Genomic DNA, 144,179 nt, shown 5'->3' with positions numbered 1-144,179 from the left:
GAAGTTGCAGCTGTTAACATGTTATTGTGCCATTCATAAAATTATCCTGCAGATCAGATTCATGAAAAGTTTGTGGTGTATTTTGTGTTATAGTTTGAAATTATTCTATTACTGTTTAGAAATTGTGGCAGTTTTGCCTTCCCAAATATTTTCATGACACTACTTCCTTCATTTTTGCCATCTCATTTACTCATATTGGAATTCACAATCAAAATAGTATATGATATGATAATATGGTTAGCAATCAGCGTTACCAATGCTCTTCGCAGATGAGGCAGTATTTATTCGATTATTCAAAATGATTTATTACATCCATTGATTGAGTCCTTCAATCATGATTCCTTTGAGCCTTTTCGATCTTGATTCCTTTGAGTCTTTTCGATCATAATGATTGAATGAATTGATTGAATCATTTATGTGACTCGAGTCAAAATGATTGAATCACTAAAATGATCGACTTTGCTCATCACTAATTGACAGACAGGGAACGTAGTTTTGGGCTTTATGCATATGTGATGCATGATTGGTTTTTTAAGTTTTAAGGATTGTCTTCCTTAAAGCTATTATGTTATATTAAACTCAACTTATATGTATCAGGGCTTAGAAAAATAGAGTTTTATGAAATAATTTTGGCAATTGAGATGATTTTGATGCTGCTTTTCTTTCTGCATAAATATGATACACCATAAGACTCCACTGATGAGAATAGAATAGTGATTTTGACATTTTATAAGCAACTTCTCTAAAAATTATGCATAAATTCAAATATTTATTAATTGTATGATTAACAGAGTTAATTTTATCATATTCTTAGCTGCAAATATTGGAATCCTGAATCTCTATTCTGAGAAGCCTTAATTTTTAAAAAGGGAATAATGTTATTGATGAACAATCCCCAATCTCTCTTAGAATGCTTTCATATATTTCGCATTGAAGAGCAAACTTACATGACCCCGGCGAAATTTTTGAATTGACACCATGTAAACTCAGTAAATCAATGATCTTCCTGGCAAATTACATTTCAGTCGTCTGTGTAGCTTTTCATTGATTGATTAACAGACATGCGGACACCACTCCATTTTTTCAAAGAATCAAAGACAACATATTGAACATCCTGTTTTAGTAATGGTTAGGAGCTTATTTTATTTGCTGATTTTTAATGAGATGAGTTGTTTATCACTGTTACTTTTTTTCTAAGAGTATTGAAGGAGAAGGGGCAGCTGGTGACAAGCCAAGGGCTTCTGTGGAGACTAAGGAGTCCATCCAAGATATAATTGATAGGAGTGCACGTGTAACTTACTCACCCAAAGTGACTGAAATATACATTCCTGTGCCAGATTGCCTACTGCCCAGGATCGATGAGTTGGTAAGTTTTAATCTCATGCATAGTAAAACCTTAGTTGAATCACCTTCAGCAGTACATATTTCTAAGTTGCATGTGGAAATAGAGTAGCCTGTTGTAAAAATAAGTATGTATTCAGACGGGAAGTCGCTCAAATTTTATCCATCCTTCTATCGTTGGACTTTTCCTTTGGTAACATAGTAGGCAGAAAGGCTAGCCACACAAATCTATTTTCTGGCAAATCAATATCACATGCACAATAAGGTGGATTGGAAACATATGATTTTTTTTCAAATGCAATATAAATATTTAAAATACATAAACAATATATTTCAATGCATGATAAATTTGCTGCCAGTAATGTTTGCAGGACGAGGGACAGGCATGGGGAATAGGGTTGTACACCAATTTTTTTTACTGTCTTAAATGAAAGTACACACCGAGGGGATACCGGCGGCAGTTTCAGCGCTTCTCTATTCAAAAAATTAACCCTAAAAAGGCTAAGCGAAAAGTGTGGAATCCGAGGGCCGGCTCAAACGCTCCGAAAGCGCACGATGGTTGCCGAAGGCATGCTGACGTCACACACAGCGAACTTCTTGCGGAACCCGTCAACCCCGTCGAAAAACCTATGATCCTGCGTCAGAGAAGAAACAACGAGGGTGAAATTGGAGGAAATTAGGAAGAAGGCGTATATATTTTGCTTTCTACAGCTTTGTAAATCTACTACAATAAGAAATCCGGGAAAACGTTTTATTGCTGTGCCTCTTAATTCTCGGGTGCGAAGGAAATGGTTAACTGCAGCAATGCGAGATGACCAAAAACATCAACGGCAAGACATCTTATTATTGCTGTGAAGATTATTTTAATGTTTGTGTTAAATTTATACTGATTGCCAGCATCACAACGTCAGTTAACGTGATTTATTGTTTTACTTGCGGTCTTCCAAAATAAGTCGAAAGGACGAAAACAATTTTAAATTAAGTTATTTGAAGGGAAATAATTTACAAAAGATTAAGAACAATGTTTATGCTACTATTCAATGATCACCGAAGTTAATTGATGCTAACTTATTCTTAGATTTAATGCACCAGAGATTGCCATACGGTAACCAAACATTGATTATTGATGAAATATTCTCGAGCACATTCTCAGCCGAGAGTTTTGGAGTTGGTGAAAACAATAATATAACTGACTTAATAATGAAGCTACCCTAATGGGTACTTAGGAATACCTAATGATCCAATGTACGTCATTGATTTGCCCTCTGGAATATTTAAGATTGCCACCAGAGACATTTTCATGACCATCATCAAAATTAAATTAAATGACAACTTGGAGAGATTAGGAGACCAATTACAAATCAGTAAGACAAGAGTTTCTTCTACTATCCACACAACTTTACCTCTTATTTCACACTGCTTAAAAAATTGAATATTTTTTCCGAAGCAAAACAAACTTTTGATCTACCTTTGTCTTTTCAAGCCAATTCAACAATGTACAGCATATAATTGAATGTTCTGAAATTCAAATTCGAAAGTCCTCTGATCCAATAAATCAAACTTTGACATATAGTGAGTATAAAAAATGTAATGCCATCAAGTATTTAGTACCTTGTGAACCAAATAAATTTGTAAATTTTGTTTCCTCTGGGTATGGCGGAAGAATAAGTGACAATTTTTTTTCCCTGTGGTTTCTTCTGATTTTGTGCTCAGGACAAACTCTTCCTTTCATAGTGTACATATTATTCTCTTTTAAGTTGGATATAGCACACTGCTGAATCGCCGTATTCTTTTCTGGCAGCGCTGAAATAGTTTTCAACCCTTAGACCCATAGTACACACCGATTTTGGACGGCCGTCCACATTCCGATAGTGAACAATGGAAGGGCATGGGAGCTTGCACACTGACCGACCGCGCACCGGCACTGGTAAAAAGTCGGTTAGCTACCGGCCAATGCCACTGCGGATCCCCTGAGCCAGTTCAACAACCAAGCAACTTATCTTTTGACCTGTAAAAATCCGGCGTGTGTGCAAGCAGCGCTTCACCGGTAAAAAATCGGCCGATATTTTACCGGCCGTCCAAAATCGGTGCGTGTGCACGGGGCCTTACAGTAAAATTCACAACAATAAATATTGACAATAATTCGCCATTCTATATTATGATTCAGACAAATCTGAGACGAACATAAGTGATTATTTTACGATATTAGTTCCTTATGTCACCTAAGTTTTTGTAGTCTATAAATTATGAAAAGCCTTTAAAAGTAAAAAAACGATAGCATTGCGTGACAGGGATTTGTGATATAATATGAAATGTACCCCTCGAGAATCATTTCAGCGTTTACTAGGGGATAATTCGAATAAAAATGGAAGCCAAGGCTGAGTAAATCGTAACAAAATTGAGTATTTGATGTAAAATATACTCATAAGTACGATTAACATATTTAACAGTGCTATCATAATTAATATGCATTGACTCCTAACTTGCCTGCTTGAAACTTTGCATTTCCGGAGCGCTAAAAATGTCAACATTAGATGTATTTTTGCGTATTTTTTTGCCTTGTCCTCTATTTATTAATAATGAAAAATGAGCATCAGAGCACTCATATTAGGCACAGTATTAGAACTAGCCATCACAAAACCACAATCCGAAGGCATGTCTCACCACGGCATTCACAAATTCAAGCACGGCTCGGATAACGGCGTTCACTGAAAGCGTACAGTCAACGAAGTAGCTGTGTGTGACGTCAGAGCCATTCGAGCCTGACTTCCCGCCGAAACTGGCCGTTTCGAAAGCGCACAAATTTCATCGGAGCACAAAAGAAAATGTAATGCACCTATTGCAGAAATTTTTTCACCAATTTTAATTATTAGCCAAAACTCACCGTTAGCATCTACTTAAATGGGTAATTTCGTTTGAGGTTAACACCCCTATTGTGGTCTTTACAGTCAAACTGGGACTTTTCTTAAATACTTATTTAACATATTTTTAAGATTTTCATGGGAAAAACTCGGAACCCTTAACTTGAGCATTACGAATGTAGGTCTAATACTTAAATGAAAAGCGGAATAAATGGGTACTGCTATTTACATGATGATCTTTAAAACCAATGGGATTTCGGCGAAGTTATCAATTATCCTATGTGGTATTAGACCTCCTTAGGACTTTTCATGAAGAGAGATGTAGCGGAAGAATGTGGACACAGAGTCGGGCAAAAGGATGTCTAGGGAAATAAATAATCAACGACGGCGTGAAGCTAAGAGGGCAAGGGAGTCTTGTCGGGAAAGACAGTGGATATGTGTACTACGGCACTCACTTGGTCATCCTTCGAAACCTTTGGTTGGGGACATTAGTTTTCCTATTATTTCAAAACATACATCTATGACCTTTGACCCCCATCATGACCCTCGCTGGTAAAAAATCGACAATTTGGATCTATGAACTGCAAAACTTACTTGGGCACCCTTCAAAACCTATTGTTTGACATTTTGGTTGCCATTATGGCGTGACGTTTGACTCTATGACCTTTGACCCCCATTGTGACCCTCATAGGTTAATTAGTGAATAATACGGGAATTTTGGACATCGCCAATGACTTGGGCACCCTATAAAACCCATGGATTGACAACTTTGTTGGTATGCAATTCTTTTTGTCACCCTTATGACCTTGACCGTCATCTTACTGGGTCAACCGTTGAATTTTCGTCAATAAAAATGTTATTTTTGGGTTTCTCGGGTCCAAAACCCAAGAATTGACATCTTGGTAAATGAAATTCAGACATTTTTCTATCTCGATTTTTTTAACATTGAAACCCCATAAGGCAAATTCAAAATTTTGGTTTGGACCCAAATTGTGAGGTCAAAAGGTCAAAATTGTTAAATTTTGCTCACGCTCAAAAAAACTAAGGACCTTTCCCCATAAGTGTGCCAATTTTCATGAAGATTGCTCGATGAAAAGTTACTAAAAGTACAGATCAAAAAAGACAGGACCGTTGACACAGTCTGTATATAGGAAGAAACATGGGATTTACAATCATTTAAAAAATAAATTCATCATGTTTTAGAGATTTTATTCCCATTCTTATGTTCTTTGATTTTTTTATTCGCATTCTTATATTTTTTATAGTTGAAATCAATATATATGGTATGCGGTGGAAGTTTTTTATAATATTGGGAATATGTCAAGACGGAGATATCAGTTTTGTACAGTTTTCGAATGTTAACCAGTAAATCCGTCAGTCGGGAATATTGGCCAAAATGTTCCCCAACATACTGCGTGATGCGGTGGTCAAAGATATCTCCCAAAAAGGTACCTATTTCTAGCAGTTTCCTATGCTCAAATTCAAAAATCTCCTGCGAAGTAGTGCTGTTGAGTATTCATTTGTAATTGTAAATACCTTGGTTGATTGGGGGTGCCTTGACAGCTCTGCGTTGCATGCCATGAGAGCTTCCACCCCACCTATAAATTTTGTGGTTTCACAGCCCTGCGTTGCGAGAACAAGTGAAAGGGGAATAGCATCGGCTCCTAAAAAATCAGCCCGGGAGCATATTATCTTATGATTTCAAGCCAAATGCACAAAACAGTTTTTTTGTGCATTTTCATGCTATTTCATTATTTTAAATATTCCTCTTAACTATATTTACCTTTGAAAGTTAATATGGCAACAAAAAAAGTTTCTAATCATGTATGCAGTGATGGCCTGTGCCTATGCATTATTATGACCTTTAAGATTTATTTCCCATCTCTGAGTATACAAAAAATGTCAAATGAAATACACTCATTGAATATGAGTTATCCGAAAAGTTATCAGTATCATTTATGTGATGGAAAAATATCAGCGACAACCAAGAACACGTGTGGTGACCAACCTGGGATTTTTTTAATTACCAGATTTTGAAGCCTGCTGATGATAAATTTGGGAGAGACCATGGTACTTCTGGTCATATCTGACATAATCAGTGTGGAAATACCAAAATTGTTTGGCATAGGTTCAACTTTGAAATGCAATATTCCTTGCATTGCACATGAGATCGAAAGAATAGTGAAAGAGGTTACCCAAACTTTGTTGACAGCAGCAAAAGATGAGGAACAACACAAATATAAAAAATGCTGTAAACACTGTAAAGCAGAGCAAAGAGGCCAACCTTAGAAACTTTTTTGTTCATGCTAACGTTTCATTATAAAATCTCAACTTTCTTTTGAAATTTACATGCGGATAGAAATAAAGTTAAGTTTATCAAGAGATGGATGAGCCAAGTTATGCACATTAAAATTGTGTCAATGTTGAAGCATAGTGTTGTGATTGAAGGAGAATATTATTTAATAGAGCTTATTCTCTGTGAGGAATATCATCAAAATTGTAAGAAATTTTGGTACCATATGCTATCAGAGACAATAACCTCATTTTCGGATCTAATTGCAGCTTAGTTTATGTGGTAATTTCCATGTTTTATGTGCTTGGAAAATACAGGAAAACATCTCTTTATATAATGTTCTTTACGAATTACTAAGTATGCAGAAATTACAAAAATATACTGTATTACAGAAATTAACTGTGCATATTTTCTTGGTCACGTAATTATTTTAAGAGGAAGAAGGAAAAGCATGGGCATAATTTTCTGTAAGAAATAATAAATGATGGAGAGGACAATTACATACTACTGGAGTTGAACTGCAAGAAAGGAGTCAAAAAAATGTATGAGTACATGCTTTTGGCTACCTGATGTTGTCTCAGCTAGGAGAGGAGGTTTTATTTTTATTGGTAGACTTATATTTAGTGACACTCAGCATTCTCTTTTAGTGTCATGTGAAAGAGGAGAACAGAGACCATCTTATGGAAGAGAGTTATCCCATGCTGCATAAACCAGACTTTGCTGGAAAACCGACTGCTGTCAGGGATCCATTGGCAACTGATGACGTGGTGAGTGTACTTTTGCATTGTTAAGCTGTTGTGCGATGACACTTATCCATTCCCTGGGGGAACATTCTCAGCACCACTTAGCAGAAAGGCAAGACATTTTTCCTCCCTTGATCCGTCAAAAGCAGAAAAGCTATGTTTTTTGTGAATGAATCTTTTAAAATGAAAGAATCATTGTGACAAATAATTAGGTTTATTTTACTCTACTTGCAGCTTATTTTACTGTTGTTCATAGGTTTGAAACTATTTTATTGATTACCATCAATTTTTTATTAGAAAATCGCAATCGATTTTCAGAATTCAGTGGTCTTATAGAGTTTTTCTTGTCAAATTATGTGTTAAGTAGTAATAAAGGTAGGGTTTACTCCACAATTTTATGAGCCTTAAGTCACAAGGAGTGCCCAATAATGTTATTCCTCCTCATTAAGGCTTTCATTAGATTAAATGATAATAAGGAAGATATTTATTGGACTAATATTGTTGGTCAATTAAGTTATTTTGTTTTCTTCAAAGAGGCCAGAATCGTTCTACTGCGATTATTTACTTTCTACAGACACCAAAGGGCATACCAAGTATCATAACTAAGGGGGTTGGTCAAGCCAGGTTGTGACATTTTAGCATGGAAAAGGTTTATGAAACCAACATTTAAAAAAATTATAGCAGTGCTTTATTAGTTTATGCGATTATTTCCATAAAAAATGGTGTTAATTTAGTTGCATATCTTATACTGATACAAATTATCTTTCTTGGGCTTAAAGAAAATTTGTTGAATACTTTTGTTTCAATTCATAACAGATTTTGCTAAAAATACTTTTGCGATTTTTGCTCCTAGGGGGGCAGCTGCCCCCCTGGGTGTCTGCATTAGCATACCCTGCCCTTCGCTGGGTATGGTAATGCAGACACCATGTAATTCAGGCTTGTTCATTAACACTTTTTCTTGGTGTACCAATTGATTATAATGTGTACTAATTGGTGTTCCTCTTTCCAATAGAGTGATACAGTAACATTCAAGTGCTCTCCTGTTAAAGAAGATCAGATTAGTGACGACGGAGAAAGATATGTGCACAATGATTGCACTGATGGTGTTTCAAGCAAATTGATGCATGAAGCCTCTTCTGATAAGGTAATACATATGACCTATCAATTGCACCTTGAAATGCATGTTAACTCTGTCACCATGATAAGTCAGTAATCTTAAAATCGGTTTCATATAGCCTTCCATTCTTCTCTCCTATCTCCTTATATTTTCATATTAACCCTTTCGCGCCGGACCTTCGTTGAGGGAAATTCTTCTTCAATACGTGTCTCTTGAAAGTTTTCTTTACTCCACTGTACGAAGCCTTTTCGCGTCGACTGAAGGCAGTGGTTCCCTCCCTAACCATTTTACGACCCAACTCAGTGGGGCACCGATCCCTTTCCTCGGCCTCCGTCCCAGACCCTAGAAGGATTAAAAGCCCCTTCCTAGCACGAGTCCACGGTCAACTGGCTAAAATTTAAATGCAAAATATATGCAAATATTTGTTGTTCGCATCGATTTTTTTACATTCAAAATGAATTTCGTGTTTTTTTCTGATCGTGCAGAAATTTTAAACGAAGTTCTCACGTTTATATAGACCGATTTAGTATTTTTCTTGTTGCTCTATAACTCCGTTGATATTAACGCTACAATTTTGTTTGAAATTTCCATGTGTTCAGCAATAAAAGATGAATTCATTTCTAGCATTGGATTTCAAAAGATAGCAAAAAATATTTGTTTGGAAAACACACTGCAAATAACAGTAGTTGACCGCGTGGAGAGGACAGGAAAGGGTCGACCTGAGCGGCCGAAGAAGGGACTGGGCTCGCGCTAAGGCAGATCATGAGGGGCCACCACGTCCGTGGGTCTATTGTGTCCGCCACGGTCACTTTTTTCGACCTGTGCTGCACAGGCGCGGCATTCGTTGCCTAAGTTAGGAAAATTAACGCCGCACAGGTGTGGCATTCGTTGATGATGGAAGAAAATCCTCGCCGCACAGGTGTGGCATTCGGCGCGAAAGGGTTAAAGGTATTCTTCTCTTTTACCCCTTTAATAACCTGACCTATGAAAAACATTCAGAATCTCTTCCTGACCACCTGTCCTTTTCTTTTTCTGAAAATTGTCCTTATTGTTATTCGTTTAAATCATTCTGTTTTTTTTACCAAGAGGCCAGATTTGTTTATCAGGGATTATTTATTTTCTACAGACACCCTGTGATTCAAGCTTTGTTCATGATCACTTTTGCTTCTTTTACCAAATGATAATAATGTGTATCCATGGGTGTTCCTCTTTCCAATAGGGTGATCCAGTGACATACAAGTGCTCTTCTGTTAAAGAAGATGAGATTAGCGATGGTGAAGAAGGATATGCAGTCAATGATTGCACTGATGCTGCCTCAAGCGAACTCATGCATCAAGACTCTCCTGATCAGGTAATATTATTTATTAACTGTTTCCTGTGCATTGTACTTGAATATGAACTATGTTATACTCATAAATCCACGTCTCTAAAATTGGTTTCATACAGCCCTCAATTCCTGGCTGTCAACTGCTTATCTTTTCATGTTTATGGTCTTCTTTTTTATATACTTAATAACCTTTGAAGAGCATTCAGAACAATCGTTTTCCCTTCTTCCTGTCCACCTCTCCTTTTATTTTTCTGACTACATTATTTGTAAGGCCATCGCATCTGATGATGTGGTTGGTTAAGTCAAGGTTATTTGAAGATTACTCTTTTGTCACACTCCTCTCTGTACTTCCTTGGTACGTCCTTGTTTGATTTCATACATCTTCAACATTCTTCAGGAGCAACACATTTCTATAGCTTCCACATTTCGCTGTTCTGCAGCTGTCGATTTTGATGCCATTTTAAATAAATACATTTTTAAATGTAACGTCAGATGTATTGCGTTCATTTGTAGTGTCTGATGTATTGTGTCCTTTTTTGTATAAATATTCAGCTTTGATTAGATTCTAATATTTTGTAGAATGCTCTCTGTGCCTTTGCTGTTCTAGGGATTTTTTGTTGCTTCATCCATCGCTGGCATCTAGGCTTCCAGTGGCTTAACATATCAGTCTGACTATGAGGACATTAAGCCTTGAAAGTGACGTGGTGTGTTGTAACCTTGGTCAGTTTTATCATTATGGACGAGATTATATGTTGAGTTTTACATATCCAGGAGCTATTTCTTTGAGGATCATCACATGGATTTAGCATGTATTTTGCTACATAAATAAGAGATAGTTGGTATATAGTTAAGTGGTTAACCCTTTGAGTGAGGATGGCATAGCATTGATGCCCAGCGTAGGTCCTGCCAACGGGCGGATGGCATCACATTGATGCCACACCGGCTCATGTCCTTCAATCGCTCCCTACGCTCTGTTCTTTCTACTCTCATGATGGTTTCCCGCACACGCTGTGGATTAGGCTACCTAGATATGCCTTCCGTTTTTGAAAAAAAGTTTATATTTTTTAATACTTTTTTTTACATTTATGGAGTACTTTTTAATTTGTAAGATTTTTCGCCATTACAAAAAAATTTAAATGTGATATTTTCTTTACTCTTCTGAATATTTGTACTTAATGTTGCCACATTTGAAGGTTATTATTCTCGTTTTAGTCCTATTAAAGTTTTTGTAAACGATATTTAGTCATAATCTTCCTTCCACCTCATCGACGAAAAATATTTTCGTATTTCAAAATACGGTCACTATACACATGCTAAACACAGTTGAATAGTCTATTGCTGTTTTTATTAATGTTTAAACTTAATATTTACATAATGCCGTTATAACTCATAACATTCTTCCATAATATATTTGCAACTCATTTCCTGAACGATCCTTTCAATAGAGGTGTGGTTATATTGGTTACGGGAAAAGAAATAGATTTTTTCGACTTTTTCTCATTTATTTCTTTTGAGTTTGTTAAAGTTACTAGGTGGGAATAATTACAACCACCAATTCGTTATTCGCGGGAAATAATGAAGGTTCTAGGAAAACTTTTATATTTTTTTCATTATGAATGAGAAATTAGAATTGGGGAAATCCTTGGGTAAATAATCGAATTTCGGGGCTCAAATAAAAGAGTCGTTTTACGTCACCGCGGAACAGACTACAATTCGCTCTGTGTCGCCTGTTTTCTCTATTTTTAGAAGTATTTTTGCCATTCTTATTATAAATGCATCAAAGTATTCTGTTGTGTGCATGTCTCGGAGAAGGTCAGCTCTTCCTTCTCAGTTTTTGCGACTCTCGCCATTAGTAGTCTCTTCTTCGGACATCTTTCGATTGCGTGCATTTTCACTCCTCTATAGAGATTTTATTTTTGTAATATTACCGTGCGGCCTTTTTCTATTAGGTATTTCAGTATTTTACATACATTTAGCCACTTACGTGGAATATGGGAGAAACCTTTATTTTTAATTTTATTCCTTTTTTCAAACCCCAAGGACTGTTTATGTATCAGCTTTAGGTGAACTAGGCTTAGAATATCTCCTTGCAATAAAACTACTTCTGGCACAATTTACTCAAGTGTATACATGAAATACTGCATTGGGTCTTCTACGCCAAGGTTTTTTTTAACTTTGAGGCAATTTACATATTTTACTTCGACCAAATAGAGCTATTATAATAGGAAAAGAAAGTCAGCAAAATTTCTATGTGCAAAGAAACAATTATTTTTGGATTATTATACATTGCCATTTTATCTGGAACATACACGTTTAGATATTTCTTGTACGTCGGTTCTAAATGTTAACGCTTACATCTCTTTCTGAAACCCATAAACCCCCCTCCCGTGACTACCCTACTGAGTTTATACATGGAAATTATAATAATCTGTTCAAATATCTACTGAGTTACTCAAAAGACACACACCACTGAAACTCAAAGGACAAACATAAGAAATAACTCTCCTCACGTCCTAAGAACGACTAAGAAGTGGCGAATAAGTATACCTCTGATGGTGTATGATGTTCAGAAGTTGAAGGACTGTGTTTGAACCCATTTTTCAAAAAATTTCACAATTATTAGTTAATTTTTGCAGATTTAACGCAAAAGAAAATGTCAAAAAGCTAAAAATAATTTTCATATGTTTGCATGCAATCTAAGTTACTTGTAAATTTAAAAATTTAGAAATGTAAAAATTAAAATTCGAAAACTTTAATTTACCCAAAACTTGATGCATGGATAGTGGATGACATCTGAAAAAATATTTATCTTATTTTGTAATTCAATTCCGCCATCATTTCAGAAATTACTTCGAGCTTCTTAGTTGTTACGTAAAAATATGTTGCCTGTCGTTCCGAATGTTTGTGTAACGGGTTGCATAAAAATCTGGAGCATTTATCATATGGGTGCGGATGGCATCACTGTGATGCCATAAACAAATTGTTTAATAAATAGGCAAATGAATGTAAAAATCCTTTTTTTATTGTAATTGTTTTCATATTTTCGAAAAATAAAGTGAATGCAGTGAAAAAAAATTCTTCACCAATGTGAAACAACTCTGAGAAAATGTTACGCAATGAAAGGGTTAATTTATAAACCTATTTTTAAACCAATTAATTTCCAGACATTAATTTCCTTGAGTGAGCTTGCAAGAGAATATGAAGAACATTCCCATAATAAATCAATCAATGAAATACGTTTTGGTAAATCCTTTGAAAATGAATGCTCAATCTCCTGTTCACACATTGTTCTTATTTTGATTATTATTTCCAGCCTTCCACAGGTGAGAACATGGTGCCAATTGAGAGTTTTACTATGGCTGAAAAGTCTTCTTCAGAGGAAATTGGTGAGTACTCTCAAGAGCTGCAAATAACTCTAAACATGGAGGAATTGAAGTTTATAATTGTAAAGGATGTACATGTTTATCCTTTTATTTAGCCAAGTTTTACTGTGACCATAGAACTAATAGAGAATTTGACCGTTGCCCATTTTCCACAATGGAAGCAGTGGGTGAGTGCTTCCATGGGGTACAAATAGCTGTTTACAGATAAGGATTATTTTAACTGGTCGTGAAGGATGAAGAACCTGAATTAGTCATCCATCCATATTTTCTGTTTTCTTTAGTATAAGTGCCAATTGGATAAGGGAGGAGAGTTATATTTACTTACTTTTTTGTAGGCATCAGTATTTTTTCAATGGTCATCCCTAAAATTTTTTTACCGAAATGTTTGAGTGTTCAACTACTTGGACCAAATGCTGGGAAAATTTTCTTTATTTTCTATGGCTTTTTTGACTGTTTAAAATTCATAGAAGAATGCTGTCATGGTTCAGCCAAGCTATGAGACCAGTTTATTCAAAAAATATTAACAAATCATTAGAATGAAGCACTTGGTTTCAGAATCAAGTTTCATAAAGTAAATTTCAGTATTCACAGGAAATGTGAACGTGGAACTTGCTCAAACGAATGAAAAAATGGACAATCCTTATGGTCCTTTTAAGATAGCTAAAATCTTTTAAATTGGTATATTTCCATTCACATTTCTGGCTTTTTCCATCCATTTTATCGATTTAAATGAAGGGTGTTGGAGTCTTTGATTTCATGTTTTACTGTGATAGTGGTTAAATCAAATTCTTTTCCAGGTGTCCCAGCTGCCGAAGATATGCCCATTGAAGCAACATCAAATTCATGTCTGCCAGCAGAAGGAAGTGCAAGAAATCATTCAATTGATGAATGCATTAGTCCCAAAGCTTTGGTGACACAAAATGATTCCAAGACTGGAGCAACCCATATAGGGGTAGGAAGGAATCTGATGGATAAAGACTCGGAAAAATGTGGTGCTCTTGATACTGATGAGATAACTTGCTATTCAATTCCTGATGATAGACAGTGTAATACAAAAGACATTGAATCACTGAAAAGAAGTGCAGGTGGAGCGGCAATGACTGTTTCTGGGGATAGAGGTGATTGTGATGCACAAAATACCATGGATTCCCTTAGGCTTATCCGACTCAGACGAAACGACAAAAGTGGTAGGGAGACTGTCAAGGGAAACAATGAAGAGATACTAAATTGCTTGATCGCAAATACTTGTAACAGTAACACATCAAACGAAAATTCATATGATTGCTTCAACTGCAGAGATAGCTTCAGCGACAAAAATGAGCTAATCAAACACATGAAAATTCACGTCGTTTCTCGTAATTTTGATGCCGTAGCAGAATCTTCTGTCGCAGACATCTCTTTGAAACCCCTTTCGTCAAGCGACAATGGCAATTCTTGCGTTGCTACCACATCCAGGGCTTTAGGTGGGCGGAAGACAAAAAGGCAAGGGCCGAGGCAAAAAGGAAATGTTTCCATCAGGGAAATCGTTGGAGAAAAAGGGGATGCGAAAAGTGTGAGACGAGTGACGAGAAGTCTCACTGCAGATGAGAAATCAAGTTTATCCCCAAAGTCACCTTGCACGAGAAACCTGCGCGATCACGTGGCTGTGATGAAGAAAGGGAGATCATATTCATGCAGCTTGTGCGCTAAGTGCTTCCCTCAGAAAAATCAAGTCATCGTACACATCCGATCGCACACAGGCGAAAGGCCCTACTCGTGCAAACATTGTGAATTGTCTTTCTCGACGAGGAGCATCTTGGTTAATCATGTACGGACGCACACCGGGGAAAAGCCCTATGCGTGCACATTCTGCAGCAAGGCCTTCGCTCAGAAAAGGGACCTGACCGTACACATCGGAACTCACACAGGCGAAAGGCCTTATTCGTGCAATCAGTGCGATAAGTCCTACTTGAAAAAGAGCTGCCTGGTGACTCATCAACGGACGCACGGCGGGGAGAAACCTTACTCGTGCACAATCTGCGGTAAGTGCTTCGTTTTCCGGGGAATCCGTGATTCCCACGAGCGGACACACTCCGGTGAGAGACCTTATTCGTGCGACGAATGCGGAAAGTCTTTCTTGTTGAAGGGCGACTTGGTTAGACATGTGGGAGCTCACGCGGGAGTGAAACCTTTTCAGTGTACACTCTGCAGCAAGTCCTTTGGTCGGAGGAATAACCTGGATATCCACATCCGCAGACACACCGGAGAAAGGCCTTTTTCTTGCGACGAATGTGGTAAGTCTTTTGTGTCGAAGGGGCATTTAGTGAGGCACATACGTGCGCACATGGGGCAGAAACATTATTCGTGCACGTTCTGCCGCAAGACGTGCGCTCGGAGCGAAGACCTTGATTTCCACATGCGCAGGCACACGGAGAAGAAGCCTTTCTCGTGCGAAATTTGCGGAAAGTCGTTCACTCAAAGAAGCGGTTTGGTCGTGCATACGCGAGCGCACTCGGGCGAGAGGCCTTTCTCGTGCGACTACTGCTCCAAGTCTTTCAGCCAGAGTTCTACTCTCCAAGGTCACATGCTGACGCACTCGGGAAAGAAGCCTCATGCCTGCGACGTGTGCGGCAAGGCCTTTGCTCGGAAGAACACCCTCGCTTCCCACATGCGTATCCACTCCAGGGAGAGACCTTTTTCGTGCGGAATCTGCAAAAAATCTTTCAAAATGAAGCAGGCTCTCAAATATCACATGCAAACACATACGGGAGAGCGACCTTTCTCGTGTGAAATTTGCTTCAAGGCTTTCCCTTTTAGTTTTAATCTCAAAACTCACATGCGAATTCACACAGGAGAGAAGCCTTTTATTTGCAACGTGTGCGGCAAGTGTTTCGCTCGGAGGGGGGGCCTTGCCTTACACATGAGAACACACTCGGAAGACAGGCCTTATTCATGCAATGAATGCGAAAAGTCTTTCTCGAGGAAGCGGAACTTAGTTTCGCATATACGTACCCACACGGGGGAAAAGCCTTATTCGTGCACTGTCTGCAGCAAGTCCTTTGCTCGGAGGAACGGCCTTGTTGCCCACATGGTAACACACACGGGCGAGCGACCTTTTTCATGTAAAATTTGCTTCAAGACTTTCCAGCTGAGTTTTCATCTCAAAAGTCACATGCGAATTCACACAGGAGAGAAGCCTTATACTTGCAACGTGTGCGGCAAATCTTTTGCTCGGAGGGACGGCCTTGTCTTACACGCCAGAACGCATACGAAAGAGTGAACCTATTCATGCAGAATCTGCGATAAATCTTACATTGATAAATGTGGTCTCAACAGGCACATGCTCGAACACTCGCAAGAGAAACCATATTCATGCAACGAATGTCTGAAGTCTTTCTCGAAGAAGAGCAACTTAGTGACACATTTGCGAACACACTCGGAAGAGAAACCTAATTCGTGTGAAGAATCCGAAAGTCTTTCTCGACAAAGATCGTCTTAGTGTAGACATGATTACTAAAACCCGAGAGGAATATTTTGTCAGCAACGTCAGCGGCAGCTTTTACACATTATTAAGATCTAGTAATAAATTTGTACACTCACCGCAGGTAATTCTTATCACTGTAATAGTTTTTGTAAATTTTTTGCTACGCGTGGTTACCCTGACAGCCACATGCGTGCTCTCACTTGAAGATAAAGTTATATATGTATAGTCCTCATCAAGTCCTTCTCTCCATGGAAGGGCCCTGACTACCACTCTTGTACACGTACATTTGTAAAAATTATCATGATAAGCCCTCCCCTAAGTTTTCCTGGATATACACAAATATACCATCATCTTCACGTCTCGTTATTGTTACCTAGTTACTTGATGAATATCTCTACCCATCCTTTCCCCCTATTCTAGCGTCGGTTTTAAAATTCATCAAGTAACTAGGTAACAATAATAAGATAAACAAATCATTATTATTATTTTTTTTCTCCTTTTTCTTGACCTTATTTTAATATATAAAATGATGTTTCCTGGAGTTTAGGTCAATAAATTAAAAGTTAGCAGCCAACGTTTCGTTTTATTTTAGAAACATCTTCAGGGCTTCGATACGTTCCAAATTTCCTCTTGAATCTCTTCTTACATTTTCCATTTTCGGAGTCCAGAAAAAATGGGTTGAAAATTGATAGACAGCTACTTCTCCAGCCCTTCTCCTTGTACTTTATATTGAAGTGTGAGATGACGATGACGTGAAATGAAATATTATTCATCATTTCACATCATCGTCATCTCACACTTCAATATAAAGTACAAGAAGAAGGGCTGGAGAAGTAGCAGTCTATCAATTTTCAACCCATTTTTTCTGGACTCCGAAAATGGAAAATGTAAGAAGAGATTCAAGAGGAAATTTGGAACGTATCGAAGCCCTGAACATGTTTCTAAAATAAAACGAAACGTTGGCTGCTAACTTTTAATTTATTGACCTAAACTCCAGGAAACATCATTTTATAGATTAACAAATCATAATTTGCACCTGAAGATGATGATAATTCATTGAAACCCGGGTGAGCTCTTATATGAAAAAGAAGATGTATAAGTAATTGTGTATTTGCAGGAAAACTTATAATGGGATTCCTCAAAGTAAAGCAGGAGTTAGTGAATTGAGTCTTCCCTGTTAAGTCTAACCTTAACTGCCACATTCGCACACAATTGAGACACACTGATCTTGTAGCGTTTGCTGCAATGATTTCACTCACTGGGAGACATCGTGAGAGTGATACTTGGGATCTGACTGCCAATGTTATTTTCTGAAACGATATGATAAAGCAGAAAAAAAGTGTAACGGCTCTCATCTTCATAGGCCTGAGCCTGATAGATATTCGCATGTAAACATTTTGGGCACCATGACTTCCCTTGAGTAATCACTCCCTCTCAACATCTGTGTAGTCGAGTGGTCACGGGCTCTCCCCCATTGTCATTTGCCATGTGGGTCCGGGTTTCGAGTCCCGTGCCAGCTAATTTCTTTTCTCCCTTTTTATGTTATAAATATCTGTTACAACTCATCGCCATTGGCTTAGTATAGTTGCTTGGCGAATTTTGTATTTTCATATTAGCATATGAATTTTAAATGGGACTCAAATTGTGCCTTTCCACGTAAATTTTAGGACACAGGTATATGTTTAATGACATAATTATATGTGAACTACCGGGTAATGTGCGCATCTTCAACCCAGCTATTTCTTCCACAGCCTTTTCAAATATTTAAAAATCTTAATTCTTCCTATCACCAAGTAAACAGCCTGCGTGCAACAAAGTCCTCATCGTCTCCAAATAACACCTCTGCTTCGCTTCGATGAACCGATCCTACACCCATGCATCAATTATTCATCAGAGTATTCTTCAAAGAGATTTCTTAAAGGAAGTCTTGGGGCGTGAAATCTTTAGAATTCGGGTGTACGTGGAAGAAAGCCGTTACACTTTTTCTACGTTACAATATAGTCTCACAAAATAACAACAACATTCAGATCCCGACTATCACTCTCACGATGTCAACTTATCAGATGACTCATCTTTGCGCATGTAACATGTTTGTTTGCTGACAAGATAATTTAAATAAATGTTATGTATATTCAAAGTCGACCTCATGCAAATCTGTAGTGAGGAGCTTAATAGTTCATTCTTGCCTTCAGAATGTGGAATTGGAAAGTGGAATGATATAATGTCAAAAGGGACGATGGACCATGTACATATTTCCATGAAAGAATACCAAGCGGTGTCATTTTGAATTTTTGTAATTAATATTGAAGAAGAGCGGTAGCATGAAAGGAAACACACCTGGTCTAGCAGACGGAGGTCAAAAAGACTTGCATGCCAATTTTTGATTGAGAAATGTATATAATTTTTAGTCAATGGTATCTTGCTCAAAGTCCATTCTCAATTGTCACGTCCTAAGTGGTTCTGAATTTTTCTGAAATTAATCATGAATGCTGGCAGCCTACTTTGTTCAAATAAAAAAATTGTGGCTTAGCTGGAAATAACATTAACTGTGCGTAATAATAAATGTAAGACTGAGTTTGCCAATGAAATGAATGTGGTCTATTATTTTTATATACTCAGAATTTACAATGTTATTCCTACTTTTCTATTATAAATTTATTAGAGGATCAATAAATGTTACACAAGAATTAAGTCGTAAAATCTTTTTATTTCCCCTTTTTTTGAAAAGATCAAATCCTTAAAAGGTTCCATGGAGACCATCCTGCCATCAGAAAGTTGAACCATAATGGCCCGCCCTGGTGTACTCTGCTCTACAGGGGTGGAGGAGGACTGAAGAGAGATCAGATGACAAGAGGGGGCATGGCAGATAGTTGAGGGGCAGGAGTACTCGAGGCAGGAGCAACAGGTGTGGGATATGGTTGACGATTAGTTTGTGTTGAGAGGCTGAGGGATTATTGAAGGGGTATGTGTAAACGGCGCGTGTGTCCTGTGGTGACTTGCTTGACGAATGGTATTTTGGGGAAAGCTCTTTTAGACACGGGCAGTGAAGTGTCAGGCATTTCTGTGCAGCTTTTAAATGGATTGAAAGGCAGAGGGATGCTTCCCACGTTCCCCATAAACCGCTCACGCATAATTTTTGCCAATAATTGTAAGTCTTCACCCATTACACCACAGGTATTGATCTCCATGGAGATTGAAGGTAATGAATTTGGAGTAGAATAGAAAACAAATTTATTGTTCAAGGCAAAGCCTATGGAACCAATCCAATGCATAAAGAAAAAGATCAAGCTCTGTGGTATTACAAGAGATGTATGCACTGACCTTGCTATAACAACAGGATCATTAAAACACAAACATAATATAAAATCAAATACAATGACAGTATTTACCAAGAAAATATCAAGCCAATCCAATAGAATAAAAAAAACGTACAAAAAACCTTTAATGAAATTAATGTAGATTCATCGAAAGGAAGAAAAAATCAATAAATGATTGAACGGTAGAGGTACACGCTCAATCTCCATAACATTCATTAATCAGGTACGCAAACATTTTTATTTTGAATTGATTTATAGTTTTAATTTTCGATATGTAGTCAGGAATATCATAGCTATAGCTTATAAATAAATATATTTATGTTCCCGAAGAATTCCATTTGGTATGCGATGTAGTACTGAAATATTAAAGAAGAAAATCCTTGAATGACAAAATAATGACTGTTAGTTTCTGATACAATTTCAAAGAGTTACTATATATTATGTGCACACAACACTTTGCTGTAGGTGTAGATAAATATTCAAAATATTAAAGATTGTGGCGGAGCCCTTCGTTTCGAGCGCCGTCACCAACGCCAGCCACCTGGCTGAGGTCGTTGCCCTGGGACCCTGAGGTCGCTGCCGCCAGGGTATGCGGGACATAGCGCCAGCATGGCGCCGCGAAAGATAGACGCTCACGGAACGGCAAGGGAGAAGGACTTGAGACATAGACGAACTGTATCGCTAACCATCCAAATAAACGTGGTCGGAATTACTTCCGTTTAATTTATTGAAGTGAGGTTAATCACCTACATATCCCTAACCCCTTCAAATGGTGACTCCCGACGCGTGTTATTTTCGCGAAAAAAACAACAATTTTTTTCGAACCATGAGCGCGACCACGCCGAGTTCCCGTTAGCCATGCCGCCGACATCGCTGAATCCTTCGCCATCGTGTCTCGAAGTTTATCTTTTATTGTGACCCTGTGTTATACGTGCGTGTGGAAATAGTATTCTTTATTTTTTGTGCGTCATATTGTGTTTGTAAAGATGTCTAACCCACCAGCATCGCAACACTGCGCGGACCGCATCGCTGTTCGTGCCCCACCATTTTGGCCGGAGGAACCTTCTCTTTGGTTTTCTCAGCTAGAAGGACAATTTTATCTTGCTGGCGTCGAGGAGGACGACACGACATTCTGGTTCGTGGTGTCACAGCTGGATCACCGCTACGCACAGGAGGTGAAAGCAGTGGCACCGACTCCATGGGGCCTGAGGGGGCCCGAGCCCCCCCAAAAATTCGTTACAGATGTGAGGAAAAAATGTGTAAGGCTTGTCGATTTTCCCCGGAGTGTCCAGATATCGATATTTGAGTGAACAGTGTTCTAATGTTTATCATATGACTCATCTGAAATGCTTAAAAACTTAAAATTCACTACTTATAAAATTTACCGGGGCAAGGTCCCCGGTTTGGGCCCATCCAATGTTTTTTTGTAAGTCGGCACCCCTGGGTGAAAGACATAATATCGTGCCCTCCTGCCTCAGATAAGTACAACAATTTGAAGTGCGAATTATTTAAAAGGCTCTCTGCCTCACAGGAGCATAAACTAAAACTCCTTTTAGAACACGAAGAGATGGGGGGCAGGAAACCATCCCAGTTTTTAAGACATTTAACCCTTTCCTGCCGGAGACTACGAAAGCAAAACTTTACCACGCTACGAGTAGCATAAGAACATTTTAAAACTCTTCTTACGGAGCTCTTTTTTTGGGGGTGAGTTGCCCGGGTACACTCGTCCCTCGGATTTGGGACCCAACTCAATGGGGCGCCCGGCCATTATCCCTGCCTCTCACCCGACCCCCGGACCCTTTCTTAGCGGGAATCCGTGGTCAACTTATTATTTTACCGGTGTTTTTTATAAATAATTATTGATGACAATTTCTGAGAAATTACACTTGCATAATAATAACTGACATAATTTTAAGCATTGTGAAATTTTAAACGGGTTTCTAGCGTTGATAATAACCTAGTTAGGACCTTTTCATATTTCAGAAGGTTAGATTTTTGAAGTATTTTAGAAGGTAAGGTGAGAAATTAGAGAGTGAATGCGTTCTCGTATGGGCAGGCATAAGTACCAAGAAATAAGTTTTAGTGATAACGTTTTCATAGAAGTTGAGGATGCATTCTGCAATAAAGGAAAAAGGGTAGGGAAAAAGGAATGCAAGCCTGAAAAGCCATGAAAGAACTAGCACAATAGCATATTGAGGATCGCTTTTCTTAGAATCGGAGAGGGCCATCGAAAAATTCGGCGAAAATGTCATTAGCGCTCTACACCTGGACTGTATGAATGCACGTGCGATATCATTGTGAGAGTGGAACGTTTGGTTTTTCCGCGTAGTTTACCCGAGACATCGTCAGTCAGCTGAGCACACGTTCCACCCAAAATGAGTAGCTAACAACAGGGCATACAACGTGGTTATGAAGTTGGATGTACAAGTTACATTACTTTGGAATACCGTCATATTAGTAATTACTCGGGGGAAAATGAATGGATCAGAAAATAAAGGGTATGTAATGTAAAAAGTTATTTGGATTGTAACATTCATGAGCGATAAAACAATAAAACAACAGCATCTCCCCATTACATATTTTTCATCCCGTAAGGTGAAAGAACAAGGTATTAAAGTATTCACATGAAAAGTTCGTTAAAACTAACACTAAAATTTCATTTAAAATTTGCCTACGCACAGAACAAAACGAAGAATTCGATACAATAAATAAAAAATTTGAGTTTGCAACAAATTATTCTTTGCAAAAACCATTGTCGTTTCAACCACTTCACCGCAAGTTCCTGCTGTGGGAAGGATCATAAATGAGAGGGAGGGTCGGGCTTAATTGCCTAAGGGGATGCACAAGGGTCTCCCTAAGCTGGGTCTCGGGCCGGGCCTGAATACAACGGACCATAGCTACCGCTGCGGTCGGTTCCCATCCCCCGCGACAGCTATACCCGACATCAGGTTGTCTGTGTAGAAAAAATTGCGACAGCTATACCCGACGTCAGGTGTTCTACGCATATAATGCCCGTCGGCTCCACCCGACGTCCGGCGCGAAAGGGTTAAAGGATTTGGCGGGTAATTCCGTCACGGACGATTTTTTAAGATCGCTGTGGCTTTCATGGCTTCCAAGACATTTGCACGCCATATTCGCGGCACACGATGCCCCAGACCTCAACGCCCTTGGGTCCTTAGCGGACCGCATAAACGAAGTGGTCCCTCGTGCAACGGCTCCCCCTTCCCCCAGTGTAAGTGAAGTTGCCCCCACCTCCCAAACCTGTGCAGCAGGCTGTTCGCAGATGATGGCCTCCCTCATCGCCAGAATGGACGAGCTCACATGGCAGGTAGGCGCGCTCTCAGTCTCAGGGCACCCTCATTATCGCCGCCATAGATCCCGTCCCCGAAAAGGTGCTTTACGGCCTACGCCACCAGCCCCTCGCGACCCTAATGTCTGCTGGTACCACTGGCGCTTCGGCAAGGACGCTCACAAGTGCGTTCTCCCCTGCTCCTACGTTCCGGAAAACACCCTGGGCAGGTTGTAAGTGCGGCTGCCGACCTTTGCCCATCCTCCAGCCGCCTTTTTATGACCGACGTGTGCACCAAGGTGCAATTCCTAGTGGACACGGATCTGTTTATCCGCGCTCATATAAAAGAGGACCACGGACGCGGACGGATTACCAACTGTTCGCCGCGAATGACTATCATTTGCACTTACGGCTGGGAAACTCAAATTTTAATTTCAATCTTCGTCGTGACTTCACTTGACGTTTTTTGGTTGCCGACGTGTCAAAGCCAACCATCGGCGTAGACTTTTTGACCCATTTTGGACTTTAAGTGGACGTGAGAAACGATGGCACCACCCTACTGCATGCCATCGGTAGCATCGGCGTTCACTCAGGGGACCAAATAAAAGCGGTTGTGGGTGAGTCCCGTTACCACACCCTTTTGTCCCGTTTCCCTGAGATTACTCGCCCGGCAGGAACCCCAGGGAAGACAAAGCACTCCACCGTGCACTTCATACGCACCACCCCAGGCCAACCCGTATGCTGCAAACCTCAACGCTTGGCCATGGATAGGCTCGACGCAGCGAAGAGGGAGTTCGAGTTAATGGTGCGGATGGGTACCGCCCGCCGTTTGGACAGCAGCTGGTCGTCGGCCCTCCACCTCGACCCGAAAAAAGGTAACGAGTGGCGCCCCTGCGGTGACTACCGCGCTTTGAACGCGCGCACAATACCAGATTGTTACCCAGTCCCCCCCACATAGAGGACATTTCCTCTTCCCTGTGTGGTGCCCGAGTTTTTTCAACTATAGACTTAGTGCGAGCATATAACCAAATTCCTGTGAACCCGGAAGACATCCCCAAAACCGCCATTACCACACCTTTTGTACTTTTTGAATTTCATGTCGTATGAACTCCGCAATGCGGCGCAGACATTTCAGAGATTCATTGACGAGGTGCTAAGAGGCCTCGATTTTACCTATGCCTACCTTGACGATATTTTGATCGCGTCTATAGATGAGCACGAGCGCCATCTAAGCGAACTTTTCCTTAGGCTTAGTGATTACGGTGTTGTTATTAATCCTTCAAAGTGTGTTTTCGGTGTTTCTCAAGTGACATTTTTAGGGTATAGTGTAAGTGTTGACGGCACAAAGCCATTAAGAGACAAGGGTAGTGCCATCCAAGAATTTCCCGAGCCGGTGACAATCAAACAGTTACGCCAAATTTTGGGAATGATTAACTTTAACAGTCGTTTTCTACCCAACGCGGCGTCATTACAGGTGCCACTTAACCTTTTCCCTACTATCCACGTATATATGCGTGTAGACGTTTCCTAACCAGGGAGACGACGGCCGTATGTTTACGTGTGAGATTTTCCTAGCCAGGAAAACGAAATCCGTATGTATACGTTTTATAGCTCTCCCCCTTTTATGATGGTCGCGGGTTTACGTCGTCTTTGTCTCGGGACCCAACCCTGCGGGGTTTAGGATTTACCCTCGGAATCCGGGAGCAGGTACCCGGACCCCACGTCTTTATAACCTCTCTTAGCGGTAAGGGACAGCGGTCATGCAATTGTTTATCCAGTCAGGTTTCGAAATAAACATTTGTTAATATTGGCCGTAGAACTTCGCTTAAAATTTGACAATTCTCATAAAAAATGAGGAATTCAATTCAGTCTGCAATTTATGTGCAAGCAACAATTATCCGTAGGATAAATACACATAAGCAACACATAAGTTGACCACAAACCAATGCCAAAGGTATGGTCGTAAACCCGGAAAGGAGGGAGCACAACTACTCTTGGAGTTCGAGAAAATGCGAAGTCCCTGCGTGGAGGGGTCGAAAAAGGTTCAGCGAGACCCTTCTTAACGAATGTCCTCCAAAAATGCTCCGTACCACGAGAAAGAAGTATCTTGCAAAGACGCCCTTTCCAACTTTGCCCTCCTCGCCCACCCTGTTCCCTCCCTCCCCCTGGGCCTTTTCACCGACGCCTCGGATTCTACCCTGGGGGCAGTTCTCCAACAACAAACCGACACCGGCTGGGAACCATTAGGTTTCTTTCCAAAAAAACTCAATGCCGCAGAGAAGAACTATAGCCCATACGATAGAGAGCTATTGGTCATTTACCGCGGAGTTCGCTACTTCAAGCACATGCTAGAAGAGTGAACTTTTACGATATTTACGGACTACAAACGGATAAAATATGCATTCAGGCAAAAGTCTGACAAGTTCTCACCCCGGCAATTCCGCTACCTTGACTTGATAGTCCAATTTTCAACGGATATCCGTCACGTAGCAGGGGCCGACAATGTTGTTGCGGACGCCTTGTTCCGAATTGAGGAAGTGACTCGTGCCATTGATTTTAGGCACTAGGCCGTTCCCAGGAGACTGACGAGGAACTGGCCTCCCTTCTCAACTCCCAGACATCCCTAAAACTGAAGAAAGTGCACATCCCAGGTTGCAGTGTACAGTTAATGTGTGATGCGTCAACATACAACGTGCACCCATATTTCACACCCGCTTTCCGTCGCCAAGTATTCAATTGTATCCACAATCTTGCACACCATGGAGTGAGAGCCACCGTAAAATTAATGACAAGTCGTTTTGTGTGGCCATCAATCAAAACAAAGATTGCCGTCAGTGGCTCGTTCCTGCATCCCCTGTTGGAGCTGGACGGGATAGTGGAGCGCTTCCACTGCCAACTAAAATCTGCCATCCGCTGCCACGACACGCAGCAGTGGGTGGATGTACTGCCAGCAATCTTCTTGGGTTCCCGATCTGTTCTGAAGGAGGATATTGAAGCCACCCCAGCGGAGGTCGTATATGGCGAGCCACTACGTCTTCCAGGAGGATTCCTCTCCCTCACAATGCAACAAGGCTCGTTCCTGCATCCCCTGCCAGCGATCCAAAATCACACGGCACGTCTCCTCACCTCTCTCTAATTTCTCTCTGCCAGGAAGGAGAATTGAACATATACATATAGATCTTGTTGGTCCCCTCCCCATGTGCCGTGGTTACCGCTACTGCCTCACCTGTGTAGACCGTTTTACACGGTGGCCTTAGGCCATTCCTGTGGAGGACATCTCCGCCAAAACTGTGGCACGTGCCTTCCCTCGGGATTGATTGTCACGCTTTGCCATGCCTCAGCGAATCACCACGGACCAAGGCAGACAATTTGAGAGTGCCCTTTTCTGCCAACTCTCCGATATAGCCTGTGCAGTCCACTTGAGGACATCCGCTTATCATCCAGCAGCAAACGGGATGGTGGAGCGCTTCCACCGCCAACTAAAATCTGCCATCCGCTGCCACGACACGCAGCAGTGGGTGGATGTACTGCCAGCAATCCTCTTGGGTTTCCGATCTGCGCTGAAGGAGGATATTCAAGCCACCCCAGCGGAGCTCGTATATGGCGAGCCACTACGTCTTCCAGGAGAATTCCTCTCCCGCACAAGTGGCCCCAACCCCAACGCCACCTATTTCACCTCCCAGCTCCGGGAACACTTTCGAGGCCCGAGTCCTCGACCAGCAGCACACCATGGCACACGGCATGCCATCATTGTTAAGAACCTGCCATCGGCATCCCACGTTTTTGTGCGCCATGATGCAAGTCATTGTGACCTCCAGTCCCCTTACAATGGCCCATACAAGGTCCAGCAGCGGGATAGTAAAACCATTAAAGTTCGGTTGCCAAACCGCGATGTACACATTGCAATTGAAAGACTGAAACCGGCATACAACATCTCCGAGGAGCCAATCATCCCTGAGGAGAGGAGTGAAATCCTCATTCCGACCACCAGGAGGCAGCCATCAACCCAGGTGTTGCCATCTACCAGCATCCCCACAGCTGATGGGCCAACTCCTACACCCGCAGCTCCAGGGGCAGAATATACGCTGCCCAGTGGCCGCCCTAAGAGGCGTGTCCGTTTCCCGCAGCATCTGCTGGACTATCATCTCTAACCTACTCCATTTCTTTTCCCCCTCCAAACATTTGCCAATTTTCCCTTGAAGGAGGAAGGCACATTTCTGGATTCATGAGAGAAGCTGCTTTACTTGACTGTAAAAATACACATCACACGGTTGGCATACGGATGTGCACTTCGGCACTGAAATCACTCAGAAATAGTGTTTTTTTTGTAAATTCTGGGACATCACTGACTTATTCCTGTTCCCGGCTTCCACAAAGCAATGGTATACACATTCGTTCTCGCTGATTTTACATCTTTCTCCCATATGGAACTTGGGAAACTCTTCAAAGACAGTATTTAAAAAACATTTTGCTTTGGAAATAAGTTCCCTTCACTTCGATGCCAGCACCAGCTTTATAACTCCTGCTTGGATGAATCTTGGCGACGGAAAGAATGATTCGAAGAAAGGGTTCGCTAGTGACATAAATGGGGCTTATTCTCAAATAAGCAGTCAAACAAAAAATTAAAACGTCTGTATTTAACAAATCTGAAGAACATGGATCAGATTACAAAAAATGGAGACGGTGGCGCACTGGAAAAAAATTTACTCTCTCTGAGTCTTGTACCCTGGTTTTTCATAACAAAAGTGCAATACGCTACCACTAGACAAAACAGTCATTGAGACACTGTGAAATTATTTTATTAAATTCATTGTGACAGTATTTTTAAAGTTTTAAATACTTTTTCTCTCAAACCCGGGCGTATAAGGACTAAACCTTTCAAAAGTATACCTACCCAAGGGTCTACTTTCAAATAAAATACGTTTCATCGTCTTTCTTTAAGGCACTTTTACACGGTACACGGAATTGCGCAGTCTGACGTACGTGTGAAGGCGAAATCAAAATTGAGTCGTGTAAAGCGGTGAATTGCTAAAACACATGCGAGAATGCGTGGATGCGAGGCGGCAATATAGCCCCTGTTCTAATTTCGTTCATGCATTCGCGCAATTCCACGCCATTTTAGAAATTAATGCAGCTCTAACCTACGCAATTCCGCGTACCGTGTAAAACGGCCTTTACATCACTTACTGTAACGTTTTTTTTTATTTTTCCACTTCTAACTTAACAAATAATTTAATTACACTTTATAAACAAGTTTTATAATTTAAAACTCGGGAGCAAAAAGCACATCCGCACACCATGACTATTACAATCCAACCCTTTCCGTCCACAACAATCTCCGTCCACCATCACTTGCCTCATTGTTCGCCTCCCATCAATAGGGTAGTTTCCCTCATCAAAGAAACCGAAAGGCATTGATTGCGATTTGTTACCCACCATTACTGTATTCATAATATACAAATTATTTCGTTTTAGAAATACCGGTTTAGACGAATGGCAATGGTCCATTTTTATCCTCATTTGATAGGGGCCAGATTGGCGCCCATGCGATGCCACTCCACGTGACGTCACAGGGACCTAGTTTCTATAGAAGAAGATAGGAGTTATACATCGTCTGAGATTACCAATGCATGCATGAGGCGCAGAGCTCAGGGAAACATGTCTTAATAATCACCTATTAAAACTGGCTAAGGTCGGAAAGTTTTCTTCGTTTGATAAGGTATTAATAAACCTTTTTTAAGCCAAGCACTACCAGCCAGCAATGTACTCAGCTACCCGCTAGTATCCTGCGTCCTATCAGTGCTCAGAGCCTCGATCAAGGTCACCTCACAAGGCGGGAGGGGGAACTAGAAATACGTCACACGGAGAGATTTCCTTACCCGTCGCGTTTTCGCGCGCTTGAAGATTTTCACTTTTCATTTAATCGCGAAAAATAGATGTTGTCATTTAAAAATCTAAAAGCGTGAAATACGTACTCCAGGAGTAATAATCTTCCGATATAGGCAATAAAAAATAATAGGAAACCACCCTATTGTCACGTGAACATTCTCCGACGCAACTCAAATTAAACTCGAATTTAATTGTTATAGAAGAACAGGAGAGTCGAGATAGACAATGGAAAGAAGAACGGGAGAGTCATGTATGGAGAGAAGGAAGAGATAGCCCTGTCATAGAAAGAACGATAGGGAGAAAAGCTTAGGTAGAGGTGTATTGAGAGACCGGAGGAAGAGATACGGCAGGACTCAAGATCGGCAAAAAGAAGAAAAGGACGCAGGCAAAAAAGGAGGCGCCTGAGAAAGAAAAAGAAAGAGACCGGAGGAAGGGGATATGGCAGAACTCAAGATCCTCACTTGTGCAGTTAATGGCAGTGGCTCAGTGAGTGGTAGTTGAATGGGAATTTAATAGTCATGACGGCTAGTATATGTTGTTTTTGCTCACAAGTTTTAAAGTATATTTTCTTTAGAAGTTTAATAACTATATTCATGAATAGATTCAAGAGAAGATAACAAAAACGTTACACTTATGAAAAGTCTCTTTGTCGGTAAAAAAAGCTTCCAACAATAGGGCAGTTTCCTCCATCGAAGGAAACGAAAGGCATTGATTGTGATTCGTTACCCACCATTAGTGTATTCATAATACACAAATTATTTGGTTTTAGAAATACCGGTTTAGACGAATGTTAACCCTTTCGAGACCGCGGAGTTTTCGTCTTAGCTTGACTGCTGTACCGAGCCCCAAGAGAATCTTCTTTCTCGTGGTACGGAGCATTTTTGGAGGGCATTCGTTAAGAAGGGTCTCGCTGAACCTTTTTCGACCCCTCCACGGTGGGACTCCGCATTATCTCGGACTCCGAGAGTAGTTGTGCTCCCTCCTTTCCGGGTTTACGACCATACCTGCGGCATTGGTTCGCGGTCAACTTATGTATTGCTTATATGTATTTAGCAAATGAATAATTGTTGATTGCACGTAAATTACAGACATAGAATATAATTCCTCATTTTTATCTGAGCATTGTCAAATTTTAAACGAAGTTCTAAGGCCATTATCAAAGCATTTAACGCAACAACAATTTCCATGTTGATGTTTATACATAACTCGAGATATAAGTTAATATTTGTCGTAGAATTTCGTTTAAAAATTCTAAACCTGGCTCAAAAGACAAACAATTCAATTCTTAGTTTATATTTCTTGAGAAATGAACAAATATTTATTTCGAAAATTGACTCTATAAACAATTGTATGACCGCTGTCCCTTACCGCTGAGAGGGGTTATAAAAGACGAAGGGTCCGGGTACCTGCTCCCGGATTCGGAGGGTTAATCCTAAACCCCGAAGCGTTGGGTCCCGAGACAAAGGCGACCCAAACCCACGACCGTCCTGAAAGGGGGAGAGCTAGAAAACGTATATATACGGGTTTCGTTTTCTTGACCGGGAAGCTCTCACACGTATATATACGTCCGTGGTCTCCCGGGTCAGGAAACGTCCACACGTATATATACGTGTACGGTAGGGAAAAGGTTAATGGTCAATTTTATCCTCATTTGAAAAAAGGCCGCCCATGCGATGCCACTCCGCGTGACGTCACAGGGACCGAGTTTCTACACGAGAGGGTAGGAGTTTCACATCGTCTGAGGTTACCAATGCATGCATGAGGCGCAGAGCTCAGGGAAACATGTCTTATTAATCACCTATTAAAACTGGCTAAGGTCGGAAAGTTTTCTTCATTTAATAAAGTATTAAAAATCCTTATTTAAGCCAAGTACTACCAGCTAGGATGGTACTCAGCTACCTGCTAGCATCCTGGGTCGTATCAGCGCTCAGAGCCTCGCCCCGAGGTCACCTCACTTGCGGCAGCGGGAAGCAGAACGATGTCACGCGGAGTTTTTCCCGGCATTCATACTTACCCGTCGCATTTTCGCGCTTAAAAAAGTTCACTTTTCATTTAATCGCGAAAAATAAATATTAAAATTAAAGAATCTAAAAGAAATACGTACTTCAGGAGTAATAATAGGAGGAGTTTTGATTCAGGCAATAAAAAAATATAAGGAAGCCACCCTATTCCTTAAGATTTTTCTGTTTGTAATTTTATATGACTAGCCCCAGTAAGTCGCTTGTCCAACAGAATGCCAAGGCATTTGACAGTTTGGCATTTTGGAATTCGAGTATTGCCGTAGAAAAGCTGGAGACCTTCTCCGGCTTTCGGACGTCTTGAATAGAGCACGTGCGTGCATTACTAACAGCACTATGTTCTGGATTACTTAAATATAAAAAAGCTTACGTAATTTTTTTTATATTTAGCTGTGCCTTCTAAATAAATTTCAACGAGTAATTATTTAACAGGAAAATAATATTCTAATTCGATAATCAAGAATATAAAATATTATCCAATATCCATATGCTTTGGGTCACCGGTTGTCCTTCACAGATATATCCAATACGTTCTAATACACTTGTGAATCACCTTGTATCATAATTGACAAAATAATGCACTAAAGTATTAGAAATTTACGAAATGGAAGAATTTGTTCAATACCGTTTACTCATCATCATCCACAATTTTAACACATTAACTGCCTTGGTCCTCAAATGGGGACCCGGTACTTTAAACTACATAGCACCGCCACCTGTGAACAATATATAGAAATAGGACCTTTGCGACTTATAACAGGATGTCGTTTGTGAAAGGAGACATGAGATGATCACGTGGATGCATTGACATGTGCACACGAGCTCTTTTCCGCTCAGAGGTCTCCGTTGTTTTGGTCGTATAGGGAAAAGGTGACTTCTGACAGCATAAAAGACGTTGTTCGCCGTGGCTATTCTCCAACAGGGTCGATTTTTCATCATACCTGGTTAGTATACGATAGTGTAATCGACGTTTTTTAATTGCAAATGTGCGTCACTTGGGAACAACGAACACAAACACCTCGACCCCGTCTGGGGCTCACGGTTGACATCGTGGTCGTGAGATTCAAAATGCGTGTTTTCCTATCTACTCAACTCACACTCAACCCCTGGGCGGCGAAGCCGCCCTCCAGCGAGGAACGGCGAAGCCGTTTCGAGGAATGAGTGGGGCGCCTCCCTACCCCCTGGCCGGCGAAGCTGGCCCCTAGCTGAGGTGAGATTATTCGAACTTTAAAAGTCTTCGAGCGACCACAAATGTAGACGGCGAAGCCGGAACCGGGGTTTTTAAGGGGCGGAGCCCCTTAACGAGCGCTCGGAGCGTGCGAGTTTTCCTATCCATTGCATGGTTCCCACTCAAACTAAAATATAAAATTCACGGATTTTTCCAGGTTTACACGGTCTCGATGTCGTCAAATTCATGGTTTTAGGACAAACTATTTTAGGTAGAGATATTGAACGCGTGACAATCATCGGCCGCACGTTAACTAATAATTTAACAAACGCGACAGATGCCGCGAATGCATACGCAACAATGAAAGTGCTATCTCTCCTGACGTCACCTATAGTTAACAAAATTCAGCTCCCGCTAAAGGTTGTGAACGAGAACATGGAGGGATCAGGGTGCCAGGGAAATTAAGAATTGTCTGAGTTTTGGCCAGGGTTAATGAACGATTTGGTTACCAGTCTTCCGGTTTTGGTACGGGCTTAAAGTCGATGTGTTATCATGGCACATGGACCCCGTAATAGGGTGGTTTCCTATTATTTTTTTATTGCTTTAATCGAAAGATTATTTCTCCTTGAGTACGTATTTCACGCTTTTAGATTTTTAAATGACGATATCTATTTTTCGCGATTAAATGAAAAGTGAAAATTTTCAAGCGCGCGAAAACGCGACGCTCAAGTATGAATGCCGGGAAATATCTCCGTATCTCGTATATCTGGTTCCCCCTCCCGCCCGGTGAGGTGACCTTGAGGCGAGGCTTAGCGCTGATACGTCGCAGGATGCTAGCGGATAGCTGAGTACCTTGCTGAATGCTAGCGCTTGGCTTAAAAAGGTTTATTAATACCTTATCAAACGAAGAAAACTTTCCGAACTTAGCCAGTTTTAATAGGTGATTATTAAGACATGTTTCCCTGAGCTCTGTGCCTCATGCATGCATTGGTAACCTCAGACGATGTATAACTCCTATCCTCTCGTGTAGAAACTAGGTCCCTGTGACGTCATGCGGAGTGGGATCGCATGGGCGCCAATCTGGCCTTTTTCAAATGAGGATAAAATTTGACCCTTGCCATTCGTCTAAACCGGTATTTCAAAAACCAAATAATTTGTGTACTATGAATACATTAATGGTGGGTAACGAATCGCAATCAATGCCTTTCGTTTTCTTTGTTGAAGGAAACTACCCTATTGTGCTTAGAATATTCGTGAGCAGATAAATGCGTGGACAGTGTCAGCGCATGAATGGCCTTGAAACATGACCGAAATTTAACTTTTGCTCTCCCAACCGTAGGTCTAAAATCAAGTTTGAGATATTTTTAAGGTTTCACGACGAAATTCACGGCTTTTTCACGGTACACAAAATTCACGGCTCATTCACCGGTTTAGGGTTTTCACGGTTGAGTGGGAACCCTGCTATTGGGATGTGGACGGACACAAATAAAGTAAAAAAATATAAAAAAAACAAATTTGGTAGTTAAATGGGTTAAATTATTTTTCAGTACAAAAATCATGGGAAACCACCCCCCCATTGTTTCACGGATTAAATCTTTCCGGTGTGAGTATGGTTGTGCCTGTCGAGGCTGGACTTGAGAGAGAAAGATTTTTTGCAGAGACTGCAAGAGTATGGTTTTTCCCCGGTGTGACTCCGCATGTGTTTGGTGAGGTCACCATTTGCATAGAAACACTTATTGCAAATTCCGCATGCGTAAGGTTTCTCTCCGGTGTGTGAGCGACAATGCATTTTGAGGGCTTTCTTTGTAGTGAAAGCCTTACCGCAAACATCACAAGGAAAAGGTCTTTCGCCCGTGTGAGTTCGCATGTGTACGGCAAGGTTGTTTTTACGATCGCAAGAGTAGCCGCAGACGTTGCACGAATGACGCCTCCGAGAGTCGTGCCTTTTCATGTGTTTGGAGAGGTCACTACTCTGAGAGAAACGATCTGAACATATGCTGCACGCATAAGGCTTTCTTTCCGCGTGCATTTCACTGCCTTTTCCACTGGTTTCAGATTCTTGAATGTGTTTCGCGTAGTACGGTCCGTCATCAGGAAATACGCACGGTGTTAACACAACAGGGAGAAGTACACCACATATTTTCAAGTCTTTATCAGTCACATTCCTTCCTTCCTCCGCGTGAGATGCTCCAGATTCGGATTCATTGAGTGTTCCTGAGGTTGAGGGTGCAAGAAAGCCATAACTTTGACCAATTCTTGCATCTCTTTCTCCCTGCAGGCGTGAAGCTGATGATGTCTTCATGTGCGATCTTTCAGGAGATGGGAGCCCTGAAGAAGAATTTCACATTAACATTATTACAATCGGATTTGAAATGTATAATTTATTGACATGTTGCCTAAATAATACTTGGAGGGATAAGAAATAACTTTTATTGATAAAGAGGTGGCTACTTAAATGGATCACAAACTTAGATGGTATGTAGGCAAAATATAAGGAAAAGTTAAAAAGGTGTTTATAATTTCTGTTAATTAAAATGTTTTCATAATTTTACCAAAACATAAAAGCATGCTTCCATTCTTATCTGATATCTGGCTCATGATTGCTTACGTAAAATGGAATCAGAGCCATTTTAAGATTTGCTCATTTACAAGGCAAAATTGTGGAGAAATGATTGTCTTATTTTTTATATTCCAAAGGTTATATTAAAAATGGCAAATGATTTATGTTTAATTGAATATTTTGGATTAGACCAACACTTGCTGCATGAATCACTTACAATTACAATGATTCAATTTTGAGGCATTTCAGATGAGCATCAATAAAAATATTAAGTAAGTACTCAATTTTTCTCCATTGAAGGAGCATTGTAAACCCATGGGACACTTCTTTGAACAATTCTCTCAAAAATTTGGTAGCTCTGGAATTACAAAATCAGTTTGATTTTTAACATGCTCTGCAATAAAAAAGAATACATTCCCCATAATCACCATCAAGTTTAGTCAACATTCACAGTCTAGTCTGATTCATAAGTAAAGGTATTTCAAAATCTATTTCATGTCCTGATGTTGTCCATTTGAAGACCTTATTTGAATCAAACTATGAATGAGAAAGATTATCGCTTTACATTTAGTCCACTGATAGTCATCCCATATAATTTACCCATTTCCTGAAGCTGCCCTCACTACACAATCTATTATTGGAATTTTGAATTTCTCCAGGTTAAATTTTCATAAAACTCAGAATACATTGAAAGTTTAAAGCAACCAACAATTGTAAAAAGTGGAAAATTGCAAACTGATTTGGAGAATGAACAAAATGACTGCTCGAAAACCTATAAATTCAATGAATTTTTTATCATGAAACAATCCATTACAGTAGAACATGGTGCAGTCTTCATACCTTCAACGGTAAATCACAAATCTTACTGTTCAAGTCTATTCTAACCTTATCACATCATAGCACAGACTGCACAATAGGCCAGCCCTTATTTTTCAGATTGGCAAAAAGTTACATTTTCCTAGTCTCAAAATGATTCAAATGAGGTTTACATTCACATGTTAAAATTTGGTTACTTTAAAATAATGCCAATCCATCCCCCAAGGCCCCAAGTACTGAGGACCCCAAATTGAGTTTGAGACTGATTTTCTGTTTGTTTTGACCTATCTTTACGCACTTAGGAGACATCGTTCGTCGTAGTGCAATCCACCCCCCAGGGTGCCACACCGCACCGCCGCATTGCAGAGGTACGGCCCGCACCACTTACTAGAGACTTCCCCTACATCCCCTCCCTGTAAATCTTTGACAGATCCTTTTCTAGGTGTGATGTGGAAAACGCAATATGCCGTTTGAGGACTGGCGAGGGAAAATATGATCCACCTAAAAGGCATTCTATAAACATAAAGACACGACTAAGGTATCTATATAAAATTTTGAATTTATACTTCGAGAAAGCTATTTAATACATTATAAATATGCACTGCATTCTTTGATGTGCCCATGCAAGAATGGGATGAATATCCAACAATGCTTTGCAAATTATTCGTGGACCCCAAGTGGTAAATGAGTGAAATTATTCCAAGATTTTAAGTCAGTCACGTAGAAGGAAGTGAGCTTTCAAAAGCTTTTACTAACTGTGAATTTTCATTGTGGCACAACCCCTAATGTGCACAAAGACGCTTAACTGCCAAATATGGGGTGATAGTGAAAGATTAGAAATACACTGAAAATGTACTGTAAACATGGAATACTTGAACCAAAATTTTGAACCTTTTATCACTATTTTCAAAAATGGGCAAACATTGTTTTCTTTGGCATACTCATTCTATATGTTTTAAGTACAGACTGTCTCAAGGGCCATGTGTCATTTTTGACCAGTAATTTTAGTATCTTTGCATCGAGAAATATTCATGAAAATTGGCACACTTGTCGGGAAAGGTCCTAAGTTTTGTTGAGTGTAAGCAAAATTTTACAATTTTGACCTTTTGACCTCAGAATGTGGGTCCAAACCAAAAATTCGAATTTGCCTTACGGGGTTTCAATGCTTAACAAATCGATATAGAAAAAGATAGAAGAATTTCATTGACCAACATGTCAATTCTTGTGTTTTCGGACACGAGAAACCCAAAAAAAAAACACTTTTATTTACAGGTATGGTATGTTATTTGGAAGAGGCGACGGACAGCTGAGGTCATTTGCGCCATGAGGGTAGGGTATGGAAGGAAGGGTGGAGAGAAACTCGGCATCGGTATTAGCCTGCTCTTAACAAAAGGCGCCAAGGGGACTACGGCTTAACGTCCCATCCGACGGACAGAGTGTTGCGCTTGAAATGTCCTCCACACAACACTCAAGCAGGGATCGGGCAGTCTCTGAAAATTCTCTGCCACTGCCGGGATATGAACCCGAGCCCGCTGGGTGGGAAGCCAACACTCTAGCCACCACACCAACCCGATCCCCCTTTTATTTACTTTATAAGGTCATAAGGGTGGCAAAAAGTATAGCATACAAACAAAGGTGTCGATCTATGGGTTTCATAGTGTACCCAAGTCATTGGTTTTGTCCAAAATACCCGTATTATTCACTAATTGACCTCCAAGGTTAATACGGAGGTCAAAGGTCATAGAGTTAATTGTCTAGCCATCGTGACAACCAACATGTCGAACCATAGGTTTTGAAGGGTGCCTAAGTCGATTTTTCAGTTCATAGATCCATATAACAGATTTTTTTGACCACTGAAAGTCAACAGCATCAGGAACTGATTCTTTGAAAGCACCGATTCTTTTACCAGCAACTTATTCTTTCTGTCGGTCAACAACGCCCTTTCACTTCATTTTGAGTGGCCAAAAATACAACATATCCAGTAGTTGTGTGAGAAGGGATGCCTTATGGGGGGACAAACAAAGTATGCATCACGGAAATGAATAAAGCTGATACTGAGGTGTGAAGTAAAATTGTGTCCAATAGGGTAGTTTCCTTCATCAAAGAAAACGAAAGGCATTGATTGCGATTCGTTACCCACCATTAGTGTATTCATAATACACAAATTATTTGGTTTTTGAAATACCGGTTTAGACGAATGGCATGGGTCAAATTTTATCCTCATTTGAAAAAGGCCAGATTGGCGCCCATGCGATTCCACTCCGCATGACGTCACAGGGACCTAGTTTCTACACGAGAGGATATGAGTTATACATCGTCTGAGGTTACCAATGCATGCATGAGGCACAGAGCTCAGGGAAACATGTCTTAATAATCACCTATTAAAACTGGCTAAGTTCGGAAAGTTTTCTTCATTTGATAAGGTATTAATAAACCTTTTTTAAGCCAAGCGCTACCAGACAGCAAGGTACTCAGCTATCCGCTAGCATCCTGCGACGTATCAGCGCTAAGCCTCGCCTCAAGGTCACCTCACCGGGCGGGAGGGGGAACCAGAAATACGACGTACGGATATATTTCCCGGCATTCATACTTGAGCGTCGCGTTTTCGCGCGCTTGAAAATTTTCACTTTTCATTTAATCGCGAAAAATAGATATTGTCATTTAAAAATCTAAAAGCGTGAAATACGTACTCCAGGAGTAATAATCTTTCGATTAAAGTAATAAAAAAGTAATAGGAAACCACCCTATTACCATCTTCTTCCCTGCTTGTTTCTTAACACGTTGCATTCCGGGGTATTTAAATTCCTAGGAATGCCGATTCTGGGTGTTGAGATTGGAAATATGTGCCTATTAGGGCGTAATGCCTTTGGTTTAAACATGGCTAAAAGCTAATGTTTAGAATATAACTTCACCCAATCCAATTTTATGATGCATCAATTCATTATGAATAACGAACAACAACTGGAAACGTACTAACGAATACGTATTGTGCGCTTTGAAATTGTTTAGTTTGACGCGCCTAAATGACGAGAATCTCCGTCATCCATCCGGAACGTTCGGGCAAAAAATGACGAGAATTCTCGCCATCCGTATACGCAACGTGTTAAAAATAAGAAGCAGTTAATAGGTGGCCCAGTCCTTAACCATTTAAACAGTGACAAAATTGTTGTGGTGAACTTGAGCCCAAACTCTATATGCACCGAAGAGCAAGAAAGTTAGCAGCGAGTTTTTAGATGTGTACTAGTTGTACTTAAGAACATACCATACAGTTAATGAGCTATTTAGCACGCAGAGAACCAAACTTCCTTTTTCAGTTTTGGGCTCAAGTAGCCTGTGTTTACAGTATTTTGTTGGTTGATATGAACTGAAATTCATGGACAGAGTGAAAATTAATTGATCACTTGGATTGGAAATATTTTCATGGCAATTACATTCTCTCTAACGTAAGCACGTTTCTTCAGAGGCTAGATCTCGCCAGTGGGATCAAAGACTTTGTCGAGGGAGGGGAGGGGGTAAGGGGAAGTCTCTTGCAGGGCCGGCCTTAGGGTGGGGCGACCACCCAAGGCCCCGCGCTTTAGGGGGCCCCGCGTTTGTGAAAAAAAATTAAAATATACGATAGTTTTGAAAACGCAATTTCAACTATTACTGTATTGTGAGGTTCGTGCTATACAAAAAATAATATTATGAAAAAGGAATAATAATGCAGTAATTTTTATTGTTGTGCAATTGCGTTTGTCAGTAAGCGTTTTTATAAACTAAACTAAGTAATTGCTTTAGGCTTACAACTAATTAACTTTCATAATCTAACTTACGTACCTATTGAAAAAGTGCGCTTTTTGTGTTTATTATACGTTATAATTTTGTGAATAAATATAATTATAAATTTTATTTGTATTATCCTATTTTGAACTCAACTGCGTGATGGTATCATAACGGCGTAATTACGAAGTATGAATTTGGGAGGGGAACACATACTTATAGCCAGAGAGTGGTAGGGATTCAAAATGCTCGAGTTTGTAGATGGGGTAGAGAGTTTAATATTTTAAGTGAAGGGCCCCGCACTTAAGGTTCGCCCCTAGCCCCGCACCAGCTAGGGCCGGCCCCGGTCTCTTGTAAGTGGTGCAGGCCATACCTCTGTGGTTCTGCGGAACAGTGTGGTGCCCTGGGGGGTGGATAGCATTGCAAACCATATCTCCTAAATGCTTAAAGATAGGTCAAAATAAACAGAAAATCAGCCTAGAAAGGCTTTACTTTTACGTTTTACATAGGGGTAGCACTTTCCTGGCCCCAAAAAACTCAACAGAAGGTCTTAAGATCCTTATTTTTGGGTTTACCCGTGTCACAAATTAAAATTCCATCAGTTTCGTCCCCGCTTCTGGAGACTTCATCAGGGCGATGACACTTTTTCTTCGTGCGCATGAATTTATATTCTCAGGAAGGTTGGGGTGGGGGTAGGTGTGGGGCTTTCGAGAAAGATTTGGCAATTATTGGAAGCCAGGATGTGCTGATGCGTTGCCCTTGGTCTCTGTTGAAATTATCCCGGTGTTTTCTTATCTCAAGGGCCTCCCTTATTTTTCTGGTTTTGAAGTGTCTTTCTTTCGCCAAGACTTCTACGTTGGTAGCCTTGATGTCATGTCCTGTTGCGGCGTGTTCTGCGACGGCTGATTTTTTTTCCAACAGAAGGTCCTCAGTGCTTAGGTCCCTTGGGGGTTGGGTTGCCATTATTTTAAAGTAACCAAATTTTAACACGTGAATATAAAACTCATTTGAATTATTTTGAGACTAGGAAAACATAATTTTTTGCAATTATGAAAAATAAGGGCCGGCCTACTGCAGAAGTATCTTACGTATGGTTTTGAAATGCACAAAAACAAAATCCGCAATTGATACCCAAGCAATTGACATTTGCAATCACTAATACCTTGCATTCATTACAAAATTACAGCACTGTCAATGATTCTGTCCTTTATATCCATGACAAGCCAGGATGTTCTACTTTATCTGACAATATCTTAATATGCCTGTACATGCGGGCATAGCCCACATCGAACCCAATGACACAACAACAATGTTTGGGTTTCATTATAACTTTTACTGTTGCTGCATACATAAATAATCTAGGATTTTTACTCACAAACACAAATGTACACAACCATACATATTTAAAAAAAGCCACTAATATGGTAAATGGTAATCGAGCATGTAAGGATTGTTCTGCAGCCAATGTTGGCGATATGATACCACAAAAGTCCCCCCCCCCCAAATGCTTGAAATTGCGTAAAAACGGTTATTGAACAAGGAGGATAAGCTTATGCCCAAAAAATCAGATTTTTCCTAGAATAAGGTGAAATCTATGCCAGCTTGGAAAGCTACAAGAATATCCAAATGAAAGAAATACACATAACAGCCATAAGATGACCAAATTATTCACACAATTTCTACCCTCAAATGAGGTTAGGTTTCAAAACAATAATATTTTAAGTCGTACAATTATAGCTGTACGTAGGGAGTGGCTAGGTGTATAAAACTACCTTGAAGCCTTAGCTAACAAGAAAACATTTGTTTGGACTGGACAATCAATATAATAGGGTAGTTTCCTTCATCAAAGAAAACAAAAGGCAATGATTGTGATTCGTTACTCACCATTAGTAAATTCATAATATACAAATTATTTGGTTTTAGAAATCCCAGTTTAGACGAATCCTAATGGTCAATTTTAACCTAATTTGAAAAAGCCCAGATTGGCACCCATGCGATGCCACTCCACGTGACATCACAGGGACCTAGTTTCTATACGAGTAGATAGGAGTTTTACATCGTCTGAGATTACCAAAGCATGCATGAGGCACAGAGCTCAGGGAAACATGCCTTCATAAACACCTATTAAAACTGGCAAAGGTCGGAAAGTTTTCTTCATTTGATAAGGTATTAATAATCCATAATTAAGCCAAGCAGTACCTGCTAGCAGGGTACTCGGCTACCTGCTAGCATCCTGCGCCAAAGCCTCGCCCCAAGGTTACCTCGCTTACGGCAGCGGGAACCAGAATGATGTCACACGGAGTTTTCCCAGCATTCATACTTAGCCGTCGCCTTTTCACACAATTGAAAATTTTCACTTCTCATTTAATCGCAAAAAATAGATATCATCATTTAAAAATCTAAAAGTGTGAAATACATACTCCAGGAGTAATAATCTTTCGATTTAGGCAATAAAAAAATAATAGGAAACCACCCTATTCTGCAGAACTACTACAGCAAACTGGTGCAACAAAGATATAGAAATTGAGTTGAGCTCTTCCTTAGTTGCACAGATTTCCAGTTTGTACTCCTCAATTCCATTTTATATCCTCCTTTACATTCATTCTAAGGTGTCCACTTCCACACTTCACTGTCAGACCTGATAAAGCACAGTTGCCAAGTGCTCAAAAAACTGTATAACACACTGCGCACTTCAGAGTTTCACACAAACTCTCCCACAAATTAAAGTTGACCAAATCCTAAGATACAGTTTTGGACCTCAGAAACGGAACCCTGAATCCCAGAAATCCAGAATGCCTCACGGCTTACTTTGCTACATGAGCATCTATGTATAGGTGTCATAGGTGACCACATGTACACCCGTCACTATGGAAATATACGAGTGATGAAACAAGTCATCAGCTTCACTCTCCTATATTATATGACTTAGAGAAATGGAGAATTCACCTGTCCTACTTCAAAGGGGAGTTAATAAAAATGGGAAACATCTTTGGGAAGGACCTCAAGACCAGAAATCCAGAAAAACCAGTAATCCAGAAACCATTTGGTTCCGAGCTTTCCGGATTTGAGGTCCTCAACTGTAATATTTGCAGCCATTTGAACTAGTTCCCAATTTTTTACATATTATCATTCACACATGGGTACTAGACTCGTTCTAACCGTTCTACAGGGATGATTTCCAGACAATTTTTTGCCTAAAACCAATCGGAAAGGTAAAGCATTCGCACTATTAAGGTGAAAATAAGAATTTTCAACAGCAAAAACCGTTGCAATTCACCAAACTACAAAAAAGTGTCCAGTTCTTTGGAAAGAGTGGTTGGAATCTCAAAGACTGTTGGTGATTTCTTAGATATCACTAGAAAAGCAATGGACCACTAAGCAAAAACAAGAAAAAGCATGAATGGATGACTGATTCAGGAGCTTCATCCTTCACTATCAACTACAATTAATCCTCTATCTTCAGAATAGGGTAGTTTCCCTCATCAAAGAAAACGAAATGCATTGATTGCGATTCCTTACCTGCCATTAGTGTATTCATAATACACAAATTATTTGGTTTTAGAAATACCGGTTTAGACGAATGGCAAGGGTCAATTTTATCCTCATTTGAAAAAGGCCAGATTGGCGCCCATGAGATGCCACTCCATGTGACGTCACAGGGACCTAGTTTCTACACGAGAGGATAGGAGTTTTACATCGTCTGAGGTTACTTATGCATGCATGAGGCACAGAGCTCAGGGAAATATCTCTTCATAATCACACATTAAAAATACCTAAGTTCGGAAAGTTTCCTTCGTTCGATAGGGGAATAATAATCCTCATTTAAGCCAAGCGCTACCTGCTAGCAGGGTACTCAGCTACCTGCTAGCAGCCTGCATCGTATCAGCGCTCAAGCCTTGCCCCAAGGTCACCCCACACGCCGACAGCTGGAACCAGATATTTACCATCTTTTACACAGACTTTTACCATCATTCCTACTTAGCTGTCGTGTTTTCGCGCGCTTGAAAATTTTCACTTTTCAATTGATTCCAAAAAATAGATATCGTCATTTGAAAATGTAAGAGTGTGAAATGCTCACTCCAGGAGTAATAATCTTTCGATTTAGGCACTAAAAAATAATAGGAAACCAACCTATTACTAGCCAGCCCTAGAGAGAACTCACCTGCTGCTTCCGCAGTAGACTCGTGGGACATTGTCCAATTCTCAATTAACTCTCCATTCTCAGTTAAGGCAGCCTGAAAGAAAGAAATGGAATTCCCTGAATTCAGCAATGCAAAGAGAAACCGATGACGATTAACATATAACCATCCCCTAAAAATAACTAAATGCCTTCTTATGGCATATTTGGAGTTTCATATATTCTCCTTACCATTAGCTAACAAAAAAGAAACAATTATTTTACCATACAAATTCCAGTTCAAACACCCATTTCCTTTTTTGGGAGAAGTAAATGAAAAACATGGCAAGAAGACGATTTTCTGGAGCCTCTAGCTACCAATGGCTTGCATAAAATTGAGTGACCCCTTGCTGAAAAGACGGATGACCGCCCAAAACTCACAAAATCCATTATACTATTTTTCCGAACTGATGGCCGCTGGGTGGAAAATGGCAAGTAGCTAATAAGAAGCGCTGCTCCTTCCCCCTCTCCCTTCCCTTCCATCCCCTTCCCTTTTCCCCTCCATCCGGTCGACCGGCATTGCCAGCCTTGAGATTAACCGTACTTTCGGGGGGCGGCGGAAGGTACTCGGACGAACGCTGAGCTATTCGATTTGGCAACACTGCTAGCTGGAGAGCGATCTGCACTGCACGGAGTTTGGAGAGAGACTGCGGGCTCCTACACACTTTCTCTCCTGTCGCTCTTCTGTGATTGGCTGGAAGAGAGGGTGGGTTTCGAGCATGCTCAAGGTCAGCCACCATCAGTTTAGAAAAAGGGTATAATCACAGCAGAAGTCTTTGATTTCATAGAAGACAGATGAAAGTGCAAGATTGGAAAAACAGAAGGAGGACAACTAGACTGTACAAAACAAGGAAGACATTACATTTCAAAGAAAAAAGAAACTACACAAATGTAGATGAGACAGACTAGCAGAATAACCTCTCATGTGAAAAAGCATAGGCTGTGTGTAGTGGTGGTGCAGCGAGGGGGCTTTTGGGGGTTATAACCCCCCCAGAGCTCAGAGAAATTTTTGAGTTCAATTTTCATTTTACTTATTTGGATCAAACTACTTATATAATAGTGATAGGATTAATCAAATACTCCTCAGAAGGCCGTAAAACTCGCCATTTTGAACCTTTATTCTTAAAAATTTTCTGAAGGAGGGCACCAGCAACTACTGCTTACCCTGGCGTGTATGCAATACCCCCACAAGTATAATTTGTGCCTAAATCCCCCCCGTATCCTTTATTCTTCACTGCGTCCCTAGTGTGTAGAATAGTAAGGAACCACGTCAAGCAGCAGATCCCCAAATGCAAAGCTATCAAGAGCTAGATCGACATCCCTTGATTAAAAGTGAAGATAAAATAGAGACGTCAAAAGAGTTTATGGAAGAGATCTATAACAGAAATAACCTAGCACAAAAGATAATTGAAAAGTGATCATAGGCTTCCCCGGTGCATAGAAATGTGGAAGGTTACACGGGATTTTCACCGGGTTTGGTTCTCCAACTCCATCTCGGCCGACGTTTCGATGGGCGAGTTGTCCATCGTCTTCAGGGCATGTGGAGTCTTGAAAATTTGTCCTCCTTATAGATGGATGATGGCAGTCTCAACCGGGGCAGGTATTTGGTGATTCGTCTAGAGCTTCCTGCCTTTTTCCTCGCTCAGAGTGTAGCCAGTGTCATGGTTCATGGAGTGAGCGCCTCATGGAAACCAGTGCTGAGGAGCATTCATAAGGAACGAGGAAAAAGGCAGGAAGCTCTCGACCAATCACAGAACACCTGCCCCCGTTGATACCGCCGTCATCCATACATAAGGAGGACAAATTTTCAAGACTCAAAATGCCCTGAAGATATTGGACAACTCGCCCATTGAAACGTCGGCCAAGATAAAGTTGGAGAACCTGACCCGGTGGAAATCCTGTGTAACCTTACACAATAATTGATAAGGAGAGTCAAGTTAAACAGAATGATTGAAATCTTCAATCATGGATTCCAAATTTGATGACACAATAAAGAAAGAATCTGGAATTTGAAATGCTGACACAGAGCTTACATCAGCTCCACTCTTATCTTTGAGCTTGGAGCTCTTGTCGAGTCGACACAATGCAGAGCTGTGAAGGCGCCCTTTCTTTCGTCATTTCTTCAGTTTGTCAACAGGAATTGTTACACAGTCAAAGTTTCTTTCATTTACTGAACTTAAAATTTGGAACTTCCACCAAGCATCACTTCACATATTAATTAATGGCTTTTTAGTAAATTGAGTAAATATCCTTCTTCATCATCGCTACTCTGATCTTTCACAGAAGAGCACTTGTATGTTACCTGATCACTCTATTGGAAAGAGGACCACACATTGATACACTTTTTAATCAAATGGTACTACAAGCAAAAGGGAGCAAAGCTTGAATTACAGGGTGTCCATACGAAATATGTAATCCCTGACGAAAGATTGGGGCCTCTTGATCAATGTGCATAAAAGACAATTGAGAAGGAAAGTCAAGTCAAATAGCGTGATCAGAATCTTCATTCATATTATCCAACTACATATGATGATACGATTCATGAAGTCCAGAATATGCAATGTTCACACAGCTTACAAAATTGCAATAGAAGAGACACCAGCTTCACTTATCTTTGAGCTTGGAGCTTTTGCCGAGTGCTGGGAAGGCACCCTTTCTTTCATCATTTCTTCAGGTCGTCAACAGGAATTGTTACACAATCTAAGTTATTTCATTTACTGAATTTAAAATTGGGAATTTCCACCAAGCATCATTTCACATATTAACCCTTTAGCTACGGGAACGTCAAAAACTTTCTGCCGCTGCATGCGGGACATGAATGGAGAAGATATTTTTCCGTCGAACCCCGGGTGTGCGTCCAGCAGGTAGTGGACCCTCATAATCCGGGACTGCCCACGCTACCCCTGACAACAGACCGTGAATATAATATGTCCTTGGTAATTACGCAGGGACGGAAGACCCATCACAGATAGTATAAAAAAGAGTGACCACTCTATTCAAATAAGTTTCCCCGGCTACTGGACAATGGCAAGATACATAAATTCCTTGGAAATACAAGGATTCGTTGAAATTGTTTTCATCGTGAATGCGCCGCGGAGAGCAGGGAGCTCTTTCTCTCTTGGAGAAGGTATAATCCGGGTAGCGCTCCCCGTGGTGAGGGTATCCAGTCCTCGAAAGACGCCTTTGTGCTCTCTGCCACTAAGTTGGGCCAAGTTCAAGCAACCGCAAGAAAAGGACGGCAATAAAATCTTAAGGAAAGGTTGCCAGTGGCAAGAGAGCCTGGTCAAACGTAGAAAAACGTTTTTACCGTGCTCACCATACAGACCGTTTATAAACGTTCCTACAGCCTAAGGGTTAATTTTATGGGTTTTTATTAATTTCAGTCATACCTTGGCATCATCACTCTCCTCTGGAGAAGGTTCCTTCTTGACCTCAATGAGCTCCCAGTCGAGGACAGCTCCTCTGCCCTCAGCATCAACCTCATCACCTCGAGAATCAGTTGAGGTCCGGGACTGAAAGAGAATCCACAACCAGAATTATATTTGAAAGAGATACTGAAATATGTACCAGTGATAGATGAAGCAATAAAGAAATAGTCAGTAGAGGAGCACATACACAGGGATCTTTCCACGAAAAATAAGAACCTACTCACAGCACAGAAGTAAGGACACAATGCTTCAGATACGAGATTTGGGGCATATTTAAAACCGGTGGCAAGGTTTCAAAATCGACAGCTGTGAAAAAGTCAAGAATGGATGCTTTGGAAATATGTTGCTCCCGTAGAATGTTGAAGATAAAAGCTGATCAAACTAGGAAGTACTCAGGAAGTTAAGAGAGGAGTGGGAAAAAAGTCTTATGTAAATCTTAACTTAACTGGCCAAATCATGACACATGATGGCCTGATATAGATAATGGTCAGAAAAAGAAAATGACAGTCTGTTGGGAAGTGGGGAAAGTAATGCCTCTCACTGTGTCTCTTTGGTAAGATTATTAAGGATGTAAACAAGAAGAAGACCATCTTCTATATTATTTCTACTGCATAGATACTTTTTCTTAACTTATACACAACCAAACCCTACAAATGAAGTACCAAAATGCACAGAATTTATCAGAGAACATGCGACAGCATATCTTACTTCCTAAATATTGCTATTGTTTCCTAAAATTGGTTTTTAAATAATTAAAAAAAACTAAATATGCCTGACGTTAACGACACAAAAACTGATACATTTGTTCATTTGCAACAATATCTCGCATTCTTTAAATAACTTTTATCAAAATGCGGCTGATTCCACATTCAAGTCTCCTGTTGATAGGTAAGTATGAGTCACCATGTGCATTTAACAGAGGATAGTGTAATTACTTCTAATGTTGTGTTTAAAGAGGTCCTCTGACCTCGATTTGTACAGGAACATTCCAATAGGGTTGTTCAAGCCTATCACAACGGTCTAAAAAACGAATGTATATCACTTCTGATGTAATTTCATTTTGATTGGGATGAATGACAGATGCGTTGAAAAAGTAATGATGGAATTATTAGCAATCAAAATTCGAAAAATTTCAACGCCGCCAAAAACGGTCGGCCATCTTGAAACAGAGGTGATGACGAAACAAGCCTGTACGGCTGGCCTGTACCCTCGATCGCTTGATGCCAAGCTGAGCACTCTGCATGCCGACTGGACATTTGCCAAGGTTATTCCTTATTTTGAAATGGCCTATGTTGTGCATGAAACTTCTGGATGGATCAAGGCGACATGAAATCCATTCTTCAAGTTAGGCAGGCAACGTATGTAGCATTGACAGGAATTGAAAGTTTTGTATAGCTGCATTTGCTAGGAAACTACGTGCAGTGAACTTTTATTGTGCCTCTAGTGCAAGTGAACACAATTTGTGCCCTTAATGTACCCCTAAGTGAATGATTGCATATAGACGATGAAGTAAAGAGTGAAGTGAGTTGTGAATGTAACACCTTCGACGAAATTATTTATTTCTTCCATGCTAGTTCAATCAACCCTATACATTTCGATCTAAGGTATCTAACTATTGCCAAGGGGATATGTTTCATATTTGAGCTAGTTGTACTTAAGGGATACATCGAACGCATATTAATTTTCAATCGTTTGTTCACTTCTAAGTTCCGTTTGATTTTATTACCTATTCATTTTGAGCATTCACCAGTTTATATTTCACGAATTTCGTTGCGCTGTTGTTTGTTTTTGTTTTGGTCATATTGTTACGGTAAGAGCACGGGTAAGAGTAATAGTGAAATTCGAAGGTTTTTGATGTTACAATAACCGGTTTAGCAATTTGTTTCAGCCTATTCATTTCATTGTCCTCGCTATGTCAATGTGAAACAATATAAACTGATTCTAAGTCGTTAGTGATGAGTGGGAAGTGAGGTGTGGAGAATCCTTTCGAACTTCAAGGAGTGCAAATTCTTTTAGTGTGTGCATTTTCATTATCATGTTTTATTAGTGTTTTATATTTATTGTGAGTCAAGTTTTTCATTGAATTAGTTGATTCGGAATTTACTGATTATAAGTATAAAAAAAAACAGCTCATGAAATGTGTACGTTGTAGTGCTATTTATGATATGATGAGCAATAAATATGTACAAGTAAGGGTAATTTTGCTTATTATTACTCTTATTAAAGGATAAATTTGGATTTTCTTTAAACACCGATCTGGCGGCAGACGCTGGAGATCTTTTAAAAAAAGTGGAATAACCCTGCTAAGCCACTTAAACAACACTGCAGTAGGGCATCTACAGGCTTGTGATGTCACATATCAATTCAAGATGGAAGTAGGGCTTTTTGGCGTAACGTAAAATTTGTCACTGTTTAAAGCCTTCTCTAAACATGTACAATGAAGAAAATAGCATAATTTTATTGTCACTGCTCCTTCTGAAGCACGATCTTTCGATTTCTTAAATAAAAAAATATGGTGAACAACCCTATTAAATTAGTACATGAGACCCAGCCTTTTTTCTACATTTTAAAATTAGAAATGCACCTAACCCTCTGTGGACCTGCATCAAAAAGAGCAGGGGAAGCCCGCTGGGAGCGGGCGCTTGTAAACATGGAAAGATAAGCAGATGGTAGACAGGAATGGAGGGATGCATGAAACCAATGGTAGTATTGCTGACTCATGATGACGATATAGTTCATATGCAATTCATGTTCAACCTACAACAAATAGCTAATAAATAGTATTACCTCAGCAGAAGCATCTTGATGTGAGCAATTCCACGTAAATGTCATACCGACTCACCACAGTGTTTAGCCACATACTAAATTTAATGAGTCATTTACACGCAAAAAACATCTGTTTTGCTAATTGATTTTTATGGCCACTGAATTAATAATTATTTTCTATTTTGAGGTTCGTTCATTATTTTGAATGATTTTAAGGGTTTTTGCACAAATTTGTTTTGTTTATTTTGAATTGAAGAAGTTATTTTGTAAAAAGTTTTGGCAGTGAATAAATTTATACCAGAAGGGAATCACAAGTCAGTCTGTGACATTTCTGGTCAGTCCGTGACGATGCTTTTCAAGAGGAATTACTCCTCTGTAAAATCAGTTATTGTAATGGGCTTTGCAGCATTATGAAATTTGCATTTGGTGTTCTGAGATGTATTTTACTGTAACTCTAATCACTCTTTGTTTCAGAGCAAACCTTAGAGGTTTTACTCTGTGCTGAATGTTCATTTCATTTTTGTCAGTCCGTGACAGTGAATTTTAAGTCACGTAAGTCCTGTATTTTTCAAGACAAAGTAGTGTATCAACCAAAGTTAAACTTCACACCATTGTGCAGCAATTTGGAAGTTGAAAATTTTTTTTATGTCAGTCCGTTCGCATTACGTGTGTTCTTAAAAGTTCAAAAACGCATTGTGACGGTCAGTCCATGACGCATGGAATCGCCCATGTATCAGTTTACTTGAGGCACCATCAGTGCATTCATTAAGCACATAACTTTATTCATTATCGCTAACCTGGTTTTCTATCACAGAAGGGCACTTATATGTTATGTATGTTATTGGAAAGAGGAATACAAATTGATATACATTTTAATCAATTGGTAAAAAAAAGCAAAAGTGATCATGAACAAAGCTTGAATTACAGAGTGTCTGTAGAAAATAAATACCCCTGATTAACGATTCTGGCCTCTTTGTAAAAACCAGAATAACTTCATCGACCAAAAAGATTTAGCCAATAAAGTTACTCTTCCTCCTCATATAATCTAATGAAAGCCTTGGTAAGATGGAGGAACAACTTCATTGGGCATATCTTAACACGTTGCATACCGGGGTATTTAAATTCCTAGGAATGCCGATTCTGGGTGTTGAGATTGGAAATATGTGCCTATTAGGGCGTAATGCCTTTGGTTTAAACATGGTTAAAAAGCTAATGTTTAGAGTATAACTTTACCCAATCAAACATTATGATGCATCAATTCATTGTGAATAATGAAGAACAACAGAAAATGTACTAACAAATAGGTACTGTAAGCTTTAAAATTGTTTTGGTTGACGCGCCTAAATGACGAGAATTTTCGTCATCCGTCCAGAACGTTTGGGAAAAAAAATGACGAGAATTCTCGCCATCCGTATGCGACGTGTTAAGACACAGCAACTCATATAGTTGTGGAGTTCCCCTACCATTATAATTAATTTCCAAATAATTTTACTTTAAACTCTATAAGAGCACTGATTTAAAAAAAAAAAACATATGATTTGAAACAAATTGATAAATACCAAGAGTAAGAGTACACTCACCAATTCATCATTTGCCAATGGGTCTGAGATATCACTTGTATTTCCAGCTGGATTTGGTGCGTACGGAGCAGGATAATTCTCCTCACTGCTGTGATCTTCGTTTTCCTCTTTCACATTGAGCTAAAAGAGAAGAATGTGTGTCACTCAATAAAGGCAAAACAATAATAACCTCTTGAATTATACAAACTCCTCTTCTACTTGAGACCACTCCAGCTAGCCAACACACTCATGAGATTCTTGCGACTCACAGATCAAACTCCAGAATTTTAACGTTCAACTAGAGAGGGGGAGCAAGGTCACCAAGAGCACGTGGTTTGAATGAGACTTTTGGCCATTTACAGCAGGGGCACAATAGCAGGAACGATAGATCGAGGTTCCACTGTACATTGAATTGTATTCACATTTTCTTAACCCAGGCTTATGAAGAGGTGCCACAACAGTATCTTAGTTGAAATAGAGGAGGAAGATCGCGTGAACAAATGGAGGGCAATCATGAGACACACTCTCATTGCAGCCAAGACATCGTCATTAGCAATATCATGACTTTCTTAAACAGACGTAAATTCCTATATGCCTGACAGCATGGATTCCAAAAAGGTAGATCATGCAATACACAGCTCATGCTCTTTCTTCACTATGTTTTAAAATCTGGGAAATCAAAAAGACAAGTTAACGCACTACTTCTAGATTTTAATAAAGCTTTCGACACAGTACCTCACAACAAACTTTTATACAAATTACAGTCATGTAGATTAAATGAAAAAGTGGCAAACTGGACATGTGGCTTCCACGGTGATCATAAACAAAAAGTAGTTCTTGACTGAATTAGGTCTGGTGTTGTAAAAGTTACATCAGGTGTTCCACAAGGAAGCATAATTGGCCCCCTTTTGTTCGCTATATAAATTAATGATCTCTGCTGCCGCATTAGCAGTAAAATACGTTTATTTGTCATCTATCATGAAATTAGTAATCACTCTGACTGCAAAATTCTATCATTGTAATTAAACAACACTCATTTGTGGAGCAAAGAGTGGGGACTTGAACTTAATCTGAGCAAATGCATCACGGTACATTACTTGCGGAATTTGTCCAAATATAACCCTGTTTATGCAGTGAATGGTATTAACATAAAGGTAACAGACAAAGTGAAGTACCTGGGAGTTTTGATAGCCTCAAACCTATTGTGGGGAACACACAAGAAATATTTGCGGCATAGGACATTAGGATTCATTAAGCGTATCGTGGGAAAAATTTTGGAGCTTCGATTGCTTGAACAATTGAGGATGGATATCTTTAAGAGCAACACAGAGAACATAATATTAGAGCAACACAATATTTCCAGGTCCGATAGAAGCGATAAATTAAGAGAGATGTTTTGCCAAACTGATAGGTATAGGAATTCGTTTTTCTCCTGAACCGTAAAGGACTTAAAGAAATGTTGGTCCCAACTTTGTTAGAGCACTTAAATTTTGTCTGTAAATGGCTGATGTCCTAACATCCCCTGCCACATGCCTTTTAGGCGGCTTGTGGGGTATTATGTAGATGTAGATTAAGACTGATGGCATGAACGGAGATTTGACACAGTTATCCAAAAGTCTACTCCATGGGATACAAGACATTTCTATCAATAGATTAGCAGTGCTGTACAACTGATATTGACTTCCATGAAAAAAAAGACTGTGTGGTTCGGCTTTCTGCCTCATGTGTTGCTACTGGGAAAGTCCAACTACTGAAGGTTGCATTATTGTGAGTGACTTCCGAATAGAATACTTATAATTTAGACAGACATGGTCTTATTCCTCATACAGCTGAGAAATTTGTGCAACTGAAGGTGTTTCAACTCGGGTTTCACCGTGCACGGTAGTAAAACTTACCAACTTATCATCCTCGGACAATAGGCAGTCTGGCACAGGAATGTATACTTCAGTCATTTGGGGTGAGCATTCAAACTGTGAAGTGCTTTCAACAACATCTCCAATGCCGTCTTTTGTCCCCACAGAAGGCCCTGACTTGTCATCAGCTGCCCTATCTCCTTTGGCACTCTGCAGAGAAGGTAGCAACTATAAACAAACTTATCTCCTTAAAAAATACAAGAGATGCTGCTAACCATTACAAAACAGGATTATAAATATCTTCTCTTCGCTTTTTCCATAAAAAATGTAGTGGTAAGTGCATGTCTGTTAAATAATCACTGAAAAGCTACAGAGCCACCTTAAATGAAATTTTACACGAAGATCCTTGATATGCAGAGGTCACATAGCGTCCCTTTAAAATTTCCTTTGGGTCATGGAAGTTTGTCCTTCAGTGCCAAAAATATGATAGCGTTGGAAGAGAATATGGGGGTGATGCTGAGGTATAATTATTCCCTTTTTTAAAAAATACTACTTCTCAAAATAGAGATCAAGGATATGTTATAAAAGGCAAAAATCACAATTTATTCTTATATCAACACAGGAGCCTTAGAAAAGGAACCACTGATTTGGAACATATTTTCAACATATTTATTATGCCCTTGACCTCTTGCTCATAGAGTCATTCCATGCCAAATCATCACAGAAAAGTGGGCTTTTCAACCCAACTGTCTCAGATTCGCTTGAAATTTGGTAGGAAGTTAAAGCACATAAAATTTGACTCGTACACAAAATTTTAACCCTCAGCTATACACGGTATTCATACAGCAGGGTTGAAAACGTGACAAAAAATGCAAAATTTTCCCTCGCATGCTCTACAAAAATAAATCATAACTTTGCTAATAATTATGGTAGAAACTGCCAGTTGGTCTCATTTTAAAGCTAAAGGAACATAATTTATGTAAAAAATGTTACATCTTAAGATACCGATTTTTTTTGTTCCGAGGTCACACCATGTGACCTTTGACCTTGAGTATCTAAAAAAATGTATCTTAAATTTTATCGCGAAAAAATATGTTAAACAGTTAAATGCATTCTATGTTTGGTATAAATTTCATTTTGGGATGGCTTTGGGAACAGGAGTAAAAAATTATTGAACCATGAGTGAAAATAATATCCCCTATGAAAAATACGAGTCCATTTTCATGTGCTTTAACTTCCTACCAAATTTCAAGCAAATCTGAGACGGTCGGGTTGGGAGCTGTGATGATTTGGCATGGAATGACCCTATATTCAAATATGAACTCTGGAAGAGAATATGGGTTGTAATATTTATGCAGAGAAAAAAGAAAACTCATAATCATCTTCAATGCCAAAATTATTTCATGTAACCATTTTTTTGATAACCCTGATTTTATTATCCTGGAAATCAACAAAACCAAGCATGCAGCAATTATGTATCAGGTATGAAACCAAGTTTCCACTGTCCATCAATAGATGTCTGTAGCAATGAATGCCGGTCGAGTATGAGATACCAGAAACATGATGACTCAAGTTAGACATTAGGTAAACAAACTGCTTGACAGCCACGGTAAGTTTGTCTCGGAGGAGGAGGGGGGGGGACTAAATGAGGAGAAGCATTGAGCATTGTTGGTTGGATTGGAGGTTGAATACACAAAGTATAAAAGCTTGGGAGGGGGGCAGGCAGATGGAAAGTCAGGTGGTAACGAGGACTGCTAATTTCCGGGTTGTCCAGCCGCGTCTGTCGTTTATGGTTGACTACAGTTTCGGAAGCCATCCTGCTTCCGTCTTCACGTCGAAGGTGAGAAGTTTTCATTTTTTGCCATCTTATTTAGCACTGGCCGATCTCCTCCTGTGCGCTGATTGGTCAGAACTCTCTTCCAAACGTTGAAACCTAGGCACGAATTTCAGGTGGTAACGAGGTTAATGAGAAGGGGAGGAGGAAGGATTGTCTAGGAAGAAGTCAGATTTTAAAACAGTAGATAAAAAATAAGAATATTTGAATAGCCATATCATTAAAAATTTCGATGTTACGTGCCCAACCCAACAACAATGCTCAATGCTCCTCCTCATTTAGTCCCCCCCTCCTCCTCCTTCCCTCACACTATTGTTGGATAAATAAGGCTGGATGTTGTATGCTATTGCTCAGTTAGTCTTGATAATGACGGTGTAAACGTCGAAACTAGTAGACAGCTTGAATAAATTTTGTGGAATGGTACTGTGTTTTTGTTTCACCATGAATATTTCATCGTTCCACCAAGTAACGCCCAAATCAGTTGATTTTAAACAATGAAAAATTGGAGAAGGCAGTGCCAATTTCAGATTATTCAATTTTATACATTTGTGTCTTATATTATGAAGGTATTTCCTCCAATTCATGGTCCTTAATGCGACAAAGATTTCTCACGGGCATAAGGTCTAATGAAAGCAAGAGAAAACCGAATAATATCGTGCTTCAGGAAAAAGCAAAGATGGTGGAGGAACATGGGAGTCTGGGGAGGCCATGGAAATAGAAAAGGGAAGGGACAAGCCGAGAAGCCAAACTAAAAACAGTACGATCGTATGGGCATCGACCTCAACAGGTGAGGGCCATGAACCAATTTTAAGCTGGCCAAGTAGTATATTCCAGGTAATTAAAAATTCACATGTATTGACCATTCGTTCCCCAGCTCATACAGCTTGTTTGAAAGCTCTTGGCACCTAAACACGCGGAAATAAGGACTCTGACAATGAAAGGAGAGTAAGTTTGTGGGAGGTAAGCATACCTCGCCCATCGGTCGGTTACAGCATGAGGAATAGGGAATAATGGTCGGCAGGTTGCCCAAAAATGGCTTTATGGAGACTTAAAATTCCAACAAAAAATATTGACGGTACTTCAACCTCCTATCCAGGTTACGACATGTTAAAAGAACTTCGTTCTAATCGTCTAGTCCTTCGTTAGGAAAGAATAATTTAAAGCAAGGGTTAGCTAGTGACATAAATGTCAGTTTAGGGCGTATTCTCAAAAATCAAAAGTCAAGTAAAAAAATGTAAAATGTCTGAAATGAACAAATCTGAAGTAGATGGAACAGATTACAAAAAATGGAGGAGGTGGCAGACTGGAAAAATTTTACCAACTCTCTCTGAGTCTCGATCCCCAGCCTTTCAACACAGAAATACGACTCGCTACCACTCCTCCAAATCGGCCTTGAAACAATTATAGAACTTTTTAACACTAAGTTCAAGGTAACCATATTCTTAAAATCTTAAATGCTTTTTTCTCTCAAACCCGGGCGTATTTGGACAAAACCCTTCAACAGTATTCCTATCCAAGTTACTACTTTCAAATATAATAGCTTTCATCTCCTTTCTTGACATCGGTTAGGCAAAGTCTCCTTGTTAGTTAACTATTGATCAACAGTCGAAGTGCCTTTTAAGTTAACATTGGGATAATGGCCTCATGCAGTTTTACAGTATATTTCTCCACTTATGTCACCAAGAGAATAATATATTACCACATTCAGTTGATCCTAATAAATTCACGCTATAACTATTTCAGTCCGCAAATAATCATCTTTCTCGATTTGTTACTGTAGTCGACACAAACTAACGAGAGTCGCTTTGACCTCACCGAAACTTAAAACGAAATAGTCTTCCAATAGGAAAATACGAAAAGTACTCACCCTGCGGTAATTTTTTGGCAAACTTTTTCTCAGAGCTGCGTCTGATTCCAAACAAATCTTTTTGAAAACACTGAATTCCGTGAGTTTCCTGAAACACAGTGGACACATGGTAGTGGGCAGGCCATCTCCCACAGCAATCTGGAGATAGCAATAAACGAGATATGCGTCAATGGAATTCGGAATTGTTTAGGAAAACAACGAATGCAGTAACACCATCGTAAAGCAAAACTCATACAATATAACGTGCTACTAACTTGTAAACCGACTAAATCACGTAGGGCATCCTTCACAGTTATTTTGAATGCTACATTCGAAGTGAATATGTTGTAACAATAATCTTGTTTCTTCATACAAAGTCTGCAATGGTCAATCTCTGAATTCCTTCCTGAAGACTCCATGAAAATCTCGCTGGTACTACTTATGCTTTCACTTCAAAATCTCATTCACTCTTTAAAACAGGTCTATCGTCAAATAAATCATTAACTCAGCACTGACATAGATCACAAAATCACACTACAAGGAAACTAACTAAATTCACTTGAAAATGAAAATACTTTAGAAAGCTCAACGACCAAACAAATCCAACAATTAATGAATCATCTGAAAGATATATCACGAAGAAATAGCATGGACTGTGAATATTTTCAACAATTTATGACACGATTGTAAATTCCGAGAACAACAACAAAGATTGATCCACAACGTTACTTGTTAATATAAGACAATATAATCAAACCTTTAGTATAGAATTGATGTTTCTAGTTGCCATTTTATCCGCCAGTAGCACACCTATAGAACGGGCATAACATCCGTGTTTTAAGACAATTTTCTTTCCATTTGATAAAATAAATGGACAATACATTCACATTAATCAATTTTTTTTTCAAATAATTGCAATAGAACAGTTTCTGGTCCATAAAAATTCAATCGTTTGGCCAGAAACGGAATTTAAGCCCAACGGCTTCCACACGGTCATATTTCATTTACGGTATTTAAATCTGAAAAAGGATATCGAAATTTCTTTAATATAGGGTTAAAAAAAGTGAAAAAAAATATTTATACTTAAATTAAGGCAATAATGCTCCATAATATATGACTCATCGTTGAAAATACCTCAATTTTCGAATGTAGGCCTGTTGCATACGTAATTTTCTAGCGGTGCAATACGCAACTAAAGTCCAGTATCTGAACTAAACCTTTTTTGCCAGGTCTGTTATGTTATCTAATGTTGTATGATGTGCCGTAGCCCCGTAGCCTACGACGCGACGTAGGCTACGGATGTGCGTATGAAATATTTGCTGTTGTTGTGATGTGATTTATTTTTGAGGTCATATTAAAATGTGAGCTTTTTTTGCCCTTTTCCTTGATCATGCTCAAGCTTTTGCATTGGCATATGTCATTGAAATGATCGTAATGTGTTAGGAATTTGGAAAACACTGAGTGCTGTGTAGCTAATGTTTGATGAGTGAACTGGTTTAGATTGAATGAGTAATTGCAGGGAAAAAATGAGTGCTACCCCTGGGAATTTCTCGGAGTCTTTAGAAAGGATTTCCGACGGTACCCCGTGCAGACTTTGCATGAAGAAAAATGATTATTATTACAACATATTCACTTCACTTGTGGCTAGCCAGATAACGGTAGAGGATGCCTTATATTATTTAGTCGACTTAAAAGTAAGTGGCGGGTTACATTGTATTGATTTCCTTACCTCTTTTTTTATTCAGTTCTGTGAACATATTATCGACGGCAAATCTAAAATATCTTGCATATGTTTCTTTGCTTTCTTAGGTTGCTGTGGGGGATGGCCTGCCCACCAATTTATGTCCACTTTGCTTGAAAAAGCTCATCGAACTGAACGATTTCAGAAATATTTGTCATAAATCGGACGCAGAACTGAGAAAAGTTTCGTCGAGAAACTTCTTCAGGGTGAGTGCTTCTTATTTTTTTCATTGGAAGCCTCCTGTGTCTTTCAGATAATGTGAAATCATTCATACAAGCAGATATGAACTTGTTGTTGTTAATGAACCTTGTTGCGATACCTTAATAGTTTCAAGTTCATATCGACGAGAATGAAACATTTAGCAGGACGTTTGTATTTCTGGGTTCAACAGGTTACAACAGTAACTTCAAAAAGTGGTAACAGTTTACTTTATCGAATCTGCAAAGACGTTTTGTCTTTTCGTACAACGATGTGTTTACAATTCAATGCTAGCCAAAAAAGTGGGTCATGGGAATTCAACCTACTAAATAAGGGTACAAATGAATGCGAAAAATGTTGTGGAATATGTTTTCGATGCATTTCTTTTTTTTTTACCTCCTGTTGGGATTTAAATTCGAACTCTTCAAGTTAAGTTAATTCGCAGAATCGTATTTGCGGACGTTTTGAAGTTTATTTACCATTTTGAAGTTTTATGAAACGTGAAGAGATGAGAGAAATGCTGAAGTATACAAGTACGAAAGAATAATTTAGCTATGCAAAAAATATCCAATAAAATATTTCAACAAAAAGAATAATATTTCTAAAAACATGTTTAGAAAATTGATTTGACATACCATGGATATTTAGTGTACATCTGTTCGTTGCTTAGTTAAAATATATATAATTGCAAAAATTATTTATGTCAGTTGTTCATAAAATTCTTCATGTGCTTACTTATAAAAACAGTTTATTCAATTACAAAATATAAACTGTTTATTCCGGTTCACCAAAATCATTCATGCAAATGTAGATTAACTTGGACATGCTAATGTACCGTGTAACCAGGTCTGAAGAGATGTTTTTCATTGTGAAATCCTATTTTTTGTGTATTGAGATGTTTGTCCCATGATAAGAGTCCTCATAATTGTGGCTGGGGATATTAAACTCTGTATTGCGTTTTAACTCAGTAGGAGTCATTGCTTTACAGTTCTTGTTTTAAGGTCTGTTTACACCATGTAGTTTCCTGTAAGTACCAGTTATTTTCTGTATAAATGAACCCATGAATGTACACAAGAATTCGCCTTGTAACCACACAACTTGTGTGAATGCATGAATAGAAAATAGAATCCATTCTTAATTGGTCCATGCATTCGTACACCTATCATTCTGGTCCACTAAAATCGTTCATGCATTCACACATGGGCTGCTATTCTGGATAAGCAGTGTAATATGTAGCTGATGCTATTGCGTGGGTCATTATTACACCCTAGTATTCTGAATGAAGGGGTGTAATAATTTTGTTTGGAATAGCATCTGGCTATTTCTTGCGTGAGCTGTTTTAAAGCTCCGCCTCTTCCCATATGAAAAACTTTCTGAACAGTTTTTGCTACCAATGAAGGAGAAGATATTTTATATATTTTTCTGTATTTTACGGAATATTTACTTACAATTGTAAATAATTTCTTCATTTACATTTAAAAATTATATTAAAACCTTGAATTCATATAATACGCTTTTAAAATCTCATTTAGGAAATCAGCCGTTTGTGTGTGTATCAGATGTGGTAGATTTCACAATGGCTTCAGACAGGTGGGTTAGGTCATAATTTCATAGTTATAATGTTGATTTATCAGGCGTAAATATTAAATCAAATACCTACATTCGATCGGTCCTTTTACATGAGAAATATGCTATGCGAAATAATCTTTGAAAACTAAATATGTTTGATTTTCTTCGTAATTGTGCTAGGCTTCGAAGTCTGTTAGTTTGTTGCATGTCAAAATAAATATGTATAAACTTTCATTGTATTGCTCGTGACGATATAGCTTTATTGTATGAACCAGAAGCTTTCGTTTCGTAATGTTAGCTTTATATTATATGACACCCTAATTTCAGTATCCATACTCTGTTAAGGAAATGAAGCAGGTGGCAATGTCACATACAGCTGTGCTTTCATGTATTATGATGGAATACTATCGATCTTTCAGCTGCAGATGTGGAAAAAGCAGAGGGAAGTGATGATGAATTTGAGAATGGATGGAACAGCTGTGAAAAAGGGAATCTCACGATAGTGAATCATGAGGAAAGTGCTGTTGTGTCACTTATTATTGTTTTCGTATCAGCTGATTTTAATATGGTCACTGAAATTTTTGATAGACCCTGAACTGCTGATAAACTGAATCTTAATCGTGTGAAAAACTTTCTTGCCAGTTTTGATAGACCCTGAACTGCTGATAAACTGAATCTTAATCGTGTGAAAAACTTTCTTGCCAGTAGAGGCAACAATTTGTATTGAATTCCACTTTGGCCTTAGCTGTGAAGCTGGTGATGTGATGATTCCAAATGAGTTTTTATCAAAGATGACTCCGAGGAATTTGGCGGTTTCTTTTCGTTTGATTTCTTTATTACCGTAGTAAATAGTCCAAACCCTGTAGGAGGCTGCTTCCAGGTCCAAGAAGACTGCTTGTGTAATTAGACGGGCGTTGAAACCAGTGGTGATTAATTTGGTGAGCCATAGTATTAGGTGGGTTGCTGCAGTTTTAGCACAGAAACGCGTTTGTTCCGGCCTAATACTGTTTTCCAGGGACAAGTCCTAAGAAGAGTGGGAGAGAAGAGAACTTCATGAAAACCTTAAGAAGAAGACGGAACAACCTTATAGGCCACATCTTGAGACATGATGGCCTGATGAGGACAATCGTCGAAGGACAAGTGGAAGGCAAGAACAGAAAAGGAAGACCTCGAACAAAACATATGGAACAAGTAAAGAGAGATGTGAAAGAGAAGAAATACGTAGGTGTGAAAAGATAAGCTGATAGGAGAACTGAGTGGAGAGCTGCGACAAACCAATCCTAGGATTGTTGACCTGTGATGATGATGATGAGGTGGTATTATAGGCGGTTATGAATTAGGGTTTCAAATAATTTTGACAGTGTGCAGAGGAGAGAAATGGGTTTGTAGGATGAAGGCTTTGATGCAGGTTTTTGTGGTTTCAGGAGCATGATGACCTTTGCTCGTTTCCAGGCTGTGGGAAGGAATGTGGAAAAGGAAATTAAAGAAAATGAGTAGGAATGAAATGGTGGAGTTGGGGAGGTTTTTCAGGAGTTTGTTGGAAATAGCATTGGGGCCGGGTGCAGATTTGCTTTTTAGTCCTCCAATGGTGTCGTTCAATTCTTTGATTCAGGTCAATGCTGGCTGCTCAATTGGGCAGTGACTCAAGCTGAGCCGGTGTTTTTCTGCATTGTCTTCAAGATCGGAGACAAGGCCGTTTGTAAAACGGGCTTCCGGCATTTCCTAAAAAATTGTGGCTTTTTCCTGATCCGTAGATGCCTTCTGATCCGTAGATCCATTTTCCCCGGTTCTGAGTGGTGGAGTCTGATTGTGTGGGTTTTTGAGAGCTCATACCATTTTCCAAATAGAGTTGTCCTCTGTTGACAGGGAAGCTACTTTCTTGTCCCAGCGGATTTGTCAGTGGAGCTTCAAAAGATGAATCAAGCGGTTGTGGTGTTGTTTGAAGTAGTTGTGATTTTCTTTGGTATGCAGCTGCTGCCAGTGTTTTCTGGCTCTGTTGCTTTCCTGCATAGAATTTAAGATTTCAGAAGGCAGAGTTTCTGGATCCCTGGTTTGTGGAATTACGTATTTTGATGCTTCAGTGCAGTCTTGGATGGTGGCAGTAAGTTCTTCCACACAAAGGTCGGCATCTGAACGGTTTTACAGAGGAAGTTTCTTAACTTTATAAATGTTGTTGGCTACAAGGCAGCTGTAAACAAAATGAGTCAAAGAATGAGATTTTATTCATTCACTTAACTGTGAAAATTATAGCCATTGATCGCATTGTAAGTTAAGTTAAAAAGGAAATTTATTAACCTCTGGATGGCCCCAATATTCTCTCTATCATTGCCATCATGTTATTTGCAGTGAAAGTCCCACTAGAAGGCCTTTCAGGGCTCCAGGGATATCGTCATTTACCCTAACTGTGAACCCCAGATACAGAGTATATTCCTGCCAAATTTTGTTTCATTCAGTTCTTTACTTTTTGAGCGATCAATTGACATACGTACACTACTCAATGTTTATATATGTAGTCGTGTAGATGAGATGGTAAAAATCCTGTATCATCAATGTTAGGAGCTTTCACTTAAATGTGTTGATTTTGATGGCAGGGAAGTGGTTTACTTGTTACTTTCTCTTTAAAATTGAGGGAGAGAAGGTAGCTGATGACAGGTTTGGGTCTGCTACTGACACGAAGGACTGCATGTAGGCTCTGAAGTGCTTTCAATTGCATCTGCATTGGAGTTGCAATTAAAGGCACTTCGCAGCTTGCAGGCTGTGTACTACTCACTAAAATATGTATTCCTGTTCCTTACTGCAAACCACCCAAAGCCTATATCTTTGTAGTTTATTTCCTCTTCTATGGTAAAAATGGAGGCGAATGACCTTCAGTAGTGAAAGTGTAAATATATTTGTTCCTATGGGTAGTCACTCAAAGATGTATAACTATCAGTTGGGCGACTGAACTAATTGTACGATAAAAGGCAAAAATCCTAACCATGCTTATCTATTTTCATGCTAGCAAATCTAAGCTTTACAAAACCGCTTATCTTCTGACAGAAATATCACACGCTACATGGAGTAAGCCTACAGTGATCAGTGTCTATTAGTGCTATAAAAATATAGGTCAGTACAATTTAAGGCAGTTTCTTTTATGTGCATAGTGAACAATTATAGGTTTAAAGCATATTAAATAAAAGAAATAAATGCATATTATATTTTAATATATAAATGATTCTTCGTTAAAACTTTCGCGGGTGCTCGTCATGTTGAATTAAAACTTTTGGGCTATGTCGCCGCGTCAGAAAGCGACCAGCATCGGTCGGGAAACGTTGGGGCCACCCAAAATCTGACGCGGCGACATAGCCCAAAAGTTTTAATTCAAAATATATAAATGATGTTACTTTCTATTCATACACATCGTATTTTTAATATATGTTTAATAATAAACAGTTTGCTGAAAAATAATTTCAATTTTTGTTGAAAAGTGAGTATTACTGGAAAAATTAGTTCTTTAATAATATTAAATCTACATATATAAAAAATAAATGAATAATAATTATTTCAGTTCTCACTTCTGTCGGCCAGTCCCACAACTGCCCCGTTTTTTTGTGTATTTAGTAGTGAAGATTGTTACCCTCAATTTCCATATTAAGTGCAAGCTTCTAACTAGAGAAGAATGGGAATAAGATACTTCACATGACCTTGATATTCCAGGTGTAACATGTGTATGGTGTGAATTTTTTATTTGAATTGCTGTGATTTGAAGGCCTTCTCGTGGCCCCAAGGATGTTTTGATAAAGCCATAATAGTATGAATTGAGTCTGCCAAGAATCTTCTCGCCCAATTTTGTTGCTAACGGCCATGTAGTTTTTGAGTGATTGATTTACAGACACATTTCAATATTCTATATTATATCTACTTTATAGATACCTTTTTCTCAACTTATACGCAACCAAACTCTACAAATGAGGTTCCAAAATGCACAGAAATTATTAGAGGACATGCGACGGCATATCTTACTTCCTAAATGTTGCTATTGTTTCCTAAAATTGGTTTTTAAATAATAAAAAAAACAAAAACCGGTAAATATTCCTGACACTAACGGTGCACAAACTGATACATTTGTTGATTTGCAACAATATCTCGCATTCTTTAAATAACTTTTATCGAAATGCGGCTGATTCCACATTCAAGTCTCCTGTTGATACGTAAGTGTGAGTCAACATGTGCATTTAACAGAGGATAGTGTAATTACTTCCAAAGTTGTGTTTAAAGAGGTCCTATGACCTCAATTTGTGCATGAATATTCGAATTAAATTTGTACATAAGACCCTGCCTTTTTTTTCTACATTTTAAAATTAGAAACGCGCCTATCCCTCTGTGGACCTGCATTGAAAAGAGCGGGGGAAGCCCGCTGGGAGTGGGCGCAGCACGCTCGTTTAACAACATAGATAAGATGTCAAAAATCCTGTTTCTTAATATTAACTGCATTCCTTATTTGTTGATTTTGATGGAGTTGAGTTGTTTATCAGTGTTACTCTCTCTGCAGAGTGTTGAAGGGGAGGAGGCAGCTGATGATAATTTGAGGTCTTCTCCTGAAAAAAAGGACTGCATTCGAGATGTGATTGTAGGCACTTCAGAGGTAGCATGCTCAGTCCAACCAACTGAAATATTCATTCCTGTGCCAGACCTCCAACTGCCCACAACCGATATGTTGGTAAGATTTATTCTCATACACTTTAAAATCTGAGTGGAAAGATTAATTCCTTTAATTTTAGTTGTATTACCCAGTATATTATTTGTGAGATGAAAATGGATTTGCCTGGCATAAGTATATGCATTTCTCTGGGGTGTATTCTTTAATATTACCACCTTTAGTTGTATCATAGAAGGCAAAAAGTCTAATCATACTTATCAATTTACTAATAATTCAATCTAAGTTGTACAACACTGCCAATGCCATGAATTGAATGTTGCACAACCTGTGTAGTAAGCCTATGGTGAACTCTACCAATTCTACTTACAAGCTAATAGTCTTAGCTGTAACATGGCTTGGTCTCAAGATTGTTATCTATTTGTTTAAGCAATCTTCCTCCTTAACCTCATTAAGGAAACTTGCCTAATTATAAGCATGGAAAATCGAAAAAGAATACAGTTACCGATATATATACATCTCATATAAGTAATCATCTCCAAGTTTATATTAAATTGGATTTTTGACCATTGTGCAATATCAACTTAATTGGTATGCATGGCTGTGAAATAGCCCGTCATCATATGGTGCACAGAATTTAAATTATACTGCCAGAAATGCATCTCCCACTTACCATGGCACTTTTTAGGACCTTATCTGTAGTGTGTAGTGGGGGTGCCTATTATAGTTACAAATATTAGGTGGAAAGAATTTTTTGTGGGCAACCCCTGATTCCCTTTTAAGAAGAAAAGTATTTCATGAGCCTCTCAGCCAGTTGTGGCTTTATTGAAGTCCTTTCTCCCTTATGTTGCCATCCGTGATAAACCGTGGGGGCCTAACACGTAGTACCATAAGAGTTGTGACAATTGCCGGTTGAATATGCATTGTGATCTGCACTGTCACCTGACCAGCAAAGGTTTAATTTGCAGCAGTCCAAGGGAATTTTTTCACATGGCAATTCATGTGTATTTTATCAGTGATAGGAACTAAAATACAATGAGAGAACTGTTTTTGTGAGCATCTTATCCTTATTTGCTCATGGAAAGGAAGATAATTTAACAATGGTGTACTTAAAGTGTTAATGCTGCATTAAGCTTCATGGTAGAGTACAATTTCATGTTATATTTGCAGAAATTCTATCCACCAACAACTCAAAATCTGTGCACATAATCGAGAGTTTATTCTGTTACAAATATCAGGAGTGAATGGATATCTCTGCTCTCATTTCCATGCTGTAGACATTTCTGTGAACCATTTATAACACATCTTATATGACAACATAAATCCAGCTTCTACACAACGGAATGGGGCCCCTTTTACGCTCTCTCTTTACCAATAATGCTGTAAATACTCTTTTCATTGCTGGCATGCAAGCCTAATTCTAATTCTTGGAGTAAGGATATGAGAAAAAGAGGGGAAGCTGGCATCCACTCTTGTAAACACATGTGCCAGTCATATCCATCAAGTGAGTTTGGGGAATGTCCTCACCAATGAGCCTCAAAGGAAAATTTAAGCACTTATCCTTACATCCTTACTCTATGTAGTTCTGATGGTTAAAAATTTTGATGTTAGCAGTTTGTTTAGGACATATATGCTTCTACTACTTTTAACCCTTAACCAGTGATGTGCAATTCTTGTTACAATACCGGTGACATGCGGTCTGAGAGACCGCAACAAATAAAAAATTCATAAAATATTGCTACACCATTTTTATTGTTTTTTTAAATTTTTCTTTGGATGCTTAACTATTTTAAAACTTATATTAAAATTTTTACACTCCCAATACGAACCAATTTGTCATAAAAATTGTGAGATGAAGCAGGATCAAAAAACTGATGCCAAAAACACTTGAGTTTAATTATTATATTTATCTATCAATATTTCGCCAGATTCAAAAAAGGCCTTAAATGTTAAAGTTGGAAGGCTAAGTAGTAAGTAGCCATGAAATTTATCCCACTTATTCCTTTTCTTGATGCATTCTTAGTAAGTGACGTGTGGTCTCACAAACCGCTAATCCAGTTCAATTGCAAATTTACAGAAATTAATAAAAGGAACGTTAAATTTTAAGAGTGGGATGTCCTTGTTATGCAAAAATATGAAGCTAACGAGAATTATAGATATTTTGAAATCTTAATTTTAAAAATATTCATAATTTTAGAAACGCAGCGGTCTGTCAGACCGCACATCACCGGTAAAGGGTTAATATTATTATTGAAAATAGGTTATAATTATAAGGACTATTTTGAGTGACATTCTACATTCTCTTAAAGTGTCATGTAAAAGTGGAGAACGAGGACCTGCTAAGGGAAGGGAATTTTGTAGTGCAACATACACCAGCACAAAATGGGATTGAAAGTAATGCCATAGACCCCTTGGCAAGCGATGACTTGGTGAGTGTGCTCTTGCAGTGTTTAGCGCAGTTTTGCTATTGCACAAATTCATTTCTCAGTGGAATATTCGTAGGATGACTGAGCAGAAAAACACAAACTTTTCCCTCGCTTGATCAAACGTGAAAAGTACTAAGGGCTTTGTATTTCATTTAAAAAAATTGCTCAAAGTGAGCGATTCATTATTATTGAAACTTTGCATGCCATGGGCGTAATATTGCATCCTGCTAATCCTTCTAAGGATTGCTGCGGACGTAATATTACATCTTTCCGTTTAATTGGCTTTGTATGAGTGAATCTGTAATATTTTGCCCGTGGTACTTTTCCAGTTTACTGCTTAGGGGTTCTGCTTTTTCAAAAATCAACTGCTCGATGGAAAAAGAGTTAGCTTTATGTCTTGAGGACGAAAAGTCCTCTGTAGCTACCGGCATCCTCATCGTAGGCCACTTTGTGTGAAAATTCTTTTGCTCGTTGAGGGTGCATTGACCCTTTTTGTCATCCAGGATTTATAATGCTTTGCTTGGAACAATGCTTTTTCATGATTTCCATGCTTTAAATAGTTCAAATAGAGGGTATTAAAAATCATTATGCATGTTATGGTGGTACATCATATGTTGCAACTTTTTTATTTTTCAAAAACAGTAGGTTTTCATTGTTAGACTACATATTTTAAAATTTGTAATGAATGTTATTCAACTCATTCATAAAGAAGAGCCAAGTACATATTTATTGAAATGAATATCGATATAAATATATTTTTGATGCTAATGTTTTAAAAAATGTGCGAATATCGTAAAAATGGCTGGATTTTTCTGTGGGGCTTTAAATTTAGCAGCCGGCACTCAAAGTTTTAACAGAATAGGTGCATTAAAGCACCATAGGAGCCCTCGTTGGCTCAGTTGGACAAAAAAGAGCTATCATGTTAGAAATTTCATTGAAGTTGGTCACAAAAATCTCGGGCATAGTTGCATTTGACCAGGATGAGTATTCTGTGATAAAAGAGGAGGTTTTACCTTTATCATTATTATTTGTATATTGTGGAGTGACACGCAGCATTCTCTTCTAGTTTCTTGTAAAAGAGGAGAACGTAGACCCCCTAAGAGAAGAGAATGGTGAAGTGCTGCATGGGACAACTCCAGATGGATTTGAAAGTGATGCCATAGACCCATTGACAACTGATGCCGTGGTGAGTCAACACTCTATCCTTGTTTAGCACAGTTTTGCTGTGATGCAATCCATTCAACCGTGGAACATTCCCAACCGCACTTAACAAACAACCTTTTCCCTGACTTGATTAAAAGTGAACTAGTACTGATGAGCTGTGTTGTAAATGAGCAAATCATTCAAAATGAACCACTCATTGTAATCAGCAACAAGGTGCATTCAACTGCTCTAGGTGCCCACATTTGAGAGTGGTGCGACTTCACAGCACAGTTGGCATTTTAGTGATAGTAGAAACATGTTGCTCACTTCGGATCAGCGCAGAGCAGAAGGGAGGAAAACGATTGAGAGTCAAGATGCCCACTGCTGCATCCAGTACGCTCTCACAGAGTGATCATGATGTCAGCATCGCCGAGAAACGTGCAGCTGAATACACCTGATGATTTGAATCATGATTCCCTCATTTAATAGTTCAGAAAGAACTAAATCAATCAGTTTGAGTGATTTATCCTAATCGAGTTAAGTTTGCTGTGCTTGTTGGATTGCTAGAGAATAGGATTTTGCAGCCAATAGCTTAGTACATCTAACAGGGTTCCCACTCAACCAAGAAAACCTGAAAACCGTGAACAAGCCGTGAATTTCGTCTACCGTGAAAAAACTTGGAAATAGCCGTGAATTTCGTCATAAAACATTTGAAAAATCTCTCAAACGTGATTGTAGAACAATGATAGAGGGGTTAAAAGAAAAAAAAAACGATATTTCAATCATGTTTCAAGGTCATTCGCGTGCGGGCAATGTCCATGCATTTATCTGCACACGTGTATTTGAAAGTGCAATTATTAATCGGGTAGTTTCCTTCATCAAAGAAAACGAAAGGCATTGATTGCGATTCGTTACCCACCATTAGTGTATTCATAATACACAAATTATTTGGTTTTTGAAATACCGGTCTAGACGAATGGCAAGGGTCAAATTTTATCCAAATTTGAAAAAGGCCAGATTGGCGCCCATGCGATTCCACTCCACGTGACGTCACAGGGACCTAGTTTCTACACGAGAGGATAGGAGTTATACATCGTCTGAGGTTACCAATGCATGCAAGAGGCACAGAGCTGAGGGAAACATGTCTTAATAATCACCTATTAAAACTGGCTAAGTTCGGAAAGTTTTCTTCGTTTGATAAGGTATTAATAAACCTTTTTTAAGCCAAGCGCTACCATCCAGCAAGGTACTCAGCTATCCGCTAGCATCCTGCGATGTATCAGCGCTAAGCCTCGCCTCAAGGTCACCTCACCGGGCGGGAGGGGGAACCAGAAATACGACGTACGAAGATATTTCCCGGCATTCATACTTACGCGTCGCGTTTTCGCGCGCTTGAAAATTTTCACTTTTCATTAAATCGCGAAAAATAGATGTTGTCATTGAAAATCTAAAAGCGTGAAATACGTACTCCAGGAGTAATAATCTTTCGATTAAAGCAATAAAAAAATAATAGGAAACCACCCTATTGGTCGGTGCGCCATGACAGCACATTGACCTTAAGCCTGCGATTGGAAGACGTTAACCCTGGCAAAAAATCAGGCACTACTTCTTCACTTCCCTGCTCCCTCCATTTTCCCACTCGCACCCTTTTAGCCGGATATGAATTTTGCTATTGTCATGAGAGAAAGCACTGTCATTGATGCATTTGCATTCAAAGTATCTGTCGCATTTGTTACATTTTTTAGTTAACGTGTGGCCGATGATTGTTACGTAATCAATATTTCTGCCTAAAAAGCCCTGTCTGCAAACCGTGAACTTGATGACATTTAGACCGTGAAAACCTGGAAAAAACCGTGAATTTTATAATGTAGTCAGAGTGGGAATCCTGACCAAATATAACTCTTTCCTAATGAGGGATATATATTCACTAAAAGCAGATTGGAGCAGATATGGATTTTTTGATAGCTGTGAACAGGAAATTATTAGTAAGTCTTGGGGGTTTGTCCTTGCTTACCATCCTTGAATGGGGTGTGGGATGTTGACGAAAGTACAGGTTGGTTGCCAAAAGGAATCAATTAATATTTCTGTGAAAGTATTTAAACTTAATTGGGCTAACATTTGACCTTCATTGAAATAGAACTTACGCACTGATTTACTTGAATGGATGAAGCCAACATTTTAATGAGTGATTCTTAAGGCATGTTTCCCTGAGCTCTGTGCCATATGCATGCATTGGTAATCTCAGACGATGTAAAACTCCTGACTACTCGTATAGCATCTAGGTCCATGCAGCATCACATGGAATGGCACTGCATGACCGCCAATGTGGCCTTTTTCAAATGAGGATAAAAATAACCGTTAGCATTTGTCTGAACTGGGATTTCTAAAAACAAATATTTTGTATATTATGAATGCAGTAATGGTTGGTAACCAATCGCAATCAAGGCCTTTCGTTTTCTTTGATGAAGGGAACTACCATACGCTGAACATGAAATTATTAGGAGGACCATGGGATTGTCCTTCTTAACCATCCTTGAATGGGATGTTGGATATTGACAATACAGGCTGGTTGCCGGCCTCGGTGGCGGCGGGGTAACGTTCTCGCCTGCCAAACAAGAGGTCGTGGGTTCGAGTCCCGCCTGGGTAGGTTTCCCCGCTCCAGGGCATGGTCGTTTGTGCACGTTTACTTGTTACATTTGTTGAACACCCCGGTGTAAAATGGCCAATAAGAGCTGTATCCGGTGGTTTGAGAATAAAATAAAATAAATAAAATAAAGTGTTTTAACTTAGTAGGGCAAACATTTGACCTTCATTGAAATAGAACTTACACACTGATTTACTTGAATGGATGAAGCCAACATTTTTGTGCCCTGCACACCAATGCTCACAACAGTTCTTGTCCTTCAACTATTGCCATCATCAGTCCACTATGTCTAAGAATATAGATGAGGTGATTATTCCAATCTCCTAAAGTTTTCATCAGGTTAAATGAGAAGGCAGAATAACCATTGGGCTATGTATTGTTGGCGGATGAAGGTGTTTGGCCTTCCCTTAAGGGCAGGCGCACAGTAGCGCGACAGTGGCCCACGACCAGTTTTAGCATTGCAACAAATGGAGTGACGCGCACTAGGCCAAGTCCATTTTGCTGGTCGGACCCGAGTCGTCCGACCAAAATGTTTGAATTTGGTCGTCCCCAACTCAGCGGTCATTGCGGCCAGAAATTACACTCATTCTTATGGCGCGCCGCACACTGACTCCGACTTCACTCTGACCCGACCATACAAACTGATTGCTATTGTGGTCGTGCTCTGGTCGGAAGGTGTGCGACAGAGGTCTGTCGTGGTCGTGTTAGTGCACACCTGGTCTAAGAGGTAAGAATAGCTAATCAGGTATTTTTTTATTCCTACAGACACGCAGTAATTCATGTTTCGGTTGTGATTGGTTTTGTTTCTTGTGCAAATTGGTGAAAATGTGTATTGAGTGAGTGCTAATTCTCTTTCTATTAGAGTAGCATGGGAACATACATGTCCTCTTCAGTTAAAGTGGATAAGAATAGTGTTGATGAAGAAGAATACGATTGCACTGATGGGGCACAAAATGACCTGATGCCACATGCTTCTGCTGATCTGATAATGCACTGTAATCCTAAGATTTGTTTCACTCAGTACCCTGATGCACTCTCATATCTGTTAACCTCTTTAGATTAATGTTTTTCTTCTGTATGAGTAAAAACGAACTAAACTTTGTTTAAATCCACGAATTTATTTAAGCGGTACTACTAGTTTCAGCGCAGCAGCATCATCCTCATGGTACAAAGGTGGTACAAGCAATCAAGCATCCTTATATATCATGTGGTATCTATGGGGGAGGAAGAAGGTGGTTGGGAAATCTGAAGTAGGTGATTGGGTGGGTGGTGAGAGTTGGAGAGGGGCTTGATTAATACAAAGTAATGGAAGGTTGTCCGTGAAAGAATTATTAAAGTTGAGTCTGTAACTATAGTTTTTTTCTTCTCTTTTACATCCTTGAAAGCCTACCCAATGAAACAAATTCAGGACTGCATTGCCCATTCCCCTGTCCACCTGTGCAGGCAATATTTTCTTTGTCAGGCCATCAACTCCCAGGAAGTGGCCAACTTATTTGTCCCTTCTTCCTTTTATGGGTTTCAGAAGGCCCGTTTTTTTTCTTCCATTCTCCATATCACTCTCTCATTACTTTCTCAGTTCATGTGATTTATCGTCGTAATTCTTGTGAAGACGTTTGAGATAGTAAAGAGTAATATTGTTAAATTATTATCTTATTAGTATAAAGTATATTAAAGGCATGTTTTTTTCTTCCATTCTCCATATCACTTTCTCATTACTTTCTCAGTTCATGTGATTTATCATCATACTTCTTGTGAAGACGTTTGAGATTTGTAAAGAGTAATATTATTAAATTATTATCTAATTAGTATAAAGTATATTAAAGGCATGTTTTTTCTTCCATTCTCCATATCACTTTCTCATTACTTTCTCAGTTCATGTGATTTATCATCATACTTCTTGTGAAGACGTTTGAGATTTGTAAAGAGTAATATTATTAAATTATTATCTAATTAGTATAAAGTATATTAAAGGCATGTTTTTTCTTCCATTCTCCATATCACTTTCTCATTACTTTCTCAGTTCATGTGATTTATCATCATACTTCTTGTGAAGACGTTTGAGATTTGTAAAGAGTAATATTATTAAATTATTATCTTATTAGTATAAAGTATATTAGAGAGTATATTACATGATAAGGAATATCATCAAAAATTAAAGTATTTATTAGTATATGCCATCAGAAACATTTAAGACATTTTTTCGGATCTAATGACAGCTTGGTTTATTTAATAATTACCATTATGCTTGTGCTTAGAAAATACAAAAACGACTCCTTCCATCATGTTCTTTAGGAATTACTAAGTATATCCATATTACAAAAATATCATTTAATACAGAAATGCAATGTTCTTTCATGGTCTTGTAAGTTTAAATGATGGAAGAAAAGACATGGATTTAATTGTCTGTGTGAAATAATTAATAATGGGAAGGGTGGATAAATACTGTAGGAGTTGAACTTCTAGCAAGGAGTCACAAAAAACTTATTGGTGCCCTCTTTTCACCATTTCTGAGTGGTCTCAGTTACCAGAGGAGGATTTACTATTATGTTTAAACGGGTAATTTTTGTTGTTTTGCCTTTACTGAGTGACACCCAACATTCGCTTCTAGTTTCATGTGAAAAAGGAGGACGAAGACCGCTTTGGCGAAGAGAGTTATCCCGTGATGCACACGACGGATCCAGCTGGAACTTTGAGTGATATCTCATACCCATTGGCAACTGGTGACTATGTGAGTGTACTCTTGTCTTGTTAACCCCTTAGCTGCAGGAGCTTGCCTTGTTAACCACTTATCTGGGAGGGCAAAATTTTGCTGTCACTGTGTGTGGGACATGAGTGGGGAAGATATTTTTCCGTCGACCCCAGGCGTGTGTCTAGCAGGTGGTGGACCCTAGTATTCCGGGACTGCCCACCCTACCCCCCGACGACAGACCATGAATATAATATGCCCTTGGTAATTACGCAGGGGCAGAAGACCCCCTTCCCTCCCATGCAGAGGAGGCAAGAAATCAGGTCACTTGCCGAGGTACCCATAATGGTCACATAAACGCGTCAAACATTGTTTCCTCATCAGCGTAGAAAAATATCATACTAAATTTGCTGCATAGCTGTAAGTGATTCTTACAGAAAAATGTTACGCAGGCCCGAGGGCCACATATGTGGGCCATTGAAGTATAAGAAAGAGAAACCAATGCGTTCAAATAAGTTTCCCCGACTAATGTACAACAGCAAGATAAATAAATTCCTAGGAAATGTAAGGATTCGTTGGAATGGTTTTCATCGTGAATGCGCCGCGGGAAGCAGGGAGCTCTCTCTCTCTCAGAGAAGGGATAATCCGGGCAGCGCTCCCCGTGGTGAGGATATCCAGTCCTCGAAAGAGGCGTTTGTACTCTCTGCCACTAGGTTTGGCCGAGTTCAAGCAACCGCGGAAAGGACGGCAATAAAATCTTAAGATAAAGGCTGCCAGTGGCAAGAAATTCTATACCCTTTTTCCGAACTGATGGTGGCTGGGTGGAAAATAGCAAGTAGCCAATCAGAAGCGCTGGCCCTTCCACCTCTCCCTTCTCCTTCATTCCCTTCCCTTTTCCCCTCCATCCGGCCGACCGGCATTGCCAGCCTGGGGAATAACGGTACTTTTGGGGCCGGCTGAAAGTTCTCGGACGAACGCTGTGCGGTCTCCACGGATTCGATTTGGCAACACTGCGAGCTGGAGAGAGCGATCAGCACAGCACGGAATTCGGAGAGAGACTGCGGGCTCCTACACACTTTCTACTGTTGCTCTTCTGTAATTGGCTAGAAGAGTGGGTGGGTTTCGAGCACGCTCACGGTCAGGCGCCGTCCGTTCAGAAAAAAGGTATAGGTTTGGCCGAGTTCAAGCAACGGCGGAAAGGACGGCAACAAAATCTTAAGGAAAGGCTGCCAGTGGTAAGAAAATCTGGTCAAACGTTGAAAATGCTTTTCCCGCACTCACCATGCAGACTTTTCATAAACGTTCCCGCAGCCTAAGGGTTAATCGCAGTTTTGCCATGATGCAGATTCACTGCTTTGTAGAATATATATACCCGACACTACTCTCATGGAGACATGGCGAGAGTTGTGTGTGGAATCTGAATGCCTATGTTATATTCTGAAACTATATAGGTAATGTAGAAAAAGGATCATGGATGTCTACCACCTACAGTCCGGCCGCCGAGAGTTGTCCGTTGACAGCTACAAGTGGTAGGGGGCAAGGTTGCCTGGTAAGTAAGGGAATCGCCCACATCGCATGTAAATAAAAGGGTTCCGCGAAGAAAGCAGTTGGAAGGGACGATGAGTGTGAAGGGTCCAAAGGAAGAATCCTTTGTTTTGGAGATTCGCAGAAAGGGTTGTTTTGCTGGTTCAGGCTTATTTCAGTGCTCCATAAGAATGTGACAAAGTTGTATGACTAGGCAAGGGTGTGAGGTGCATTTAAGGGACAGCGATTGGTTGCAAACCATGTTCTCCGTAAAGTACCATCGGACAACTCTCGCCGGCTGGACTGTAGGTCCGGGTTCGAGACACATTTGCATGTAAAGATTTCGCGCACCCTGACTTACCTTGAGTAATAGCTTTCTCTCAACTACTTCGATGGCTGCTGAGTGGTCACCGCCTCCAGTTTCTTATGCAGCTTGTGTCCTGGGTTCAAGTCCCAAAGTAGACTAATTTTTTTTCTCTTTTACAATTTTAGAAGTCACTGTTACATCTCATCCCCATTGGTTTGATATAGTTTCTGGGCGATTTTTTTTATTTTCATAATAGTTGATGGATTTTAAATGGAAGTCTGAATCGTGAATTCCACACTACTTTCCCATGTTTTGTAAGCATAGTGCTTTTTATCAGCCCCAGAAAAATGTATTTGAAGGTCCTCAGTACTTAGGACTCCTGGGGTATGGGTTCCCTTAATTTAAAGAACTAAATTTTAGCATGTGAATGTAAACCTCATTTTGAGACTAGGAAAACATAACTTTTCTCAATTCCGAAAAATAACGGCCGGCCTATGCTTAAGTGTGCTGTGGTTTTGACAGTGGTAACGATTACATGTTGTTTTGTTTGCTCAGAGATTTATTTTGCTGACTCTGATGTGTCACTTTCCTAAAAGGTTGTCTTGTTTCAAAATTATGCCATTACTTTTTCCAGTAAGGGATTTACAAGTTGGGTAGTAGATAGATAGTACTTAGCAGGTTGGTAAAATTATGAATTCCTTAAGATTCTGTGTATTGCTGAACTTCCTACTAAAAATGGAATTTATATATGCTGTATTCATATTTGGAAATTCCTCATGCATTTTTAGAATATTGAGTTGATGATATCAAGCGATCTCTGCCTTTCTCTAGGGTTTTCTCAATGTGATAGGAAACACTAGAAGAAGGCCGAGTTGGAGCCATTACCTATGAACACTAATTCTTATATGGTATAGTAAGGAAGAAAATACATCAATGGCAGAATTTTTTCATGAGTATGACGTTACAATGTAGACATAATAATTTAAGGACTGCTTCCAAGTTAAAATAAATGGAAAAATAATAGTAATGAAAAATTTTTTATTTTGTAAATACTGTAGATTCCGTTTAATGGGTCCACCGGTTACTTGGGGCAGCCGCTTAATTGGGACAGATCTTGAAGAACAGAACCCAATAGAGGAATATCCCAGAGTATTCTCCGCTTAATTGGGACAGCATGCTGCTTTATTGGGCCATGAGCCGGCGACGTAGACTCTATACTCGCGACGAAATTAAATATTTTTGTTTTCAGAATATTATTTTTTTTTATTTTCCTCCTTTTATTTAGTCTTATTTTTCACAAATGTTCCTATTCTTGCCCTATTTTGAAATCTCTTGTTGTTATAATATCCGCAAAAGGATGGGACTTTTCTTTAATAGGACTTAGTAAAAGACATTCATTCAGCATCGCCCGACGCTGCGAAAAATATATTTTTAACTAAATTGTTATAATTCCTAAATATGATAATAAATTAACTAAACTCGCTGATTTATTAATCAAATTCATAGTTTAAAAAACTTATGTTGCATTATAAACATTCTTTAGTCTTCTTTCTACCATTTCAGAGTTTTTTATGCCCGTATACAAGAGAACTCGCCTAATTGGGGCAAAGTGCACAAGTCCCGATATGTCCCAATTAACCGGAATCTACGGTATAACATTTCTGAGGAATTCCAAATTTTGATATAACGTGGTTTATATATTAGTTTTGGTCAGTATTTTCAAAAAAGGTTCTGAATCCGCTGCTCATGCATTATTTGTATCTTCATGATTACTTCCAGTCTACATCAGACGAGGATGGGGAGCCAATTGAGAGTTTGACAATTGCCCATAAGTCTACTGCAGTGGCGTCTGGTGAGTACTCTTAACCCTTTCGAGACGGCGGAGTTTTTGTCTTAGCATGACTACTGTACTGAGCCCCAAGAGATTCTTCTTTCTCGTGGCCATTCTGATGCCGTAATCACAACCTTTAACGGAAAAATGATGCGTAAGGATGCTGGCAAAACAATCATTTGAATGCATTTTCTGTCAATCGCACAATTAACTAACATAAAGACTCATCACTTAAGCTCATATTAGATACTAAACAATAATGCCCAATGTCTAATATTTGACGAAAAGTCATTTCATTCTAATTGTAAAACGTGAATAACTGAGATATTTTACTCAGGAGAAAAGACTCAGAAAGCTTCTCTACAAGTATAACCTGCATGGGTAACAATGATTTACAAGGTTGATTATCACAACATTTAACTCTACAATGCACTCATTACACTGAACTAAATGCAATGGATTAGGTGGCCGATGTCCGATCATCCAATCATGTCCAAGCACCTCTAAGCCAATAATTAGTCACCTGTCCTAGGTTAACCCTTAATCGCTAAGAAGGGTCTCGCGGAACCTTTTTCGACCCCTCCCCACTGGGACTCTGCATTATCTGGGGTCCGAGAGTATTTGTGCTCCCTCCATTCCGGGTTTACAACCATACCTGCTGCATTGGTTCGCAGTCAACTTATGTATTGCTTATATGTATTTAGCACATGGATAATTGTTGCTTGCACGTAAATTGCAGACTTTGAATCGAATTCCTCATCTTTTTATGGGCATTGTCAAATTTTAAGTGAAGTTCTAAGTACAGTATTAACGCATTTAATGAAGCAACAATTTCCATGTTGATGTTTATACATAGCTCGAGATATAAGTTAATATTTATCGTATAATTTCGTTTATAAATTGTAAACAGCTCAAAAGACAAAGAATTCAATTCTTTATTTATATTGTTGAGAAACGAACGAATATTTATTTTAAAAACGGGATAAACTGGATAAGCAATGCATGACCCTTTTATAACCCCTCTTAGCGGTCCCTTACTGCTATGAGGGGTTATAAAAGACAAGGGGTCAGGGTACCTGCTCCCGAATTCCAAGGGTAAAGCCTAAACCCCACAGTGTTGGGTCCCGAAACAAAGACGTCGTACACCCGTGATGGTCATAAAGGGGTAGAGGTAGAAAACGTAAATATATGACTTTCGTTCTCATGGTCAGGAAAATCTCTGATGGAAATGTACGGCTTTCGTCTCCCGGGTCAAGAAACGTCCACACGTATATTTACGTCTTTAGTAGGGAAAACGTAAAGGGCTTGCAAATAACTCTGTACATAGAGGGATTAATGTTAATAATTGAATACGATGTATATGTTAATGCTTTTATTTGGCCAACTTTTACTGTGACTGGAGTACTGATTGAGAATAGGGTGGTTTCCTATTATTTTTTATTGCCTAAATCAAAAGATTATTACTCCTGGAGTACGTATTTCACGCTTTTAGATTTTTAAATGATTATATATTTTTTTCGCGATTAAATGAAAAGTGAAAATTTTCAAGCGCGCGAAAACGCGACGGCTCTCCGTGTGACGTATTTCCGGTTTCCGCTGCCGCCCTGTGAGGTGACCTTGAGGCGAGGCTTAGCCCTGATACGACGCAGGCTGCTAGCGGGTAGCTGAGTACCCTGCTGGCTGGTAGCGCTTGGCTTAAATAAGGATTATTAATACCTTATCAAATGAAGAAAACTTTCCGACCTTAGCCAGTTTTAATAAGTGATTATTAAGACATGTTTCCCTGAGCACTGCGCCTCATGCATGCAGTGGTAACCTCAGACGATGTATAACTCCTATCTTGTCGTATAGAAACTAGGTCCCTGTGACGTCACGTGGAGTGGCATCGCATGGGCGCCATTCTAGCTTTTTTCAAATGAGGATAAAAATGGACCATTACCATTTGTCTAAACCGGTATTTCTAAAACGAAATAATTTGTATATTATGAATACAGTAATGGTCGGTAGCGAATCGCAATCAATGCCTTTCGTTTTCTTTGATGAAGGAAACTACCCTATTTGACAGTGGACCATTAGCCCACAGTTGAAGCAATGGGCGAGTGATTTCAAGAGCTACAAATAGCTGTATGTGGATAAAGCTTAGGTCACTTTCAGATTGGACAGCATTTTGCCATTCATGGCATGGGCCGTGAAAATCAGGCTGCATTCACATGAGACGAATCTCTGGATTTCAGGGTGCCGTGCCATGAACGGTTCAAATGCCAATTGGATGGGGGAGTAATTTTTACTTACTTTATTTTGTACTCATCTGTATCATAAAAATCCTCTTAAAAATACAGAAAAATGTGATTAAATTTAGTAGCTTTCATAGTTGAGGGAAATGGCCCACATGGCATGCATATTTCTGGAGTAGTGGATTAAATCAAAGGTCTGTTAATCACTTAATTAATTAAGGATTAAAGGAAAAAACGGGAAGTGTCCGATATCAATGCAAAGTGAAATAGAAAAAATCTCAAATCCTTCTTCACGAAACTCTATTTGAGCGAGATAAAGGAAATTTCACGAATGTCATTTGGCAATTATAGGAATTTCTTGTCACCTGTTTTCCTGCTAGCAAAGTCAAATGAACTTTCCTTTTATTCGATTGTTCTCTAATAACTTTTCATTAAATACTGTGCGAGACTGAAACTCTTACTGAAAATTACAAATAAGGTATTACGTCATGTAAAAGTTTAAGTAAAGGAGTTCAACGGTAAAAGTCGAAGTTATGATCTGTACAAGTGTAAGCTCGATGGATGCGTTTAGAAACTAAAGTGTTAAGTTTGGGAAAATTAAAACTATATAAATTACACAATTATGGGACAGTAAACTATCTAATGCTCGTATAAATTGTAATTGAAGGTAATCATTACTTAAGAAGATATATCGTTATTTATTCATATCGATAATTGCAGCTTTATTCCATGCGATTGAACATAGCTGTTAGATAAAATCATTCGCCTTGACCGGGATTCAAACCCGGATTTCCGGTCGAGTGCTTTAGCCAGTTAAGCTACCGAGGCGTCATTCTTCCCTGTGGATATTTTCGGACACTACCGGACAAGGTGTTGTTGCTGGACTGCTGAGCATATGATGCCACAAGCAGTCCAAATCGTGCGCACGGCGCCACAGCCGGAGAGCAGGCCCAGGCATGGAACACAAAGAGGTGTTCGCTCGTGACTAATTTTAAAGTATACCGGGACTAGCCGCGGTGATAACTTTTTACGGGAGTCACCCGCAATGCACAATCGTGCGAAAGATCCACAGAGAAAAAATCATTCGCCTTGACCGGGATTCGAACCCGGATTTTTTCTCTGTGGATCTTTCGCACGATTGTGCATTGCGGGTGACTCCCATGTAAGTTATCACCGCGGCTAGTCCCGGTATACTTTAAAAATAGCTGTTAGATATTTTCAGAGTATTACCTGGTTAGTAATATGAGTATTTGGTTATATTTATGCCTTCGTGCCAATCTTGGTTTTCATTTCATGTCATTTGAATAGTTATGGGAGTGAAACTCATATGGAGAGTTAATATTAGGGCATTTAAAGAAAAAAATTTAAAGCTAAATAATCCACTTTGCCCTGGAGCAAGTGTCGCACTTTCAGTACTTAGGATGCGATATAACATATGACGAGGAAAAAGGTATTATAAATAAGGTTAACACATTTCAGAGAATATGTGGCACTATTAGAAGAACTCTAAAGAACAAAACAAGAAAAGAAACACAAATAAAATTTTACAAAGTGATGGCAGTCCCTACTGAACTCTACGGATCAGAATGTTGGGTACCAAGAAAGAAGGAATTAAGGCAGATAGAATCGTCTGAAATGAAATTTTTAAGATCAGTAAAAGGCTGCACAAGATTGGATAAAATAAGAAACACTCAAAATAAGAGATGAACCGAGTGTCCAAGCAGTCACTGACAAACTTAAAGACTACAAACATAGGTGGAAGGAACATTTACTTCGAATGCCAAATGAAAGAATTCCAAAACAAGCAATGGAATATCAACCATTTGGCAAGAGAAGTATAGGAAGACCAAGGAAAAGATGGTGAAGTGGAGCCGGAACAGGCTAAGTATCCTAATCCTTGAAGGAAGAAGAAGAAGATAATCCACTTTGCACAAATGAAGTTCTGATAAATACAATCATTCATTCGAAAACCGAAATAAGCTGTCGCCAGCGATATTATTGTTGATGCGGAGATTAAACATTATACTTTGTTTACTCGGACAACAATGGATCCGTGCTACGTATCATGTTCAACGACGCGTGGGTTTTACCAGTAATGATGTTTCGTAGCCACACTTCCGTACTTATTGAATTGAATTCCATTTTTGAGTTTAAACTGCATCTTACGAATCGAAATCTTCTACACTGGAGAGCACAGTCTTGCCAGTATCAAAAAGTTGTATTGTTGTTTCAAAGTCGCTTTCACTTCCACTGCATGGTCAAAATTGAACGCTTGCCTGAGCGTAGAGGTAGCATCAACGGAGAGTTCCACGCGTTCCGTGTGGCTTCATTGACTCTCGGTTCACTCTGCGAGATTCCTGAGCCCCAAGCATGCTTCCCTAACTCCTTCGCGGGAGTGCACGTAGGGTACCTCTCAGCACTGTTCACGCTTTCCAAATAGGGTAGTTTCCTTCATCAAAGAAAACGAAAGGCATTGGTGGCGATTTGTTACCCACCATTAGTGTGTTCATAATGTACAAATTATTTTGTTTTAGAAATCCCAATTTAGACGAATGGCAAGGGTCCATTTTATCCTCATTTGAAAAAGGCCAGATTGGCACCCATGCGATGCCACTCCACGTGACGTCACAGGGACCTAGTTTCTACATGAGAGGAAAGGAGTTTTACATCGTCTGAGGTTACCAATGCATGCATGAGGCTCAAAGCTCAGGGAAACATGTCTTAATAATCACCTATTAAAACTGCCTAAGGTCGGAAAGTTTTCTTCATTTGATAAGGTATTAATAAACCTTTTTTTACGCCAAGCGCTACCAGCCAGCAAGGTACTCAGCTACCTGCTAGCATCCTGCGTCGTATCAGCACTCAGAGCCTCACCTCAAGGTCACCTCACACGCTGACAGCTGGAACGAGAAATACGTCACACGGACTTTTCCCATCATTCCTACTTAGCCGTCGCATTTTCGCGCGCTTGAAAATTTTCACTTTTCATTTAATCGCAAAAAATAGATATCGTCATATAAAAATCTAAAAGCGTGAAATACGTACTCCAGGAGTAATAATCTTTCGTTTTAGGCAATAAAAAAATAATGGGAAACCACCCTATTGGTCGTTTTGCATTGTTGCTATGAAGTAATGCGTTACATAAATAAACAGTTATTCGGGACGGAACAACAATAGAGTGCACATTGCATTGAATTCAAAGTGTTATTTAACTCTTTTATTTTAATTAAGTGTTAAAAACTCCCCTAAGAACCGTTAAGTACATATTAGGAGAATGTATTCAAAACAGTACATATTTGCTTTCCTTGTGCAGTATGGCTTTCGACCTAATCTTTCCTTTGCCGAGATTCGCCATATTCATTAACCGCATAATTAGTTGTACACCTTGGCAGTGGTGTACTGCACCAGATCTGCATACAATAGTGTGCAAACTGCAGAAGAGGACAGGCATGGGGCTATTTCCCTCCCAGTAGGTGTCTTTGGGGAGGAAGACACAAAAAAGATTATGGTGCACCCTAGGAAAGAAGGGTCGATTCATTTCTCGTTGACCTTCTTCACGATTGCCGATGGTATTTATCCGTGAAATTAACCTCAACTTCAACATGTGATATTGTGTTTACTTAGTTCTCAATATTGGCTTTTATATGGAACGGCCAGTTTAATGCATATGATGAGATTTAAAAGTGACCAAAAGCCGAATGGAAAGGTGAAGTCGGCTAAGGGTTGGCGGTAAGGCCCCTAGCGGGGGTAAAAAGTCTTGTTGCTGATTGGCCACGTAATCGGCCGCCGCGAGGGAGCACCACGCCCTCCCCCCCACTATTTAAACACATAGTGTTATTTATCGAATTCCAGGATTTTCGATTTGATTTTTCTTGCTGGAAAATCAAATCGAAATACATCAAGTGGAATGTCCGTCATTGCTAAATGCGACCTCTATGGTAAGGATTATATCCTTATATTTTTATTAATCTTGCAGAAGAGGAAACTGAAATAAAACGATTTTAGTATGTCCCCATTTACTTTACATTGAAAATAATTGTCGACATAGAATGAAAATTATGGTTGCCATGTAGCCTTAAATATAACGAAAAAATTATATTACCAATCAGGTACTACCCTGAAAATTTCGGACAGTTACGGTCAATATCAAAGGAGATAATGAGACCTATCCATATAAATTCATATCAATATATCTTCATAAATAATCATTACTCATCAAAATAATTTACATGCATGTAATGTAAGTAAGTGTCTTAGCAAGTTTTCAAAACTTTTATCCCCGTAACTATGTAAATAAGTCTGAAGAAGGGCTATATCGAATGCACACTTGGATCGATAATAACGTCTACTCTAATTATTCGATCCACTTGATTTTACTTTTGTCTGATTCAGCACATTAGCAGTAGTATTGTATTTGACTTTCGTATTCCCACCTTGCTTAACAAAAAAGTTGTTATCGAATAAAGCGTATCCAAGGAGATTGGTATCGATATATCTCTCACATGAATCGACCTGGTGGAATGGCCATCATTGCAAAAGTTGACCTTTTTAAATATAGTTTTACCCTGAAAAATTCATTCCTCTAGCTTGAACGGTAGCAAAATTATTCAAGATTGTGTGCTCCACAAAATAATGGCAACAATGATTTTTGATGCGCAGGATATTTTTCGGAATTTTATCATGAATTAACCAAGAGGGTTACGGGAAAATCAGGGTAGATCGTGAGGGTACGAAGTGCCCTCAACGGTTTTTCCAGAAGATTCCAAATATTCGTATGCCAAAGACACAAGGCCGAAAGCCGAAACTGAATTTTCTTCATCTTAACAAGTGAAAATCGAAAATCGCTTATTCCTCGGAATTCTTTCGACTCATGAGTATTCCAAGATAGCGAAAAAATCAAACAAACATGTAGTATCTTGCGATTCAAGGAATTTGTCCTTCGATTATTGCAAGTTGGTCAAAAGAATTCCAAAGATTCCAAAGAAAAGCATATGAAATAAGTAAATTTATAAGCATAGGAAATTTTCAAAAAAGTCATAAAAAATACTTCTTATCAAAATATCGCAATGACAACTTTTGGAAATAAATTTTGAGTGTGCTGTGTGGGATCATTTGCTTGAAACTGGCGTAGAACATGCTATGGCGCAAAGTTCAGTACGATTCTTCTGCTCGAGAGAACGAAAATTCGCTAATATGTGTTGTAGAAATGCATTAATGGTTTAATAAAATGCCTTAAATCTGTTTATAGAAATGAAACTCCAAAGTGGATATTCTAATGAGCTTTAAAAATAATTATTCCATTTTCCGTTTCACTAAAACTGCATTTTTGGGGTCGTTTCAAAATGCGGCAAGTTTATCTTCACTACGTACCAGGAATCTGGTACGTACAATAAGATATTGAATTATAAGTTCAGTGCAAAATTTGTTTGTACTAGCGTGTTGTTGACGTAATAAAAGGTTTTCCTTTTATCTGAAAATAACATCTTTGAGAATTCTGGATCCGCCCTTAGAATTTTGCATTGCATGCAGGCGTGTTACTTTTGGTTGGGTGCCTGACTCACCATTTATGCTGCATTAAGTATTGAAATAGAAGTAGTTAAGTATGAGCGGTATCAACTGTTTGTTAACCCAGACATTGTATTTCTAGTGACGAATGCAGAAAAGGCTGCGGTATTGCTCAGCCATGTGGAGAATCTGCAGTCGAGGGACATGCATCCCATGGTATGGTCCTTAGGTGGTCCTACTCAACCTACTTTTTTGTACTTTAAATCATTTTAATTAAGTACGTGAAGTAGTACTTATGTTGCTTCAAATGTCATTCTTGCTTTTTACATTTCCTCTGTTTTCTATAGGCTCTTGATGCTATAATGATGCCATTGTTTTTGGTAAATTGTTCAGGGAAAACTTTAGACTTGCAATTGCCATGTGCTTTCTGTTGCCATAGAGATGCGAAACCATTTCATTCATCAACATTATTTATTTTTGATGGTATTATTAATATAGAGTTTTAATTATTGTAAGCATAGAACATGTAAGCTGTCCATTGTACAATGCCTATTAACACGTTGCATACCGGGGTATTTAAATTCCTAGGAACGCCGATTTGGAAACATGTGCCTATTAGGGCGTAATGCCTTTGGTTTAAACATGGTTAAAAAGCTAATGCTTATAATATAACTTAACCCAATCAAACGTTATGATGCATCAACTCATTATGAATAACGAATAACAACTGAAAACGTACTAACGAATACGTATGGTACGCTTTGAAATTGTTTAGGTTGACGCACCTAAATGACGAGAATCTTTGTCATTCGTCCGGAACGTTCGGGAAAAAAATAACGAGAATTCTCGTCATCTGTATGCAACGTGTTAATGTAATTTCATTATGCATAACATCTAGAAGTATGGAGCTATGACTACTTCCTAAGGTTGCTTCTGATTCTTCATTTCGATAGGTACCGGTGTACCATGGCTTCCATGTAATGATGAGGAAAATTGATAAAATAGAGTGCCTCTCTAGGGCAAAAAACAACCCTGGGAGATTGCAGCGGCTCCTGCTGGAGAAGATAAAGGGGAGGGAGTATATAAAAACACATTGCGCAAGGGGGCAAAGAGCAACAACAGGTGGACTTCCAGCGGCTGATGCAGATGTATTAAGTGCAGTGCAGTGTGAGTCGATGAAATTAATTCTTTTAATTGGATGCACTATACTTAATAGTTCTATTTTTTGGCTGTTTAGTTTAGATGGATACCTATGTGCAAAGATATCACAATCAATTTAGTGGCACAAGTTGTTTGACTTAAACTACGTATTGTAGCTAAATTAACCATCATTTCGTATAAAAACTGCAGTGAGTTTGCAAACTGCCATCTTGCCTAAACTGGCATCCTGCTATTTCTGATTATTCACATGCACCGTATTTGTCTGAAAATAGTGCCCCCTTTTTTCCAAAAATGCCTGTGGTAAGAGTAAAGGGGAGACCATATTCAAACCCATTTTTTTTTCTTTTTGCCTGGAACTCAAGCATCAAAATTAGGGGGGGACTATATTTGGAGAAATACGATGTTTGCCATTACCAACGTATTACTGCCTGAAACATTGATTTGTGTGCTGGTGTATTTTGAGACTTTGATTTGTGTTCTCACAAATTGGTCCTCCTGGTCCAGTGCTAAGTTAGAGGTTCATTGTTGCTGCTTTTTATAGGGTTGTAACTTTGCCCATTGTCACATGTTTTTGTAAGGAATCTAATGTATTTGTTGTAACTAATATATATATTTTTCTTAATGTATTACAGTGTACACAGAATCACTCTTCAAGGGACAAGAGGTGCCCTCAATCGAAAAGACATTTAACCAAATGTCAGGAAATATAAGGAAGCTAGACCGGTACCATGAAGGGAAGTACCGGTATGCCAGAAAGCAGAAGAAAAATAAGTATGTAGTTTTGCAGTCAGTAAAGAACCTTCTAGAATGGTGTTCAACATTATTGTCAAATGAAAGTTGGGTAATAATTCTTCGTAACTTGTTCCAGGAATGTTGGAGATGAAAATCTGAGGCAATTGCACGAGTATGGAGAAATGAGCTCTCCGCTTAGTGAAGCATTTGCATACACACACGGGAAAAACCATATTCTTGCAACGATTGTGAAAAGACTTTCTCAAGAAAGAGCCTCTTAGTGAGGCATTTGCGTAAGCACTTGGTGGAAAAACCATATTCATGCCAGGATTGTGAAAAGACTTTCTCGACGAAGACCCACTTACAAGGAAACATCGCCAAAGTGATGTTCAGCATCTGGATACTGATATTATTTTCTGAAACTGTATAGGTAAGGTAGAAAAAACATCACGGCTTTCTTCCACATAGGCCCAGGTTTGATAGATATTCGCTTGTTAAGACTTCACGCAACATGACATCCCTTGCGTAATCGTCGTGGTAAGGCAAAATTTGGAGTTTCGTTTAAAATCCATAAATTGATATTATATTTAAAAAATCGCGAAGTAACTAAATAAAACGAATGGGGATAAAATGTAACAGTGATTTCAAAAATTAGAAGAGAGAAAAACGCGGCCGTAGTTAAGAGGTAGCGATTGCTCAAGGGACATCATGCTGCGCAAAATATTTACAAGCGAATATCTCTCGAACCTGGGCCTATGTGGAAGAAAGCCTTGACACCTTTTCTACCTTACCTATAAAGTTTCAGATAACAACATCCGCATGCAGATCCCGAACATCACCTTGGCGATGCCTCCTTGTTGGTGACACATTTGCATACAAACACAGGGGAGAAGCCTTATTCATGCAATTAATGCAAAAAGTCTTTCTCTACAAAGGGCATTTTTGTTGGACGTGAACGTACGCACACCGGATAAGCCCTTATTTGTGTGACGAATTTTGGAAGTCTTTTTCAACCAAGAGCACAGACGAGTGTACAAAAACCCGAGAGGATCCTATGTTCTGCAACGTTTGCAGCAGGTATGTCACTCATTAGTGTGACATAGTTACACATTCTGATACTCACAGGAGTAATACCTTATAAATGTAACATTTTTTGTAAATATTTTGCTCCGCAATTCACCTTGACAGTCACAACTAACCAACAACGACTAACAAATTAGAGCAGCCATATTCATGCATAGTTTACATCAAGTCTGTCACTGCAAGGAATGGCCTTGACTACCTCATATGTACACATACGGTTGTGAAACATTATTCATGCTGAGTGCACTCAAAGTCCTCCTCCATGATTTCTAACCTCAACCGCCACATGCACAGAAAAGTGAGGAACACTATTATGTATTGTATGTTGTATGTTTTGACTCAAATAAGTCACCTTTGTGCACATGACCTGTTTGCTCATGGACGTTATAATTCGTCTTGATATACCTAATGTTCAAATTGAGCCACACGCAAATCTGTGCTGATGAATATTTTTCGTTTACAAAATGTTTTCATGATGAATATTGAAGAAGAGTGGTAGCAGAAAAGGACACATTCCCAGGCTATCAGATGGGATCAGAAAACCTGCATGCCAAGTTTTTACTGAAGACATGCCAATAATTATCAGTAAAAGGTGTCTTACTCTAAGTCCATTCATAATTTTCATGCCCTTTATGGTTCTCAATTTTTCTGAAATTAATCATTAATGCTTGCAGCATTCTTCCTTGAAATAAAATTGTTATACGTTTGTTGTAAATAATTATTATCTTTGGATAACAATTTAAGTGAGACTGAGTTGCCAATTAAATGAATGAAGTTTGTCATTTTGTTTTTCTTAAGTATTTTATTAATACTACAATATTTCCAATAAAATCTGCTTGAAGATCATTCAGAATAGTGCCCTCACCAAACACAAGTGTATACCATTGTTTTACGGCAGTAGAAAAAGGCGAACGAACGGCTCCAAAATACGCAGAGTATTTAAAAAAAAGGATCGAAGGCAGAATCAGGAGGGAATATCTTTACCGCAAATTAAAGGGTGATATGAAATCTTTCGTTGGCATGTGGTGTCAGGGCGGTGTCCTTTGCGAAGTGGAAAAGGTGGAATCTTGGCAAGACACCCATACACAAGGGAGGGAAACCTTTTAAATGCAACATTGCTGTTGGTCTTCTGCTGAGAGTTGTGATCTTTAGCATATCCCACTTACCCTAGCAGGTATTCCAGACCCTCAGACCCCCCAGTGTTAGTTGTGCCTAAAACCTTGATTCCTGGCTGCTCCCCTGGCGGTGCACATTGCATTCACTAATTATATTCATGTATGTATGTTTGAATGGGATTAAAGAAATGTCCATCATGCCCATTAATATCCAAAAATCAATAGAAAATTAACATCATTACAATATCCACACAATATTAATTTTAGATATTATGCTTTTTCAAAAAGCCAGCACATATCAATATCCTCACAATATCCATGCAATATTACTTTTAGATACCTATAATGCTTATTGGATATTGGTAACCATCGATGGATATTATATGGATATCCATTGCTACTAGGGATATTTCATCAGCTGGTATTTGGATATTTATTTTTACATCTTCTTTATTGTTATTTGTCAGTCTCACTCTTAAATATTTAAATTGGTAAGTCTTTTTATTTATAAAATATATTGCTGGTAATTAATTCTCTTGGCTCTCATTTGTGCTCATTTTCATGTAATCTCTTTTTCTTCATTCACCTTTAAACCTACTTTGTTTGTCCCTCTCAATATCACCATTGCTAGGTCTTTTATGTCTTCCTTATTTTCAGTAACTATTGCTACATCATCTGTAAGAGCGGGCAGATTAATCTTCTCTGGCAATGTGTGCAGTAAGTTCTTTTGCTTGGAGGAATGGCCTTCTTTCCCACATGCTCACAATCACAAGAGAGAAACCACATTCGTGCAAGGAGTGCGAAAAGTCTTTCTTGAAGAGGTGCCGCACTCGGTGACACTTTTTCGTACACACTCGGGAGAAGCCATGTTCGTGTAACAATTGTCGACAAAGGGCGCTTTCCATTCATTGGCACACGTCGATACAAGTCAACTTGCGTCGTGGATTTCGTGTTCCATTCGATGTGTGTCGCCGACTGTTGTGACACAAGTCAACAAACGGTAACGCTCAGGAATAGGAGAGTTATAAACAAATGACGCGAGTAGACACAAGTTGACGCGTGAGTCGCATGAATGGAAAGCACCCAAAGAGCCTCATAGTATGGACATACGTACACTCACCCAAGAGGGGCCTTATTTCTGCATCAAGTTTTTTACTCATCAGTGTCACCGAATAACACCTTTGTACACACGCACCGGACCCTGTAAACACAAGTAGCTGCAGCAGCGCTGCACAGGGGTTTCACAGCTGCAAGTTCGTTTCCGTTTCAATGGAGCGCGGTAACAGCGCTTGTGCAGCGCTCTTTCGCAACGCGCTGGCGAAACATGCAATTGCAGCGCATCAACAGCGCATGCGCAAAGCATGCCTGCAGCACGCTGCTAATGCGAGTTTGTGCAACAATCCTCCGCTACGCGATACGCGATTGTTTACCAGGGTGCTTGGGAAGTTTGCTGAGGCTATGGCGGCCAACGTCGTGGAACTGTTGATCGTCCTTTTTGAACACACGAAAATAAATTAAAGAACAGCCATAACAAGAAACTCAGTATAGTTATCTTTGTGCATAAATAGAGTCCTGTGTATTATGTTTTTATTTTTATCCCTCAACATATGCGTAAATAAGTGGTCCGGGGCATCATTTTCAAGACGGTTAACGTGAATATCATGAATTTTGTTAACTATAATTTGCAGTAGCAGAGGATGCGCATGGTCACGATGAAGTCATTTTCACGTCATGAGAAGAGGCGAACTAAATCTTGACGGCAACCTCGTCAACTGAACGTCATTTTGAACTTTTTTTCCGCTTGGGTTGTGGTTCAGGGGAAAAACAAATTCAAATATCCATCCGTTCGGCAAAACATCTCTCATAATTTGTCGCTTCTGTCAGACCTGGAAATATAGCGGGACTCAAGTCTTATTTTCTCAGTGTCCCTCTTAGAGATATCTATTCTCAATTGTTCAAGCAATATAAGCCTAGCACGCAGCCTCCGAGTCTCCAACGGCTCCCAGCCTAATTCGCTTAACATCTGAGTAACGCTGTTTGTACGCCCATAGCGGTTTTTGGCGAACCTCGCAGCCTTCCTTTATTTTGTTCAGTTCGTGGATTGTCTTTCTGCGCCGGATCCCTACGCTCGCAGCATATTCAAGGTGCGGTCGGACGAGTGCGAAATAGCAACTTTCTTTTACTTTCTCATCCGAAAATTTTCCCACAAGTCTTGACGAATCCCAATTTTTTCAGGGCTATGCAAAAATATTCCTTATATGTGTTCCCCACGTGAGGTTCGAAGTTATCGTAACTCCCAGGTACTTGATTTTGCCTGTTGCCTTTATGCTAATACCGCCCACAGCATAAACATGGTTAGAGTTGGACGAATTCCGCAAGAAATGTACCCATGTGCATTTGCTCGGAATAAGTTCGAGTCCCCACTCTTGGCTCCACAAATAATGAACGTTGTTGAAGTCAGATGATAGAATTTCATAGTCAGAGTGATCACTTATTTCGCGATAGATGACAACGTCGTCAGCAAATAAACGGATTTTTCTGCTTATGCGGGAGCAGAGATCATTAATGTATATCATGAACAACAGGGGGCCGATTAGGCTTCCTTGTGGAACACCTGATGTAACTTTTACAATAACAGAGCTAATTCCGTCAAGAACTACTTTTTGCTCACTATCACTGAGAAAGTCGCGTATCCAGTTTACAACTGTTCCGTTTAATCCACGTGAGTGTAATAAGGGAGTAACTGTTATGGGATTTGCCGCGCGAAGCCGCTTATTTACACTTGTGCTGCAGGAAAGCGAAGCCGCCTGAAAAGTCTTCCATGTTTTACCTGGGGTGGTTATTGCTGACAAAAAATTACGCGAACAAACGCAGGCATTCCGAACGCCAAGAATAATTCCCGCAACACACGTATACTTTCGTGTCATGCAGGGAAGCCGTATGAGTAGGATATAAGCAACGCGCTGTGAAGTTAAATCCAGCAAGTCCTCAACTTGTTTCACCTGACGAACTTTCAGAAATGCGAATGTTCCTGTCATATCGAAAATTTCAGAAGTGACCAAAAAGCCCAATGGGGTAATCCCAGGTCATGCAAATGGCAATGGCCACATTTAACCGCATTTGAAAAAGGCCAGATTGGCGCCCATGTGATGCCACTCCACGTGACGTCACAGGGACCTAGTTTCTATACGAGTAGGTAGGAGTTTTACATCGTCTGAGATTACCAATGCATGCATGAGGCACAGAGCTCTGGGAAATGTCTTAATAATCACCTATTAAAACTGCCTATCGTCAGAAAGTTTCCTTCGTTTCATAGACTATTAACAATCCTTATTTAAGGCAAGCGCTATCTGCTAGCAGGGTACTCTGCTACCAGCTAGCAGCCCGAATCGTATCAGCGCTCAAAGCCTTGTCCCAAGGTCAATTCACACAGTGACAGCAGGAACCAGAATGACATAACATGGCGTTTTCCCAGCATTCATACTTAGCCGTCCCGTTTTCGCGCTTGAAAATTTTCACTTTTCATTTAATCGCTAAAAATAGATATCACATGTATGGATTCTTTTCACTATTACTTCGCTACCCTTCTCTATGGAGCAAACGACTTAGGCTGTCGGTGTTCTCCTCCACACTTTCGGTAGCACCGTGAGAATGGAGATTTTGGAACCTTTACACCGCTGAAACCTACGCAATTAAAATGTGATTATTAAACATGGAGAACACAGCTATCGCTACGCGAATAAAATCATTTTAATCCTTCCAATGCATCTTGATTCATGATATATGAATTATTCATGTATGCTATGAATGTTTCAACATAGCTAAGCTTTGAAAGTCATTATATTGTTCATCTTAACAGTGTTAAACTTATGAAAATCGAATGACAAGATACACTCGTCATCGCCCGGTTTGGCGTCAAAGGTTCATGACGAGCTAGACTCGTCATTACAGAGTAAGGGGCTATCGAGGTAAATACATTGAAACAACTGTATGAGACCTCGTTACTTTTCATGTCTTAATCCTGTTTCACACGATCATTATATTCTTCATTTCCGAGTGGTTAATATTGAGATCACCAGAGTGATCACTCGCAAATGATCGTCGACAGCAATTGATTTTCGTGATCACCATTGCGATGAGCATTCCCATCACGTATTTCATCACTCGTCCTCTCCCTTTTTCCGACACTGAAACCGTCACTAAAACCCCATATCAGCCAAAAGGTAAGCATTCCCGTATAGAGCCACACCAACCCACCCACGGAGATAAAATGAACAGAGTATAGTGGCTCCCAGCCTTCGCTTTACGCCTATCTGTACTCCCGAAGCAGTTTTCTACTGATCATGCAGCTTTCCTTTGTAATGGTGCTTTGCCTAAGTGGAGTCACTCCATTTTGGGGAAACATCTTCGAACAACATTATTTAGAGACGTTAATTTCACTTCAGCCATCTCTCTCTCTGTACCTTCCTGAGACCCCATCAACTAAACCAACCGAGATTATATGCGCACTCGCAAAAGGCCACCTCCTTCACTTTGTTTAGCGATTACTTTTATTGCATTTAATAATATTTAGTTATAATAATAGCTTTTATAGCTCTCAGGGCTATGTAAAATACAGGACTATTGAAATACACTATAAATGCACATAGAAATTGAAACACTCCTCTGAAGGGATACCTCAAGGAATTCAGTAATGCTATTACAGATTACGGCTTACCTTACTATTACGAGATAAGTCTCGCCCTATAAAAAGTAAACGGTAAGAGCTGATTAAACTATTGTCTTTCTTGTAAGGAGAATCGTCAAAACAGCCTTTCTTGCACAATAGCCAATTTATGATTGGCAAAATGACAAGCACCCCAGGGGCCTAAGTCCGTAACTTGAATTCTCCTTTCTCCGGAGACTCTGTACTCTCCCGTAGTTTTCTCCCGACTGTAGTCCGTAACTTGGCGGAGAGAACATCAGTTCCTGGCCGCTACCGGAGAAAACTCTAATTCTCGGTATCGGACAGGAACGGCAGGTAGGTATGAAAAATATTGAATCCGAAGCCGGCGATACCGTGAAGAACCAATAGAAAAGCTTTGTTTCAAATAAAAAAACGAGAGGGAAATCAAACGATTCTCACCTGTAATAAGGGCTACTCGTTCATCATTAAAGTTAAACTTTCAAATAAAAGAAATTGATGCATCGAAATTATAATTGATAGTGGATAAATCGATTTAAATCCATCGCAGATATATTTGTTCATTAGTACACACAAAAGAGTATATTATACCATTGAAAAAGGAGAGACTAATGCGTAACACCAAAGCATTTTTATGTTTTAGATGTAGGTAATCTTGTATACAAACGGCCGCTGTATTCATTGATGATATATATGGCATATTTTTTTGCACTTCGGATGCTTACTTTCATTGGTGAATGCATGATGAGTATGGAAAAACATAACTATCAACGTCAGTATTACATGCATTTATCCTCGAAAAGCTGAAATACGCAATGTGGGAGTGGAAAAAGAAAATTGAAAAACTTTACTATGCAGAAAAAATCGTAAAGAAAATAACGTTAAGATAAATTTGTGATTGGTACATATTTATTCTTGCAAATACCTACGTGCCAGCAATTAGTAACATATGTTACAATCTCCCAAAATGTTATAGTTTAGGAAACACAACAACCTGCCTCACTACTTATAAAAATTTCAAAGACTGACAGCGTAGAATAGCGAAAACATGGGGAAAATGGTTTACTAGAGGTATATATAGAGAAAACAAAGCAAAATTACCCTTACTTGTACATATTTATTGCTCATCATATCACATATAGCACTACAACGCACACATTTCTATCTTTTTAATACTTATAATCATTATATTCGGAATCAACTGTTTCAATAAATATCTTGGCTCACAATAAATATAAAACACCATTATGTAACACTAATAAAACATGATAATCGGTTTTCCAATCACTTTGCACACACTAAAAGAATTTGCACTCCTTGAAGTTCGAAAGGATTCTTTACACCTCACTTCCTACTCATCACTAACGACTTAGAATCAGATTACGTTATTTCACATTAACATTGCGAAGACAATTAAATGAATAGGTTGAAACAAATTGCTAAACCAGTTATTGTAACACCAACAAACTTCGAATTTCACTATCACTCTCACCGTAACATGACCAAAACAAAAACAAACAACAACACAACGAAATGCGTGAAATGTAAACATTGCCAAAACCTCACATCTCACAACGGGAATTGGAAATAGATGCAATACGTAATAAAATCAAACAGAACTTAGAAGCGAACAAACGAATGAAAATTAACAGGCGTTCAATGTATCCCTAAAGTAAGACTAGTTCAAATATGAAACATATCCCCTTCGCAATACATAGTTAGATACCTTTCATCGTAATGTATACAGTTGATTCGTAGCCTAAATTATATACGTGCGAAATAATTTCGTCGAAGATGTTACATTCACAACACACTTCACTCTTTACTTCATCGTCTATGTGCAATCAATTCACTAAGGGGTACACTAAGGACACAAATTTTGTTCACTTATACTAGAGGCACAATGAAAGTTCACTGCACGTATTTCCTTGCAAATGCAGCCATACAAAAATTTCTATTCTTGTCACAAATTACACTACATAAGTTGCCTGCCTAACTTGAAGAATGCATTTTCGTGTTCTATTTTGTCACAAACACGTAAAAAACCATATTAGAATACAATTAGAACTGCAGTACGATCGCCCACAACGGTCCGCCATTGGTATTTTCCTCGTTTCTCCTATGGAGAAAATGAATCGCCGGGTCCCGGGCGGGTGACTCCCAAGCTCCCGTCCAGGGCGCGTCAGAGTCTCCAAATCGCGTTACGGACTTCAGTCGGGAGAAAGATACTCTCCAGGAGAGTCAGTTTCTCCGTTACTGGGAGAAAGTTTTCTCCGTTACCGTTACAGACTTCAGTTGGATGAAACTGGAGCTTCACGAGTCTCTTTTCTCCCAACTCGGGAGAAAACGAAGTTACAGACTTAGGCCCCAGAAGTATATTCATAAACTGTCGTGAGTGGACAGCACCTATCAGTTCGACTCTGAGCTGCCCACTTTACAAGAAATCATAGTGACCGCTATTACCCGCTGCACGCCATTACCGTCTCCCTCAATATTCACCAAAATTCAAAAACTAAAATTTAAAGTCAACTTTCATTAAAAGTAAACTTATAATTAGATTGTGATGAACAATATTTAACGATTAATTTTTATTGCTATTTCTTTAGACCGTTCATCTTCACTGTGATTGTGATTATGCTTATCTACTTCAAAGAGTTTTTGACGATCTCAGCTACCACTGGCCCGGGGATAAGAAGGATTGTTAGGGTAAAGTAGACATAGAAGGATTGGCTTAAGTGTTGATAGGCCACGTTACAGCCTGTCCATTTGTCCAGCACGTAGAGAAATGGCAACAGCATCAAAAGGCCAACCTTTTTTTGGAACAAAAACATATAAACAACAATAAGAGCTCTTATAATAAGTTTGCATATTCAAACTCATCTACATCACACGTCTATTTCATGGACGAGTGCTATTACACCTGGGTCAATATAGGTATTACTTTGGTTGAGTTACAAAAATTAAAAGCAAATTGAGTTTTCAACTTCCTTTTTTATGATCAATTTTAATTGCTGATTTTTGAAACCAAATCATCATAGCTATTATCAGCCACAGATCTGCTAGAGTTGCAGTAGGTTCTGGTGAATGCAAGATATATCCCAAATTTTCGTAGTTTACCTTCATTTCCCGGAGAGCTGCAGTGATGGGCAGATCCTTTTGCCAATTGCTGCTTCTAATGTTAACGGACACTTTTTTTCACAGATTTTAATTTTTTTGTACTTAGTATATGTTGAGTGTCCTTGCTTCCATGAGCCTAACCACTTTTGCATCTGTTATGAGCGGTTTCAGTGGTTGCAGGTATTGGACAGGGAATGCAGGTAGCCAGTAAGCAGTTTATCGTGTAAGGAGAAGACAGTTGAAAAAGCAGAGCCAAATGTGACCGGGGAATGTCAGAGGCTCCTCCAGTGCAATATTTTGTTACCGGAGAACAACTGGGTATCACAACTTTGCAATGAAGTCGAGTTTTCCATGTGCTGCCTTCATTGAATGTCAGGTGCAGGTCTAGGTGGATGTGCATTAGGCCGGCCCTTATTTTTCAGATTTGCGAAAAGTTATGTTTTCCTGGTCTCAAAATGATCCAAATGGTGTTCATATTCACGTGTTAAAATTTGGTTACTTTAAAATAACGGCAACCCGTGCCCCAAGGGCCCTAAGTACTAAGGACCCTCAATTGAGTTTTTTGGGGCCGAAAAAGCACTATTTCTATGTAAAACGTAAAAGTAAAGCCCTTTAGGGCCGATTTTCTGTTTGTTTTAACCTATCTCTAAGCGTTTAGGAGATATCGCCCGTCGTAATGCAATCTCCCCCCTAGGGCGCCACCCCGCACCGCTGAGGTATGTCCCGCACCACTTACTAGAGACTTCCCCTCAACCCCCTCCCCTCCCTCGGCAAAGACTTTGCTCCTGATGACAAGATTTACATGCTAGTGGTACAGTATTGAATAGGTTGTTCCTCTTGTGTCATGATTAATGTTGTTAAAGCCTATAATGTCAATTTTAACCCTTCAACGCCGTCCTATGTATTGGGTACCGACCTCTTAAGCCTTGATTTTTTGCCGCCAAACGGCCGCGAACCATTCCAGCAGGCTTTGTTCCAAAGTGCTTTTTATGTACAAAATATTATAAGCATGTGATAGAAATGTGTCTATGAATAATAAAGGAATGAAGGGAATGAGCAGGTCTTCCAGGGCCCCAACAGTAGATAGAAATATTCAAGGAGAAGAAAGGAGGTAGTAAGTTCACGGATGTAGATCACTGTGGCTAGATAGAGATAGTTCTTGTGTATAGTGTGCAAAGGATAGGAAGAGCTAAGTTTTTTAGGATGTAAGGAGAAAATTGGTGAAATAAATACTTTATCATGAACGTGACGTTCATTTTAAGAATAGACCAACAAGGAAAGGCATGTAATAAAGACTAAATCCAGGTATTGAACTGGTTGGAACAGAAAGTGAAGAAATACTCGGCTCGAATTTACCGACAGTGAGAGAAGTACTATGTGTTTTCTCTATCTCCTAATGGGTTCGAAATTTGTAAGACTTAGTGCGAGAAAAACCGTGAGAAATGCGTCTCATCCATAGTATAAAACTAGAATTCCTGTTTTTACGGAAAATAAGGCGATTGAAAAGTTAGAAAAATGACGCAAAGAATGGATGAACGTGCAACGGCATAAAGAGAACGCGAACTACGGTGGATATGAAGAGAAGTGAATCTTTCGTAACAAATCTTGATGATTTGCTTGACATTACAAGGAGCGGTACCATTGAATTTTTGACGCGCGAGGAGGAAAGTGCAGTTAATCTCTCGGATAAATGTGCTTGGGCTAAAGAAATAAAGTTCTTACGCAATTAAAGAGGAGAACGAAATGCAGTTATTGGTGGAATAGATTTCAATGTATTCAAGAAGAAATGAAAAGAAGTGGTTCTCCGCTCCTTTTGTTGCATTAGCTCCCATCAGTGACCCGTAGTTCCTACAAAGACTTGTTAATTACGAAAGTGTTAACCTAGACATAGCGAAAGCAGCACAAAAGAGGTTTTCAAATTACTTGTGGTACATGAGTGAGGAGTTGGTAGGCCTGTCCTTCTTTGACGGATCCATTTCTAGGTGTGAAAAAAACGTGATACGCCGTATGTGGTCTTGTGTAGGAAAATATGATCCACCGAAGAAGGCATTATATAAACGTATAGACATGACTAAGGTATCTATACCAAATTTTGTCACCACTAATTCGAGAAAGCTATTTAATGTATTGCAAATATGCATTTCATTCTTTGATGTGAACATACGAGAATGGGATGAACACAGAAGAACGATTTGCAAATTATTCGGGGTCATCAAGTGGGAAATGATTGTGCAGCGAGAGGAGTGAAACTAATTCAAGATTTTTGGGGAGTCACGTTGAAGGAAGAGAGCTTTCAAAATTTATTAGTAAGAGTGACTTTTCATCGCAATACAATCCTTACGTGCGGAAAGGCACTTTCATTGCCAAATGTAGGATGTCAGTGAAAAATTAGAAATACAATGAAAATCTATTTTATTTTGGTTAATGTACCGAAATTCATGGACAGAGTGAAAATAAATTGATCTCTTGGATTGGAAGTATTGTTATGGCAATTAAATTCTTTCTAAGGTAAGCACATTTCTTCAGAGGCTAGATCTTGACATCAGGAGCAAAGTCTTTGCCGAGGGAGGGGAGGGGGTTGAGGGGAAGTCTCTAGTAAGTGGTGCGGGACATACCTCAGCGGTGCAGGGTGGCGCCCTAGGGGGGAGATTGCATTACGACGGGCGATATCTCCTAAACGCTTAGAGATAGGTTAAAACAAACAGAAAATCGGCCCTAAAGGGCTTTACTTTTACGTTTTACATAGAAATAGTGCTTTTTCGGCCCCAAAAAACTCAATTGAGGGTCCTTAGTACTTAGGGCCCTTGGGGCACGGGTTGCCGTTATTTTAAAGTAACCAAATTTTAACACGTGAATATGAACACCATTTGGATCATTTTGAGACCAGGAAAACATAACTTTTCGCAAATCTGAAAAATAAGGGCCGGCCTAATGTGCATTGCATTGAAGCCATTGCCGGTGAAGGAACACTCGCGGAATATTTGGTTGAGAGCACAAAGATCTTTGCTGTTGAGTTTCTGTGAATAGCGGCGTATGGATCAGGCAGTGAAATCTCCAATCGTTGTTGCAATAGACACACCTATAGCCCTTTTTACCTGGATATGTGGATGTGGTAGCTGTATGGAGCAAGAAAAGGCCAACACAATGACACTGTCGTAAGCCTTCTCCTAGTCATCTCGGAAAAAATGACAGTTTCGCGGAACATGGATGTCCTTTTCCATAAATTACGTATTTTCATGAAAAAGTTTGAACATATACAATACAAAGTCAATCAATTTCAGCTCAAGTAAAACTTTCTCCCTTGAAACTTGACTGAAACTACCTTGAAACTCACTGCCTTCCTTCTATGCTGAAACTGCATTGAAATTGAAACAAAACCAGTGGAGTTTGGAAGAGGGATGGCAGTGCAATTAAGAACTCCAGCTACTCCAATGAAACTCCCTTGGCCGACTAAACTGAAACTCCCTTGGCTAGCTACACTGAAACTCCCTTGGCTAGCTACACTGAAACTCCCTTGGCTACAAACTAGACTGAAACTCCCTTGGCCAGCTAGACTGAAACCCCATTGGATAGCTAAACAAGTTTGAACATGCACAATAAAAAAATCAAACAATTTCAGTTTACATGGTTATGTCCAGCAACATGTAATAAAAATATTAATTAATAATTAGTTACAAAAGATGTAGGCCTTAAGTGAACAGAATACTATTAAAACAAAGCTCTTACTAGAAAATAAATTATCACTGTGGATCAAATTTCTTTTGAGGGATTCGAACGAAGGATAACTTGGTTAATTAAGCTGGTTCCAGAGCGCCCATGGAGGAGTAGAGGCAAGGATGAAACCACAATGTCATATATATATATGCGTGTAAAACCAGGTAGCAGCCATACCATCATGACTTGAGGAAACTGACACTTTTAATAAATTGCAAATACAATAATGTTTTTATTAAAATTTCAATTTTAATACATTTTTGTTAAATGGCATTTAATTTTACAATTTTATTATATGTCCAAAAATAATATTTTATAATATTCTAAGAAAATATTATACCTAGATGTATTCTATACTTAGGCAAAATCTAAAAAACAGTTTCTAATGCAGTTGGGATCGATAAAACTGAGATACCAGGGAATTGTTGGAAATTATTCTGAAAATTAAATTCCCTGCATCTCTCAGAGGAATCACTTTTAAGTACTTGAATTGGTTGGCTAAGTTTTCAAAACAGATGCAGTTTATTGTCATTTGTTTAACACTGATAATTGCATCTTTAAAATAAGACACTTTATCCCAAAACAACCAATCAAAAGGATATAGAGAAGAATATAGTAGCAGAAACATTCATGTCCGATCCTTAATTCAGGTGGCTGATGTAAGACTCCCCTTGTCAATCATACTTTATCACTTAATTGATCTCTAAAGATAAAAGTATTCTTGATATGCAGTCCAGAAAATTTAAATGATAGACTGACAAAGGATTGATTACAGTTAAATATCTACGATGATCTGCAAATGGAATATTTTTGTAGAAAAAAGGTTAAGAAACATGACGTTAATTTACCATTGAAAAATTGGTATAGTAAACATAATTGTATATCAACTTCTGTAACATATCTCTAAATACAAATTATCTATTCACTGCTGTAACAATATTTTTAAGTTATTGACACAATTAGAACAATTAAAAACCAGCAAACCTCCTTGCATTAATTCTTAATTCACAATAAGACATACATATTAAGGATTAAGAAGGGTATCTTAAAAAAGGAGAATAGACCTTCAGGAGACAGTTTTGAGTAAAAGTTACTAGTATACAGCCTCTTTCAGAGTCGTAAGTGGGCACCTTTCAATTTTTTGCTATAAAGCTACATCAAAGTACAAATTAGAAATCCATGACTTCTTCATGCATGCAGAGTCGTAAGTGGGCAGCCTTTCAATTTTTTGCTATAAAGCTACATCAAAGTACAAATTAGAAATCCATGACTTCTTCATGCATGCGCTACGATGTGTCGTGATCCCTATGGAATATTTCCTCAGCATAATGAAACACTTACAGCCACACATGGAGTACAGATTTTCTTAAGGTGAAATGAAAACAATTGTGAAGTCTAGAAGACCTATCCTTTCTGTGAGTATGTGTGACGCGTGCCTGTAAGTAATGAATCTGAGTGAACCAATTATACCAGTAGCTGGAAGAATTGTCTCTCACTTCTGTGTACGTAAATGCCTCACGAGGTCGCTCTTCCCAGAGAAAGATTTCCCACAATCGCTGCATGAATAGGGTTTATTCTTTGTATGGGTACGAAAGTGAAGGTCGAGGGTGATCTTCTGAGCAAAGGATTTGCTGCAGATTTCGCATGAGTAAGGTTTATCTCCTGTGTGCCTACGCATGTGTTTGGTAAGGTGAGAACCACGATTGAAAGATTTGTTGCAAACGCCACACGAATAAGGTCTTACTCCTGTGTGGATGCGATTGTGTGTGGTTAGGGCGGAACTGTGAGTAAAAGATTTGCAGCAAATGCTGCATGTAAAAGGTCTCTCACCCGTGTGTGTACGAATATGGACGTAGAGGGAGCTGCTCTGAGTGAAGGACTTGCAGCAGACACTGCAGGAATAAGGTTTATCTCCTGTGTGCACACGCATATGTTTGTTGAGGTTGCCACTCTGAGAGAAAGACTTATTGCAGACACTACAGGAATGAGGTTTATCTCCAGTGTGTACACGCAGGTGCTCCGTAAGGTTTGAACTGTGACTGAATGATTTACAGCAAAGTTTACATGAAAAGGGTTTGTCTCCTGTGTGCATACGCAAATGAGTGTTGAGGGAGTCTCTCCGAGAGAATGACTTATTGCAGACACTACAGGAATAAGGTTTGTCTCCTGTGTGTATACGCATGTGGCAGGTAAGGTTAGAGCTAAGGGTGAAGGACTTCCTGCAGATACTACAGGAATACGGTTTATCTGCTGTGTGTAAACGCACGTGCTGTGTAAGGTGATCACTACGACTGAAAGATTTACAGCATATTTTACATGTATATGGTCTCTCTTTTGTGTGAATACGCATATGAGTGTTGAGGGAGTCTCTCTGAGAGAATGACTTGTTGCAGGTGCCGCATGTAAAAGGTTTCTCTGTTGTATGTGTACCCATATGTCTACTGAGGTGGCCTCTCCGAGAGAATGACTTATTGCAGACACTACAGGAATAAGGCTTTTCCCCTGTGTGTATACGCATGTGATTGTTGAGAGTAGAAGATTTATTGAAACACTTATAACACACACTACATGTATAAGGCCTCCCTCTTGCTCTTGAACACTTTTCATTTTTGATGATTCCATCACAAGCGGAGGAATTTGAGGACACACACTCTAAAGATGGTTTAGGGTCTGCAACAAATCGTCTTCCTTTTTTAACCTTTCCTTTCCCCTGAGTTCCTCCAGAGATTTCCTCTGGGGGTATATTTCCTTTTTGCGTCGGCACTTGTCTTTTACTTTTCAAACCTTTTAAAATCACGGTGGTTTTTAACTCGCCAGAACGCACACTTTCCCCACCGGATATATTGGTTTTTAGAGACTCATCTTGCACCATAGATGACTCTGCATCAACGTCGATATTGCTGGCACCAAAATGAGTTTCAAGGTGTTTGATGAGCTCACTTTTGCAGCTGTATCCAAGTGTGCAATGGAAGCAATTATATGAATTTTCGTTTGATTTTTGTTCCTTTACAGCATTTTTCGCCTCACAACTATTAAACTCATCCTTGTTCCCCATGACTGTCTCTGTGCAACTCCTCTTTTTACTGAGTCTGGTCATCCTAATGCCATTAGGGATGATTGATGCATCACAACCACTTCCACCCCTCACCTCACACATTGCGACTCTGCCTCCACTGATGATGGATGCTTGTTTGTCCATCGTCACCAATTGAGCAAGAGTTAACTTATCAGCAAGATCAGTTCCACTTTTTTCCAAGTCTTCATTCATCACATTCCTTCATTCCCCTGCATCGGATGGTCCGCTCTCAGATTGAACGACTGTTACTGATGCTGAGGTAGGAACACAGTCATCACCTAGAGGTTTCCCTAAACTTCTTTCCACCAGGCTGGGAGCCCTAGAAAAGAATTTTAATATTTTAATCACAAAACAAAGTTTTACTGCTCAAATTTATAAAAGCCCTTTGGTTGATAACCTAAATCATTTGATAGAAAAGAAAATATGCGCTTATTGCTTTCTATCAAAACTTTTATTTATCTCAATATCGAAAAGATACCTGCTTCAAAGAAACAAGATGGGCCAATGGAAAATGTGAGTTTAATGCTTAACTATTGTATTGAACAATTACAAAAAGACACCACAAATCGACACCTGCATTAAGTTAGGTAACAAGATTTAGAAAATGCACACCAATAGGAATGTTAATTGGTGTAAGCACAAAAGAGGAAAGGGGCAACATAGAGAATGGAACACACAATCAACCTTCCCAGGAACTAAGATCTGGCTAGGATGAAATGATTGAGTCAAAGCACAAACATCCAATATAGCACCTGTCAATAATACTGCTTCCAAGGGAAAGCAAAGCAATCGAAGGGATCTATGAAGTTTTGAGATTCTGTCATTCTTGTGAGATAAAGGTGAGAAAATACCTTTCTTTTGCTCAAATACCTTTTTTCAAATACCTTACTTTCTTTGTACTACGCGGATATTTACTAAAGATTCAAAGGAGTGCAGGATTAAAAAAAGTCAATTATTATTTCACAAGATAAAATGATCAATTATAGAGATTACAGCAAAATATATCATGCAGTCATATTCTGAAGTTCCTTCTGAGCCAATGCAGGGGCTTGCAAGTCATCTAGAAGAGCACATTGTTTTGGAAACTGTTCATTGGTTTCTGAAATATACACCTCAGAAGCATATGAGTCCTGTTGCAGAAATGTCACATCCTACTCTCATTGAAATGGTCACTCTCTAGATATATTAAGGCCTCTCATCTGGGATTCTTTTGGCCAGTGGTGATCACACAGTTCTCCGAAGAATATTTACTGGTTTAATCTCCATATTGTATGGAGAATAGGCACTTGGTAATCATAATGGTCATTTAAATAAAATAGCATGTAAACTGCTGTGGCCAAGATTCTACCGAGTGAGCAGTTGAGGAACTATGACCACCGTACTCCAGGAGAGTGATGCACATGACTGTGGCTCTTGGCTCATGAAGTATCCTTTCCTGAGAAGGTATCTCGTTTTTACACTTGAAGAAATTTTAATTAATAATCAGTTACGGTTAACTTTTCACTAATTGAAAAGCATTGCTCAGCTCGAAGGCAACATCAGAAAAGGTTTAATCATGCCAGATTCTGAGCATAGGTATATAATTTAAATTGTAAGTTATTGGTAGGCAATATTGGAGGCTGCTATAACCTTCTAGGCATCCCTCAGTTTTTCATGTAAGGAAAAAAAGTAGGTACGTCACATAAGTACCTAATCTTTGAATGAGACATTTTATTACAGTTATTGTTATTGGAGCCTTAAATAACCCATCAGGACTACCTCAGTCCTCCATATAAACATTAAAACCTATCTGATATGCCTTTCGCTTGCTTCAGAGATTAATACGTGCAACTCTGAGGTGGATGTATGGCTAATAGTTCTCTTCCTCCAATAGTAACGGTATTTTTGATCCAGAAGATTTAGCCTTGATATCTATAGATGACGATTCTTTTTATCATCAGTTACAGTACTTACTTTGCTCCTCATTTCAAAGTTAAACAATTTTCCATCGCTTAACATCGTATAACGTGCCTTTTTTATATTAGTTTGTTTCCCGTATCTTGTTCAACCCCAGTTAATATTATGTTTTCAAACTGATTACTTACATAAATCGAATTCATAACCCTCAAATAAGAACATTGAAATTTAAATTCCACCATTTTCCCTTATTTACACAGTATGCCATATTGTGTGGCATAGGTATACCTCTGATGTTATCTGCTCCTACATTACAATGCACCCTTCAGATTCCTTGGGTCCCCATTCTGTGGTTTAAATATTCCCATATTGCCCTTGGTGATGGCCAGGAATCTTTCCTTTCAATGAGATAAAACAATATTTTCAGCAGTCACATAATCCTTGGTTGTAGAAAGGAAAATTATTAGGGAAAATTATAAGAGGGACGTCGAGTACGAGCTTGTCCTGTCTCCTCTGCATCTCATCTAGAAAATTAGTTAAGCCTACCATACTGGTTCCGTCCCAGCCTTGAGGCTAGAATTGCACAGTTTGGCCAGAGCCTCAGGCCAACCATGCACATTCAGTTTGGCCTCAAGGTCAAGACTGTTCAGTCCTGGACTGAAGGCCGAACTGACAGTGTGTTGCGATACCTTGAGGCGGATTGTCAGCTGGACAGCGGCCGGATAGGAAAACGGCCAATGATCCGCCTCAAGGAATCGCCACACACTGCCAGTTCTGCCTTCAGTCCGGGACTGTACAGTCCCGGCCTTGAAGCCAAAACTGAAGTGTATTGTGGGCCTTTTACTATATAATATGGATGGAGGGTATACATATTGAGACGGGAGAAGATGCTGGAAACAGTTTTAGAGGGCAGAATGCTGGGTGAACGAGGAAGAATATAAGATTTTTTAAGGTTTATTCGGAAAGATGAGAGGGGGGACTCCCAGAATATTTTCCAAATACTCCATGGAAACATGCCTATCAGTGAAATACTTAAATGATAACCACCTATGTACACATGCAATTAGAACAAATCTTATGAAATCAAGTATATGTTAAGATTCCTATGAAATACATAATTTTGTAACTTCCCGGACAATGCCATTTTTTATCAACGGAAAAATTACTATGCACCTTGGTAGTCAAGGGTTTGTTGACTTACCTTTTTGAGAGTTACTTTTACTAATGGTTGAGAATAAAAAAACCTGAAGTAGAATAGAGGAACCTGGTTTTTATTTTTCCGGACTACTTGCCGATGCTTGTTCAGTTGTGCGAAGACCTAGTCTACGGATTGCCGCAATAATAATTTTTTATCTGGTTATGGACCCATCAAGCATAAGTGCGAAGAAGTAAGCGAGTTGGTGAAAAGGACAACTGCTTGAGCAAACGGTGATAAACTTTGGGTACAAATCAGTCAGATTTTGGATTGGAATAATTTTCAGCTAGAAAAAAAGAGGAACTTTGTCTGGACAGCGGCAAAATCAAATGATGGATAGTGAGTCAGCCCAGGGCCCAGTTACCATGGCAGATAAACTTGAGGGTCTGAACTATTAGGAGTGGACATTAAGAATGAAGGGGTTATTCTTAAAAGCTCAGTGTATTGAAGCCATCCAAGGATTTGAAGAGTGGACAATTGAAGAGAACAGTGTGTTAGTCGCAGCAGATCTACCGGATTATGGGGTGAAATGGAGGAAAAGGCTGGATAACACATGTCTAGGACTCATCTATTGTAACGTTCAGATGACTTTTCTGGAGCATGTGAATGCCTGTGATAATGCTTAGGCAGCGTGGGAAGCGTTGGAGACCATGTGCATGAGTTATGGCTGCTCTGAACTATTCAGCTTCAACCGAACTATGTGGAACACACAGAAGACCAAGGAGATGGGTATTCATCAATATGTTGCCATAATAAACGATTATCGTGGGAAAATCAAGAAATGTGGTATGGAGATTGATGATGATATGGTAGCTAATGTATGTCTAAACGGCCTTCCATCTGACTGGAAGTTCTTTGTCCAGAATTACCGGAAAGGGAAACTGACCTCAAAAGAAGTATTGGTTGACATGCTTGTGGAAGAGCAGAAGATGCTAAGCAATAATCTTGACATCTTCAATGGTGACTCCCCTCACTGTAGTGATGTAACAAATTTTTGACGAGAAATGCCTTAAAGTAAACTTCTCCTTCATCAGATATCTCATTTACACCTTGATAGCATGAGAACTTGATTCCTTTCTTGTCTAACTCTCCTTTTGAGAACAAATTATCCTTCAAGTCAGGCATGTACAGTACATCTGGGAAATCTATATTACATCCACCACTTTCACTGGAGATCTCCAATTTTATGGTCAAGAGAGAATGAAGAGCTCAAATTAGAAGATAATAGTGATACAAATAAAGTTTACAAGGTCACAAAGGAATCAGAATTTTCTTAGCATGGAGTGAAAAGATTTAAAGGGAAAAGAAAGAATAAAGGTAAAGGTGGAAGAAAAATCCACCCTCCCGTCTGTTATGTGCGTGTAACAAAGAGACATCTATCTTTCCAGTGCCCTGATAAGAAACAAAATTCAATAGGGAAATTTCAGAATTTTGAATCTGTAAAGAAGGGGTGAGCTTCTGTCGTCACAAGGGGATATAAGGCTTTGTGTACTCACCAAGATAAAAGTATAGGAGGTGGGGGAATGTGGATACTAGACGGTGGAGCATCAGACCACATGACTAATAGGAAACATTTATTCATAAACCTTCGTCCTATAATTGGTCAAGTTGTTGTGGGTGATGGATACACTCTAGAAGTCAGAGGAATTGCCACCATAAAATTGGAGATCTCCAGTGAAAGTGGTGGATGTAATATAGATTTCCCAGATGTACTGTACATGCCTGACTTGAAGGATAATTTGTTCTCAAAAGGAGAGTTAGACAAGAAAGGAATCAAGTTCTCATGCTATCAAGGTGTAAATGAGATATCTGATGAAGAAGAAGTTTACTTTAAGGCATTTCTCGTCAATAATTTGTGATAACATCACTACAGTGACGGGAGTCACCATTGAAGACGTCAAGATTATTGCTGAGACTTAAGGCCGCTATGCATAGTGAATGATCATGCTGAATGATCATGTGATTATTCTCAGAATCATGTGAGCAAAACAGAGCATGTTCTAATTTTCACTGAGTGATCATGCGCATGAAGGTTCATTCACAAATTGTTCCGCCATACACGGTGAATGATTATGCCCATTATCATGCTGAATGATTATGCGAATGAAATCATTTGCCATGTATAGCGACCTTAAGAAATCATCCATAGTATCTACCATAATGTGGCATGATAGACAGGAGAATTTAAATGAAGATGATATGAAGAGAATTCTTTTGGATAAAAAATGTGGAATTAATCACTTCTATAGTGACACCAAAGGTACTTATAGTGACTTCTATAGTGATCAGAAAAGGTTAGTGAAGACTTTGATCTGGAGTGTAGCTCTCTACGGTGCGGAAACGTGGACACTGAGGAAGAAAGACGAGAGAAGATTGGAGGCATTCGAGATGTGGGTATGGAGAAGAATGGAGAGGGTGAAATGGACGGAGAGGAAAAGGAATGACGAAGTGCTGGATATGGTTGGCGAGGAGAGAAAGCTTTTAGATGAGATACGGAGGAGACAGAAGGTATGGATGGAGTTAGTGCTTAGCGGTGAGGGGATGTTGAAAATTGTATTAGAGGGTAGAATGTTAGGGAAACGAGGGAGGGGAAGGAAAAGAATAGGATTTTTAGATAGATTGAAAGAGAGTAGGCCTTACTGTGAGTTAAAGAAGGCAGTGTTGGAAGGAAAGGGAGGCTCCCAGATCACTTCTTGCGTACTCCATGGAAACCTACCTTAATCGATAGAATACTATAATAATAATAGTGACACCTGTGATACTGGGAAAATGAAGAGGTTAAAATATCCTAACTTACGAGGAGAAGACACATACAAGGTCCTCGATAGAATCCATTCCGATGTTTCAGGTCCATTTTCACCCAAGACTATAAAAGGAGCTAAGTAATTTGTCACATTTATTGACAATTTTTCAAGGCATTCAATGGTCTAACTATTGAAAAAGAAGTCTGAAGTATTTGAACGCTTCAAGAAATTTCAATGCAGAGTGGAGTGCCAGCATGATAGGAAAATTCAGGAACTCCAGCGTGACAATGGTGGAGAATACACAGATAACAAATTCTCGGTACACCTGGATGAGTGTGGAATCTTACATCCTTTCTCAGTGGCATATATGTACTCCACAACAAAATGGAGTATCTGAGAGGTACAACGAAACCATTCTGAATACAACAATAATTAGTGATCAAATGTTTACTGATCAAGTCTGGTCTTCATAAAAGATTTTGGGGAGAAGCTTTCATGACTACTGTGCATCTGAGAAATTTGTTTCCTACCTCTGCACGAAATAGCAATATTCCAATGAGTTTGTGGAAATGACGGAAAACAAAGGAGATAGATTATAACTATCCATGAGTTTTTGGATGCTAGGCATGGGTATGGCAGCCGAGAAAGACATGGGATGGAAAATTGAGTCCCAAAGGAGAAGAAAGCATCATGTTAGGATATGAAGAGGGCATCAAGGGATATCGACTTTGGAGTCTGAAAAAGAAGAAAGTAATAATCAGCAGAGATGTAAGGTACAATGGAACAAAATTTCCCTTCAAGATGAGCAGAGATGATATCAAGATCCCGGATCTAGACAAAGATGGCAAGCCAGATACAGGAGAAGAAATCGTGGATCATGGCTTTGTTTTCACAGGCGAAGGAAATGCTGAGGAGACAAAATAAAACCAAATTTCATGGCACCCAGTGGCGATTCCAGGTTTGACTCCAGTGGTCCTAAACTTAATTTAAGGGGGAGCAATGCCTGAGATACCAGAGAAGGCAGTGCCTCGTGTTGCAGTTTTGGAGGATGTTTTCTAACAGCCCGTCTTGGTGGTCTACCCCACAGTTACTTATTCAGAGGTACCAGAGACCACCCTTGAACCTGGTGAGGTACCAAGCTAATCCATTCCAAGGAGGTCAAAGTGTGTAAGGAAGCCAACATCTTGTCAAAGCTGTTGGAGATATAGTAACCGTTGATGTTTGTAAACAGTTTGTTATCACCATTGTTGTTCTAGTTTACGTGCATTTCTAAAGTAAAGAAAAATAAAAGGCTGAGCTACCGTAAAGAATAAGCTGCATTCTTTCTGTGCAAAATCCAACTGGTTATGGGCCCAGAGGTTACGCAAGGATAAGAAGAACGCAGTAATAGAAAGTAAAATCGTGAAAGAAGAAAAAGAAACAGAATCCGGACAATTTAATTTTTCACGATGTCATCGGATGCTCATAGCGAAAAAATAACCGTCCAGAAGCTAAATGATAATAATTATCAAGCATGGAAATTCAAGATGAGAATGGTGCTAATAAGAGAAGGTACGTGGAAAGTAGTTGATGAAGATAAACCAGAAAAATCCGAGGCGGGATGGAAAGGAAAGGACGAGAAAGCACAAAGTACCATATCCCTTAGTGTCGAGGATGGTCAGATAATACACATTTACAAGTGCAAAAGTGCCAGAGAAATGTGGTTAGAATTGCAAAAAGTGCATGAAAGGGCCTATTTAAGCAATAAATTGTATCTACTTCGAAAACTTTATCAATCAAAACTTAAAAAGGGTCAATTAATGCAAGAATATATAAAGTCAACATTAGAACTAATCGAACGTTTGCGGAGCATCGGAGAAGAAATTAAAGATTTTATTATAGCTGCTCTCTTGCTTAGTGGTTTGACAGATGAATATAGCACCCTTGTAACAGCCCTTGATACGCGTCCAGATGACGAACTCGCATTAGAATACGTAAAAGGAAAACTGATTGATGAATTCACACATAAGAATGAGTCCATAATATACAATGAATCACGCAACCTGCAATTGGAGTCAGCTTTGAAAACACGAAAACCACATGAATCCAGATCGGAAAGAAGTAATTATAAAGAGACTCGCGAGTGTTTCGTTTGCAAGAAACGGGGACATTTAAAGAAGGATTGCAGAATATGGAAAGCGAAAATGAAAGAGTTCAAAAAGGAAAAAGACAGTCACGAGGCGCGAGGTGCTACAGATGCCAGCCTGAACGCATCGTTTGCTACTGCGTTTTGTTCATGGTACCTAGATTCGGGCGCTACGAGCCACATGACAAATGATATTGACTTCTTTCCAAGAATCCGTCGAAATAAAGAAGGAAATGTAATCGTTGCCAATGGGGAATTCATTGCTATTGAAGGGACAGGTGAAGGATACCTCAATTGCAAGATATCTCCGACAGAAATAAACAGGATACTATTGAAGGATGTTCTGTATGTACCTGATTTGCGAGGCATCCTACTCTCGGTAAAGAAATTAGCTAAAGAAGGTAATGTGGTGACTTTCAAGGAGAATGACTGCATAATTGATAAGAAAAGCACAATGCAAGCTGTGGGAAAGATTGATGGTGATCTTAATAAATTATCATGTCAAGAAATGGCTAATTCTGCGAAGTTTGGGAATCACCGGAATTGTATTCATCTATGGCATAGGCGGCTTGGACATAGAGACCCAGATGCAGTGAAAAGATTAATTAATGATAAACTTGCTAAAGGAATAGAAATTGATAACTGCAATAAATTCTTGAGGTGTTGGGACTGTGTAAAAGGAAAATTATCGAAGAAATCATTTCCTAAAACAAGCAGTTATAAAGCTCAAAGACCCCTAGAACTCATTCACTCAGATATTTGTGGTCCAAATGAGTACAGAAACTCCAGGGAAGAAAAGTTATTTTCTCACATTTATTGATGATTACTCTCGTTACACAACTGTATATCTGCTACGCTTAAAGGAAGAAGTGTCAATCAAAGTGGAAGAATATGTTCCAGCAGTTTCTACTAAATTCGGTAGAAAACGGAAAATTCTGCAAACGGACAATGGCGGTGAATATATAGGAAAGAAAACTCAGGATATTTTAAAGAAAGAAGGAATTGAGTTTCAGACCACAGTGCCTTACAGCCCTGAGCAGAATGGAATAGCAGAAAGAAAGAATCGTTCTCTAGTTGAATCAGCTCGATGCATGCTGCTAGATGCGAATTTGCCAAAACAGTATTGGGGAGACGCTATCATGACTGCATGCTATTTGCAAAATCGCTTGCCCAGTAAAGCCATTGATAAAACCCCATATGAGCTGTGAACTGCTGAAAAACCTGATCTTCAGCATATACGAGTATTTGGAAGCAAAGCTTATGCTTATTTTCCCAAAGAAAAATGGAGCAAGTGGGATTCACGTGCTCAAAAAGGAATTATGGTAGGATATAATGAAACGTCCAAAGGTTACAGGATCCTACAACCCAGTACGAATAGAATTATCTTCAGCAGAATTGTAGTATTTGATAAAAATGTTACAGATAAAGAGGAATTAATCAAGGATATCGACCTAGAATCATCTGAGCGTTATACATACCAAGATGATAGGTTGATGAGAGAAAGAGAAATACCAGTCACCAAGATAGATGATAACACCAAACTGGAAATGGACAGAACAGATCAGCCAGTTCGAAAATCATCAAGGGAATGCAAGGAGGTGCCACCAAAATGGTCATCATACACTGTTAAAATTAACCCAAAACCCGATCCAGAGTCTTTAGAAGAGGTAATGGAATGGCCTGCAAATGAAAGAGAGGAGTGGATGAAAGCCGCTGATGAAGAAATAAAATCTCTCTAAGAAAATAATACATGGATTTTAACTAAATTGCCTGAAGGAAAACATGCCATTGGATGCAAATGGGCGTTCAAAACAAAATATTATTCAAATGGAGATATTTTTCGACGAAAAGGAAGACTTGTTGCAAAAGGTTACTCTCAAAAATATGGAGAAGACTACGATTCAACCTTTGCACCAGTTGTAAGACAAAGCACCTTTAGAGTCTTTATGAGCATAGCAGCAGTAGGAAGGCTGTTTGTCCGACATTTTGATGTGAAAACAGCATTTCTTAATGGCGACATCGAACAAGAATTATACATGAAACAACCACCGGGCTACACAAAAACCACTGAAGATAAGCTAGTTTGCAAGCTTCAAAAATCAATATATGGACTGAAGCAGTCAGCAAGAGCTTGGAATGTCAAAATAAATGATGTTTTGCTTGAAAAAGGATTTCAGCGCAGCCTAGCAGATCCATGTCTTTATACGAAGAATGAAAATGAGAAAAGGATGTATATTCTGATTTATGTAGATGACCTGATTATAATTCATGATAATGAAGATAAAATTAAGGAACTAAGACAAATGTTGAATCATCACTTTGAAGTAAAAGATTTGGGAGATGAAACTAACTATTTAGGAATACAAATCCAGAGAAAAGAGGATGGAAGTTTTCAGTTAAATCAGAAATCCAAAATATGTAGATGGAACATTGAAAAAGTTCGGGATGGAAGATGCAAAAGGTGTATCTATACCGATGGATCCTGAATACCCCAAATTGAAAGGAGAGAATGATGCCTTGCCAAATAATGGCAAATATAGGGAAGCAGTCGGGGCACTTCTGTATATTTCAACAACCACTAGACCAGATATTTCTGGAGCAATGTGTATTCTCTGCAGATGGGTTAGTAATCCCAGACAGCGAGATTTGGAAGCTTTAACGAAACTAATGCATTATCTCAAGCAAACCAGTGATATGGCATTGAATATTTATGCCTGTGAAGATATTAAATTGACTGGATATGTAGATGCCGACTGGAGTGGAGATATACAAGATAGGAAATCGACAAGTGCATATATTTTTAAGTTGGGAAACAGTGCAATTTCCTGGTCCAGCAGGAAGCAGTCTTCTGTCGCTCAGTCTACAACAGAGGCTGAGTATGTTTCTGCAGCATCTGCCAGTCAGGAAGGTGTTTGGCTACGACAATTACTGCATGATCTGGGGGAGGTGCAGAATGAACCAATAATAATATATGAAGACAACCAGGGATGCATAAAAATAGCTTCAAATGAAAAATTTAGAGCCAGAACGAAGCAAATCGATGTCTGGCACCATTTTATAAGAGATTTAATGAAAAAGAATGTTATTCAGCTTGTCTACTGCAGGAGTGAGGACATGGTTGCTGATGCACTGACGAAGCCACTTCCAAAAATAAAATTTGAAGAATTAAGGAATGGAATGGGCCTGACGACATAAACTGTTAAGTGGGGGTGTTGGAGATATAATAACAGTTGATGTTTGTAAACAGTTTGTCATCACCATTGTTGTTCTAGTTTACGTGCATTTCTAAAGTAAAGAAAAATAAAAGGCTGAGCTACCGAAAAGAATAAGCTGCATTCTTTCTGCGCAAAATCCAACTAAAGCTCATGCAAGTATTGAGTGTACTTCCATCCCAGGGAGAGAAAGAGGCTATAAAGATGAAATATTCTGAGTTTTGGAAACAGGCAATGCAAGAAGAAGCAAAAGTTTTGTCAGACCAAGGGACATGGGAAATAGAGCCAAGACCAGAGGGATTAAATATTATAGGTTCAAATGGGTCTTTGCCTTGAAATGCAATGATAAAGGGGAAATTATTAAGTTCAAGTCTGGGTAAGTTGCACAGGGATATGGTCAAATTCGTTGAGTTGATTACCATGACACATTTGGTCCTGTCGTGCAAAAGAAAATTCTGAGGCTTCTTATAGCTATTGCTGTGGAGACAGATTTAGAAATGGATCAGTGGGATATCGTGGGGACGTACTTAAAAGTAAACTAGAATAGGTTGTGTACATGAAGATACCAAAATATCTCGGAGAGAATATAACGGTTAATAGAAAGTTTTATGTATGTATGTATGTTAAACAAGAGTATATATGGTTTAAAGCAATCAGTTAGAAATTGGTGTTTGCATCTAAGCTCAATTTTGTCTGTGTATGGGTTAAGACAGTCTTTAAGTGATCCATGTATTTTTAGCATGTTTGATTTTAAAATATGGGTTTATGTTGACATGTTGCTTGTCGGAACAAATGACAAGATATCACAGATTTAGTTATCTAGGTAAGCATGTACGAGACAAGGATATTGGTTCAGCCCATTATATTTTGTCCATAAGAATACAGAGACCTGAAAGAAGTTTGGTATACATTGATCAGGAGAATTATATAAAATATATGTTAGAAGAATTCAGCAAGATAGTCATGGGGTGAATACTCCTTTACCAGTAGATTTTCAAGAGAGAGATGTAGAAAACCAAATAAGCAATTATTTGTATTGAAAAGTCACAGGTTGCTGATGACATTTGTCTAGAAATACAAGACCAGACATTAACTATGCAGTGTGTATTTTAAGGCAGTATATGGAACAGCCATATCAAACTGATTGGAAAAATGTCAAGCATATGCTTAGATTTTTGTCCAAGACTAGAGGTTATACTTTTATCAAAAAATGTCAAAAGTAAAATTAATACATACTCTGATGCAGACTGGGCAGGCAGTAGAGGTTATTTTAAGTCCATTACAGGATATCGCATTTCTTCAGCAGGGACTTCTGGTGAGCCAGGAAGCAGAAATTCATGGCAACCTCATCAACTCATGCAGAGTTTACTGCATTGCATGAGTAGGTAACTGAAATAGTATGGTTATCAGAGTTGTTAATAGAAATTAATCAAGGATGTTTAATGCCTAAACGTTGTGTTATGCATTGTGAAAACGAGAGTTCCATTACCATTGCCAAGAATGATGTTATTACTGAAGTAGACAAATATTTGTTGTTAAATACCATTTCATCATGGAACAAGTAAAAGAGAAAATGGTGTATTTTATACATGTATAAGACAAGACAAGAAATTCATATGGCACCTTAAACTAATGGAAGTATATTCTGATAATTCCATTTGAAATTTAGCAGTAACAAAGCATCATGAATATTACATTATATTCTTTAATTTTATTTCCAATTTATTAGACGGTAATCATGTTCCATTGGAATAATAATTCAGTGGCGAATGAAGCATTAAATGGCATAAGACATGATCCATCATGTTCTGCAAAGAGATTTCCAAAAAGTTACGGAAGACGAGTGAAACGAAGCATCTACATTTAATTAAAAGGTATAATTTAGGTGATGATGCATTGACGCACTCTTAAGTGACCACACGCCAAAACTTGATAGGAAGAAATAGTCATAGGCTCTGTTCTATAACTATGAATGCTGTCAGTGGATGACTTTCGTAGAAGAAAATTTACCAAAAGGGGGAAAATTCACTTGGAATTCTTCCATGATATAGCAACAAGTTGCATACTAAGATATAGTTGCTAATGGCTAGCAATGCATAATTCAGGGAAAAGAAGGAAAGCAGGGTGAAACATTTTACAAAAAAACATCCTGAGCTAGATACGCAGTCTGATTAAGAAATGCTGGACTTTGTTTTGAGTACCACAAGGGAATGCCCCTAAATTAATTTCTCATTCATGCATCAAAAACTACAAATAAAAGATAAGTAAGTAATAACCTGAAACTGAAACCAACGCTTTGTCCACTCAAACCAACCGCAGTGTCCTGCACTCGGAAGATACTGACATGCAGATGATGAATAAAGATTTATCAGCGTTTTACTAAGGTCAAATGTATGGAAGAAAGGATACAGCAAGAGAAATACCTTTTTTTAACAGAAGGTAACAGGAATTCAATCTTTCCTAAAACGATGAAAAACTTTGATCAATATTCGGTTGAAATTCGAGGCAATATTGCCTTATTAGAGAAATTATACAGTACAAATTTTATAAATATGGCAATCATTCGAGAAACACAGGGAAAAACAAAGAATAATATGGGAGATTCACATGTTATGAACATCCCCAATAACAGCACTTAAAGTAGCATTCTGAACAAAGGGATATAAGCACTTCATGATGCCTATTACAGGGAGGGTTAACAGGACTCGAAAAGGATATCCACAAGCAAAAAATAATCAGGCTGTTTAAAAAATGAGCATCCCTCAATAGTCAGCAATAATGAAGAGTTATGAAAAAATGAAAACACACATTTCATGATGGCTATAAAAGAGAGGGTCTGTCATAACTCAAAAAGCAAACTCACAATTATAGTACAAGGAGGCATCTTCAAAGGAAATGTCATGATCATCCAGAAATATTCAGAAATAAAAGAAGCATTCTGAACAAATAGAAATAAGAGGTAGATGATTGCAATTAAAAAGAGCTTCTACAGTCCATATCACTCAAAAAGCAAACTCGCTCGAAGAAGGTAGTAGGAATTCTTCTTGCCCGTATTTCCTTTTTGGGGAAGTATTCAGCATATGCCATGACTATTCCCCGATACTAAGCAGTAAAAAAGCTTTCTGAATAAATGAAAATAGGAACTTAATCAGCACCAGTAAAGGAAATTCACACGCACAGCACAGTAAGGCAGCTTATAAGCATATGTCATGTTCATCCCCATTACTAGGTAGGTAATAAAAGAATTATGGTTTTTAAAGAGAGCCCATCAAAACTCAAAAAGCAAACTCATAAGCAAAATAGAAGCAGGCAGCTTTAAAGGATATATAATATGCATCTAGCAATAACCAGCACTAAAAGGATTATGAACCAAAGAACATAGGTACTTAATCAAGGCATTTAAAGTGAGCATCTACAGTGTAAATAACACTCGAAAAAAATACTCACAAGCATGAATTAATAAAGTAGCTACAAAGGAAATTTTATGATAACCCCCCAAAACTAAAACTAAAAGAAGCATGACAGTCAAATAAAAGAACGTGTTTCATGATGGCACGGAAGGAGAGTGTTTAACAGCACTCGAATATATAATTCAAAAGCACAATGAAATAGGACAGCTTTGAAGCATATGTGATCAGCATTCCCAACTACTTTGCACTAAAATAAACTGATAAAACCAAATGGAATTATGCACTTTATTATGGTGTTTAGAGATATAAATCATCAGCACTAAAAACATGATCACTGTCACATAGAAATACGAGATAGTGATAGGAAATTTCAAGGGATTCCACAAATACTCAGCACTAAGCGAAGGACTACAAAGAAATGGAAATTGATGAGATCGTCTAACAGCACTACAAAAGCAAACTCACAAGAAAAAACAATTGGACAGCTTCAAAGAAACACGAGTATCCGCCAATGTCCAGCAATAAAAGAAACAGTAAGAGCACATGTAAAGAGATACATACTTCATGATTGCTATCACAAAAGGTGCCAATGAGCAATCAGATAACTTACCAGCATTGCACAGGATTTTCAATGTAGGAAACATAGAATCAGTCAACCATCAACCTGAATAGTTTACGATGCACGTACGAAATTGTGCAGAACAACGATGCTCTACATAGAATGTTGATACATTAGGCCGGACATATAAAATTTATATTTTCGTTTTTGATAAGCAAACTTCACTACTACCTCATTCTAAACCGGTATGTCCCACATAAATTTGTCGACGTAACAATAACTTTTTTGGAACAAACGGAACATTCAAAACAAGAAATCATTTTTATTCTATTTTTGTTACCACATCCGAGAAAAGAACTTATGTTTTTACAAACCTGTAAATTATAAACAGTGGAGTCAAATTAGAAATTGCTAGTGGATTGCGAAGTTTATGTTCAATTGCATTTGTCAAAAGTAGAGGTGTCCTGCCTTCACACTCATGATCACATTATGTTTTCGCTAAACTCCCCTTAGATTATACGAAGTCAAAACTCACAAGTATTGATATTTTTTGATGCTTACATTGCGAGAGTGAAATATTTCAGAGACACTGTCAGAGAAGAATGTGAAACAGGAGTCATAACGAAAGGCATTTCGCACACACGGTATTGTTACCATTCATAGGATATTAAATCACTAAAGATAAATGGATGGTATCTTGGTTTATTTACCTGCGGACATTTCGAAAACATTATCACATTACGAAAGAGACGCAGAACACAGAAATGTTTTTACTTTGTGTAGATTATATAGAGTTGACTTTCAAACAAAAAGTAAACTTGGTGCATGAGAAACTATATTCATGATGTTTTTATTATGTTTGGATATGATATGAATTTCATGAGAATGCAAGATGATCTAATAATTTCTTCGAATCATAACGGGAAACGAAGGATCTAGTACCAACTCAAGATCTATTAAGGTAATACGCAGGATAACTTAAATCTTTTTAAAGGACTACAAAATCACATTAAAATAAATATGGCTTAACCACAAACTTGTTTACAAACATGTATCTACTAACCTCGATTAGAAGGAAGTCCGGCAAAAAAATTATTTCACAAAAAATGTTTAAGAATGAGAACACTACCTCTTAAAGTACACAAAATACAGAATTTACTATTTAACGGGATAAACACAACCATGGAGAATTCATTGCATTTCATGTCACGTAGTAATCATGAACGCAGGCTCAGAATGTGCTTCCGCTCCTTCCGCTCATACACTAATCGAACGGTCGTTACTCGACGTTATCGACTCAATAGTCGAACTCCAAACACATCGATATCAAAATTCGCGAGGCGGTGATTTTGGAATGGATATACGATGATCATGTCAAAGTCGTGGTTTTTCTCTCTTTAACGATAAAATGACGTCTTAGTTATGAGAATGCACTAAAATTTAATCTTGCTGCGATAAAAACAGCTCCCAGGTGAACAGAAGACAGACTTGGTGCTAACATTTGTTTAGCTCCGAATCCATGGGCGAACCAAGAATCAAAACTGGGATAGGGGGGAGACCAGCGGTCGTCGATCAAATTTTTTAACTTTTTTTGCACAGAAAAGGCTGATGAAACCAAAATTTTAAGGAAATTGTGGCAGCAACTTTTTAGTTTTTTTACAACAATTAAGAATTTTATAATCATCCGCTTAAAAATTCAAAACTGTGTTTGCTAAGCATCTGTAAGGGCAAAAATATCTATTCGACGTAGGCTATAAACTTTAATAAGTTAATTTTTTCTCATACCCATACCTGTCGGAACCCTCACCTCAAATACAAGCAGTCCCTAAGCCATTCTTATGAGATTGTGTTAAGCAATTTGTCCGTAGCGCTCAAGTCATCCAAAGAACTTCAGTTATTTAAAAGCTATCTCGCAGACAATTATTTAGATTATTTATAGACAGACAGTTATTCAATGCAATCGAATGATGGTTGAATGAATTAAATGAATGACGTTAATATTCATTCGGTCTTTTGCCTATCAGCTCGACTTTACCATTGTGCATCTCCAACTTTATCTTATTAATCGTTTTTTGATTTAATGAATATTAATGACTACATTAATTTTAACATTTTCGTGCGTCCCTAATATGCCTCTGCTAACTGCTGGAAAAATAAAAATAAACCTAATAAAAAGAAACCATACAAGAAGTCACAGTCAGATGGCATTGATGCAATTAGTAAATGACCTTAACAGTGTAAATACGACGATGCTCTGTGATTTTTCTTTTTATTCACTGCACCATTCACATCGCATGAGCCATATTGGCTTTCTTTATGCCAGTGGCGTAGCCAGCGGGGATAGAGGGGGAGCCGTTGGCTCATGTCCTCTCCTGAAATATATAATCTTAATTATTTTACTTCATAAATGGAAACAAAACATTGAAAATCATGAATATACTAAATATTTCTTAAACAATTGAGGTTTTCAAGATTAATAAAAGTGTTAAATTTAGCTTTAAACCCATTACTTAGTACTCTGCTTTTTGAAAATTTTCCCCTGCTTTTGGACCCCCCCTACCCGAACGAAATTCCTGGCCACGCCACTGCTTTCTGTAGCTTGATTCTCCAACAAGAATCTATGAAGAACAATGAATAAAAAATGTATGAAATATTCTTCATGCAAAATAATGAAATCCACCATCAATTTCAACTAATTCCATTTTCATTTGTATGCAACTACAAAGGAAGCCACGCCAATATAGACTCATACTTCAATTCATAGGCGTACCCAGCAAAAGACAGGGGGGCAGCTGCCCTTCCCCCTAGAAGCAAAAGTCGCAGATGTCTTCTGTACTGAATTGAAACGAAAGTATTCAACAAATTTTCCTTTAACCCACAAAATACAATATCTTTTAGTATTTATAAGATAAGTAACTAAAATGAAACTATTTTTTAAATAACCTCATAAACTAATAAAACGCTGTTATAATTTTCTTAAAATGTTTGTGCCATTCTCCTTTTCCATGCTAAAATGTCACAACTTGGCTTCCCCCCCCCCCCAAAGTCATGGTCCTGGGTACATCCTTGGATGTAGAATAAGTCATATAGGGGCTAATATAGTAATTTTTGTGAATAAATTATATAGGTTCCTTCGTTGATTACATTAAATTTAAATTTTATCAAGCCTGGAAAACGGCCCTGCTCAATTAAAAACTAGGAAAAGACTACGATTCAAAGTCATACGTTTATGATTTTAATAAAAACTTAGGTTAACTAGATACAATAGATTTGATCAGGAAACATAAATTATTTAAATATACAGCGTTCGTGAAATTCACAGGTTCTGGTCCTTGCAAGTGGCTATGGTCTTGGATTTATAAACGGAAGATTAAAAAATGCATCCCTAGTTGTGGAGATAACCGCAGATTTGGAAGGAACTAGACGAAAGTTGGCACCAAGACTACTTTTTTATTGAGGAAATTTTTACTTATGCTTCAATTCGAAAACGTTTCGCTTCATACCAAGATTAAATTTTAGCACATCTGAAAAATTAATAAGGGATTTTTTTAAGTGAAGGAAGATGACCTGGATATGAACATCAACATATGACGAATCAATGTATGTCCAATCCGTAACGACCGCCGCGCGGCTTTTCATATCGATCAGTCGATGTCCTTGCGCACTTGCATTTCGACTTTTGAGTCGACTCGAGCGATAGCTCGATTAGTTCATGAGCACATGTGAGAAGTGTGAGAAGCTGTGTTTATCCAAGGGAAAAACAAACTGTATTTTTTGTACGTTAGAAGATTGGTCTCATTATTAGACATTACTTGTGGATTTCGTTTTGGTAAATGACTTCCGGCAAGTTGAGGTTAGTAGTTTTTGTTGGTAAAAATGTTACAAGTCAACTTAATTCTGTTAATGCGTTGTTGCTGTTATTAAACAAATAACTTAAGATGTACTGCGTGTTCGCATAATAGATCTTGAGCTGGTACTGAAACCGTCGTTCACTGTTGTGATTTGGAGATATTATTAGATAGTCTTATATCTCATATCCTTGTCACTGAATTCGTATTCGTGTATCTTATCCATATTTATGGCGGAGCTGAATACTGTGCAATTGGCGAGTGTTTTTGTGATGATTGGTTGTCGTAAAATGAATCCTATCTATATACAGCCGGCGTGGTGACTGACTGACTCATGGATACAAATTCCCAGCCAATTCCAGAAGTGCTGGAGAGCTGAAATTTGGCACGCGTGCGGGGAACCCGAAATGATCCGGAGGAAAAATCCGAAAACCGGAAGTTTCCGCCACGTGTCGTCGCTGGGACGACAAAATGGCCGAAATCGGGCTTTTTTCGGGGACAGTCTTCCGGTTTTAAATTAACTGCGCGCGAATCGTGCGTGATACACGGGTCGTTGCTGTACATTTAGAAAGCCAATAAATGCTGCCACGTACTTGTGTATTTTTTAAAGTTATATTTTAAGTCTAACGCCGCAAAAATGGCGTCCAAAAAATGATTTTTCCGAAATATCTTCATACTTTCCACTGCCATCGACCTAATTTTGAGTGTTGCACAACGAAAATGATTATTATATATGCTTACATGATTAGTCATTTAACCTAGGCAACAATTTGTTTTTGTCACCATTGGTTGCCGAGAAAAAAATTAAATAATGCCGAGAATCGCCAAAAAGTACAATTTCCAAAAGATTAACACAAGATTTCGTCCAGTTTAACACGACTGATTTCAATTAGACTTAGTATATACGTTTAAGTAATCATTTTGTTTTAGAAAATATAAACGTTTTTAAAATTTTGCCATCGATAAGCCAGCAAAAAATTAAAAATGGCGGGTACTTCCCATTTTTTCCCGGGAGTCCGTTTACTAGTTATCGTTATACAGGCGAAACATTTCCGTCACACGGACCGTTGTTGTATATTATGAAAGCCAATAGATGTCGCCACTTACTTATGTAATTTTTCAATTTAATTTCTATGCTAAAATCTTTCAAAATGGCGTCCAAAAATTGATTTCTCGGAAAATATTTCATATTTTCCACTGCCGTCGGCCTAATTTTGTGAGTTTGACAACGAGAATGATTATTATATATGTTCATAACATTGTCTACGAAATGTAGGTAACAATTTTCTTTCATCGTGCTTGGATACTCAGAAAAAAATTAAAGTATTCCGAAAATCGCCGAAAATTACGATTTCCAAAAGATTAACACAAGGTTTTGTCAATTTTAACCCGACCGATTTCTTTCAAACTTTGTAGTTACATACAGCTATGCACTTTCTTTTAGAAAACATAAATATTTAATAAATGATGTAATCGATATAACCGCGAAAAAATAAAAATGGCGGGCACCACTAATTTTTTCCGGGGAGAGATTTACTTTTTATTGTATTACTCTCGAAATGTCATGGATGTCATAGGACTATGGATGTCATAGAGCCTCTTCTTTTAGATATGACAGTAAATGAATGTGACCATATAGTATCGTCATCTTCAAGCCCCCCGAAACCCAAAAAAAATTAAAATTTGCATATAAGTAACCTTTTCGGGTACTTTTCGTCACAATTCCGCCGCTTTTCCAATCCTTACCACTCATCGCTACGGATGTGGACGATTGATGACCGCTGGCAGTAAAAATCTATAAACCCCCGGTAAACCCACATACACCCCCCCAAAAAATAAAATTTTGCTAATAAGTCTATTTTTGGGTACTTTTCGTGCCTATTCCACCGCCCCCAACGACGCATCCCCACGGAATTTATGTGAATGGATGATGACCGCCAGGAGTACACACATTTAAACCCCCTATATATACCCCTGAAATCCCCCCCAAATGTAAAATGTGTCTCCTATTTGGGAACTTCTCGCAAACATTACGAATATTTGGTGAGGGCGAGCAACCGTAAACCATACGAGAAAAAATACCAGAAACCCCCGATCACCTCCTGGAACATCGCTAAAAAAATTAATGAATTTTAAAGTCGCCTTTCCGAGTAGTTTTCGTCACAATTTAACCGGTGCCCCTACCACTCATTAAAACCCCCGATAACCCCGTGAAACCTAATAAATCGCCATTCCAGGTAAAAGAATTGTCAGACCACTGTTCCGGACCCCTAGGACTTATCGGCACGGAATTTATGAGAACGATTTGTGACCACTGGTTTAACACAAGGATAAAACCCCCGGTATTCCGTTTGGAACCCCCCTCAAAAAAATGAAAAACTTGCCATTAAGTCTTCTTTTATGGGTACTTGTCGCCACTATTACTCCGCATTGCACTACCCTTTACAATCATCGCTACGTTATCACTGTGGGCGATTGGTGACAGCATGCATAACACATTAAAAACCCCGAATCCCACTGAGCATCCCTCTCGGTGAAGAAGAGCATTAATGAGGACTAAGTGGAGCAGCCGCGGGGGGGCTCCTCGACGAAGCCGTTCCGAGGAGTAACTGGCGTAGGCGAGGGGGAGCTGCAGTAACCCTCGGGGGGCGAAGCCGCCCCGTTGTCCAAGCGGCTCAGCCGCTGTAGACTCCCCCCATCTCAACTCACGCTCAACCCCTGGGCGGCTAAGCCGCCCTTCAGCGAGGAACGGCGAAGCCGTTTCGAGGAATGAGTGGGGCACCCCCCTACTCCCTGGCCGGCGAAGCCGGCCCCTACCTGAGGTGAGATTATTCGAACTTTAAAAGTGTTCGAGCGACCACAAATGTAGACGGCGAAGCCGGAACCGGGGTTTTTAAGGGGCGGAGCCCCTTAACGAGCGCGCGGAGCGTGCGAGTATTCTCATATCTGCACCTCCATCATGCATTTTGTTTCTCGTGTATCAAAATAAATTTCTCGTTTGTGTACCAAGTCTCTGTTTTTGGGAATGTTGTTTACATTTCTGTGATGTGTGGCCCTTTCGTAATGAGATTGTGTTATCTAAATGTTCGCCAGTGCTTACAAAATGTTACCATCCATTTATCTTTAGTGACTTAATATCATATAAATGGTAGAAAATCATTGGTATTAATTTCCTTTCATTACGTTTCCAGTATCACATTCTTCTCACAGTCAAGTGTTGCGGAAATACTTTCACTCTCGCGATGTTAGAAACATTACGAAAACATGAAATTGTTGTGAATTTATAGCAAAAAACCGCTATCTTTTGGCAAATAAAATTGAATAAAAACTAAGTAGAAAAATCTTTAAGGGGATGTTTTAATTATTACTCCTCCGTTTATAGCTTCGAGGTTTGTGAAAAAATGAGTTCTATTCTGGGATGTGATATTAAAAAGCGAAGATATTTTTTGCCAACCTTGTTTTGAGCGTTGGTATCGGTTTGATGCGTTTATTTTGTTTGAACCTTGAGGATTTACTGACTGGAATACCGGTTAAGGATAACTTAGTACTGAAGTCGCCTTATCATTGTTGACCGATTCTATGCTTCATACATTGGGATATCTTTAAACTCTTGGCAAGTTATTTGAATGCCGATGGACGCTCTTATTAATTACCGTCATAAAAGTGGCTATTTCCATTAGTTCATAATACATACTTCTTTTTGTGCTGAGTATCGGGGATGCCCATGACAATTGCTTTGAAGCTGCCTTATTATTTTCAGCTGGTTACTTCGTTTTAGGAGTTCCGAAAGACACTCTTAGAATGTCATCATGAAGACCCTATTTTCATTCAGTCACAATGCGTCTTTTAGAGCTGATTATTGGGTGTTTATAATTACTACTGTGAATCTGCATTATCATTTAGTGCCAGTGAACCTGCATTTTGAGTGCTGATCGACTTATATTACTTTCCATCGTGAAGTACCTAATTCTAATGTTCATAATGCATCCTTAATTGTGGGTTTTGGGGAATCCTCAGGACAAATGCTTCTATACTGCCTCATTCTTTGGTGCTTGTGAATTTACATAAATGTTTGCCTGTGAAATTTCATCTATGAGAGGAGATAGATGTTTGCTGTACTTGCCATCATGAAGTGGCCATCTCCGTTTGCTCATTATGCTTCTTTTACTTCTGATTGTTGGGAGATTCTCATTGAAGCTCACTTTTTGTTTTGTGCTGGTGAAGATGCTTTTCGAGTACTGAGGGTTGATCTCTTCAATCGCTATTACATACTACCTGCTTCCATTTGTGCGTATTGCTTCTTTACCCTGAGATTAAGGAATGCTCGTGACATTTTCTATGAAGCTGTCTCAAACTGTTTGGGCTTGTGAAGTTCCTTTTAGAGTGGTGATAGGCATCTCTTATTAATGTCATTCATGATGTGCTATTGCCATATTATGTTTATAATACGTCTCCGAGTGCTGATTATGAGGGGTTGCTCATGGTATTTGCTTTGAAGTTGCCCGATCAGTTTGTGCTTGTGAATTTGCATTTCCAAGTGCCGATAGAGGTTCTTTTTAATTTTCATCATGGAGTGCACTTTTGCATTTGTTTATAATGCTTCTTTTGGTGCAGATTTTTGGGGGATGCTCATGAAATTGGCTTTTAATCTGCATGGTCATTTTTTGTCATTGAACTTGCCTTTTCAGTGCAGATATACACTTTTTAAATGCCGTCATGATGTGCCTATTTTCCTTTGTTGATAATGATAATTTAAGTGATGATTGTTAGGGGTTAATCATGACGACTGATCTGAATCTATCTGATACTTTTGTACTAGTGAGAATGCTTTTTCAGTTCTGATAGAAACTCCTTTTTTTCTTCTTTCGTGAAGTGCCTTTTTCCATTTCTTCATAACACTTTTTTTGGTGCTGATTTTCTGGAGATACTCTCATGATAACTGCTTTGTATCTACATGATAATTTTGTTTAATACACCAAAGGATGAAGTTCGCCATGAAACATATTTGACTTAGCCGGGATTCGAACCCGGATCTCCCGATTGCCAGTCAGGTGTGCTAAGCTATTACAAACTTTTCCCTGCAGTACTTTGATTATTTTGTATTAATGAGCATGCTTCTTGTGTATTGATAGGCACTCTTTTTTAATTCCATCTGGATCGCCTGGATACTAATAAATGAACTGTTTCTACGGGCATTTAAATTTTGATAGCTCTTGCACCTTCTCACTGATAATGGTTCTACATGTTTTCAAAGTGTTTCTTTTATTTTCTTTGACATTGTTTATTTATTTATCATTTATTTCATCACAGGTTTCAGTTCTAACACAGCAGTTTTTTTTAACGTGATCTATTTTGTTGCTTCTTTTCATTGTTGTGATGAAAAAGTATTTCTAGCCTTAATTTTAGTAACCACTGATTTTTGTATCCAAATGAGGCTTTCAAGCTAGCTAACCATCATTTATTTGAATGAATGTGGTTATGAGTACCGTGTAAAGCAATATTGCATTCTTCTGCTCAATAATTATTGCACGCAAGATTGAGATATGTATGCAGTGCTGACCTGTGCTATGATGTGCCCCATGTAAAACGGCCTTGGGAAGTATTCTGGTAGGCTCTCCTCCCTTCAAATTGCAATAAGGCTTAAGAAACCCTTTTCACTTCCTTCCTATACCTTGTTCACTCGACATTCAACCCTATAAAACTGTTTTCAACATCCCTTCCCCACTCAGTACTCACTCCATTGTAGGATGTTAAAGAAGAGAAATACTTTGTCTTGAAAATATTAGCCGATGGGATATATACAGGAAATCTATCTTTGGAATGATGGCAGTTGGAGTTGACTATGTCAATGTAAGCCCCACGTGAGCGTGTCAGACCATATATGTCAAACGCCTTACGTTTAAGACGTTAAAAATCAACATGAAAAACACAGTCTCCCATTTTAAAGACAAAAAACTAAAGAATTCTCTGGTGCGTGATGAAAACATGTCTTTTTTTCCACTGGAAAGTTCATGCAGTTAACTAAATATCCTCTTTTCGTCCTTTCTCTCCCCATATTGCCCAACATTCTTCCATCCGTGAAACTGTTTTCAACATTCTGTCCTCATTCAGTACTTTTTCCATCCATACCTTCTTTCTTGCCTGTATCTCCTGTAGAAGTTACCTCTCCTCGCCCACCATCTCCAGCACTTCATTTCTCCTCTTCATCCACTTACCATCTTGATTCTTCTCCACTCTCACAACTTGAACACCTTCAGTCTTCCACTGTCCTTCTTGCTAATTGAACATGTTTCCATATGGAACAATGATGGACTCTAGATTAGACTCTGATACATAATATGAACTTTTATATTACGACCCTCATAATTTTCCTAATATGTCCTTATTCTGCTGCCTGCATTTATGTGACTGGTATAAATATCTTTTTTTCTTTTTGAAACAGTTCATGGCCATCACTGAGGGAATTATTGGTAATAGTCATAAAATCGGCTGAGAACCAGTGTACATCTTCATGGGAAGACCAAGTGATCACCACTGAACCAGTGAATTCCCGAAAAAGAGACTTCCTTTATGGCATCATGAGAAGCACTTTTTTGTTGGGGGTAAGAGAAATGACATTTATGCAATAGGACTCTTATATTACTCAGGTGTTCATTTCAGAAACAATATAATGAATTAAATTACAAATGAAAATATGTAACACTTTGAAAGAAATTTGGTCACTAAGTCCTGCCAAGCATCAATCTAAGTTCTATATTGCTGAAGGAAAAATGAATTCCTATTGCTTTCTGTTCAAATATAAGTCTATTGAAAGTTAATTAAAATGATTAGGACTCCAAATTTTTGTTTCACTATAGATCCCATTGATGAATTGCTTTGCCTTGAAGGCAGCATTAATTTGTTTACAAGTGCTACGTTGGATGTTCACCCCTTGACTCCCTCATTTTATCCTCTCCAGATCTTAGCTTTTAGGAAGGCTGATAGATTCTGCCCCTTTCCCTATATTGCCACTCTCCTCTTTTGCACTTACACCATTTTCCCCTTCCTCTTGCATCTGTTTTCTAATCGCAGTTAATTAAATTGATGCGGGTGGCGCTTTGTGTCGGGGAATCTTTTTGCAATTTTTCAATATACCGTAAAACCTGTAGGTAGTGAACCTCTTTACATTGTAAACCTCCATACATTATAACAGCCCTATGGTCCAATCAGATTTACATGTAAATTTATAGGCAAACCTCTATGTTGTGAAACTCTTTGTATCTTAAAACTTCCATTTATCATACCAAGGAGACACCCCTGAGACAGAAAACTACATCCGCAAATCATACCAAGACAACTAGACACCATTAATGCAGCCGCGACTATGAACATGGAATGGCATTTTCAGCGATAAATGTTTTACCCTTATTTTTTTACACCTATAATATGCTGTAATTTTCAAGTTATTCATCAGTTGTGGCCATTTTGTTCCATATGAGACCATACCTAACAATAAATAAGAAAAAAGGTATCCCACTATCCTAATCATTTGAGTGACTGTTGAACTAAGAAAGATCACAGTGGCACCAACTCCATGGGGCCTGAAGGGGCCGTAGCCCCCGCAAAAATTCATTATGGCTGTGAGGAAAAAATTTGTCAGGCTTGCTGATTTTCCCCGGAGTGTCTAGATATCGAGATTTAAGTTATCAGGGTTCTAATGTTGATGATGTTGATGACTCTTCTAAAATGATTGAAAAACTTCAAAACTCACTGCTTATAAAATTTCCCAGGGTAATATCCCCGGTTTGGGCCCTTCCAATATTTTATATAAGTCAGCATCCCTGAAGGATCACATCGTTTTCTCTCGAATCATGGTAGAAATCATGTGATAGTGCTCGCCTTCTGCAATTATTTAATAATAAATGCATGTTCACTTAGGCATGCACGTTTGTTTAAACACATAAATATGATGGTTTAAAAGACAGTAGTGCCTTTCATTTCTAAAGTATATGAAAAATTGGTGCCTATCACTTAAACCTCTGTAGTGAGCCTCCATACATGAAATTGCCCAGATTTTGGTCCCATGCATTACGATGTAAAGAGGTGTTACTGTATTAATTTAGGATTTAACTCACATTTTCTCTTCTTAATACTAAAAGAGATGGCACTTCCAAATGGTTTTATGGTCTTGCTTCTTTTAGTACTGTGTTTTGCGGGATTATCATAAAATTACATACTTTGTAGCTCCTTTATAGTTTTGTGCTTCTGGGTATGCATTTCGAGTGTTTTATAGACTGTAGATGCTCGCTTTTTTTGAATTGATTAAGTGCCTATATTGTATTTTTCATAATAGCATAAGTGCAGTTATTGCTGGAGGCTCATTACATTTCCTTTAAAGCTGCCTCCTTATATTATGCTTGTGAGTTTGCTTTTTTAGTTCTGATGGACCCTCTCTTTAATAGCCATCATGGATTGCATATTTCTATTTGTTCGTAGTTCTTCTTTTATTACCGAGTATTAAGGGATGCTCGTGATACATGTTTTTAAGCTGCATTTATGTGTTGTGCTAATGAATTTCCTTTTTGAGTGCTGATAGAGTGCCTATTTGCATTTGCTCAGAAATCTTTTACTGCTTTCTATTGGGGATGTTCATATTTTCGCATCTGCCTGTTGGTTTTGTGGTTGTAAAATGCTTTTCAAGTAGCATGAAGACAATGAACACTCTTCGGTGATCACCATGTTATGCTTATTTCCATTTGTTCATAATTTTTCTGTTAGTGCTCATCATTGAGGGATGCTCATGACATTACCTTTGAAGCTTTCTAATTATATTTTCCTTGCGAATGTCCTTTTCGAGTTCTGTTAGATGCTCATTTTAATACACGTATTGAAGTGCTTGTTTACGTTAGTTTAGAGTGCTACTTTTAGTGCTGTTATTGGGGATGTTCATTACTTGTGCTTTAAAGCCGCCGAATCAATCGTTTTTGTGGTATTTTTTTCTCAAATGATTGCCATTATTGAAAAAAATGTGGCTGTATGATTACCTTAAAATGAAATATAGGCATGAGGTTGCACCCAGCATTATTCTTTGTACGTTTTTGTTTGAGGAAAGAATGAATTCCTATTAAGACCTGTTCAAAAACTCGTTATCCTTAGCAGATCATTGAAAAGTCTTTATTCATAATCTGCAGCTTTGTATCTTATGAGTGCAGAACACTGTGGTAGGTGTGAATGGAAGACGGACTTATTGGGGTCAGTGTCTGATAATTACTGACAGTTAGTTGTTTTTTATACGTGCATGGGAAATCAATGCAGATGCATTCCCTTGCGGCACTCAAAAACATTAAATATCTTACATTTCTTTATCAGACCGCATGTGTACCTCGAGATTCTTTTTGTAAAATCTTGGACCATGCTTTTCTTCTTTTCCCATAAATATGCATCTTTAGCAATTAGGGAACAAATCTTAGAATGCAGCTTGTTGCTTTGTCATGGAAGTATTCCAAGTGAGTGTTTCCCTCCTCTCCGTAAATTTTTTCCTCTGCAAAAGCCATCCACTCGCAATGTTCATATTTACTCAAAAAGATTCCATGACTAAGTTTTGGCATTTTGTTACTTACGATTGTGTCAATGCGTCATTCCCCAAATTATCCTTTTTAACTGAATGTAGTTGCTTAATTTCACTTATCTTCCTTAACTTTTTTTGGAAATCACTTTGCAGATCATAATGGGTCACATGTATGGCCATTTGATGCTTAATTCACCACTGAATTGTCATTCCAATGGAACATGATTACCATCCAGTACATTGGATATTAAATTGTGTGAAAAATCCACAGAGAAAAAATCATTCGCCTTGACCGGGATTCGAACCCGGTTCCCTTGATTTCCGGCCGAGTGCTTTAGCCAGTTAAGCTACGCAGGGGTCATTCTTCCCTGTGGAAATTTGTGGACTATACCGGACAAGGTGGTTTGGACTGCTGAGCATATTATGCGACGAGCAGTCCAAATCGTGCGCATGGCGCCACAGCTGGAGAGTAAAGCCCGAACTTTAAACACATAGAGGTGTTCTCTCTTGACGAATTTAAGTATACCGGGACTAGCCACGGTGATAACTTTACGGGAGTCACCCGCAATGCACAAATTGTGCGAACAATCCACAGAGAAAAAAATCATTTGCCTTGACCGGTATTCGAACCCATGTCCGGTATAGTCCACAAATTTCCACAGGGAAGAATGACGCCTCGTTAGCTTAACTGGCTAAAGCAATCGGCCAGAAATTGAGGGATCAGTTCATCAGTGCTCCAATATTCCTTGAATTGAATATTTCCTGACTTTTCCCATCAAAATTATAATTGCTGAGAAAACTCATCTATCTCACCATTACATTTTTCCACTTCCCAGTTTTCTGCGAGGACTTGTATCTGCCTTTGTTCTGTATTCGATACAAATTGGTCTTTACACATCATTTCAAGAAGATCATCCCCAAAAAAACATTTTTGCCACTTCTAAAACACATGAACAATTATCAGGATTATTATTGATGATCCCTGCCACTACCTGAAAATCTTCCAAACTTCTTGGAAGGTCAATTTTATTCCATGTCACGGAGATGTCTTTCACTAAGCTACCATCGCTATCACTTGTATCCCAGTCACTATCATCAGTGTAAGCTAACTGTGCAGCTTTTCTGTTAGGTTATCTTCCACCAATATCAAAACCAATTTCACTATCTGAGCTCTCACACTCGTCTATGCAATCATCTTGCACATCTGATTATGCATCAACACAAAGTTCTTCATATATATATATCCTTCTCCGTCATTCCGCAAGCACCACCACTGGTTGATGCCATTACTATAGATAAGGTCTTATTGTTTTTGGAGTAATTTTTCAGTTGGCAAGGTACACAGGAATTATTGCTGGAAATTAATGACATATACAAAGGCTACGCATGCATGCACTTTCATAGGGTAAATGTGCACCAATTTTCATCCAAGAAAAATGAATGTTTATTCAAGTTTTTTTCACACGTTACGGCTAAGTGACATTTTGTTCCTATACATTAGTAATCTCTAAAAGTGGATTACGTTCAATTTTCATCTCACTTAACTAAGTGACTTCAGATCTTTAACGAAGAGAGTAAACAACACAAGAACGTCCCAAAGGAGACTAATATGCATTATTAGCAAAGGGAAACATTAGAGACTATCAAAGATAAACGTTGTGGCCATCTGGTCCTTTTCTATCAAGGACCAAAAGATAGGGTCCCACTGAAATGACCCTCATTGTCCTTGCCCCTCAAGACTCGTTGATGTGTTTACATGGAGTGCTGAAGATAGGATGTCTTGTGAGAATCCAGACCATGGCACGTGTGAAGGAAAGCTGAATTCACTCTCAGGTGAAATATGCATTATTCACTTGGCTCCATACATTATAATGTATGGCACAAAGTAGGCGATGAGAGAATTACCGACAATAGATTTTGTTAGAGCCATATGAAAGGATCTAAGAAATCCAACCAAAATTATTCCTGATAATCTAAAATACAATAATTCGTAATTTCAGAACATTGTAGTATTTAGAGAGTTGCTGTTATAGAAAAATGAATGTTTATTCGAGTTTTTTTTCACATGTTACTGCTAAGTGACATTTTGTTCCTATACATTAGTAATCTCTAAAAGTGGATTACGTTCATTGAAGAAATATTGATAAATTTATAATTTGAATGGTATAAGCCTAATCTATATCAATCAAAACACATTCTGAAATGCACCTGAAGCAAATGCTAGCATAAGTAAGTAATATTAAAAGAAGCAGAGTAAGTATTATTACCATATGTGAAAACAGAAATCTCCATGGCTGGTTCTCAGCGTTCAGCGTGCAAAACATGGAGATCTCAGTGACCGGTCTGCAACGTGTTAAGAGTTTTGGCTTAATTTTGCATTCTAGGGTTAGGTCTCTGAAATGGGCTTTAATATTTACATGGAGGACTAAAGTATGCTTGGTGGGTATTCCATGCGTTGGGTAACAATAAGTGTGACTTTTTCATGTAAAATATATACGCTTATTAGAGTTTATTGTTTACATGAACGGCTGAGATATGCCTGACGGTTATCTCTGCTTCGAATATGATGAATTTTGACTACAGCTTGCATTCTAACATTAGGTACTTCTATCAAGTTGGTATTTATATTAATATAATATACTAAGGAATGCCTGAACGTTACCCCTGCCAACAATATGATGCTTTCTGTTTTAATATTGCATTATGTAATTAGGCAAACATATTATGTTTTCATGCTTATGTGCATGGCTGTGTAATGTCTAAAGGTTATCCCTTCTTCCAATATCATTTGCTTTTTGCTAAATTTGGCATTTTTAGTATAGGTATATCAATTAGTACAAGGTTTCATCATAGGTGTCAAGTAGTTTTTAATGTTCACATGGATTACTGATATAGACCTGTGGGCCATCTCTGCTTCCAATGTTATGAATGTTGACTTAATTCTACATTCTAATATTATGTACTAACTTATGCTTACTTTTTAGTTAAACATAACGACCTGTAATTTTGAATTTAATTGTATACCTACACCCAGAACCTGGCATGTTAGAACACTGTCTGACATTACCTTCGAACTGGACAATGCTTGTCATTAAGTGAAAAGTTAACTGTGACTTTTTATAAATAAAAATGTATTGATTTGTAAAAACTAGATATCTTCTCAGAAAGGGATACTTATGGAGCCAAGAGCCACAATTAGTCATGTGTTTCACTCTTCTGGAGTATGGTGGTCATAGTTCCTGCTCTGCTTACTAGGTATAATCTTGGCCACAGTACATGTTTACATGTTATTTTCTTTAAGTGACCATTATGATTCCCAAGTTCCTATTTTGTGGTCGTACCATGTGCAGAGTAAACCAGAGTAAATTATTAATGGCAGGACTGGGTGATCACCACTGACAAAAAGAATCCCAGATAAAATAGCTTTATGTATCTAGAAAAGGAAAGTTTCATTGAGGATGGTAGGATATGACATTCCTGCAACAGAACTCATATACTGCTTGCTGACTTGAATATTTCAGAATCCTTTCAACAGTTTCGAAAACAATTCATTTGTCTAAAAAACTTGCTAGCCCAGCATTGGCTCAGAAGGAACTTCAGAATAATGACAGCATGATTTATTTTGTTGTAGTCTCTATAATTGATTATTTTATTGTCACCTTTTGAAATGACAAGTGACTTTTTTTTAAATCCTGTACTCTTTAAAATCTGTAATAAATATCCACGTAGTACAGCAAAAGAAAAGTGTATTTGCTCACCTTTATCTCATAAGAATGATAAAAACTCAAAACTTCATAGATCCCACAGATTGCTTTGCTTTCCCTTTAAGTAGCATAATTTTAAGTGCTAGATTGGATGTCCATTCTTTGACTCCCCCACTTTATTCAATCCAGATCTTTATTTCTTGAATAGATTATAGTGTGTGCTCCTTTTCCTCATCCATTTCTCCTTTCCTCTTTTGTGCTTACACCATTTATTAATTCCTATTGCTGAGCTTATTTCTAATTCTGGTTACCCAACTTGATGCAGGTTACGCTTTATGGTATCTTTTTGTTTGTTATATTAGATTAGCATTTAACTCACAATTTACTTCTAAACGAGCATATGGGGCAGACCATCTTGAATCTTTGAAGCAGGTATATTGCTTTCTATAAAATGGCTGTGGTAATCAACCAAAGTGCTTTGATAAGTTAGATCAGCATAACTTTCTATTGTGGTTAAAATATTAAATTTTTTCTAGGGCTCCCAGCTGGTGGAAGGAAGTTGAGGGAAACATCTAAGTGATGACTATATTCCTTCCTCAGCCTCACTGACAGTCGTTCAATCTGAGAGTGGACCATCCAATACAGGGGAATGAAGGAATATGATGAATGAAGACTTGGAAAAACGTGGAACTGTTCTTGCTGATAAGTTAACATCTTGCTCAATTCCTGACGATGGACAAATAAGCATCCATCACCAGTGGAGGCAGAGACACAAGGTCTGTTGGGAGGGGTGGAAGTGGTTGTGATGCACCAATTATCCCTAATGTCCTTAGGATGGTCAGAATAAGTAAAAAGAGGAGGAGTTGCACAGAGGCAATCATGGGGGACACAGATGAGTTAAGTAATTGTGAGGCTAAAAATCCTCTTGGTGGTCAACGATCAAACGCAAATTCATATAATTGCTTCCATTGCACACTTGGATACAGCAGCAAAAGTGAGCTCATCAAACACCTTGAAACTCATTTTGGTGCCAGCAATTTGGACGTTGATGCTGAGTCATCCAATGTGCTAGATATAAAAGGTGGAGATAGTAAAAGACAAGGGCTGAGGCGAAAAGGGAATGGGCATCTAAATGAAATATCCGGAGGGACAAAGGAGAAAGGAAAGGGTAGAAAAGGGAGAAGGTTTGCTGTGGGAGCTGACACATGTGTAGAAAGTGTCTCCTCAAATTCCTCCCCTTGTACTAGAGACATCAAAAAGGGAAAGTGTTCAAGTGCAAGAGAGAGGCCTTATACATGTAGTGTGTGTAATAAGTGTTTCACTAAATCTTCTAATCTCAACAGACACATGTGTATACACACAGGGGAGAAGTCTTTTTCCTGTAGTGTCTGCAATAAGTCTTTCTCTCAGAGAGACTCCCTCAACACTCATATGCATAAGCACACAGGTGAGAGGGCTTATTCATGTAAAATATGCTGTAAATCATTCAGGTATCATTCAAACCTTACAGAGCACCTTCGCATACACACTGGAGATAAACCTTATTCCTGTAGTGTCTGCAATAAGTCATTCTCTCAAAGCAACTCCCTCTCCAGCCATATGCGTGTGCACACAGGAGATAAACCCTATTCCTGCAGTGTCTGCAAAAAGTCCTTCAATCAGAGCAGCTCCCTCAACGTCCATATTCGTACACACACGGGGGAGAAACCTTATACATGTAGCATTTGCTGTAAATCTTTTGCTCATAGTTCCCACCTAGCCACACACAATCGCATCCACACAGGAGAAAGACCTTATTCCTGTAGTGTCTGCAACAAATCTTTCACTCACAGTTCCAACCTAACTGTACACATGCGAGTGCACACAGGGGATAAACCTCACTCATGCACAATTTGCAGCAAATCCTTTACTCAGAAGATCACCCTCGACCTTCACTTTCGTACCCACACAAAGGAGAAACCCTATTCATGCAGCGAATGTGGGAAATCTTTCTCTCGGAAAGGCGACCTCGTGAGGCATTTCCGTGCACACATGTGAGGGACATTATTCTTCCAGCTACGGGTATGATTGGTTCACTCAGATTCGTTACTTACAGGCAAGCAGCACGCATACTCACAGGAAGGATAGGTCTTCTACATTTCTCAATTGTTTTCATTTCACCTTAAGAAAATCTGTACTGATGAGCCTAGTAATTCATTCTCGCTTACACAAGTAGTGTTTCATTATGATGAGGAAATATTCAATAGGGATGACGACACATCGTAGTGCATGCATGAAGAAGTCATGGATTTCTAATTTGTACTTTAATGTAGCTTTATAGCAAAAAATTGAAAGGCTGCCCACTTACGACTCTCTTAAAGAGGCAGTATACTAGTAACTTTTACTCAAAATTGTCTCCTGAAGGTCTGTTCTCCTTTTTTAAGATACCCTTCTTAGTCCTTAATATGTATGTCTTATTGTGAATTAAGAATGAATGCAAGGTTTGCTGGTTTTAAATTGTTCTAATTGTGTCAATAACTTAAAAATATTGTGGCAGCAGTGAACAGATAATTTGTATTAAGAGATATGTTACGGAAGTTAATATGCAATCATGTTTACTATACCAATTTTTCAATAGTAAATTAACGTCATGTTTCTTAACCTTTTTTCTACAAAAATGTTCCATTTGCAGATCATCGTAGGTATTTAAATGTTATCAATCCTTTGTCAGTCTATCATTTAGATTTTCTGGACTGCATATCAAGAGTACTTTTCTCTTTAGAGATCAATTAAGTGATAAAGTATGATTTACAAGGGAAGTCTTCCATCAGCCACCTGAATTAAGGATCGGACATGATTGTTTCTGGTATTATATGCTTCTCTATATCCTTTTGATTGGTGTGTTTTGGGATAAAGTGTCTTCTTTTAAAGATGCAACTAGCAGTGTTAAACAAATGACAATAAACTGCAATTGTTTTCAAAACTTAGCCAACCAATGTAAGTACCTACTTAAAAGCGATTCCTCTGAAAGATGCAGGGAACTTCATTTTCAGAAGAATTTCCAACAGTTCCCTGGTATCTCAGTTTATTCGATCCCTACTGCATTAGAAAGTATGTTTTTTAAGATTTTTGCTTATGTATGGCTACTAATGCATCTAGATATAATATATTTTTAGACTATAATAAAATTGAAAAATGAAATGTTATCAAATGAAAATGAATTAAATTGAAATTTTTACTTAATATTTATTGTAATGGCAATTTATTAAAAGTCTCAGTGTCCATAGGCCATGATCGTGTGGCTGCTACCTGGTTTGGCATGCAGATGCATATATGCCATTGTGGTTTCATCCTTGCATCTACTCCTCCATGGGCGCTCTGGAACCAGCTTAACCCTCTCCCTATTGAAGTTTAAATGCCTCATTCTCCGCTCCGTCCTAACCCGGCCGAAACCGGCCGCCGCCATTTAAGTCGCTCCTTCATAAACCGGCCGAATCCGCCCGGCCTGGCCTGCTATACTAGGGGCAGCCTTTTGAGCTTCATAGGCATCTGTTTTATCTTGAGAGTGTTTATCTTTGCTAGCCCAAGCATCCTTCCTATCTCTCGTTTCATTAAGAAGAAGCAGAGGGTCGTCACCATAAGCCAAAATCCCGAGACAATAAGGTGCTTTGTTCCAGCGTGGCACATTAACTGAGAAATAATGAGAGAAGATTTTTAAGCCATTATGATGGGATTTTTAGGAGGGCCAGTTTTGAAATGGTGTGAAACGAAAACCCTAGGCCTGTCCTGTGTTATTTAGAGTGACTGTCACGTCTAATGGCGATATTTCTTTCTGTGTGGTCACACACAAGCTCACGCTTTTCCTATCTCACATGGCAAGAAGGCGAAGCTCAGCTCAAATGAAAAGAAAATTAATCCCCCTCAGTTCTGTTTGTGGGTGGTCACAGGCACTCTCACACTTTTCCTATCTCATATGGCGAGGAGGCGAAGCTCAGCTCAAATAAAAAGAAACCTAATGCCCCTCAGTTCTGACCATGGCTTCGTTAAGTGAGGATGCTATCGCAGAAGAAGTGAACAGAAGCGAATTTTCGAGTGATTCAGATAGTTCTAGTTGTTTGAATGGAGAAGAAGGATACAGTGATAGTGACAGATCAAGTGAAGTAGAGCTGGAGGATGACGTTACCCCAAGTACGAGTGATTTAAAAGGTGATCATCAGGTGCATGACTCTTGGAGGGACACCCTGATTTTTGAAGAACCGTCGGAGTTCAAAGAAGAGAGAGGGCCTATTCATAATTTGGCGATAGGTGACAATGAATTTTCCTTCCTAAAATATATGCTAGGGGGCGAAGATTTTTTTCACAACATTGTCAAGAACACAAACAAATATGCAGAACATCTTCAACATTCCTCAGGAAAGGCTGACAAAGACTGGGTAGATGTTACGTGCGATGAAATGGTGGCATACATTGGAGTGCTAGTATACATGGGAATATTCGATTTGCCTGAAAGCAGGGATTACTGGCATAGCCAAGATATTGACTGCTCAATTGTTCGTGACTGTATGACCTTTGGAAGATACACAAAAATTTCAAAATATTTCCATATTAGTGATATAACTCAGGAAAAAAAACAGGGAGAGGAGGGTTTTGATGTATTGCATAAAATAAGGCCGGTTCTTGATGTAATGGAAACTTTTCAGCATAAGTATAAACCAGGTAGGGAATTAAGTGTTGACGAGGCGATGGTTGCTTTTAAAGGACGTCATTACATCAAACAATACATCCAAGGAAAGCCAACGAAGTGGGGATTTAAAGTTTGGGTTTTAGCAAGCTCCCATGGCTACGTCCTGCAGGGAAATGTGTACTTAGGGAAAAAAGATAAAAGAAATCGTGAAATGTTTCTTGGGACGCAAGTTGTAATGAATTTAATGAAAAACTATTTAGGGAAAAATCATCATGTGTACTTTGATAGCTTTTTTTCGAGTGTGTCTCTCATGAAATTATTACTTATGAATAACACATATGCATGCGCTACTACAAGATCATCTCGTAAAGAATGGCCTGCGGAATTTAAATATCCAAAAAAACTTAGACTCCAAAGAGGAGAGAGTAGAAATTTACAGAGCGGAAAAGTTACTGCAACTGTAAGGTTTGGCATGATAATCGGGATATTTGTATCCTTCAAACCAATTGCGATCCCAATAACAAAGTCTATGTGCAAAGAAAAACAGGAAAAGGGAACAAACAAACTATGGTATCATGTCCAAATTCAGTTGCATTGTACACCAAATACATGGGTGGTGTTGACAGAGCTGATAAAAGTAGGTGCTACTATGGCTTAGGTAGGAAAACAAAAAAGTGGTGGAAATATTTATTTGCCTTCGTCGTAAACACGGCTATAGTGAACAGTTTTATTTTGTACAAAGAAACCAATTCACCCTCAAATACTAGGCATGGAGTAACACAGAAGAATTTTCGTTTAGCACTTTACAGGCAGATGATAGGGAAATTCTCCTCGCGTAAAGTAGTGGGACGTAAAAGAATCCTTCCGATGGGCACATTTTCACAGAGACAGCAACACTCTCTTGTAAAGATCGTGGGGAGAAAAAAAGTGTGCGCCTATTGCAGCTCAAAGAAAAGAAAAACTCCTGCTGGTCGGAGCATAGAAACGTCATGGAAATGCATCGGATGCGATTTACCTCTTTGCAAAATAGGATGTTATCATCAATATCACCAAGAAAATGGAGTTGAAGGAGGGAATTAAATTCAATATAAGGTAAGGCCAACTTCTTTCAATAAATTAATATATTCTTAAAACGTATACAAAACTTAAAACAAAACACTTAAATATATTTCAAGTTATTGCAAGTTAATTGAAGTAACCTGCGTCAGTTCCTCATCGCGGAGAAAAATAGGTCTACCAGTGGGGCAAATGGGTATTTAAACTTCGTGCATGACGGGGAAATGTTTACGGCCGGTTTCGGGCGGTTTAGGAAGGAGAGGGTTAATGAACCAAGTTATCCTTCGTTCGAATCCCTCAAAAGAAATTTGATCCATAGTTTTAATTTATTTTCTAGTTAGAGCTTTGTTTTATTAGTATTCTGTTCAGTTAAGGCCTACATCTTTTGTAACTGGGTATTAATCAATATTTTTATTACATGTTGCTGGGCAAAACCGTTTAAACTGAAATTGGTTGATTTTATTATTGTGCATGTTCAAACTTCTCTAACTATCCAATGGGGTTTCATTCTAGCTGGCCAAGGGAGTTTCAGTCTTGGTTGTAGCCAAGGGAGTTTCAGTGTAGCTAGCCAAGGGAGTTTCAGTTTAGTCGGCCAAGGGAGTTTCATTGGAGTAGCTGGAGTTCTTAATTGCACTGCTACTGCACTGCCATCCCTCTTCCAAACTCCACTGGTTTTGTTTCAATTTCAATGTAGTTTCAGCATAGAAGCAAGGCAGTGAGTTTCAAGGTAGTTTCAGGCCAGTTTCAGTCAAGTTTCAAGGGAGAAAGTTTTACTTGAGCTGAAATTGATTGACTTTGTATTGTATATGTTCAAACTTTTTCATGAAAATACGTATATTTATGGAAAAGGACATCCATGTTCCGCGAAACTGGCATTTTTTCCGAGATAAGTAGGAGAAGGCATACGACAGTGTATTTGTGTTGGCCTCTTCTTGCTCCATACAGCTACCACTGTGGCGTTACGTCGTAAATCTAGTTGAATTTTTCACGTAAGCCCAGGCATAGGAAAAAAAACTCCAACCGTCGGTCACTTGCTGGATCAGGGAAAGACTCCACAAACAAGAACATCAGCTCACAAGAAAAAAATTTCCAAAAATAATTTACGAGTATTTTCGTTCTATAACTATTTAAAGTAGAGTATTCAAAATCAGAAGTATTACAGAAAACAATGATAGTAATTCATGATCCCAAAGGAAACATTACCAGCTAAATACCTGCAGAAAAATTGCTCTAAATTTGCCATGCCTCACTAGACATGTGTCTCCCAGTAGGCCGCGAGCAGAAAGAGAGCTTGCCTATTCAGGACAAGACAGGATTTGAGGGGAGGGATTCTTCCAGGGAGTGGAGGGGTAGGCAGGCGAATTCAACTACTGCCCACTGCGCCTGTAGAACGGCCGCTCCACACAACAACATTCCCTTGTTTTGAGACAACAGCATACCAGCCAGAATTTTCCCCTCAACTTCTGGGTTGGAGACATCAGTGGAATCAGAGGGATAGTTCATTGGAACACATGGAGGGGAGGGATATACTGGGGTGAGGTGTTGGAGGGAGAGAGAGTTGTGATAGGATAATGGTAAAACTTCTCACTCCAAGTGCAATACTAAGGCCTTAGCACCGATTTCCCCTTGCTTGCCAAAGGACTAAGTATTCCTCCGCAGTAGTCCTATATAAGTCTTGGATTGCAGGTAGGCTGGTTCGGGGCTGTTTCGGGGCTGTTTCAGAGGCTGTTTCCAGAGGCTGAGTTTCCAGAGGCAGGGTTTTCAGAAACAGGATTTTCCAGAGACAGGATTTTGCGAGACAGGGCCTTTTGCTACAGGCCTTTTGCGCGAAAATCCTTTGCGCGAAAAACCTTAGCGCGAAAAGTCCTCAGCGGGAGAAGTTCTCCGGATAAGTTCGGAGGAAGTTCGAGGAATTTCTGGGGGGGGGTACCAGAAATTTTGGGGGGGGGGGGGGAACACTAAAAAATGCCACACCACATCCACATATCCAGGTAAAAAAGGCTGTAGGTGTGTCTATTGCAACAACGATTGGAGATTTCACTGCGTGATCCATACGCCGCTATTCACAGAAACTCAACAGCAAAGATCTTTCTGCTCTCAACCAAATATTCTGCGAGTGTTCCTACACCGGCAGTGACTTCAATACAATGCATGCCCAACGAGGAACTTCTGTGATGAAGGTAGCACATGTAAAATAGGGTAGTTTCCTTCATCAATGAAAACTAAATCCAACGATTGCGATACCTTACCCACCACTAGTGTATTCATAATATACAAATTATTTGGT

At 38.9% G+C, this 144,179-nt stretch overlaps 6 protein-coding genes across 6 annotated transcripts in view; 4 read left to right on the top strand and 2 right to left on the bottom strand.

The window, feature by feature from the left end:
* Positions 1-16,961, top strand: part of LOC124172969 (zinc finger protein 615-like) — a 20,658-nt gene extending 3,697 nt beyond the window's left edge. Inside the window, exons 3-8 of the mRNA XM_046552499.1 lie at positions 1,199-1,366; positions 7,143-7,262; positions 8,251-8,382; positions 9,575-9,706; positions 12,996-13,068; positions 13,863-16,961. Of these exons, the coding sequence (XP_046408455.1) occupies positions 1,199-1,366; positions 7,143-7,262; positions 8,251-8,382; positions 9,575-9,706; positions 12,996-13,068; positions 13,863-16,324 (3,087 nt within the window). The 3' untranslated portion in view covers positions 16,325-16,961. The remainder of the gene's footprint in view (positions 1-1,198; positions 1,367-7,142; positions 7,263-8,250; positions 8,383-9,574; positions 9,707-12,995; positions 13,069-13,862) is intronic.
* Positions 16,962-26,466: 9,505 nt separating this feature from the next.
* On the top strand, positions 26,467-27,285 carry LOC124172968. Its single transcript, XM_046552498.1, has one exon. It carries the CDS (start codon positions 26,467-26,469, stop codon positions 27,283-27,285), a length of 819 nt encoding a protein of 272 aa, XP_046408454.1.
* Positions 27,286-33,685: 6,400 nt separating this feature from the next.
* LOC124172914 (zinc finger protein 260-like) lies at positions 33,686-57,537 on the bottom strand. Its single transcript, XM_046552429.1, has 7 exons — positions 57,083-57,537; positions 56,829-56,966; positions 53,170-53,337; positions 51,296-51,415; positions 46,911-47,033; positions 43,507-43,579; positions 33,686-34,537 (listed from the first exon to the last, which is right to left on the bottom strand). Exons 1-7 carry the CDS (start codon positions 57,224-57,226, stop codon positions 33,798-33,800), a joined length of 1,506 nt encoding a protein of 501 aa, XP_046408385.1. The 5' UTR covers positions 57,227-57,537; the 3' UTR covers positions 33,686-33,797.
* Positions 57,538-58,088: 551 nt separating this feature from the next.
* Positions 58,089-87,517, top strand: LOC124172915. Its single transcript, XM_046552431.1, has 11 exons — positions 58,089-58,501; positions 58,617-58,754; positions 64,847-65,014; positions 67,261-67,380; positions 68,444-68,563; positions 73,773-73,892; positions 77,461-77,533; positions 85,394-85,467; positions 86,205-86,418; positions 87,045-87,183; positions 87,281-87,517. The coding sequence occupies exons 1-11, from the start codon at positions 58,313-58,315 to the stop codon at positions 87,423-87,425; spliced, it is 1,500 nt and encodes a 499-aa protein (XP_046408387.1). The 5' UTR covers positions 58,089-58,312; the 3' UTR covers positions 87,426-87,517.
* A 13,851-nt stretch (positions 87,518-101,368) lies between these two features.
* On the bottom strand, positions 101,369-119,533 carry LOC124172910 (zinc finger protein 2 homolog). The gene is made up of 4 exons (XM_046552422.1): positions 119,449-119,533; positions 117,382-117,565; positions 116,342-116,494; positions 101,369-104,252 (listed from the first exon to the last, which is right to left on the bottom strand). Exon 4 carries the CDS (start codon positions 104,123-104,125, stop codon positions 102,350-102,352), a length of 1,776 nt encoding a protein of 591 aa, XP_046408378.1. The 5' UTR covers positions 104,126-104,252; positions 116,342-116,494; positions 117,382-117,565; positions 119,449-119,533; the 3' UTR covers positions 101,369-102,349.
* A 3,281-nt stretch (positions 119,534-122,814) lies between these two features.
* Positions 122,815-138,654, top strand: LOC124172911 (zinc finger protein 271-like). Its single transcript, XM_046552423.1, has 3 exons — positions 122,815-122,927; positions 129,365-129,524; positions 136,710-138,654. The coding sequence occupies exon 3, from the start codon at positions 137,008-137,010 to the stop codon at positions 138,208-138,210; it is 1,203 nt and encodes a 400-aa protein (XP_046408379.1). The 5' UTR covers positions 122,815-122,927; positions 129,365-129,524; positions 136,710-137,007; the 3' UTR covers positions 138,211-138,654.
* Positions 138,655-144,179: the final 5,525 nt, after the last annotated feature.

The sequence above is a fragment of the Ischnura elegans genome (assembly GCF_921293095.1).
Source record: "Ischnura elegans chromosome 13 unlocalized genomic scaffold, ioIscEleg1.1 SUPER_13_unloc_3, whole genome shotgun sequence".
Taxonomy (NCBI): domain Eukaryota; kingdom Metazoa; phylum Arthropoda; class Insecta; order Odonata; family Coenagrionidae; genus Ischnura; species Ischnura elegans.
This window is presented reverse-complemented; position numbering and strand designations above follow the sequence as displayed.

Coding starts and splice junctions, on each gene's coding strand:
- LOC124172968 (XM_046552498.1), top strand. CDS start 26,467: ATGCCTCAGCGAATCACCACGGACCAAGGCAGACAATTTGAGAGTGCC.
- LOC124172914 (XM_046552429.1), bottom strand. CDS start 57,226: ATGGAGTCTTCAGGAAGGAATTCAGAGATTGACCATTGCAGACTTTGT. Junction 47,034..51,295: donor CATTGGCAAATGATGAATTG/GTGAGTGTACTC, acceptor ATTCTCTTTCAG/TCCCGGACCTCAACTGATTC. Junction 43,580..46,910: donor AGGAGAGTGATGATGCCAAG/GTATGACTGAAA, acceptor TCTTTCTTTCAG/GCTGCCTTAACTGAGAATGG.
- LOC124172915 (XM_046552431.1), top strand. CDS start 58,313: ATGAGTAATTGCAGGGAAAAAATGAGTGCTACCCCTGGGAATTTCTCG. Junction 68,564..73,772: donor CATTGACAACTGATGCCGTG/GTGAGTCAACAC, acceptor ATTCGCTTCTAG/TTTCATGTGAAAAAGGAGGA. Junction 87,184..87,280: donor AGAAAGCAGAAGAAAAATAA/GTATGTAGTTTT, acceptor AACTTGTTCCAG/GAATGTTGGAGATGAAAATC.
- LOC124172910 (XM_046552422.1), bottom strand. CDS start 104,125: ATGAATGAAGACTTGGAAAAAAGTGGAACTGATCTTGCTGATAAGTTA.
- LOC124172911 (XM_046552423.1), top strand. CDS start 137,008: ATGGTCAGAATAAGTAAAAAGAGGAGGAGTTGCACAGAGGCAATCATG.